Source organism: Pomacea canaliculata, linkage group LG3 (genome assembly GCF_003073045.1).
Source record: "Pomacea canaliculata isolate SZHN2017 linkage group LG3, ASM307304v1, whole genome shotgun sequence".
Classification (NCBI taxonomy): domain Eukaryota; kingdom Metazoa; phylum Mollusca; class Gastropoda; order Architaenioglossa; family Ampullariidae; genus Pomacea; species Pomacea canaliculata.
The window spans coordinates 40,080,885-40,214,656 of NC_037592.1; the positions used below are offsets into that span (position 1 = coordinate 40,080,885).

The 133,772-nt window shown below is 41.9% G+C and overlaps 3 protein-coding genes across 14 annotated transcripts; 2 read left to right on the forward strand and 1 right to left on the reverse strand.

The window, feature by feature from the left end:
* Positions 1-306: 306 nt before the first annotated feature.
* LOC112559030 (glyoxylate/succinic semialdehyde reductase 1-like) lies at positions 307-36,610 on the forward strand. Of its 2 annotated transcripts, XM_025229866.1 has the most exons (15): positions 307-395; positions 492-528; positions 1,399-1,481; positions 2,262-2,391; positions 4,868-4,987; positions 6,745-6,903; positions 8,195-8,239; positions 8,698-8,994; positions 12,509-12,664; positions 30,541-30,651; positions 31,588-31,689; positions 32,204-32,369; positions 32,971-33,150; positions 33,531-33,655; positions 33,904-36,610. In XM_025229866.1, exons 1-15 carry the CDS (start codon positions 361-363, stop codon positions 33,976-33,978), a joined length of 1,821 nt encoding a protein of 606 aa, XP_025085651.1. In that variant the 5' UTR covers positions 307-360; the 3' UTR covers positions 33,979-36,610. The 2 variants fall into 2 exon arrangements, with proteins under 2 accessions (XP_025085651.1, XP_025085652.1); XM_025229867.1 differs by lacking the exon at positions 4,868-4,987.
* On the reverse strand, positions 14,472-26,512 carry LOC112559029 (leucine-rich repeat neuronal protein 1-like). 7 transcript variants are annotated; one of them, XM_025229858.1, is made up of 2 exons: positions 25,544-26,512; positions 14,472-18,379 (listed from the first exon to the last, which is right to left on the reverse strand). In XM_025229858.1, exon 2 carries the CDS (start codon positions 18,260-18,262, stop codon positions 15,581-15,583), a length of 2,682 nt encoding a protein of 893 aa, XP_025085643.1. In that variant the 5' UTR covers positions 18,263-18,379; positions 25,544-26,512; the 3' UTR covers positions 14,472-15,580. The 7 variants fall into 7 exon arrangements, with proteins under 7 accessions (XP_025085643.1, XP_025085649.1, XP_025085647.1 ...); XM_025229864.1 differs by lacking the exon at positions 25,544-26,512 and adding an exon at positions 21,871-22,158; XM_025229862.1 differs by lacking the exon at positions 25,544-26,512 and adding an exon at positions 21,596-21,850.
* Positions 36,611-41,218: 4,608 nt separating the features above from the next.
* On the forward strand, positions 41,219-83,690 carry LOC112560270 (serine/threonine-protein phosphatase with EF-hands 2-like). Of its 5 annotated transcripts, none has more exons than XM_025232002.1 (16): positions 41,220-41,422; positions 50,510-51,141; positions 57,088-57,172; positions 62,438-62,565; positions 68,723-68,831; positions 74,866-75,029; positions 75,162-75,323; positions 75,621-75,787; positions 75,931-75,967; positions 77,105-77,254; positions 77,582-77,674; positions 78,186-78,371; positions 79,541-79,689; positions 79,963-80,069; positions 80,428-80,591; positions 81,138-83,690. In XM_025232002.1, exons 3-16 carry the CDS (start codon positions 57,124-57,126, stop codon positions 81,516-81,518), a joined length of 2,046 nt encoding a protein of 681 aa, XP_025087787.1. In that variant the 5' UTR covers positions 41,220-41,422; positions 50,510-51,141; positions 57,088-57,123; the 3' UTR covers positions 81,519-83,690. The 5 variants fall into 5 exon arrangements, with proteins under 5 accessions (XP_025087791.1, XP_025087787.1, XP_025087790.1 ...); XM_025232005.1 differs by having other exon boundaries at positions 50,724-51,141; XM_025232003.1 differs by lacking the exon at positions 41,220-41,422 and adding an exon at positions 47,857-48,363.
* Positions 83,691-133,772: the final 50,082 nt, after the last annotated feature.

Here is a 133,772-nt window from a genome sequence, read left to right on the forward strand (position 1 = left end):
CGGCGGATCAGAGAGAGCACAGACATGTGACAGTAGGGGACAGCCTGAACTTTTAGCGGGGATCAATATAAGTTGTATTGTATTATTTGATGTCTTTTCCCCACGGTTCGAAGTATCTTCTATTTATTCTAGCAGACAACAATTATTTTATGACGAACTTATAGCAGACGAAGAGTCAAACTATTGATACTGATGGTCTCGGTGCTTACTGTACTGTAGTCCTTTATCTCTAAAAGGTACGAATGAACTTCAAGGGAGGTAACTGCACAGGTCTTGCTGTGGGGAAGTGGGTTATGACGTCCCCTGAGAGACGCTATCTCTTTCCCAGAATGCAACGCTTTCCATGTGTGGCTTTGCAAGATGGCGGCGAAGTTTAAAGTTGGAGATTTGGTTTGGTAAGAAAGTCACTTCTGTTTCTCCTTAAAAGAGACATCGTCTGATCGGATAAAATGCAGTCACATTAGTATTTATCACCTCTTTATTTTTTGCAGGGCAAAGATGAAAGGCTTCCAGGCGTGGCCTGGGAAGGTACTGTAACCGTTGGAGGGATGTTGAGTTTCTATGCTCTGCACGGAAGCTACACTCTCCTTTTTAATATTAAATGCATCAGCAAACTGCTTTTTTACCATACTTACATTATTCCAGTTTACGATCTAGGATTCGCACTGTTTTGTACGTTGTTTGTTGAGCATGTTACCTCTCGATCGCCAGATTCCTACTTTTTGACAACAAATGAACCCGGTGACGTGATTGTCTCCTCTTGATTGCCCCAACGTTTAGCCCTTGTTACACTTTAATTTTTAAATTTAAACATCTGGAACGCATTTAGTTTTATACGTTAATCTGTACATCATCAGCATTCACCTTTATGAGACAGAGAGACATAAAGCAAACTGGTAACTGGAGTCCTTTTTTTGTTTTTAAGATTGTATTGTTCTTGTTTTCAAAGTGGTCCTTTCAGAGACATTACATATAAGAAACACTCTTTGCAGATCTCTTTCTTTTTTTTCGTTTTAATGTTTGATAAGTGTAAATTTGCATTTATGCAGCAAAACAAAATCAGTTTAAATATCTTTTCCTTAAATGTAGACAGTGTCTTTGATTATTGTCATTTATGGCATAAAAATTGTAGAGCTTTTGTTCATAATTTTGTACTTTAATATATATGTAAATGAATCAGCTGCTTAAATAATTGTAGAATATTTGTAGTTTTAGTGTCCTTGTAAGAAATTTTTAGTTACATTGTAATTAGTCATAACATTTCATGTTTAAGTTCAATTGATTTCTCCGATGAACCACAATATTTATATTAAGATTTTGTAAAAACTTTTTTTAAATTAAAAAAAAAAATTAAGAAAAAATATTGTTAACCCAGTGCATTTGCCTTCATCTGTCCAGATCATAGAACCCAAGCCAGAAGTAAAAAAACCTTCCAACAAGAAGACACATCATTTTGTGTTCTTTTTTGGATCTGAAAACTAGTAAGTTAAATGTTATTTGTTTATGTGGTTCTTTTAATTTTTGTGTCTTTATTACAATTTGCTATGTGCCATTAGCTTAGTGCCCCTATCAGTTTCCTGAATGCTTTCTTTTTTGCTCTGGAAAACTGGCTGCTTTTGGTCATTGGAAGGGATCGTTAACATAAATAAGGAAATGCCAGCAAGGTAACCATAGAGACTGCCAAGTGGTTTAACTGCATGCATATTTTTGATTTATTTGGTGTATTCAAAGAATATCACATACAGTAGTAAAGATTTTACAGGCAGGTATGTTATTAGTATAAATAAGGGATTAACATCTTTGCTCCAGAGCAATTTCGTAGTCAAGGTCCAAAAATGTGATTAGGGTCAGCTTTGTGCTATCGGACTTGCCCACTATAAACCTTTATAACTTACTCAATTTTAGGACTAAAGGATTTAACTTTAGTATCAAAAGAAAGGAAGTCATTCTTTAAAAATGATACCAGAATATTTTGTGTGTATGAATAGATTGCTGCTACTGTCACAAATATTGTTTGCAGGTTTGTTTGTTTTTTATAACAGCTTTGATTTTCTTCAAATTTTGGTTTCTTAATCATCAAATTATATGTTAACATTTTTTTAAGGCAAATATTCTTATATTTGACTTTATTATTCATCGTAACGAAAATAACATTTTGTTAGAACTTGTGGGATTAATGATTATAATTTATATGGTTGACCTATAACCAGAGTGACCACTATGCATTTAATAGACATGTTTTTTTCTTCTTATCTTTAAAGTGCTTGGATACCAGAAGATTCTGTGTATCCTTACTTACAGTTCCGTGACAAGTATACTGAAGCTACTCGCATCCCACGGGGATTCAAAGAGGCTCTGGAAGCCATTGAAGATGCTTGGCAAGCACTTCCAGTAAGTGTTTTGAATTTTGTTTTTAATGAGAGGCATGACCAATGCTTAGATTGTTTATTCAATCTTCTACTGTGTATGATATCTGTGAACAAAATAAGCATGGATATCTCAATAAGCAAACAGACTACCTGTTTCAGTCGTGAAACTTTACTCTTTAAAAGCAAAAAGTAGTAAAATGCTGGATTTTTCTTATATTTTGTACACAGGCATTGATTAGAAGAAACAGTTGCAAAAAATTAAAAGCTTGCTTGAAAGGAAGAGTGTTCATTGCTTATCTTTAGACTATGTTGGCAGTCTTTTCTACTATTTTGCTCTGTATGATGGCACATGCACATGAATGCATGTGTACATATAGGCATGTGTTGGCTGGAGTTTGGTTTGAATTGCATTATTGCCATCAAGATAAATACTGTTATAGACTTGTGTACAGCAATACTTAATTTTCAATATCCAAAAGCACCTTTTCTCTTAGTAAATTTGATATTTGTTGCTCATATCTTGGAAGAAATACTTTATTTTATTATATCAAACATAAAAGAAGAAGCATGTCAAAGAAAATCCCCAAGGAAATCACACAGTCAGAATTTTAGCTTTGCTGGCTCGTCCCTTGTACTAGAGGTGGTTGGACATAAAAATGTGACAGTATAATATGTTGAATCTTGCACATTTCTTGGGTAAGGGATGGCTTGTTTGAATTTCAGTGTAGTACTTTGTTTTGTAAATGTAGAAGTTATGCAAAAATCTGCAGTCTAAAAAATGAATTTTATTCCTTATAACAAATTCAAAGAGTTGTTTATCTGCATCACATTTACAACCTTTCCTCTATACCAGTGGTACCAGTCACTTGTGTTGGATATTTTTTTAAGTTTAACTAATCATACATAAAAATATGTACAAAAACATGCTTTTCATCACAGAAAACAATGTTGCTTGACTATGTGGTATGTAGGTTACTTATCCACTCTCTCGTCTTACTCTCTTCTCAAGCTGTAATGCTTACATTTCCTACTCTTTTTTTTTTTTTTTTTTTTGTAGGGTACTTGCTGGTTGCTTTTTTTCTGTAAAATATTTGTATGAACATGAATCTAATTGTTAAAGTAGATCTTTAACTGTAAAAAGTCAGGCGCTCTATGGATTATCCAAATAGAAGCTCAGATGTTTTGATGGTCTTCCCTGGTATTTTGTTCTATGCCTACTTGCTCTGCATACAGAAGGCTGAGTGTGAAATGATATATCATTTGCTTTATGATTTTCAACAATTTTCAAGAGTGTCTTGCAAAAAACAAAATCATGAACAGAAATCTGGTGATGCTGGCAGATTTAAACAACTGCTGCAAAATACTTTGCATAAGCCTGTCTGTGTAGGAAATGCAAGAATGCATGCAACTACTGATTGCTCAGACAGAAAATGTAGTAATTCAGCACTGTGTGGAAAGCTATTGTCCTGTAAAGTTTTGTGTGTTTTGTGAGTCTTTATGTCTTGAATGACCCAAAGTAGAGTTGATGGGGGTTCATGTAGGCATCTTAATTTAAGGAATCAGCTGGTCTTGAAAATATTGTTGATTTCCCCTCACTGTAAGCTTTCAACCATTAATAAGATATAGTTTAATATACAGGAAAAATCCTCCCACCACCCCCCCAAAAAAAATCCCTCCACTTGAATTCCTAATTAAATATTTTAAGTGTACTTAAGTTATTTCAGTGATTATCAAAAACTGTATTTTCTACCCCATTCAGTTTTAGTTTAGTTTATTCCTTGTTGCTCCTTTGAGGAGCATAGGGCCGCAACCCCAATCAGACCATTCCTTATCTAAGTTTTAGTAACAGTTTTTTGACTGATTATGAGGCTGCATATACAAGCACAAAAGTATTCTTACAAGTTTTCTGATGCTAGGAATGCTGCATCTTGATGCTGCAGTCAAATGACTTTGCATTACAAGTGTTTAAAATGATAACAGGTGAAGATAACTAGACATAAACATATTTGCTACATATTTTCTTACTGAGAAAAGTTGGTGACCTGTAAGAAAAGATAGTCTCATTAGCTTTGTACCAATGCTTTAGCTGCTTGAGTTCGTGTCTTTGAAAACAAAAGACAGTACAGTGATAAAACGTTAAACATGATCTTGGGTCTCCCGATTTGACTTAAACATGCAGTTTCTGTTAAATGTAGACTTTCCCATGTACAATGTTGCTTTAATCTCAGTTTAACAGGTAAAAGATCATAAAGAGGAATTTCAAGTTTTTATTTTAAATCATGATTTTAAAATTATGTGGTATATCAACCAAACTAATGCCAGCTGTGGAGAGAATAACTTTTTTTTTAATTTGAAGCTTCAAAATTTTATTACTCATGTAGGCAGGTGACATATGAGATTTTGATAAAGCCGCCCACTATCAAGCAGAACAAACTACTAAGAAACTGGTTGGATATTAGGGTTAATTAGGCTAATTAAGACTTAATCTTGATTATTAGGCCTCAGTCAGGACAGCAGATCTGCCCTCCATTGACGAAGAGATCGCTCAGATTTTTCCGAACAGGCCCTCCTCCCCACAGAAAGACTATTCGCGTGAGCCCCTCTTCGGCAGCAAAAAGGTTTGTTCTTTTTGTTTTGCTCATTGGAATCGTTTGCTTGTCCGTGTTCTGGACTCGGTGCATGAAGTACCTGATAATATGAATCGTCTGACCTGCAGCTGGCTAAACCAAACCACCCTATTCAATTTAGGGTCATAATGACCATTTAAACTACCTGACGAAGGTCTGAGTCATGCATGGAGATTTGTTGTCATGGAATGGGCTTTTAAACTAATGAGATTTTTCCAAACAGTGCTGGATAGAATTTCCTTTTGTTTCAATTGAGCGAGTTAAAGTCAAAGTACAACCAAGCATGTGTCCTATGTTTTTTGTTGTCTGTATCTTTTTTATGTCCATTCTTCAGCTTTTATATGTTTTTGTTATGCTGTTTTTAATTGGGGCATATTTCTGCTATGGTTAATTCATCAACCTTTGGGTGTACAGTCTGTCTGGAGGAGGGTTGAAACAGGTTGTGTGTTCTGTCGTTTTTCAAATTACTAGCCCCTATGTTAAGGTTTTGCCCAAGAAAACATTTACTAGAAACTGAAAGATCTGTTTCAGACAAATGTATTCTTTTGGTGAAAAAATGAACCATCTTTAGTAAGTTTCCTGCTCGCTAATGCAGCCTTTTGAGTATATATAAATAGAATGGGGTTTTGTTCTGTTCTGTTTTGTTTGAAAGGACAAAAGTTACAAGCTAAAACAATAACAGTAGGTTTATATATGATTCCATCATAAGAAGGTACTAGCTTGATGTAACTATTTACCTGCGTGTCACCGCTTATCTGTATAAGCTCTTAATGTATTCCACAGTGCATAGTATCAGACATTTAGCAACCGTAGCAACTATATTCTGATAGTTCATACAAGGAAAAGACATTGGGGAAAGAGGTGAAAATGCTATTAGATACTTGAGTAATTCTACTAGAATACTCTGTTATCAGTAATTTACATAATAAAGGCTAGCTTTATTTTGGGCTTTATATGGGTTGCTGATTACGGCTTTATACAATAAGCGCAGTAAAAGACAACACAAGTTAGTACAATTGAATGGTGATTATTGTATCTTAAATAAAATTTAATTACAGTATCCTTTTCAGTTGTTATAGTGTAAAAAGGCTGTTTGCATCATCACCTTGTTTTTCCTTTTTGCCTAGCTCTACTCATGCTTTTTAAATCTGACTAGATATGTAGATATAAGTTTCTGAATAGTGTGTAAAAAAAAAAAGTGGCAACCACACAGACATGGGATACGTTCACATAAAGATATCTGGGGAATTAAAGAAAGTGCTGCAGAGAATGAGATTGAATCTCCACAATTGTTAAACAGTTGTCACATATGAGGCTTAGAAAACATGCCTTTTTTTTTTTCAAGTTTACTTACATTCTTCTAATGCTTGTGTGACAGCTACATTTTCCCATTATAAATGGAGTCTTTGTCCAAAGTAAAACAGCTGCTTATTTGTTGGACTTTTGATAAAAAAAATAATTCATGTTGATTGAACAATGCATTGTTAATTATGAACATTGACTTTAGTAAAGTTAAAGTTTACTTCTAACAGCTGAGTTAATAATAGGCAGGATTAAATATTGAACTTGAAGATGAGTTGTTCATTATTACTGACATAAGAGTGGCATGCATGCAGTCTGCTGCTGTCAAGTCTTGCTGAACACCACCTTGACCTTTGACCATTGCTTTGCTTGAATGGGAACCTCAGGCACCCAATCCCCGTATCTGTGCTTTGATGTACTTGTGCTTCGTTTGTTACTTACTGTAGGAAAGAAAGTCCTTAGAGCCCAAGCGCAAGCCTAAGCTACAGGGCACCCTCTCAGGTAGCGCAAAGACCAGCCGATCCAAGTCAGAGGGAGCAGTGTCCAATCACAAGGATATTGACGATATATACCGCCTGCCAGATGACAGTGAATTAGCTGAGGAGGTAAGCAGACCTAAGCGCCTCTTTCTCATGGATAAATGCAGGGAAAGGAATTTTTTTTTTTTTTTTTTTTTTTTTTTTACTTAAACAAAGTAGTGATAGGTGAACATATCTTCTCTTCTTCTTCTTCGTTCCTATTCGCCCCCAGTGGAGCATAGGGCCGCAACCACACGCCGCCATCGGACCTGGGCATCCCTTTCTAGTTGGCACCATGTCATGCCAGCTATCTCTGCCTCTCTGCGGACTGATCGTCTCCACGTCTGTCGGGTCTCCCAACCTTGCGCCTCCCCTGTGGGTTCCAGCCCAGAGCTTGTCGCATTATATTGTCGGTTGGCTTCCGTAGAGCGTGGCCAATCCAGCCCCACTTTCGCTTCTTGATGTCTAGGCTGGCAGGGTTTTGGTTGGTTCTCTCCCACAGGGCGGTATTGGAGATCTTCTCAGGCCATCGAATGTTAAAATGTCAGAGGTGAACATATGCGGCATTTTAAATGAAAATTGAGTGTAGTGTAACTCTAGTCATTAAGATTTAGTGCAGGAAGCATTTCAAATCATTTGTACAGCAGTGTCCTGTGTTTTGCAATCAAAGGCCTTTTTCTTATTTTCAGTTTATTTTGAATTGTCATTTGGATCAATGCTCAGGGTGGGAATTTTGTGTTCTTGAGATGTAATTTTGATGCTATGTTTCTTTTTTTAAGAAAATTTGAATGATAAAGCAGGTATGATATGTTTTATGATGAGCAGATTTTTTATTTATTTTTTTTTTAAGTGTTCTTGCCTCTTCTGTTTTAGTTTTGGTGTTGTCTGCTGTCTTTAAATGTTAACCTCTTGTTAATGCCTCCAAGCATAACCTGAAAATGTATTTTTCTTTGTTAATATTTGTGAAAGAAAAATAATGTGTGCAAAGTTAAACAATACTTTTCTAAACTAAGCCATGGCATCATGAGCTTCAGATAGATTCAAAATCCTGCTGAATATTAATCACAGATATTTTTCTGTGGTGGTTAATTCATTGACAGATCTGTTCTTAGAAAGGTAATTTATGTTTGCCAAATCAGAGAGATAACAGTTTCTTAACAATTTAACAAATAAAAGACTGACTTTTACAGATGAACCCCTCTTTTCTATTTCTGGTGGTCTCAGGATTCCATAATGCTAATGTTAGAACAGATAATTTTAAATTTCATGTTAAAATAAAAACATCAAAATCTCATCATTGTCAATAATATCAGTACAAAATCATTATCATGTTTTTAGCAAATCTTGAGTGTATAATCTATGCTTATTTTCTATTTAGCCATTTGAAAGTGTACAGAAGAAACAGAGAGAGATCATGAAAAAGGTTAGTTAAATCCTGATTAATATGTTCCTTTCTTGATGTATCCCACATGGAAACAGGTGGTGTTTTTTTTTTTTAAGGACTTCATGAGAGAATTGCACAAAGGTCTTTTGGTTGATTGTGAATAAATATCTTTTAAACTTGCAAACTGCTAAAAAAATTTCATAAATATTGATAATAAGTTTGAGAGGGCTGTGTGGCCTACTGTGGTCAGCTATAGAGCAGAAAACTGCTGGTTCAAGGTTTGCTTAGGCCAGTTTCTAGGAAGCACTTCCCACCCAGTAGCTTCTTAGCGGAAATGGGTACCTGATTTATCAGGGAAGATAAGTTTGCCTTGCCCTAAACATGGTGAACCACTCATGTTCACTACACCTCCAGCCAGTAGACTGTTATAATAAACCAAGTGTTGGATTTTGCCATTGCTGATTTACCAAGAAGTAATGCTTGAAGTACATTTTCAGAACAAACTGACTCCCTCATCCAGAAAGAGTTTGCCTGTAAAGAGAGCTGCTCCCTTGGCTTCATCAAGTGATCATACCAGCCCAGGTGCAGCACACAAAAAATTCTTTGTTTCCAAGGTACCCTCTGCAGCACCTACCACATCACCAGATGGTGAAGACTCATCTGCTAGTGCCCCTTTCATGGACACTTCAGCTCCGTTGTACAAGGATGAGGCTTCTGAAGCTAGGCTTTCACCTGATGATTCTAGAATCCAAGCTGAGGAAGAGGATGATCCCTACCTGATGCACGAAGACAAGGTACATGTTTATGCAATGCAATAGTTAGGTATGTGAAGTGACATAATACAGAAGGCAGACCTTGATTTTAGTTCAGGAGGCTTACAATAATAATAATGGGTATTTGTAATGCGCAGCACCATGACCAAGATAGATTGCACTCACTATGCAGACCAGTAATGATAAACAGATTGTGAATGGTGAGATATATACAGATACAGGCACAGAACATAAAGCAATGTATGAAGGATACTGTAAACAGTTGGAGTCATACTTCATGTTAACATGACAGACAGTATTACAAGGGAGTTAGGGATAATATTTCAGGAATAGCACTTTGTGAACAGATATGTTTTTAGAGAGCATTTGAATGTAGCCGTGGAGTCCGATTGGCGAATGTGATGTGGAAGAGAGTTCCACTGCTTAGCAGCACAGAGGGAGAATGTCCATTGTCGTTTTGTGACTGTCTTTGTGTAAGGTGACCAGATGTTGCAGGGGCGAAAGCGGAACACGTGCCGATGATGGTGTCGTCACCGTCAAAGAACGCCGAAAAAAGGTGGGGGGGGCGCTGTGACTTTGCCGGATGCAAATCAGCGTACTTTATTCAGATTTTTAAAGACAACCGGGACATTTGATGGACTTGCCAGAGAGCCAGAAAGCGGGACATTGGGCAGGCGGGACACGAGGTCAAAAGCGGGACGTCTGGTCACCTTACTTTGTGGGAGGGAGGATAGATCACATGAGTCTGATGAGGAGTGAAGGTTTGGAGCAGGAGTGGACAGACAAGATTTCAGTATAGTGGGGGGAAGAGTCTATAAAGAATCCATAGCATGGAGTTTAGAGGTTGTAGTCTATTCTAGCTTTAGCTGGTAGCTAATACAGAGGGAAGAAGTGTATTCAAGTTGTGTTCCATATGATTTTGTTGTTGTTTAAGGTAGCAGGATTATTGGCTCTACCAAACATAGTCACATGTGAGATTTGGTACCATAGTGTTTTTATAGATACAACAAAACCTCCCTATTGAGACTTGCTAAAATCCACCAAAATCAGGTTGTAACTGAGAGGGAGTGTAGTAGGGAGATCAATCAGTCGGCTTTCATTCCAGGAACCATGACTTCGAGCACCCACAAATTCAAGTTCTTAAAAGCCATTTCATAATACTTTTCTTTATAGTCTTCACATTTGCTTGGTCATGCTTATTCTTCCATTTTTGCAATTGACTAAAGATTCATAAGGGAACTAACTCTCCAGGTAAGAGCAATCAATCAGTACATGTGATAAACAGAATTTTAAGCACTCTTTATATATGTGATTTCTGTAAAAAGGTCACAATAAAGCATAAATAGCCACATGAATTTTTTTAAAACAAGTGATTATTTTTGGGGGGGAGGGAGTTGTTACTGAATCACAATCAGCTGATGTACGTCCATAAAGGGAAAACAGTGAACCGGAGGCCATTCATTTCGACCAAAAACCATATCAAATTGACCTGCCACCTGAATCAAATCAATTTTGCCATGACCATACTGTCATATATAAGACCATATTAACCTAACACTGAAAGTTGGATTGGCAGGCCAAAGTAGTAGCGCCCATTGCATATTAACTGAACGACTGCATGTACATTTAATAAGAAAATTCAGACTAAAGAATAGTGACAACAAAGGCTTTTCAAAAGTTGATTTAAAGGCGGATCTTCTTGTGGTCATTTTTTAAAATGGTTTCGCCTGTTCGAGGGATGGTAGGAGCATACAGTGCTGACTTTTACAAGAGGTCAGTTTTCCCTAATTTCTTCCCCAGACCCTGAGAAAGGGTGGAGATCACAGGTGGTGTCGACTACACGAGCAATAAAAAGTCTTTCTCAGCCCAGTACTTACTGTTGGCATTTAGAAATCTGAGGTGAACTGATCATACTGTCAGGGTTAGGACCAACAATTGAATGAATTCTCCATAAAATAGAAAAGTGAAGAAGAAAAAGATGAACAGCAGAAATGACACAAACATAAAGATAGCGGAATTTTAAAACTTTATTTTTATTGGGTTCACTTATCTTTCCTTATATCTCTTATCTTTCTTTACTCATTAGGGATGACAATATTCAACATTTTCTGTTTGTTCACCTGGTGACTGACATAAAATACATCTGCATTTGGGTGCAATGTTTGTACCTTTACAAATGGGCAACAATTCACACCTGTTACACAGAGCCCATTCACCATCTACAGTTTGTTGGTGAGCACGACAGGTGTTATAATTCAGGAACATGTTCACATCTGTAACGTGGCAATTAATAAGCTAGTGAAAACTAAAGATGTTAGAAACATTGGGGATTGTTGGCATGTTGCTAAAAGTATAAAAGTTAGGATGAAAAAGAAAAACCCTGTCGCAAGGTAGTAAAGTGAACCTCAGCAAGACGTGCCCTCAGCTCAGTGACAAGACAGCAGCAGTCAGGGATCATGTTAATTGGTGTATTGAATATTGCGATCATGACCCTGTGAGACTAAGGCACTAGTTTGATGGATTACACACTTCCAAAACATCAATGACAAGTGTAACCAAACCTCACCTTGCAGGCAATCGCTATGTATACCATCTCTAATAGTGCTAACTTATCCTGCTGCTGTCAAGCTTCTGAGTGACTTTCTGCACGGCCATGTCCTCTATAAACATCCAGAGGACTACCTGCTGTCCAGGGAGACATTTCAAGTTGAAAGTTTTAACAATGTGTGTCTGATCTATCTGCCTAAGCATGTTCACATGACAAACACGAGGCACTATGACATGCGCATGTGTCTTACTGTTTTAGACTGGAATGAACATGTTGATAGAGATTCTACTTCAAATTACAACAAAACAAGTGTTCAGCACAATGACTTGAACAACGCAGTTTAAAAAAGAAAACAAACTAGTAGAGAATATCTGGAGATGTGTTGTTGAACAATACAAATTTGATTCCTGGCATGAAGAAAGTACGTTAACTGAAACAGGCAGTAGTTCTGATTTGGAAATGAATAATGTAATTTAAATAACAAAATCCAACCATCATTGATAAATAAGGAAATAATTTACCATCAATCTTTGCACTTCCAAAACCAAAATTGTTCTAAGCACAGTACAACTCCACACGGACAAATGCATTGTCTCTATAGACATGTTTATTCCAGTCTAAAACTGCAAGGCCCACTCCTATGTTATAACGTATTCTTGTTCATTATACATGGCTGTTATCCTGTGATATAAATTGTAGGATCAGTAGCAGTGTTAATTTTTGTGTTTCCATTGTTAAACTGGTGATTTGGCTTTGTTATATATCAATCTGTACAACAGTGCCTCCAGCCATTGATTTTGTTTGTATACCTGTACTTCATCTGCCAATAAGAAACGTTTATTCCTTGTAATGCTACGTAAATCATGAGATGAAGGGGGAAGGTGTTTGAAACTATAAAAATAAATTAAAGACTGTCATTTCCCTGATTCAGGATGTTTGTTTTAATAGACAAGTAATAGCCTGCATTGCGTTAATTTTTATGAATAGGAAGAGTCAATGATGAACAAGCTGACCAACAAGGCAGTCATCCCTACACCACTCCGCATTGGCTTTCTGGGCCTGGGTATCATGGGACAGGGCATGGTAATGAACCTGCTGCGATCGGGACATGAAGTCACCATATGGAACAGAACTGCTGCCAAGGTCAGGGTTACTTTTTTGTTTGTTCTAATCTTGCATTTTCTCCTTTCCCCCACCCTTCTGCACTTTTGTTACTGCTCATAGTTTGCCTCACAGCATCAACATATCATGACGCCTTTTATTTTGGTTGGTGTGTAAAGAGCTAGATTGTTATGATGAAAGTTCAGATTTCTGCAGTATTTCTATTCTTATTTTGTCATTGTAATATTCTGTAAGATACTCACCCAGGCCACAGGTACCTGATTTATAAGGGAAGCAGTGAAAAGTGGATGTGGCTCTACTTTCCATATGCCGTGCTCTAGGCACAACAAACCATTTGTGTCCCCTGCCCCTGGTAATGATCGCTTTGTTCTTTGCTGCAGGTTCATTGTCCCTATGACCAGTTAATTGGCTTTGGTACTCTTTATCTTCTTTACCTTTTTTTTCTCTGAATATAAATCCATTTTTGAGATCTATTCAGATGAGGTGTGGTGAATTAGATATTACAAATTTTGCAGTAGATCACAGGTTTTTAAGATCTAGGCAAGTGGTGTGGATTTTATTTCCATGATTGAACATCATAAAAAATCTGCATTGAAACTTTATTTTGTCCATCATAAACATTTTCATAGACATGCATTGTTGCCATTTGTACAACAGTCTGCTTGCTTATTTCTACCACACTTTTTCCATGTGTGTAGATCTCACAAGTGTTAGTTAATTTTAAAATGAGTTTGATATTATGCGATGGCCATTTGTATTTTTCTGGGTCCTTTTTCTAATTTCCTTAAATGCCAGTATATCATGACTTTTCGGATTATTAGTTTTGGGGCTTTGGTTGTTATGGCTTGAGCTGTTTTCCTAGGAATCTAGCATGGAGTTTGGTTTCTGTCCTGTCTTATATCCATCAGAGGTCATCTGTATAATCCCAAAATCTTGTAATCAACACATTTCTTTTTCCATGTAAATTGTTTCATTTGTGAAATGGATGTCATTTTGAACTGCAGTACAGTGATGGTGGGGTTGAATGAAATCTTTACAAAATGCAGCATTGTCAGCAAAATGTGAAGCATCTTTTTAAGTACTGGAATTCTTTCCCTTGTTACCATCTGCAGCATGATGTGCTTCTATAAGCTTCTTTGTTCCAGTCTTGAGATAAGGCCTACAGGCACCACTACACACACAAAGAGGTCAAACCTGTGACATACAATAATCCATGATACTCTTAATTACCATGTGGCCCCATAGCAAGACATGTCACCAGCTCTCTCATTGATGGTAGCCTTGAAAATCTGTGCATGTTGTTCATTCCTGACGTCAAAGCAAGGTTTAAAACAAACCTGTACATTTAGTTTGTAGGCCTGTGTTGTGAGAAAGGTGAGGGTGGGTAGCGTTTACTCAGATTTTGACAGATACTGTCTAGTAGAGTCTTTTGAAAACAGTTTTGACAAATACTGTCTTGTATAGTCATTAGAAAGTTTTGCACTGTAACAGACCTTTTCACAAGGAAATTAAATCTGACAGCTGCTGAATTTCTGAGAGGGTGAGAGATTCCAATCCATGATAGTTTCTTTATTTATCTTCATTTGCATACAAAACTAAATATTATTCTTACTAGCATTTCTAGAGCGCATGCCAATTCCAATTAGCATTAAGTGTGAATCACTAGTACAATGAGAAACTATTTAGTTGTTTATTATGAGATAAAATCTGAATTTGCTGCTGATGTCAACTTCTGGTTCACCACGAACCAGGCAATACTGTAATTTGAGTACATAGAAAAAATACAAGACAATAAAAACATACAGGAAAGTCATTCAAAAACACAAGCTGTAGTTCTTGATTATTTTATTTCATCCAGCATTTCATCTATGGATGTTTATAAATAAATAATTTGTATAGCATTTTTCATTTGAATAACAGTGATGTGCTCACTAATTAATATCTGCAAGTATCACACGCCACAAACTTGTGAACATCATAGGCTATATGGGCTTGGATTCTGAGTATACTATCAGGAATGACTAGACTGACTATAAAATCTCTCATTTAATACTCACATGCATGTCAAAAATGTGCATCCACGTGAAAAAATAAAATTTTGGAGGGATGGGTGCTTATTCCAGTTATATAATTCTTGTTAAATTTGACAAAGACGAAAAAATATCAATTGACACTTGTGTGGGACACATGAGTTTCTGTGAATATATTGCAGTGATTTGTCACACTGTGCATTAGGGGTTTGTGTACATTCACAATATTCATTAAAATGAAACACTCCACTTCCTAAATGAAGATGGCAAAATAACTGTTAACTAAGGTGCATGATTTGGTTTAAAGATGGTTAGGGGAACAGATTGGTCATGAGAAAAATGTAGAATTTAAAAATATGTTTTAAAAAATGAAGCTGATGCTATTTAGCAAATCTAGAGCTATTTATCTGTTGTTAATTAAACAAGTACAGTTAATCCAATATAAAGATTCGTTAGGTTGAAAAGGATAAAAAAAAAATGGGTACTTGATGACTTAAACATCAAACATATTGTGCAAAGGGCAAATGTTTTAACAAGTGCTGTTTAAATGTATTTAAAGCACTAAATTGTTAGAGATTTTTAAATAGTTCTAGTTGCCTGTAATATCACCTAGGTGTATAGGATATAGTTAGCGATAGCAGACATTAATTTCTGGGGTTAGCAATGGTAGCATTCATTAGTGGTGGACAGGGTTAGGGACTGTTTTAAAGAAGCGTGGTTGAATGTGGGTCCTACCAGCATGGAGAAGCTAAGTGAAGCTAAGACTGGTCCATTTTAGAGCCTGTGGAATAGCTGACAGTGTAAGAATAAGCTGGAAACTGTTGTAAGAGCCTCAATGGCAGACTTGTCACACACATACAGCATACATTTTATAATTATCATTTATCATCAAACTAACATGTAGTGCTTATAGAACAGTCTCCCTAACATCATCGATATCATCATCATTTGTGCCTGTATCGGTACTGTCTTCTTCTACCTCACTATCCCCATCATAGTGCTGGTCTTCACAGGGCAGCACATGCAGGCAAGCGACGTTGCTATCATATGTGCTTGGACATGCAACAAGTACTTCGGTTATCACCTTTTCAGCTGTCACTGTTGCAAGGCTCTCCTGACTGGACACACTAGAACTGATGGCAGTGACGTAGTCTGAGGCTGATGGAGAACTGCGGGAGGAGGGGACTTCCTCGTTGGATCCATCTTCCTCTAAATCAGTAGCAAAGTTAATATCATACATCATAGAATCTGTACGCACACATTCGGTGTCCACAATGTTGCGACAGTTATCCATGTTCAGGGCTTCCAGCATCTTGATGACATGCTTTTGCTGCCACTTGTACTTTTCTCGTAATCGCTCCACCTGCAGCATCCCGTAGTCTCGGATGCGGACCATCTGGTGATTAGTTGCCTCCCGGATCTGGTGAATCTGGTGGGAGCTGTAATCTTTCAGATGACCCATGTGGGCATGATAGTTGTCTCGTATGCGTTCAACCTGGTTGGAGCATCCTCGCCTGACACGCTTCATCTGGGTGCTATAGTGTTCGCGCAAGCGCACAGATTGACAATGGTACTGGTCTCTAATTTTGCCCACCTGGTGGCTGTAATTGGTACGGATTCGACTGATCTGGGATGTGCGATACTCCTCCAGACTTTCCAGTAGACTGCTGATAGCTTCTCTCCGACGTTTGTTGACAAGACGACGTGCAGTCCACATGATGACCACATACACAGTGTTCAAAGTCAGGAATGATGCAGCACACCCCATTCCAACCAGGATGCTCATGATCTTTACTTCAAACAGCACCGTATAGTCAAGTCGAACAGTGATTATAGCTGAAGCTCGGTGGTGTGCGTTGTGCACTGTACACTCATAAGGACCCGCATCATTGCGCAAGATGTAATCCACCAGTAGAGACCCATCACTCTGCAATACCACATGATCTGACATGGAATCCAAGTCAGACCAATATCCAGTGGATGTGTGCCATGCGTGGTCTTGATGAAAGGAATGGGAGACATTTGCTGTTTCCTGGGACAGAATCAAGTGAGCTGTGGCCTCTGGGTGGAATGGGTGGTAATGGAAAACAAGTCCTCGTGGCGTCGTCCATGTGAGCACACCTGTCTTGTCAGTCTTGTAGTCACACCTGAGCACCAGCTGAGAGCCAATCTTTGCCACCATCGTGTCCGTCACATTAACAAGCGTGATGTTGCTGCACTGCACCATATCCTCGGACAGGAGAGCAATAGGAACTTCTGCTTCATGGAAAGCATTAGTGCATTTTACATTGTGTCGATCCAGCAATGCAGAGCCGTTGCGGCCAGCAAGCTTCCATAGCCAAGCAAGCCCACAGCCACAGTCAAATGGATTGTGGGATAAGTAGAGGTGAAGCAGCTCAGGGTTGTTGTGGAATGTAATTTGTGACAAGATGGAGATATTATCATTGCGGAGATCCAGTGTTGATAGCTTAGGCAGCAAGGAAAACAATTCTGGGTGCAGGAAAGACAAATGCGGGTTGTGGCTGAGGTTGAGAAAGACTAGACCATAAGCTCCATCAAAGGCATCAAAGCTGAGGAATGCCAGGTGGGACATCTGGCTGATGTCAAGGAGCTGAAGTTCTTTGTTGTCTTGGAACACTGGTCCATCAAGGTGAGAGATTGGGTTTCCACGCACACTGAGAGATTGAAGGGATGTCACATTCTTTAGGAACTGGCTAGTTTCTGAAATATTGTTGAAAGACAGATCCAAGGTTCTCAGAGATGGAACATCAGCAAAAACTACACTTTCTCCCAGTTCAAGCATGTTATATGAAAGATCAAGTGTTTGCAAATTGTGAAGACCCACAATTACTTCATCTATAAACAACAAATGATTGTAGCTAAGGTTGACATGCTTCACATTAATAAGGTCTTGAAAAATACCTCCCTGGAGTGCCTGCAACTTGTTGTAGCTTATATCTAGAGTCTGTAGATAGGTGAAATTGAGGAACGTTGCATTAGATAAATCTCTGATCTTGTTTCCGCTAACATTCAGCACTGCAACAGACTCAAGCCCAAAGAGCTGCTGATTGTCTAGAGCAGTGAGTTGATTGTGAGACAAATCAAGCGTCTTGATAAATGGCAGGCTTGCAAAAGCATGTGGCTCGATGGTACTGATGTCATTGTGACTGAGATCAAGAACTTGCAGCTGGAACAGGCCATCAAACATCCCTAGCGTTAGGACTGTGATGGAGTTGTTATGAAGTGACAGCCGTTGAAGAGAGTGGAGAGAGGTGAGGGCTTCGTGGAGGTGGTCAATATCGTTGTTGGCTAGATCAAGGGTCACAAGAGATGATGGAAGTGGAGCAGGAACAGACCGTAAGTTCTTGTTGTCGCAGAAGGCAGTAGGCGGGAGCGTCTCGTCCACAGTGCAAGAGCACTCTGTGGGGCAAGGCAGTGGAGCCACAGTAGAGAACCTGGTATCATCGCCTGCCGGAAGTGACAGTACTGGTGCTGATACCAGTAGATTGACAGCTACGATAGGAAACAATGAAAGGTGGAGGACAAAGCTGGCCTGGCTGATCTTCAACCACGGCTGTCCCTGACCCATGGCCCGTCGTGTCAGCTCCACTGCCTGCTGTGACTTCTTAGTTCTGCTGGACAGGGGCTGTGCTGGGGTTTACAATAGCTGCCAAGTCATCGACCAGTTGTCAGCACCCAGGGTTTTCTGCAATCAACACAATTGTGCATGGTTTAAACTGCAAGAATGATAACGTTCCGTTTCTTTGTTGTTGTTTTTTTTTTTTTTTTGGTAATAGTGAGAGTTAATGCATCTTTAATAATATAAGAGCAGCATCACAGGTCATAAACATCGGGCTTAGCACAAATGTCGCCTTCACCTCAGCACGGACACCCTTTACATCCTGTAAACAGTTACCACGCACGGTGTAAGATGGCCTGGTGGGCAGAAGTCATTCACATCCTGTCTCACTCTCGTGGTCGGTGTGCAGCCTGCCAGTGGTAGAGTTTACACGAAGAATATAAAACTAGGAAGTAACTGCCCCCCACCCGTGAAACGTTTGTTATGGAGAAGCAGGAGTCAGCAGATTTTGTTCGGTAGACCTTGAATGAGAATCGCTTAGCTCGAGAGTAGTGCTCATTACCCTTGTTTTTGTGTTGCAGCGCCACTGCGACTCGTACCTGTAGTAACTTACCTGAGCAGTAGCTGGAGCAAGGGGCGGTGCTGCGACTGGGGTGTAATTGCTGAGGACTAACGAGAAGTAGAGGGTGGGGGAGATGGGAATACGGCTCGCTTGCTTTTCGGTAAACAGACCTTTTCGTTGCTTGCATATTCATAAAGGTTAAATAGGACAGGTCGTTGACAGGTCTACTGTACTGTCACTAGAAGGATGCAGAACGAGTGTTCGCTGTAAATTTGAGAAGGGAAGGAACTAATGGGTGCTTCACCGCGTTTTGTTTTTCCTGTTGCCATTTATTGTTACTTTCAGTAGTCTTCCTTCTCAAACTACTTCCCCGCCAGCACAGATATGTCCTTATTACACTTGTACTACATCTGTTCAGAGAGCTAAACTACAGTCAATTTAACGATTTGGATGACTTTCACATTTCCCTGTGGTTAATTTCGTGCTTACCGTACCAAAACGGAGTGAAGAGACACTGCTGGAAAAGATGCAGCTTACTACTTGAGTGAATTCGGTATTTCCTTCAGCCTGCCATCCACAGTTCTGTTTATCTGATCTGTTTTTTTCTGTTGGTTGGCCAGATCGAGGCGCGATACAGCCTTATCCTGTACTGTGATGTTTAGCTTGACACCTAAAACAAGTAGGCTGAGATGTCACGGCAGTGACCTTTTGCAACCCCTTCCCACAACCTCTCACTACAACAACAAATGTGACGTAGAGAGGACATGATCGCGAAACGTGAACGGCCTAACTGTAGACGGACGATATCTTTAATGCGGCTAATATAACTGTTAACCAGTATCTGTGCACAATCAACTCCCAGTCATCTCACCGTGTCTCTACACTAGGCGGCGTTACACGACCGAAGTGCATGGGGTAGCTTTGTGACTTCTTCACGTCACACGGCCACGTAACGTAGTCGCCCTCGCTAAAGGCCCTTCGAGGAAATGTCCAACGTTGGACCAAGTTTGGAAAAGGTGTTAAGATCACAGGAAACCATTGGTTTGGAGATGAACGCTCATGACATTAAAAGTTTAATCAGTATGATGAGCCAAGCCCCGTTTTTGCTAATAAACTGCAAATTCAATGAGATTTTGGGTTTTGACGCGCCTTCTGCCCGATTAAGCTGTAGTGTCGCGGTCTGTACGACGTCGTTTGTATATGTAGTCGGTGGTGTGTTTTTGTTTTGTTTTTACAGTGGTATGCAGAGAGGAGCTAAGACATCGTTAAATGTGTCGAGGCTGGTACAAGTTTCATTGCCACTTGCTAAAGTTCAACCTGCGGCTGATATCGGGAGACAAACCTTGGCGTTACAAGTGGTGACGGATTGTTCTCTTTCCGTTCGGACACTTGATAGTGATACTTGTGCTGTCGTGAACATGCTACGGACGAAGATTATATATGATACAGTCTCCTGTATCATTGTTTCCTTTTCATGTCTTTGATCGGTTTTCCTTTGTTGTTAATGTCTCTCGCGCACACACACACCCCCCTGTCTCACAGACACCACCACTTTATACTAGTAGTGTGAGAGAATAATTTTCACCATATTTTCATTTCCCGTGGAGAGCTATTGTCAAGGTCTCAAGGGACAGCGCTTTTCGCAGTGTCACCTCGAGTCGTTAGCTGCTGCAGAGGATGCGGTGTTCGGGGAGGGGTGGAGGGCGGCGGAAGGTAAATATGTACATCAGTCACGTGGTTATCGACTGTGTACTATCGACTTGACGATCTAATCACAGCACACACTCAAGTGTCGGCAGCGCGAGGTACTGGATGCCATAATAAGGACATTGCCCCTCCCCCACTACCCACCACCCTCAACCTAGTTCCTCTTGAAAAGGGTTTCGGATGTCGGAAGCCGTGTGTTTCTGCACGCCTATGGAGGTGTATGATGGTACAAATGGCGAGATGTCGAGAGCTCACTTTAGCTGCACAAAACTGCACTTGCTGTGTCAGCGAGAACAGCCCGAGAGGTGACCTGCAACTCGGGCTAGCAAGTACACGAACGCGTGAGATGAGATGGGGGACTGCAACATTTATCAGCGGCTTGGCGAGGATGCAGTGTGTGGAAAAAGGCGCGTGACGTGCGTGGGTAAGCTCAGATGATGGAGAAGAACATTGAGCTCAGCCAGGCCATTTGAGCGGAAAGTATTTAGCGCAGGCAAGGCACCGAGGCATTACAGCGCGCCGAGCACAGGCAGACGCTGCAAATTTAATGTAACCTTGGCAACCGAATGAGGCTTTCGGATGACAGTATAGATCGGGCGAGAGACATTTGAGAGATCGGATAGTTAAGGGAAGACAGAGTTTGACGGGAAAAACAACCAAAATGTCGGGAGTGCCTGCTGTGCGGGCTAGTCAAGAGAATAATAATGTGTACAGGCTGACAGATGTTATCCTGTTGTGTACACATGAAAACACGGTATGGGCATTCAAGAGGGGATAGCACACATCATGAGCAATCAAACATTACCAGCGAGAGAGAAAGGAGGAATGCGGATGCGGGATAGCACGAAAAATCAGTCGTAAAAATGGCGATGCAGTATGATATGTAGGGCCTAATATTCAACATTCTGTCAGGGAGGGAGGGGAGGTTGGATGAAATTAAAAAGACTCGCAGACTTCTTCGCGCAGTAACCTTACTCGTTTTTCTAGCACCATGCCGCACCATTACACATATTTCTCTACATGTAATGAAGCACAACATAACACCCACACACCTCGCTTTCCAGACCGCTTACCCCCGGAGACGAGCGTCCGGCCAAAGAGAGGGATCGAACTCCCTAGCTGCTGGAACCTCCTGTGGCTGTAGTTATGAAGTAGAGGTAAGGTTACCCTAGGGTTAGCTACTGACCGGAATGCTATACAGACGTAGACCTAGCCTTATTGGTTGATAATGGAGAGAGGCCCTCGGTCCAGAGGACTTGTCGAAAGGCCGTAGGTATTGAGCGGAGCTAAATGCAGACGCGTAAGTACAGATGAACCCTGATTAATAACTGTGGTCCGAGGTCTTCACCTTAGCGAGCGGTCCGAGGCGTCCACACTTCGCGGACGGAGGGTCACGACACCCTGGGAGACTGTCAGCAGAAGGCACCTTGCCGGAGATTGGTAGCCACACAGTCATTGACCGTAGGGTTGATGAGGCCCGGTGACTTGAGACTGAGACCACCTCTACCAGCAGCACGCGCCTGGCGCTGGTCGTAACCGGACTCGCATCTGGACTGTCGCCATTAAAAAAGAAAAACCGCTTCAACGGATAGCGGTGCTGAGAGATGAGTTCACATATAGGTTGCTGTAAGCTCGTGCGGGTGACGACAGGCACACGCATGAGATAAAGCGATGGGAGGTGTGTGAGAGACAGGCAGGGTGGCTGTCAGGCCTGACCCCGAGCTCACGTGATTTCTTGAGGGGTTTGGGGGAGGAGCAGCGTGCACACCCCATTCCCCGTGTAACACTGTGTGATGAAAGAGACAGTGATTAGTGGGGTACATAGCTACACACTCGTGTGGCTGTCGTGTGCTTCCCTTACAGGAAAGGGATAATTGTACAGTGGGCTCGAGAGCGAGGTTTGGAGGAGGAAGAAAAGATTAGTCATGACTCCCAGAAATTGATAATATGCTTTGAGCTTCGTGACTAGTTTCTGGGGAATATGGTTTTGCTTTTATTCTTAACACGCGTCTAAGAGGCGAGTTGTGGCCGCAAGATGCTCTCTCTCTCTTGCACACATACACCCGCACGAGTGGCTGGGTGGGGAGACTACGTCATTGGTCATGCTAATGGCGGAGCGTGCGCTGCACCGTGACGTCATGCACGAGGCGGCAGGTGCCGATCGATTTCTGCAAGACAGCGCGTTTCCAGAGCTGAGCAGTGTGGGTAGTTTCTCCATTCTACCCTGTCACACATGCCAACAGCAATGGTGGTAGGGGGGAGCAAGATGGGGGCAGCGGTCTGTGTGGGGGCGTAGTGGTGGTCAGAGCCGGCAGAAGGGTCAGCTGGCCAACCGACACATAATGCCTTGCAGATACGGATCACATTCCTTTAATGAACAGATCACTGCATCTGGCAGACTTTTACCCGATAGGTCAGTAGCAAGCGAAGACTACCTTCAGCTTGTACTCTCCTGGTCTGAAAGAATTATTTCCATGAACAAGTTATGTTTGCTCTTGTATTATCATTCTGCTCTTGTACACGTTTGGATGATTTAAATATTGTCTTCAATTCTTATGAATTTTTGTATCTGGTGCCACACTGTGTCATATTTGCTGTTTTGAAGTTGATGAAGTTGTGGTAATGACTCCAATGGTATTGAAGATTTTTTTTTTTTATTAGGATTGCCTGTTTTGCTAGCAGCTTCTCTGCAGTGGTGTTGAGGCTATTGTGAATTATCTTAAGCATGACTTTTCTTGGGTGGAGAATTAGGTTTATAGTTCTTCAGTTTTGCCAGTTTGGTTGTTTCCTTTTTTGGGCCACTAATTGTTTTACCAGATTTTTCGGCGGAAAACAGTAAGGACCTTCACTGTTTCTTCTCTACCTTCTTTGTGCAGCTCAGCTGCAGTGCTGTCAGCCCCAGGTGACTTCCTTCCCTTCAGATAGCTTACAGCTGTCTCTGCCTCTTCCTGTAAGGCTTGTAGGTCTGCAAGTTTGCTGGTTGTTGTCTGGTGGCATTTGAGAATGTTGGGGTCTGTCTTTGAATGGTAGTAGTATAAATCATTGCAATGTTCAGTTGATTGTGCTAGTCCAGCGGTGCTTTCTGTGAGGTGACCATTGCCATCGTTGATAATAGACATTTTGTGCTGACCTGTTTTGGTGTTCTAGTAGTTGATAATGCTTTTTTGTTGTTGTCCTGTGTTGGTTACTTGTCTGTTACAGCATTGCTTCTCAGTTTCATGAACTGCCTTCATCTTTTTACTTGTTGCTTTTCACATTTTTTGTATTGGTAGCTGTTTCAGGGCTGCTTTTCCTCTCATCGTTCAGGGCCACTTTTTTGGTCATAAAGATCTAGAATTGTCATTCATGACCCAGGGTTGTTTCTTCTTTTGCCTCTCTACACCTTGTATATGTATATATTTCCAGCAAGGGTGTTAACATCACAGTCAACTATGTTGAGGGTGGCAAATTTGCCTCCAACTTGGGCTTTCAAAGGTTTCCACCACATTTGGATCTCACAGCTTCTCAAAAGTGAAAGAGAATCTGAGGGTTGGTTGAGTGGTGTTTCACATTCAGCTTCAGGCTTGTTAAGACAAAGTTATAGTTCCTACCTATGTCCGTACTTGGGTGTGACGTTATTTTAGCACTGTCCCCTCACTGGATCTTGCTGAAGGGGCATGCAGTCATTGGAAATCTGGGTTTAACTGGTCCAGCATGCTATTCTTTCTCCATTGTCTATCAGGCAATGGGTTGACATGTTTGTGAACACAATACTGGGCCTTGACTGGTACTTGTAATTGTGGAAAGCATTCACCCAGAGATGGTGTGTTATCATCTCATTTGGATGTAGGGATTGCTCCTTTGGTCTTCATCTATCTTAAGATTTCCCAAAAGGCAGTCGGACCATTTACTCTGGGTTAGGAAGAGGTTATAGAAAAACATTAGCTCACTCAGGGAGGCCTTGCTTCCATTGCCCCATGTGGAGAACACAGAGAATTTGTGTGTTTAGCTTCCTTTAACTGCACACCATACGAGCAACCATTTCCCACCCACTATGGTGGACAGGAATGAGAAACATCAGTGTCCAGCAAGTTGAGTTCATCAAACTAGAATGGTACTGGTTGACAGGCTTTGCCGCCTCTTTCTCCAAGCCTGTTTCCCTGTGTGTTGTTATGTGACTCAGTGATGACACTATTCACATGTTAAGGATAATATCATCAAAGTTATTTTCAGAAAGTGTAGTATCTTTGTCTACAATCTGTACACATGTAAACTTGCACTTGTGTTCATGCGCACACACACACTCTGTCACTCAGTCTTCTCTTAACTTGTTGATATCTGTGTATTGTGTCGAGTCCAGATACTGTTGACAAAATTTGCCTTCTTTCTTAAAATCTGTTTCATCATGAGTTTGTTCAGTGTCTGACTGAGGTGATTATACGCACATATTAAGGTCAATATTACGTTTAATTTTCACTAAGTTCAGTGTTTCTGTTCCAAAATTCGCACATGACCTACATGTAAATGTATGCATGCACACACGCTTCCTATATACACACACCTTAAATACAAACACCTTAACATCTTGTTCAAAATATGTACTATCTGCACAACATGTTTAATCTAAAATCTAGTTATTTTGCATTTCATGAAGTGCATTCAGCATGTTCCTTTTGTTTAGTATAAAGAATGTCCTTTAGCTGCTGCACCAGTTCCTGATTACTGTAAATGCACGCATTCATTGCTTTGTATTCATTGTCAGGGACAAGTGGCAGGTGTTGTCACAGATATTCATTGATGTTACCGTGGCCTGAGACCACCTCCCCACAGTGCATTTTGTGGCAGTGTAAGGTGGTAGCAGTTAGTAATGGGTTGATAGTGTGATGATGGCACAGTTTCAAAAACTTTGTGTTCTATAATAAGTTTCATTTTTGTGTACAGATTACCTGTCACCAGGTTTGTTTTTTTAAAACAGAGAATCAGAGCTACTTGAGGGAGTGCTAAGGTCTGAGGTGAAGGAGACTAGTTTTGTTGTTGCTTACCTGTCCTCTGTACCGTGGTGTCCATCGTGTGAAGCTTCGGGGGTGGGGATAGGGGGGTCCTTTGTTGGCACCGACGTTGCGCGGCAAGGCATGACATCAATTCCTGACCCCGTTATGGAGAGAGACTGCTGCTCACCCCCCCAGGAAGGTCCCGGAGGAGACGCGATACCACCAGGGAAGAGGAGAGAGAAGACCTTCGAGCGGAACACTGGGTGGAATTGCTGATGCCTCCACTTGGAAGGGTCCGTCTACAGTTATTCCTTCAGCCTCCTTGCGAGGTGTGTTGAAGGTGGGGTGGGTGTGGGTGCTAGTTTCCCAGATTGCTGTTGGCACATCAGTGCCAGAATATGTTGCCCTTGTTTTGAGCCTGCTGCTAGCAGCGAGGTGTGGGGGAGGGATGCCTCGCTCGCTCGCACCTCTTCTCCACTCGCGCCTGCCGCGCCAACTGTCTGCACTGTTGCCTGCAAGCTCCACGGTCGTGGTAGCAAAATGTCTTGTGTACTGCCTCACCCACCTCTGCCGGCGGCTTGGCATCACCCGCTGCTGACATCGATCCGTTTGTCAGCGTGCGGGTCGCGTGTCGTCAGCGGGCTGTTCCATTGCAGCAGCAGGAGGTCAGGGTGTGGGTCGCACGGCGCCAGGCCAGCAGTGTTTTTTGACTCATTGTTGCGTCCGGCGCATGCGTGCAGTGTTGATGGCCCTAACCCCCGAAGCAGACGGCTGACTGTGGGTGAACCGTGTTTTCTTCCCGCCGGGGAGAGTTTGTGCAATCTGGCGTGCAGGTGCGTGAGGTTTGGAGGCAGAGGGGGGGGAGACAAGCACGCGCTCACGTTTGTCTTCCGGTACAGAGGAGTCGCGGTCCTCGGTCTGTGAACCTGTGGATCGTCTGCAGTCGCCATCAGCAGACTTGCCGGTCCGTTGTGTTGCTGTGTGAGAGAGACACACATTTGCTTGGAAAGTGCTGACTTGTAATCCCAACAACAACTGACCCATTCTCATTATGGGAACTGCTGCCCAGTGAATAAAATGCACTTCCTAAGATAATCTTTTCTGTCTCAGACACATGCGGCGCCTTGAAACTTAAGAGAATCTCTCTCACACACACACACATAGAATAAGGAGATTAAAAGGTAGAAACGGAGGCGTTGGGATTGTTGTCTTCATGGGAAAAAAGACTATACCTGAGTTTTCTGTATAATTTACTTGGCATCAAGGGCATGAGTAGTATGTTCTCTAACATTCTATGGTTCTCTCTGCATTGAATGTTTGTTGCAGTCCGATCTTTAGGCCTTTATTTCTTAATTATTTTGCGTTGTTTACATTATTTCAGCATGTGGGTTGAGCCCTTCTCATTTCTGCCCCTTACATCCCCCAAGTTGTGGAGCAGTGGCAGGTAGGAAGATACTAGAGCGTGCGACGACTAGATGAGAGATTTGTATGTGTGGACGCGCGCTTGTCTGGACACACACAAACACAAGGTCTGGCACCATCCGCCCAATCGTTATTGTCTGACATCATCGGGAGGCGGCTTGTGGTTTGTCCCGCACTCTCAGCCCCCTGCCGGCCTCGCTCATTAGCTGACGTCAGCGCAGGACGAGCGGCGCTGGCATCAGTCGAACGCACGTGCAGCGTCGTGACGAGTACAAAGGCAGCGACGACCACACCCCGCAGGCTGCAGCCCACGCGCACGTGACGTCAGGTTATGAGCTGCTGCTGAGGTCGCCAACGTCTTCTCCTCCTGCAGGAAGTGACAGTCGTGCTTAACAGCTTCCTCGCCAGCTGAGCAGCTGGACAAACCAGCCGTTCACTCTTCACACCTCACACCTCACTTACCCCTCCGACACCAACATGTTGTCCGCGGCTTTCCACTACTTCCACAGTTTCTGGAGTAAATAGATTGTCTTGGATATCACGCGCCCCAACGCTGATGCCTCTGTGCAAGTTTGATTTTTTTTTTTTTTTAATAGGAGTGTGGGAGACAAAACCAGGCATTCGCTTGGCAAAACAAGATCTCTACAAATGTCTTTGTTTATCAGATGAATAATGCCCAGATATTTGCTGAGACCCTCTCACCACCTTTATTTTGCACACACAAGCACACAGGCTTGTTCATGTGCTCACACACACACACACACAGTGGCATTTACCTGAGTGTACATTCTCATTTTCTCTTTTCTTGTACTGCATATTAAATGTACTCATGGAAAAGTTCTTGTCTACAAACACTTAGCTTTACTTAGCATATGTTGACTTTCAAGGAGCCTACAACTCTGTAGATTTGAAACTTGTGGAGTGCACTTTCGAGAAAGGGTTATTGGGTGGGGGGGGGTAATAAAGCAAGAATGCTAAAACATGTTGAAAGCAATGTATTTCTTTATGTCCTCAAGCTTTAAGGCAACCTTACCACTTGGTTGGGGAGGAAGGAAATCAGCCTTCTGGTGCCAGTGCTTCAGTTCTGACTGTACATGTGTAAGCAGACGAGCTTGCATCATAGACAAGTGCATGCACATAGTCTCTCCTTAATCCATTGAACGTTTTATTATCTTCTCAAGGCTGCTTAACAATTCCGGTTCTTAATCTTTATCATTTAGCTAGCAATTTGTAATGGCAAGTATGGGGCAACTCTGTTAGCTAGATAGCAAAGTTAAATCATTTATCCAACATTTTGCTGATGATTTCCCTCGAGAAGGGAAGCTTAGTTTGTTGTACCAGCCCGTACCTAGACCAAACCTCTATTAAAATCACCAGTTATGATGGGTTGTTTTTTTTTAATGAGAACTTTCTTTGGTTAAAGAGAAGTGGTATTATGAAAAGACTTGGGTGTCTTTATCATTGTTGGACATTTGTAATCCTTAACTGTTCACTAAGGTACACAGCAATATGAACAATCTTTTCTTTAAAAAATTATTGTATGAGCTGACGTAGAAAAATGCTACCCTTATTAACAGCTGACATCAAAGTGAACGTGGTCTACCTTCAGGTTGGTGAAGGTCACGTGCATGCATAATTCTTCGAAATCGTCCATATAGCCAAGGGCAACCAAGGAGAAGCATATGTGTCTGTTCTGTCATATGCTGAACTCATATGTGTCCTGTCTATCCCATATAGAAGTTTCTTGCTTGTCCCATAAAATTGTATGTTATTGCTATGATTCACTTAATGTAAATTTGTATTGCTATTTTAAAAAAGCTTATAGATTTACTAAATCTGCTGTTGGCTAGTGGGCTGGATCAAACGACATCGCGTGCTGTTCACAGCCCCAGGGTGGGAAATTGCTTTAATAATGTTATTTATTTTTAACTAGGTAATTTCATGTCATATCGTAACAAAAATAGCATTAAATGCTGGTTCACACCTTTAAACAATCTGCTGTACTTTTAAACATTCAGCTGTACTTTTAAAAAAAAACATTTGATGCTATATAACCCTCTCAGAAATGACTAATTGACACGTTCACATATTAAGCCTCTGTTTTGTTTTAATCGTTTTGGTCTTGTCTGGTTGTTTCATAGCACTGATGAAGCATAGTACCTGTGGGAATTCATACATAAGTTGTTATTTCAAGACTGATCAAATTATGTGGAGGATAGTGTAAGGTCCACAGTTTACTGCTTTTTTTTTTTTTTTTTTTTTTAAGTGAAAATTTTGAAAAGTATGTGAATCATCTCCTGAATTTATTACAAAACTTCTTCCCCCCAAAATACACATGGTTCCTGCAACCAGTAATCTGTTAATCTATGGTTGTGCCTCATGTGTATTCTGGACTAGGTTGCATACGCGTTCTTGAAAAGGCCTTAAATCACTGATCTCAGGCTAGATTGACTGTGCTAATTTGGTCTGAATAGTTGAATTGCATCTCTTATGCACATCAGCCAGTTGTGATTTTTAGACCTCACCTACAACCCAGCCCACACGTTTAAAGTTTAGCTTACACAGAGCTCCCCACTAGTAACAGTGGCCACATATCAATAAAGAATCAAAATCTCTCTCTTACTCACATTTGGGGGAATAAGATTGACTCAGTAATAATGTCAATCAAAGCAATATTCAGGATATTAAGCAACTTTTTCCTGAAGAGAAATAACTGGCAAATGTGTGGCCATACACCAGATGGCATGCAGATTCTGTGTTTAGACCACCAGTCTGTTGAGAAACCCTTAACTGAACCCTTGAGATCATAAGCACTGTCCATTGATCAAGCTTGTGCACACTTAAGCCTTTAGCTTGCATACGTGAACATAATCAATAGACGGTGCTCATGGCCTCAAGGGTTCAAAGCAAAAATCAAGCCGTTGCAAAGGTATCCTAAAGATAAGTTGCAGTCCATAAATTATCTCTTAGAGTGGTCAGCATCTGGTCCATTAATTCTCAGCAGTTCATTGAAATACATTTTAGTCATAAAACCCACCTTTACTCAGTCGTTGAGCAAGTGATTGATCCGTAAAGAGTTTTAAGATGGTTTGGTGACTTTCAAAGACCTTAGGCAGTGAAACTTTATTGGGAATATTATGCTGGTGGTATGTATTTTGTACTATCCTTTCTTTGAAGGGGTAAGCATATTTTGTGAAGAAAGACATGGCAGTAATGTGAAAGCATGACGAGTCATTGTGTTATTTACAAGTATTTTTCATCAGTCTGGTACCTCAAAAACCAGCATTACTTTATCATTTACACAGAAAGGAGCCATCTTTTGCCTGCATAGTAAAATCTTTTGCCTAGTTTTTCAGGCCTCATTCATTTTTTTTTCTTTTCCAGGCTGCTATATGTTAAAATGATATTATAAAACTGTAAGAGGTTAGGGATGAGAAGATATATTCTTTGAGCATTTTTAATATTAAAAATAACACTGATAAGTTAAAGCAAACAGCAGTTGAACTGGCTTTTGGTAATCACCAGGACAGTGTAATCATGACTTTCAATGACTTATCTCATAAATATTTATTTCCTACTTTTATATGTTAACTTTAACAATAATTGAAAGCTTTTTGACATTTCAGACAAGAGAATTTTCCAAAGCTGGAGCATTTCGTGGAAACAGCCCTGCTGATGTGGTGCAGTCATGTGACATCACCTTTACATGTGTCTCAGACTCTGTGGCTGTCAGAGATGTAAGTAATTTTCTCTTAAGCTCTTATAATCGCTAAACCTCCACATGCCAGAGTAGCCATCATGGTGTTCATGGGGATGCTGTGGATCATTTTTATTCATGTAGCAGTCCCCATTTCTTCTGCCATAACCTTTCTCACTCCTGAATGCACATGCACACAATTACTGTATTTTAGTATCAAGACTAAGTCGATGAGCAGAATTTGTGGTATGGTTTAGTATGGGGTGTAGTATAAATTAGGCCTATTTTTAATAATAGCACTCAAGCAAGTAAAAACTACATTAATCAGGCATCTACCAATCCAGTTAATCGAGGGCCTACCGAATTTCAGCAGCGATTGGTATACAGTTCAGCTAAGGGGAGATAACTGTGTATTTCTCTGACAGTTCTCTCATCTCAGCATATCTGTTCAAAATTCACATGCCTTTCAGATAATTAGCATTGTCTATGCATGCTTATTCTTTATTCCTTTATTTATTTAGTAAACTACAAAGGCTTTTTTTATAGGAGAATTTTGCCAAAGTGAAAATTATCTTTCAATCCTAAGAATCTCTTTCACTTGTACAGATGTATGTGTATGTTCTGATAGCTAGCTTCTAACAGCAAATAGCATCCCTACAAACAGTCATGTGTATTATGTTTGTATAACAAAAGGCATGTGCAGTCATGTTTATAGTTTTGGGGACACCAGCACTCTGTAGAACAAAAGAGTAGACACCTGACATGAGTCACAAGGTTTCACTAGGACCTGAGACTGCAGTTGGAGTAGTCACTGGTGTGTATAGACATGGATGATGCCATTCCCATCTCATCTACCTCTACCAATCCACCCCCTCCCAACCCAAGAAGAAAGTGTTAAAACCAGTCTCAGTGCAGTCACTAACTCTAGCAATCTCTGCAGGATATGGGAATACAATGTCTATGGTTTTGCTTTCAGGTTGTCTTTGGTAACCAGGGGGTGCTACAAGGGATCACCAAAGGCAAGTGTTATGTGGAGATGTCAACTGTGGATGAGGAAACAGTACAAGATGTCGCAGATGTAAGTCATTTAGCAGAAAACCTGTACTCTACCCAGCCACACTACTCACAGTGTGGGGTTTTTTAAGGGGGTGGGTGGGATTTAAATCTTATTTGCATAAGTGTGACATGCTTTGTCTAGTAATGTCTGGTAAATGGTGTAGAGAGGTAATTTTGACAGTTTTCTTGATAAATTTGTTACTGGATACTTTCAAAATGGAGTTAACATTGGTATATCTAAAAAAACAAAAAGACAAAACAAGACAAGAAGCCAGGCATAATGTGGATGTAGAAAACACAAATATGTTGTAAGTTAATAAGTGTTCGTATGAGATGTTCTTCTCATATTGTGAAGGTTCAATAAGAAAGTGAATTCAAAATCATTCAGGTTTTAGATGAAAACAGTGGAAATCTTAACCAAGATTAGATTTATTTAACAAACACAAAAGATGATACTGTATCCCTTATAACAATTTAACAGCAAAATCCAAACAGTACGTTAGTTTTAAAGATTTACATTCTGCTGGGGTTTGCAGGCAGTCATGGCTCGAGGTGGCACGTTTCTTGAAGCACCTGTGTGTGGCAGTCGTGTGCCAGCCCTGGAAGGGCAGCTGATTATCCTAACTTCTGGAGATCGTAAACTGTATGATGATTGTTACTCCTGCTTTGAGGCTATGGGTCGAAAATCCTTCTACCTTGGCAGTGAGTGGTTCTCATATTTTCTTTTTTCACTTTTGACATATTCAATGAATGATGCTAGTGATCATGGTATATCTTGAAATTATAGGTGCAGGCATTAAAAAAATCAATTTTTTTCCTTGCTAAAAATCGGTGCAGGTTAAGTACAAATGGTGCCACTTTTTAGAGAAATGCAGTCTGTCACTGAATGCATAAGAAAGAAGGAAGGAAATAGCGAGGATTAATATGACAGAAGAATGATGAGCTTGGCAGACTTCCCCTGTAACCTTCACTTGTGGAGACAGTGACATACGAGTCAGTGCTGAGAGTTATCTTTGAAAATGATTAATTTACCTCAGCCAGGTGTCTACTGTTAAGACTTGTTCTTCTTAGTTCAGACTTTTTGTCGGCTGTTGATCACTTCCATATGTTGAAGTCATTAAATAACTTCTGCCTGTCTGTTGTGACAGGTCAGTAACAATTCTTGGCGCTTGTGTAAGTAAATTACGTGCTTTAAGCATTTTTAAACAGCTTTATGAAAATAATGAAATTGGGCGTGTGTGTGTGCGTGTGGCTGTGTGTGTGTATGGACACATGTTTTTGTGTCCATGGTGTGTTACAACAGACGAGGTGGGGACTGCCACACGAATGAAACTGATCCACAACATGCTGCTGGGCACAATGATGGCCAGTCTGGCCGAGGGCATGGCCCTGGCAGAGAAGGTGGGCCTCGACCAGGAGGATTTTGCAGAAGTGCTGTCCCTTGGCTCACTCAGCTGTCCCACTATCAACCATAAAGCTCAGGGTAAGGTAGAGAGAGAGCAATGCACAGGTTTGATGCTCATGGAAATCGGTTTTGAGGCTGCTAAACATAAGCAAACAATGTCTTTGAGAAACTTCTTGAACTTTTTTTTATCTATATAACACATGACACCTTAGAAAGTGATGCAGAATAAAAATAAGTTTACTACCAGGAATTTGCATTTAAAGAAACTTTTATCCTTTATGAATTCATTCCAGCATACACATGCATGTGCACACATACACTTCCTCTTTTTTCCTTTCCTCGTGTAAATCCATCCCCACTCGCTCAATTCCCATACTACAGTGAAACTATTCCATCAGGATGATCTGTAGTCTAAGGAATATAAATAAATTATGATGGCTGTCCTTGGTTTCACTCAGCCATCCTGAACCAGCGGCATGACCCACACTTCCCCCTGCAGCATCAGCAGAAGGATCTGCGTCTGGTCCTCAGCATGGGCGACAGCGTAGAACAGCCACTGTTTCTGGCAGCAGCTGCTAATGAGGTGAACTCTTTATCTTTCTTTGCTTTCATTTTTTTGAAATTTTTTCTTGATCAATGATGCTGTTTTAAATGAATTTATAATAAGCTTAATTCAGGATATTTTGTTTTTGGTTTGAAGCAGATAAGGAATTGATGTTATAAAAACTTGTACTTTATTTTTAAACTTTTTATTTTGTATTTTTTGGCTTTGATTCATTTCATGAAGGTGCAGAAATAATTTAATTTATGCCTTTGTAATTGTCTTTCCAGCTGTACAAAAAAGCCCGGCGCTTAGGTTATGGTGAGGGGGACATCTCTGCAGTATACCGTGCAGCATGTTCGTAGTGAGGCAGCTGTTAAAAACATCGGCAAGAGAGAAGTAGAAGAACAGGTGAAAAGACACTAGACATCTTGACAGTCACACCATGTTTACAGACATCACATCCTTTAAAGCTTCTATGGAAAGGAAGAAGTTTGGATAATATGAATTCATCCACAGTTGTACACAGGTGTCTAAATTTTTTAGCCATTGATTAAATACCTAACATTAAGAGGGACTAGCTGCAGTAATGATGTCAGACCAGGAAGGTTTGCCGCCCGGATACACACCATGCCTTTGAAAGGGGTTGTGCACGGTGCTTGGTGCAAAAAAAATGTTTGCAGCAAGACCATAGTTTCTTTACTGCAGTGTACCTTTTTGTATTTAATCAGCTAATTTTGTCACGCAGATACCTGCCTTGTACATAGACATCTTATAACAATCCAATAAAGTGGCATGGTGTAATAGGAGTTTTTATGAGTACGTTAATATTTGTCTCACCAATGTATGCATCATTTCTTGTCATAGATCATTTGTGTGTGGGTGTGAACAGGTACGGGTGTGCGTATGTATGGGTGTGCACATGCCTGCTTGAGCATATGTAACCTTGCCATATTTTTGGCTGGTCTACTGTTATATGATTCATTGAATGCTCTGGCTTTCTCATGAAGTTGGATAAGACTAGTTGTAGTGGTTTTCAAGATGTGCAGGAAATATATTATAAATGGGCCAGTGCAGACTTTGTCATTAAATCTGTGACAAATCCTGTGCTGATGCCAGTATACATTGTACATACAAAGACTACGCTTTATACTTTATTCTGTAGGAGTGGAGTTGTTTCAGTGGTCTGTTGCCAGAGGTGCAATGATAGAAATAATGGCTGATATGATTTCATTTTTAATAATCATGGAGTGAAAGCTTTTGGAGGAAAAACTTTATTTGTAGTGACGTAATTTTCACGCCTTTATCTGTCTCTCTAATAGTTAACTAGTGGTCGTTAACTAAAACTCTTTTTAGCACCAGTTGTCAAGCTTGTGGTCGTCACAGTAAGACCAACAAAACATTTTACTTCAATGGCAGCAGGTGAGAAGGGAAGATTTCTAATACATGGTATCAATTTCCAATGGGATTTTTGTGTGGCCCACAGGCCTTTAAAACAGAGTTTGTTAAACTGTCACCAGTTTGATTGTCTTGTGCATGGGGATTTCTTTTTTAAGACAGGTGGAAGACTTAGCCTTTTGATGTGTCTAGACATGTAAGGAAGGAATTAACACTTTTTGATAAAGCAAGATATTGAGCCATCATGCCACAATGTGGAAACCCCCTTAAATACCAGTTTCGGTAGTACTGTCTGCTTGAAACTGCATGTGGTGTTTGTGTAGAATCATGAAATGGACATCAGCCATGATTGTATTATCTTTATTGTGTTAAAGTGAAGCAAGGACCATGTTGTATACTTTATATTTGTGTTTGAAATGGATCTTTCCGTTACACGGTGTGTTGAAACTGTAGGCAAGAGCAGCTTACAGCAACAGCACACACTGAAGATGGTCATGTTCAAGATTCAAGGCACAATTGCTGTAACATGAACGATTGAATATAGCATGAGGCATACAGAGTAGAGTTTTTTTAATTTGCATTTGCAGAAAGATACAGGCAAGGTATTGTTTGCTGATGCAGGTATTTCCATTCGTGAAATAAATCAGAAGCATAATGTTTTCAGTAAAGCAAAGGAAAAGAAATAAATAGCCAAGTCATGAATATTGACTCCGTGCAGAAATCAAGCCAAAGCTGATGGGCAAAGGATGCATGATGGGTGATCTACCATTCCCTTTACCACTAGACGCTTTAAACAAAATGTGCGACTTAAGCATTCAGTGAGAGGTAGTCAATCAAATTTTAAGATGTCCCTAAAGCAATTTGACATCTTTGCAAAGCTAAAGAAGACAGGAAAAAAATAGCAATATTCATCATTTAAAGGTGTGGAAAGTTGGGGAAATTTGTTAAATGCATCATGTCATCCATCAGGATTCATATCAGAGTAATGACTAAGATATATGCATGTTTAATGGTGCATAAAGGTTTACATTTAATGGCAGTGTAATTTGGCCCTTTAAAATGTAACTGACAACAGGTGGTGGGGGAAAACATTGGTAGTCCACTGCAGCAGGCCTTGGAACAGACCATAGAACAGCAAACTTAATCTAGATTTGCATTATTTTAACTGCTTTTTTAAGTTTTCTTGAATGGTAACATTTTACTTAGCTGTAAATATATTCAAAAGAAAAGACATTTTTTAGACCAAGAAGTTTATATTCGAGAGATAATAGACTATGTCTAAGCAGCAGCAATGCTCTTGCATGTGTGTGTGAGCTGTGAATGTTTTTATCTGATTGTTGCTTTCCGTTCTTTGCATGTTTTATATAGCCCTCTTGACTTTCTTCTTTAGTAGTAAGTCAGCCCATGCATTTTCTATAATCATTTATGCCACTTGTTTCAGAAATCACACTTTAATATTTGTCCCTTCAAAGATGGAGTTGTCCATTGTAGTTCTGGCTGGTACAATTTGTGTTTTGAGGACTTCATAGAGTAATGTATTTGTGTAACATCAGCTCATCATGTTTCATTTGAAGTAAACCCTTTTATCATATATCTACACCATTTTGGGTTGCGTTTTTTTCTGACCTTTTAAAAGTGAGTGCTGAAGATGTGGATATGTGATTTAAATATGTATGCATGCCTAATAATATAAACAGAGTTTAGAGATATTACATTTTTCTTTTAGTCGATGACCAGAGAAAGAAATGGCTTACGAATGTGATGAGTGGACAGGTGGTCTTATACAGGACCTGCTCTTTGTCGTCCAGGTGTGAGTGACTGACATCCATGTGCTCCCTCAACGACTGGTACCAAGAAACGAATGAAATTTCCTGACGGCATCGAGATTGGATAGTTTATTTGAATCGCATCTCACATTTTGAATGTGTGAGCGGAATGTGTTGCTAAAAGTCTTTGATTACCAAAAATAAATATTTTTTTAAATCAGTAATTAATGCTGGTGGTGAGTAGTGGAGGCGGAACAATCTTGACCCATTCCCTTTCTTCGCATGCTTCTGGCCCCTTGAGGAGTTTTGCCAGGTATGTGCGTTTGAATTTCACTTACAATGTGTGTGTGTGTGAGAGATTGATTCAAAAGCAATATATAGTTCCAGTAAGGGTACGTGAGCATCTGTCAAAGTAAATACACAACATGAGCTCTAAACATAATTTCATCTATAAACAAGACCAGTTATAATCGACATTATTAAACACTGTACCAAAAAATTAACTCATGAACATACAAAACTTGAGTGAGTAGTACCTAACCCCATCTTGCAATACCACTTCCCCCAGTAACACCACAAAATCGAAATTCGTGCGGGTGGGAGTAAGTGGAAGGCGGAAAGGTGTTGGCGGGGGGAGGGTAGATTAATTAAACTGAAGGGTAGAATTGTTTACATCGGTCTTTTAGTGCTTGGAAAAGTGCTGACATTGACCTGCTGACCTCGAGTTTGGTATCAGCGACTTTATTTACTTGGCCGTCGACAGTTCATAAACGTGTATCTCCACACAAGTGGTGTGAACATCATACAGTGTCGTCCACTCGTCCTACCCAAAGCTGCGAACCGGACTCGTCAAGACGCTCATCTGGAATAATTGCTGCTAATAATCGCATTATGCTTCTAAAAATAGCCGGCCCGTGCTGCAGAATGATCGCATTATGTCTCTAAAAATAGTTCCATGTATTTGCTTATGTAACAAATCATCTAAAAAATTGTCGTGGTTGTAAAAGGCAGATTGCCAGAGATGGCAACAACTGTCAGTTCGTGATACGAGATAGTGTTGAAAGTATTGCTGATGTCTGTCACTGGCTCTTATCTCCGAGATGTTTTGCTGACCCTTCTGCCCCGACTTTTGTAAGCTTGGTCTTTGGTGTTGAGACTGGCTGTGTCTGATTATTATCTGATTATTATCTGATTATCCTCTCTTGGTAGTAAACTTAGAGCAGTTTCGTAATCTCCCAACAATACAGTTTGTCATCCACATTTTTTTTAATGTTATTATGGCTTAGCATCCATCAGGTTGTCAAACTGCATCACGAGCTGTAACTGTTGCATGAAACCCTTGAGACAAGCAAACTGAGATGTCATCATCAACAATACTGAATCTTGCTACTTTTCTTTAAAATTCTGTCTTTAATTAGCTTTACACTCATCTCATATTTAGAAGATATTACAAACAAAAACAGAATGAGCACTGAACAGCACTAATCCCAAGTCAAACATTTTGTTGGTACAATCGCATCCATGTAACCTTGTACCTCACCATGCAGAGATAACGAACACTTGCCGTCATGGCGATATTTGTCATTCACCACTATAAAACAAAACTTCTCGTGTCGACTACTATTTTTTTTTTGTCAACATTTTTTTTCGTTACATACTGTAGTTAAATTATTGGACTTGCTTTGGTGCAAACCTAGGTGTTGTTGTTGTTGCCCAGACGCTCCATGCCAAGCTGCCCACGTGGTCGATTACAAAGTTTTTTTTCCTCCTGAGACATTTCTTCCAGTCACAATACGGTCTTGGAAATGGTATGAACTTGACTTGTCTGTCTTCAAGTCTTTCAGGGTACCGAGAATCAATGTTGCACAAACCCAAGCTCATCTTTTCATCATGATTGCAGTGGTGTAGGAAGATGCTCGGCTTTGGGGGTGAGGAGAGTGGGGAGGCAAATCCATGCTGACACTAAACGATTTCACCCGGTCAGTGAGGCTGACATTTACAGACAGCCAGGCAACAGGAAGACAGAAAAGTGGAGTAGGTCAAAGTGCAGTGTCGCTGAATGGAACTCGGGAAAGTTTTGTTTTTGATTACATTATGTACATTTCAAAAATCATGGAAACGTGACATGGGAGAAAATGGGTGGCGACAGAACTTACACCAGTAGGTGGTCAGCATCTCATCAGGTATCCTGTGGCCAGATGCTAAGGGAGGGACCATACAGTGTAGCTGCTTTGTCGTCGATGTGAGTCCAAACTGGCAACTAGCGCAGGTCACCGAGGTCAGTAGAATATACTCGGCAGTGTGCTTATGGAACACAATAACACCTTTCCTCTTTTTCTTTCTAGACGACAACTTATAAACCACCCTTACAATCATAAATGTTCAGAAATGAGTCAAAGTTATTTTTTCTTACGTTCGCTTGTGTTGGATTAGATAAATGCAGTTCAAATAAATATAGTCAACGCCTCAGAGAAGACTAATCTTTGCAAGCAGATGGCTGGTGTTGATAAAAATGATGAAAGCAATGAATACCCCTCTTCACTCCCCTAAAAAAAAAGAAGTGGGAGGCCTAGATGTATGTCCCAGCGACAAATGTCCGTGAAAATCCAGCATCATCTTATATCAAGCCAAGAAACATTTACGCTCGTAAACTTCATCGTCTTGGAGTCGGATTCTGGCAGAAGCATCTCCTGCTCCATGATCTGATCGTCTTATGGCGCCTTCGACACGACCACGGGGGTCATCGGAGGAAAAAATGATTGTCGTTACACCGGCTGAGGTGATTGTCTTCTTTTATCTTGTAGTTCAGCTGAGCGCTTCTGCCCAACACCTGGAAACAATCAGAGTCGCGGTGGGAGCTTGTGGCAAGGGAGATAAGCAGCTCCTCGTCTGATGCTGCGCGCGCAGCCGGCTGTCCGGGTCCTGGTGGATTTGACAGCCTGATGACTTCCGGCCAATATCTGGCTGGCCGCCATCTCCATCCTCATCCGTTCCATTACGACAGCTTTGCGGAAATTCAATCAAAGAGAGCAGAATCCCTACGGGAGGTGTGTCTGCGCATGCGTGCTGGAGGTGGTGATGGAGTAACAGAAGGTTGTCTGTAGATAATATTAATTAATGGGCGCGTGCTTTCGGTTTGTCCATCGTGTACTCATGTGCGAACACTTCAGTTTCAACGAATTATCGGTTGTAGATTCTTCATATTAAAATTCTACAAGAGTGCAAAGTTTGCGAGATGACGATGCATATAAAAAATTAAATTAATAACTATTATCAATTAATTATCCTCATAATTAAATTTCGCAATTAGTGGCCAGGATGAACTGTTGGTATCACCTGGCAGGCTCTTCATACAAATGTGTACCATCCCCACCCTCTACCTCTCCCGTGTGGAGGTGGAAGGGGCGGCGGCTGCAAGGGAGGGAGGCTAGAACTACGGCCACACATGTTATCTTTGCTAAGTTAATGTCAACAAGATGCGAGAAAGAAATAAGATGATTAAAATAGTTTTCCATTCTTTAATATTTGATTATATCAAGTTTTACATTTTCACAGCAGCCTCTACTTTTGACCTATTTTTTTAACATTAGTTATCTCCCAGAGTCTCATTTGGCTGGTCTTCTACCAACTGACCCAGTGTTTTTAACTGATGATAAACGGGGACACATTTTGCTTCCTTCCCATGATACCTCCCCATCCCCCCAAAAAATACAAAAAACAACTCCACCTCAGTATGGCAATGGCGCCCTCTCCGTCCCCCGTTCTCTCCCCCCACCTGCTGTCCTGAGCCTCTCGCTTTTTCCCTTGTTTTAATTTGATTTGAGAGAAGTTGGAGGAAAGAGCTCTCTAGTCAGACAGCAGCGAAATGAAAGAAAAGATGAAGATTAATGTTTGTATCAGGAAGAGAAGCAGAAAACTAAGTGAAATACTTTAATCTGGAAGACCTCTGCGACTCCCAGCAGAAGCACTGCAGTGGTGAACCTTCCCAGAGCACTATGGGGGGTGCAGCTTTGTAAGGACACCGTCCACTCCACCCCATCTCCCCACCCCGGTGAGAATTTCATTTCTTCATCCATCAGTCGACGGTAGGTAGAGGTTAGCTTGATGCTACATGGCCAGGCTTGTGACGAGCGTGGTTAAGTTAATTTTGTGATGAGCCTGCTCCCAACTATCGGCTCATTCTTGTTGTCCGTGTTTTACGCCGCATCAGCAACTGGCATTACAGTATATACAGCTCGTCCGTCTGTAAACAGGCATCACATTCAGAAAAGAAATTGCATGTGTGCTGGAGCGAGATGTGAACCGGGGACTAACGAACTTGGTGACAAACGCTTTAGCGGTGCGTCCCGAGAGTCGCCGTGATGAACTCAGTGTGAATTAACCCCAGACACGAGAAAAGCTTATCAACCGGGAAGGTAATGAACTACAAGCAGACCAGAAGGGTTCTAAGCTGACAGACATAGTTACCTGCGAGAGAAGTAAATTAGGGCAGGAGAACAGAATTAGGGCAGGAGCCCAGCCAATGAAGCTCGTCACAGCTGCAGTGAGGCTGGCTTTGTGCAGCTGTCATCGATGTGCAGCTGCTATTGTGTCACTTTGAGTGAAAGTATTGGCCTCAGTGCAGGATGGTAGAGAAGCAGCCCACGTGAGTCACTCCCATCACTTACTAACCTCATTTTCCTCTATTCCTCTCATTTCTGTCTCCAGTGTGAGGTCAATGTAAAGGGAAAATAATATTGAAAGAAGAAGTCTTATTCACCCTGACCTTGCTGGATAGGGTATACCTGGTAGACGAAGGACACTCTCTCACCACAAAAAGTTTCTACAGATTTTTTTTTTTAAGTTTGATATGACTTCGTTGCTGTTACGATGGCGGAGGTGGTCTCTGTGTAATTTTTGTAATTCGGTGTTTGAAGCGATTGTGTCCTACTTTGCAAAAGAAAAAAAAACCCCAAAAAACAAACAAACCCAGGGCTGACTTTGCTGGTGTGAAGCTGTTTTTTTAACTCAAGGGGAAGGTGTGAGTCTGTGTGATGTATGGGATGTGCTGAGGTAGCCAATCCTACAGAAAATAACTCAACCTAATGTTCCTCTCTGTGGATAAATTTGATTGTCCATTCCTTTTACATTGTCCTTCACACCCTCGCATTTTGCCTCTAGCTTGGACGCGCACCACACACACAAACACACAGACAGACACACACACGCACACACATATATATATATACACAAACACACAGACAGACAGACGCATGCACACACACATACAGCTCGTATGTCACTGATCCTCAGACATGCCTAATTAAGAAATGAGCAGGTGTCGGGTAATCGAACTTGGTGACCTCTGGCTTTGTCACCCGAATCAGATATTTAAGATGGTTGGATCGGCTTCCTGTCTTCGTTTTTTGTTTGTTTGTTTCTTTTAGCCTGGTCGTGGACATCTTTAGACTGTGGTCGGAGTGTACGGTCGACATTCGTGAGAATATTACTCTGTCTTGCCTTCCATTTAGAGGGAAGAAATTAGGGAGGTATTTAAAGCTCGTTAGGGCTGAGCTGACAGTGAGCCGTCCTTCATTCCCTTGACAGACGAGAATGCCAATGACTGTTGACGAGGCCTGAACAGCACGCGCTGTCTTTCTTTCTCTCTCTCTCTTCCCCTACCTTACAATGCACAGGTCAGAACAGGAGGACTTGAAAGAAGGGGAAAAGTGAGGGAGGAATTGGGAGAAATACAGAGAAATGGAGACAGAAAGAAGGTGAAAAGAGAGAAAAGTAGAAATGAACAGAGAATGAGAAAAAGGAAGAAATGGAAAGAAAGAAGAAGGAATGGACAGAGGAGGACCGGAGGAGGAATAGAGAAACAGAGAGGAGAGACAAGAGAAGAGGGAAGAAAGTGAAAAGAGACAGAGAAAGAACCACGATAGTTCACTCCTGACATTAGTAGTAAGTCCACGGAGCGGAACTTTGAGTGTCTGGCCATAGTCAAGAACTGGAGACTTTTTAATTGCGTAGAAAGAAAATCCGGTTTTTGTCAGGTAATTGTTAGGGTATTTAAACCTCCCTCTCACTCTCTTTCTCTTCCACACACTCGATCTCTCACTCATTCTCCGGTCTATTTTTACAAGGAAAGTAACCCTCGTTGAAAAAAGAAAACATTAAAGGTGAAGGGAAACCAAAGTATTCGCGCCGATGACATCTGCAATAATAAAACAGTGAACACTGTTCACAGAGCTCAGAAGGTGCGGACGATGTAATTGCTACGAAAATATAAACATTTTGAGAAAAACATAGGATCACTAGATTACACTTATTTCTGAAGTCATCAAGTACAACTGCCGACCTCAGAGATGCTCGCAGAAAGGATCTGCAGTTCGAACAACAACAACAACAGCCACCACCACCACCACAACAACAACAACCACCACCACCACCAAATGACAGATGAAAGCGATGGATGGCAATGGCAGGGTGGATGTGGAGCACACCCAAGCCAATATTCACTTGTTGGTCCAATCGACCTGTTTGACTGCCGTAAGCGGTTGGCTTAACGACGATGTCCCTGGTGGCGGTCCTTTTGATGTCTAGATTATCAAACAGACAGCCTGGCGCCTCCAATCAGCACACGGGGAACTGGGGTACGAACCTGCGCACAAATTCTCCACAGACGGGGGCGTCGAGAAAGTAGTTCCACAGAATCTGAGCGCGTTTTCCTGTCGTGTTCATACGCGCTGTGAGGAGACGATACTACGAAGTGCAAAGACCGAGACTTCTCGAACCTTTCCTCTGTTTGTGTTTCGGCAAACACTCTGACCGTGGTTGTAAGACATGTAAACATGCAGCACGTGGGTCAAATCACTGGCACAGGTCCCTGGAGCCTTAAAGAGGAGAAACAGAATTAAATGGCCGAGCTCCAGCAAACCAAAGGAATGCCGTTCTCAGAGTGTTTGAACCCTGTCCTAAACTGTCCTTGGTACAGAAATTTGCATTTAGAACGAAAGATTTATCATGTCTTCTTGAAAAGCAGCGGACTGAGCAAGAAAAGACTGAACATAAAATGACCCTTTGAGGGGTGTAAGGCATGTATGAGGGTCATTTGAGTTTTTTTGATACATTGAGTGTTAAAGTGACAAACACATTCCAAACCTCTTTACTTGATAACCAATTATCGACAGAAAGTGGAGGACAAACGCATCCATATGGCACAAATCAGTTTTTTGAACCAGCAAAGAAATCTGCTCGCAAAAAATAGTTGTACATGACATCAGTGACAACTGTAGGGCAAGGACAGAGACAACATGTCCTGCTGACATGTCCTTTGTGTTATATCCACCACCATGTACGAGCCCCAAGTCACGGAAAGAAGGGGTATCTGAAATCTTAAATAAATACAGACTGGAGGTTAAACTGCGTGAAAATATTGTCTTATAAATTTGATATATAAAAGTTAACATTTCTTAATTTCTTCAGATCAGTGTACAGTTTGTATGTATAAAATATAACTAAAAATTAAAATAGTTTCTTGATATAAGGACTGAGGATCATTAAATTATATTAAAATGTTCGCTGATCTGAACTTTTTCTGAGAGGGATCAGTAAACCCACCCTTCCCTCATATGTTTAGAGTGGTCTTTAAAAACATGATATTTTCACCCGACAAATATAACTACGCGTCTGAAAACTCACATTTTATAGATGGTAAACACTGCAGTAAGGGTGCAGGGCGATCAGACAAATAATATTGTTGTCATAAATATGTGAAGCCAATACATTAAGGTTGGTGGAAGCTGGGACCACTGAAGTCGAGATTGTTTACTTTTTGGTCGCAAAACATCGGGCCGACAATAATGTCGATACAGTAATTAACTGGGCGATGGGACCGCCATCTTTATTCCACATTTGTCGCGCGGTGTGAAGCCGGAGTTAGTTCCAGACAATAAGACTGGTTATGTTGGCATCGGCCACTCACAGTCTCCGATGTTTACAGACTCACCATCTCCAAGGGCAGAGAAAACACCAGTCTCTCCATTCTTCATGTCTTCCCTTCTGTCAACAGTCGCACATGCGCACGCACATACACTCGCGCCCCTACAAGGGCAACAACCACTTATCACCGATCATTCAGTTACTGGATAGTCTGCAAGTCCCGAGTGTTTTCCCTCCTTTGTGATGGAAACCTTGTCGACAGGAAGTCAGTCCCTGTGTGGCCAGCAGCGTGGACCGTCTGGCCGCCTGGCGCCAGGGGGCGTCTGTCCTGGGACTGAGCGGATGGCATCATGGACTCTCGTCCCACAGGTCTTTGATGGCGACCTCAGCATCCAGCACACACTGCTGACTTAATGGCCTCGCAACCTTTCTCTTCACATTTCAGCTATAATCAGCCGGGTTCATTTGTTTATCGCGCATAAACACATATTTCCTGTTCACATCCGCACACAGTGGCAGGTCGTTTCGCAGATAATGACAAGTCAGACTGGAGTTGAAACTCTCGGATGCTTATCTGCATCCACGGTTTGCGACAGACATAGCCTATCCTCGTGACCAATGTTTGTAGATTGAAATCTTTATTGTTGTTTGTTGTTTACCAAGTCTTTTAAAAGAGTCTGATTTTTGCTTGATATCTAATGAAAGTGTGTGTGTGGTAAACCTCACAAAGGCAATGAAAGGAAGTTCGAACTGTTGGAATAATCGCTAGCAACTCTATGTCTTGTGTAAAGGGATTATCAAGACCACAATCTTCACGAAAGTTATGAAGGACGATTCCCACAAGAAGGTGCATCATCCCACACTGACAGGGATTAGTTCAGGGTGGCCAGGAGAAGTGAAGACCGACACAAGAAGCAAGCCAGAAGACTAAGTCCTGGATGAGACTGTCATTCAGTTGATCCCCTGAGACTGGGAGGGAACCCTGGAAGATGGCGAAAGCTGGTGATAAGATCGTCTGGGTGACCCTCCCCTCCCGGCCACTGATCTGAAACTAATGGCTAGACCCTGGCCAGCTCTGCTTGAAGCCAACTAGCCGCCATTGTGTGGCTCGTAAAACTGTCATGATTCCAGATACCCTGCCACTGGGGATTTTCTTTCGTATTTTTCATAAAATATCAACTTGCATCCTTTTTAACTTTTTTTGTTTTGTCTTTTTTTTTTGGATAAAGGACTGATGAACCGCTAAGATAATATATATATCGTTGCACTGAATACTTGCACGCGCTATGCCTGCAGTTCCTCCTGTTTCAAGGATTGATGCCCTCGACATTCCACCTACATCCGTGTTAAATATTCAGTTTAGGAATAATCGAAAGTAATGCTTATCTCTTATCATGAATTTCATAGCTGAAAGACAGGCAATGAGATTGAAAATAATTTGTTCAGTTGAATGAAATAAAATTATGAGTGGCTCCAACAGGAGAATGATTTCTCTCGTGGGACAAACGCACTTTGGCAGCTATAGTAAACACATTAAGTGGAGATGACAATGAAGATTGACTGCCAGTTTCAAGACAGAAACAGGAACGGAGCGGGAAAGGGTGACAAAATGGACATAAAATGGCACAGGATAGAAAATGAAAAAAAAAGTTAAGAAATGAGAGAAAGAAGAAAGATTAGCAAACGCCAGAAAGAAACAAAACAAAAAGATGAAATGAAAGGACAATTTGTAAGAAACCCAAGAGAAACGAGAGCCTGGTGAAAACTAAAAAGTCACCAGCCTCTTTTTTTTGTGCTAGAAGCAGGGACATTTGGAGAACGTGAGCAGTGCGTGAAAGGGGTTCATCTGCCTTTCCTGTATCGACCTGAGCTTTCAAGGAAGACGTGCGAGTGGCATCAGGTTCAGCGCGAGACGTCCAGCAACTGGACCACCTCCACGGGCGTCAGCACGAGGCTTGCTTGCGCTCGGTTTGTCGTTCTGTTGCGAGTGTAACTCGTAATGTAGCACTTCTATGGTGTGGTGGTGGTGGTGCTAATGTAGTTTCACGAGTTTTGGGGAGACTTCACTTTGTCCCAGCTAGTTTGATTACCTGTACTGACCGTTTGGCGAGAAGTGGGTAAAGTTGGTCATGGATCATGTCAAAGTGTTTCTACCACTAAAGCTAGGAAGAAGATAAAGAATGAAGATTGATTGATTATTGGTTGATTGGTTTAAAACATTTTTCACTTAACAAAGTCAAGAAAAAGCAAGAATCAACACGAGAAGAGACAGCGAGCAGAACAATGGAGAAACGGACAGGACTCCATCTTGAGGCTCTGATGGTGAAGACTCAGGTGGCTCGCAGAACTTTTGTCAGTTCCTCTGACAATTTCGCTTTGAGAAGCATGCTGAAAATGTTTTTTTCGACAATTACATTATCTGTAAACCAGGTCGAGGACTGTGAAGAAAAAACTCAATAAATAAGATGTCTGTATGAAGACACCACATACAAGTAGAAACCTGCACAAAAGTTCAAAATGCTCGCGTAGGTGTTGGCGAGAGTTTGAAAGTAATATCGTTTGTGGCAGATTATTTTTTCTGATTTAAATGCTGGTCGTTTTCTCAGAGAGTTAGAAGGCATCCGACAGGGAAGAATTAAGATAAAGAACTGACTGCCTTCCATTGAATATGAAAGTTTATTTCCCTCTCTCCGGCTCATGAATATTATAGGGCTCCATAGACTGCTAACCGACCTTTTTGACCGAGAAGTTTTTTTTAACGGAAGATAGCGAAAAAAGCAGAAAAGCGAAAAAACAAACAATAGAGATGATTAGGAGGAAGTCAGTGGATTACATGGAGGCAAGGGATGAAGAGTTTGTTTGAAGCTGCATGACACTAAAAGTCCCTTTGATGTTGTCTTTGTGTTCGCCGACGGTCTTGACAGTCCTCCCTCCACATCCTCCAATGCTAGAACTGTCTTTTCTTCACCAGGAGGAGCAAACTGTGAGCCTGGAGAATGGCAGTGATGATAATGAATAACGAAGCATACAAAGCGACATGGATTAGCTCGGGAAAAAAGTCGCCAACAGGTGGAGCCAGTGGTGGTGTGGCAGACTTCATTTAACAAACATCAGCTCCATATATATATATTTTTTTTTGGTGGGAGGGTATTTCTAGTATTATTAATAATGATACGAGTTTCATTGTTGGACAAGAGTTGTTTTTTAAGTTTCTTTCCAACTGATAACCGTCTTTAGTCCTGACTGATGCTTCAGTACTGAAGTCAGGAATTGTATGGCTGCTCAGAACGAAGTGTCCATCCCTTAGTCAGACAGGTGTATGGCGGTGGTGATGATTATGATGATGTTGTACACATTGGTATTCAGCGCACACACTCACACACTCATGCATATTATCGCATAGCATAAATTCAGCAGCAGACGATCAGGCAGGTGACTGCTTGCTGATGATGGCGCATCACTTTGTCTGCCTCCCACGTGAGACACGGCCGCTGGCATACTGATGAATGTCACTGGGTGCTCACTGACGATGAGTTTGTGATGAGAGTCATTAGGTGCGACTGACGACAGCATGCTAATAAGTGTCATTACCAGGCTCGTCTCATGCCCCTTCGAGAAGAGCCATTCGTGAGGGCAGCACGTCCTCTGGCGGCCCGTTGTTAGGTCTGTGAATATGCCTGCTTGCTTCTTTGTGTGTTAGTCTGCTTGCCTGCTTGCTTCTTTGTCTGTAAGTGTGCTTGCCTGCCTGCTTCTCTGTCTGTTTGTAAGTCTGCTTGCCTGCGGATCTCTCCATCGTCTCTCTTCCTTCATATTTGCAAAAACAAATACAATAAAATCTGGATTTTTTTAGCACATTTCGTCGCTCAATGAACTCAACAAAAACAAAGCAAGCACAAATAAACAAAGACACTCAGTTCCCACAGCGTGCACACCGACACGAGACAAAAGCATATCAAACAAATGTAAAAAGACACCAACAGACATCAATGCATGGAAGGAAACATGCACACCAAGCAGTTTGCCAAATATTTGTCCATCTTCCTCTCGCCTGCCCCTGTATGTATGTCTCCCATCATGTCTGGGGTTATCCGACTCTCTTATATGTACACATGCATCCTGGAGCATGTTCCTTCCTCTCGCTCTTTCTCCCAAACTCATTTTCTGGCCTTTGTTGCTGACACGGTGTTAAACAAGAAGAGCAGCCATCCCAAACGAATGCGTGCTTTTGCATAATTTCTTGTTACAGAGAGAGGAGGAGGCGGAGGAAGCTGCTGATGTGCAGGATGATGGTGTACCTGGAGTGTTTGTCATCGGTATGAGGCGTGATGTATGAATCATCCTTATGCTTCCCAGAGCGCAGACTCCGCCATGTACCCGGGATGGCCCCAGGGAGCAGACTTGACAGGGGAGCTAATGAAAGTGCTGCACGTGCCAGGCAGCGATTAGCTTCCCCTGACTTCGTTTTCACACATTACCGACACTTGCTGTCTGTGTGTGTGTGTCCGCGTACGCAATGAGTGGAACCTGTCAGTCCGTTCGTGTGTGTGTGGAATATTCCATGTGGCGAGAAATAGCCTTATTCATGCCTTGTTCCTCGTCGGCGCCTCTATTAACCGCTGACCTGCAGGCGGTGTGACCCCGGTGCTCACTTCATCAGTCGCGCCACCCTCGTGGCAATAAACTTTTCAATTTCTTACTTTTCGGCCCTTGCTTCATCTTACACCCATGGGACACCTGCCACTCAGTCGGCAACAAGCATGAAAACGGCATTGGAATGCCAGCTGACCTCAAGACAAAGGTCAGGGAGGGGCTGAGGGAGGACTTGAGGAATAACCGTGGGACTGAGGGAATAAGTTGGATTGTCTGTCCACGCCAGATGTTTCATTCACACACACACCCTACAGACATACAGACCTACACACAGACCTACACACAGACCTACACACAGACCTACACACGTGTGTCATACAATAGTCTGGAAGACATTTTATTTCCACTATGTACTGAGGTCCGCTCGTTGTAGCCTCCCCGCCATCTCACTGTTGTTTGCTAAAATGCGAAGCACGGATTTCAAGAAGTTGTCCCTGTCGCATCCAGTGAATGTCTCAGCCTCCTCGCCTGAGGCAGTCCACCAGAGACTGCTCCAGCGATGCCAGTAGAGGGCGCTGACGGAGGCGAGCCTCGGTGACCCAGGCGGTTAAAGATGGCTTCCGTCAGGAGCGCTGGTTGAAGTGACCCTGACTGTGCTTTCCTCTGATTACAGACAAACAGCTGTAGCTTTGTCAGATAGTGTTGGTGATGTTGCTGCTGATGATGGCGTTGTCTCTTTTCATTATTTATCATGCGATGAAGGTCTCTCATAATCTTCGTTTTCATTATTCTCATAACTTAAATTATCTTGATACCTTTTCCGCTTCATCTCATAGTCCTCGTCTTCTCTTTTAACCTCTATAATTTTTGTCTTATTGACTTTATCCTTCTTCCTCCTCTCATAATCCTCATCCATCTTCCTCATTTCCCTCCCTCTCAATATTTTTATTCGTTCCTTCCTCTTCTTCCTCTCATAATCTTCATCCATCTTCCTCTCACAATCCCCATCGTCCTCTTATAATCTTGATCCATTGTCCTCCTCTTCCTCCTCTCGTAATCCTCATCCTTCTCCCACGATTTTTATTTTATTCCTCCTTTCTTCTAGCTCTTTTTCCCCAACACTTTTCTTCTTCCTCTTGTCCCTGTCAAAACTACTCCTCACTCCTCGTCTCGTTCCCTTTCCTCCTCCCTTTCGTGGAGTGTTTTGGTTCCCAAGCAGGAGTGGTGTCTGCAGACAGAGATGCCCAGATGACTGGAGGTGGACAAGAGAATCTACAGAAACCATCGCGGGAGGGACGGCACGAGCGGGGAAGGAATCCTTTGTACATCACTACGCACTCCACCTGCGATCACAATCAGCAAACCGCCAACTGTTGCCGCAGGACCGCACTTAGCGGAGGAAAAGATATTTCCATGTTTTCCCACTTTTTCAGAATCGCTCAGCCGCTTTTGTGATTCCGCAGCTGTCGGAGACAGCAGGTGACAGTTCCGCGGCCTGGGCCAGCGGCTGGAGCAGCAGACAGCCCAGGGAGAGAGAGAAAGAGGAAGAGATGCTGGCTGCTGCTTGGAGGAAGCTGGTGGTTGAGGACGGGGGATCGATACCCAGACGTACGAGCTTTCAAACGAATGAAACCACCGGCACCGCGCCTCGCTCCAGCAGCCACCCGAGCCTCGCCGCACGGAGCGTGTGACGTGTACAACAAGCGGATGACAGCTCGCGGCGGAGGATGTCGTCTGCGTTCTCCTCTCCTCGTGCGATGTGTCTTCCGTGTGTCGCATGCCGAGACTCGTGCCGCACGCGACTTCACACGACTTGAGCGGCGCGCGCTACTTGTGGGATCCACCCGGCAGGTAAAACTTTCTTCCTTTGTTGTTGTCATAGTCTTCGTGTCCAGGTGTTTCGCTTTGATGCACGTGATGAAGGTAGATGTCAGGAGGAGGCATGACATGATAGGTAACATGTCTGGCTGGTAGTGGGACACGAAGCTAGTGACCGCAGCTCACTGGGAACACAAGAAAGTCATCACCGGAACTGTTATCAATTATCGCCAGTGCGGGTGTCTTTCTAGTTTTCAAGTTTGTTTCACTGCCCTCACCTGGACTTGTGCAGTTGATGGTGGATCATACATTCAGGAAAGGAGTAAGTTGATGTTTACTTTACCTAATTTGCCGATGAGCGACAGGAGATGAGTGTAAACAATTAGACTAATTAACTTGTAGACAGGAAATATTTTGACTCGATTCAGGATGTTTCAAAGTTTTCCTCGGTGACAATGACACACACACGAGTTCAGTTCATGCAGACCTTTGACCTGTGTGTGTGTGTGTTACCCGTATGTTTGATGAGCTGTGGATACCCGATGAGATGAAGGTGAAAACCTTGTTTCTCGGGTAACACGTGTTGGACATGAACAGGTGAGGAGAAAAGGTAGTTTAACCTCTACACGGAGATCAACACTTTGCAACGGAATGTCAACAAAGAGGATCCTCCCCCCAAAAAAAACACAACAACAACAAAAAAAACAGCTCTGAATGTCTGTTTATGGCCAATCATGAGTACCGCTATCTCCACACATCAAAGTGCGCGCCACACCCCAGTTATGTGCAGTTTTATGGGTGGAAATAAGAACACCCATGGGCCCGACTTATTAGGGGGAAAGTGTTTTGTGTTTCTCATGGGAGGCAGTAAACCGGCTTTAACACAATATAGTCCGCCTGCTGACTGCTTCCACTCATTCAGCTGTAAAGGTTTTGATACATGTTTACAGGTTTATTAGAATAAGTCCAGGAAAGTGTCAGCTAACGGCAAATATAAAACCGTGTCAACACCGGGCACCGTGACGAATGTTACCGTTAGCACTTTATGTCACAATATCTCACTATATATCAATAATTATCCCTATCACTTCATATTATATTCAAATATATCACTTTTGCATTTGCCGAACGTTATATCACTTATTGGCAGACCACGTGGTTAGTACGTGGCTCCTACGTGATTCTCTCGTCAAGCTGACGGCTATGTTGCACGCTCTGGTGTAGCAATATGAATTGTTGAAGCGAGGCATGTGAAGAGAATGTACTGAACCTAACAAGAAATAAAATACACTTAAATTTAACAGTTATAGACAAATGAAACTTTTAGGTTCAAATTATTATGCTTGCAAGTTAGTAATCGTTACTTTTGTATTCGCGAACGTTACAGGTCAAAACTCACGTGAAAAAGCTAAACACATACCTCCCCGACGGCAGACCACGTGGTTAGTACGTGGCTCCTACGTGATTCTCTCGTCAAGCTGACTGTTATGTTGCACGCTCTGGCACATCACAGCTTCGTTCTGTTGCCGAGGCTTAGTGGGGCTCTGTAGCACCCAACATTTTTAATAACCCTCCCTCCCTCCCTCATCCCCATCAACCCTTCCTTTCCGACTCATCGAACCGTGCGACTGATTTTACGTGTGAACGGCGCGCGGTGTGCTGCTGACTCGGCATGTTATCGATATGTGAACATCGCTGCTCCTCTGTCTCTGTCTCTGTCTCTGTCCCTCGTATGTCGATCAGCCAAAGATTTTCTTGCATGCGTCACGAGTTGTCTCTACTCTAGTGATTTTTGCAATCTTTGAAATGAGTTTGTTCCCACCCACTCCTCCCATGGGAGGAACATGACACACGTTCACAGCTGAGCTGTGCATTGGCTTTAGTGGAAAATAGCGAGAGATAGGAAACGAAGGAGGAAGTGTTGGAAATGATATTTACGATGTACTATCCAATCATCAATCATCATCAATCATCAAAATCTTCGTTCTCATTTGGTCTTTAAACTCACACAACGGTGAATAAACACAGTCCGCAACGCCATTACTGAAACATTTTCTTTTCTTTTTTTAATCCTTCCTATGACTTGTTTTGAGATGTAGTGAGAGAAAGTTAAAGTTTAACACTTCAGACTTCCGTGACAGGAGAAAATAAAGAAATCTTATGAACAGGTGAGAAATTGAAAATCAGATTATTTGTGGATTGAGGTCTTGTAATGATTGTAATTCTCATCTCAGATATAATTTCCGTACTCAGTAACATCACCAATAAGTGAAAGTATGAAATGTATTTGAATTGTAACCTCGCTGGAAGTCGAAGAACTTTGAAAGTCGTTGGGAAGACATAAGTCGATCGTTGACCTTTGACTGGACTAGTCTTCCATAAGATGTGATCAGCCAAAGTAGGCTCCACTCAAAAGCCTGCGTAAACAAGTGGAAGAGAAAATGGAATTTTCCCGGCCAATCAATATAGATTAGTACTTTCTTCTTTCTCCCAACGGATCTTATCCTTTCTGTCTGATAAGAGTTGGAGAACTGGGGGTCCCCCTGAAAAGAACATTCTTACCAGCAATGACTTTATCGTGGCTTTTATTTCTCTCAGAATGAAAATGAATATTTTAATCTTGAAATAAATCACACATTATCGGATGCGCCAGACCAGCTTTAAAGAAAAATAGTGGCCAAGAAACAAAGATTCTGGAACTTTACCTACATCCCCTCTACACAAGAGACTCAGGGTCCTACAACCTCTCAGAGCATCGCGGAGAACTTTAGAAATAAAACAGGAGGACACACGATCTGTCCTACAGTTGGGTCCAACGTGTCTGGACACTAACTGAATTTTGCTGAATAGGAAATGTGCTTGTACAGGCTCTGAATTTATTTTTTTTTAAGTTTCCTGAAAACGTCTCCTCAGCAATTTGTTCCAACATCTCCAGCCTCTCTCCAGCTGTAGAGTTGGCTTTCTTTTTTTCTGCACAGCTTGTCGCAATGAACTGTTACTGTTCCACAGACATTTGTCTAGATGTTTGTTTCCATGCTAAATGCTTTTTTGTGTGATCTCCTTCGTGATGGAGTTCAGGCTGTGAAGCCAGTGTCTGTATACATGCCGATCGCTCAGTCATCGGTCATTCTAACCGCCCTGGTTGTCCATCGATTCCAGCAGCTGCGTGTTGGCGAGGTCCGTGAGTCGTGCGTTTCCCCGACCCGTTAATTGCCGGCAATAATTTGTACCCGCCATTTCCTCCACTCACCAGCAGCAGCAGCAAGAACAAACGGAGGTGCTGCTCCACGCATGGCTGACCCCTCCGTCAAATAATTGCCCTCACTTCAGGTACGACAGCCAATCAGCTCCCTCAGGACAATCGCGTCAGTCAGACCCGGATGTCACGTGAGCATTCTGACCTCTCGCCAATCCGGGTGAACTCAGGGTCAGCAGCTGTTTGCACGCGATGAACATTTGTGATGTCGGTGTCAGTGTCATGCACTGAAAATACAAAGGGTTGAAGGGTACAAACTGAGGAGGATATAGGGAGGGAGAGGTGGTTGTCTGCCAGTTTCGCCAAAGTCCAGAAGACAGGTGGACCAGATTAGTTGCAGTGCGCATGCGCTCGACTGGGGTATCCTCACCTTTTCCGGTTTTTCTTTTGAGTCTTCATCGTCACCACTGATGTGACCCTTGTTGCAGCGATCTGTCAATCTTACTATGAGCTCTTTATGATGCCATCTGCCATCTCTCTCCACAAACTGCTAGCACTCTTGTGTGTGTGCATGCTTGCTATCAAGGTTTTATTACTGTAATTGTTTTTTAACTGCCTGGATACCTCCTTCACAAACTTCAGAAAGTAGAGAACTCTGCTGCTTTAAAGGCCTGGAGGCCGACTAGAGGGTCTACCGACGGAGCTGAGGGACATCCCACAAGAATATAGGGGATAGGGGAGACAACTGCTGGTCTCCCCCAGCCCCACTCCACCCCTCACACTGAGCACTGAGTGAATGACGACACTGGGGTGTGGGAGGGAGGACGTGGCATGTCTTGTGTAAATGGGTTTGACAGGAACTGCCCACAGGCACCACTGTCCCTTCTCAGTATTCATGAAACCCTAACTGCTTCCTGTCTTCCTGTCTTCCTGTCTTCCACTTTAACAAGAAATCTCGAAGGATGTGAAAGGCAGGGCAATGACCATCTAAACGTCAGCTACAATTAGGAGGAGGATTTTGACAAGACTGTTGTGCCATTTTTTTCAAATTATTTGCTTTTTACAGTTGTATGAAAGGAGAATTTAAAGTCAATTCTGTCGAACGTAAAGAAAATAGAAAATATAGGGGGAGGGGGTCAAGTCCCCATTACGCCTGATTTTCTTAAATTCTGCTTTTTCTGTCCTTCCTTCCCTCTGGCCGACGTCCTGCGTAACAAAAACATCCACAAGTGCTACCTGACCTCTGGATGTTGACCTCTTTCTGTCATGATTGCTTGTAGGTGTGTATCTCGCGAACGAAATGGAGGTATTCCCCAAATTAGGGAGATAGGTATCTTGGACAGAGTTTACTTAGTCATTAGAACAAAATGCCTCCCGACCATCAACTTAAACTGCACACAGCCCTCCAGGAAAGACAAGGGATCTGGGTGTCAGTGGGTGGGTGACCTCAGGACCTCATCAAGTCCCGGGGACAAAGTATTTGAAACCACAGAGTCGCTAGCGCAATATGCAAATGTGACTGTAGTAACTTCCACCACTGACACCTTCGTTGACCTGACACTGGGTTAAGGACGACTGCCAAGACAATTCCCTTGACCTGACATTGCAGGAAGCAGAAGGACCAAGACATTGTTGACTGACTGTCCATTATCGTGTTATGACCTACTCAAGGCCCCGACCAGACTCAACAAACTTGAACCGTTGACTCTGCTGCTGATTGCTTATTGCCACAGGAAGTCCCTTGAACCTCAGATCGTTCTCGAGCGCCACAGGAAGTGGTTGTAACAGACCGAAGTCGATAGGAAAAAAGCTTCTTGTCAGACAAGGTCAACTGGACTTCTGATGCAGAAAGCAAGAATGTAAGAAGACTTTATCTGTTCTGGAGTATCGAACAACTTTCTTCTGTTAACATTGGAGGAACTAATCCTCCGTCAATTATGCCCTATAGACCAAAAAACCCTGAACTGGTCCGTTAGGAGAGACGAAAAAGAACCGGTCAGACAAATGAAGAGAATTGCCAACCGACAAGAGAAAAGTTACACGAAGAACTTAACATCACGAGAGAGAGAGAGAAGGTGAGAGATAGAAGGAGAGAGAGCGGATTGTTAAATAGAAAAATCTCGGATAATAAAAGGGTGATAACCGCTCAGTCACTCCTCCCTCGCACAACTTGAGTGGACACAGAGGTCGGAACCCGACTGATGACAGTCCTTAACAGCTCAGTCTGTCTGCACACACCTGCTACGTGTGTCGGTACCCGAGATGATTTTTACAGTTTGTAATAATTTGTACCTTGCGTGTGTGCACAGCTTAATTGGCTGTGAAAATAATGTTCCACGACAGAGACATTTCAGTGTTTTGACAAAAAATAGTCCCAGTCTTTCCACTTGGAACAAGAGACACGGACATTGTGATTGTGTAGATGCCGTGGTGTGTACATTAAAGTTGCTCTGGGTGCATGCACATACAAACGATACTTCCAGGATGTTTAGTTTCCAGAAGAAAACAATTGCCTGAGACCTAACGATGTGTGTTCCTGCCCTGGAACACATCTTTACATTTTCCTAGTTAGCAGACAGACGAGGAGAACAAACATCTTACCTGTCTACACCTGACAATGTCTTTGTTCGTTAACATCCGGCTCTCGTCTTTCTGGTGTAGACTGTCTAAAGACAATGTGTGTAAAATGATTCTTTGATTCATTCACTCACTCACTCCTGTAGGATGAAAAAAGCAAAGAATTATAAACTGTGATGGATGAGTGGAATTCTCTCTGATTTCAGATGTCGATGTGAGGATCTGAGCACTTCTCTCACACGATGGGCTGCACTTCCTCCAAAAAGCAACGAATGTCGAAGTCTGAAAAAGGTAGGACACTGAAATAAATCTTCTCCTGACTGAAAGTTTTCTTGCCTCACAGTTTGCTTGCTGTTGCGGGAATATTGTGAACAAGCCCGTGCTAATGCACACACACACACACACACACACAAGCACACAAACGAGTGCTCAAGCGACCCAGAGGTCACGTACACATACACATTTGCACATATTATGACACACTCCTATTTATATTCACCAGGAAACATGGAAATATGCTGCTAACATTATTTGCCAACATCTGCTTCACCCACACACACACCGCACGCTCCACTTCTGTTTGTGTCTGACTCCAAGCTGAATACTAATCGTCACTTAGCGGCCACGAAACCTGTTTGTGGCAAGTGTGTGAACAGATGTCCTTCCCCCCCACATGTCTAGTTCCCCCCCCCCCTCATGTCTAGTTTCCCCCAATGAGCTTAGTTTATAGTCAGGGGTGTCAATCCTACGGGAAACCCGTGCCATGGGTGAGGTCTGATAAAGGTCTGGGTGAGGTCTCAGTACCAGGACCATGGGTTAGGTCTGGTTCATGTCTGGTTCATTTCCTAACCGAGCTTATAATGTCGAGAGTTAATTCGTGGAAGTGAAAAAAAAAAAAAAAAAACCAAAGGTTCGACTTTCTATAGTCTGCTCGTGGCGAACTGTCAGCATTTCTGAGGACAGTCCCGGCGCTGGCATTCCTCATGTAACACTGAACTTTTGAAAAATGAATAAAGAAAAAATGTACGTTGGCCATAAATCAATTCATAACACTGTAGTTTTCTTTGTCCTTGGCTGTATGATTAGGTTTTATTTATTTCTCATGAAAAATGTAGTGATGTCGTGGTTCTGATGTGTGAAACATTTGGGTCGACTTTGAGAGGGACAAAAATCCGTTGGTGGTCGTTAGACTTTCTCACATTTGTAAGCTGCTATCGTCCTGAAACTTTTAATAGCTTTGTATATTAATGCGCTTTTAGGAACTAGGAGCAAATGTCAGAGGTGTCATTCTTGGCAAAACTTATGATTTGTGTAAAGTCTGATAAATGGTTACAGAAGCTGTACAGGGGAAAACACTCTGTCAGGGGCCGCAACCCTCGACATGCGGGGGGCTTAGAAGCTGGACGTCTGCTGCTTTCTTTCTCCACATTTTTTTGTTGGCGAAATTGTCCTCCTGTCAGTGATGAACTAGATTTAAACTTTTTCTCCTCCCTATAGAGTTTCTCATTTCTTATTTTTTCCCCTGTATGATTCGTTTGTTAGCGTGCGATGACTGGCGATCCCTCAGGAGCTGATGTGAAGGACAAATGCCGGCAAGCTTTGAGTTGAGGGTTTAGTTTGTCTAATGTTTGTTTACCGAGGCTAATTAGTACACTGCAGCTTGCGACAGCGGAAAACACCATCTTGACAGTTAACGTTGGTTCTAACGACTAACTGCCGTCCTGAAACCGTTAAACGACTGAAGAAAGCAGGATTTGACACAATAAAAGAACAATGAACATTGAAGAGATATTTATGACATTGCTTGCTGCTGCCGCTGATGATGATGATGATGATGATGATGATGATGATGATTGATGAGGTTGTTGATTGTGGTTGAGGGATGATGATTGATGGATGAGGAGGATGATTACGCCTTTTTTGTGCAGTTCAAAGACTGAAATAGAAGACCGGAAGTCATTTTGTCCGTTATTCCTCCGCGGAACCGATAGAGTTGGCGAGAATGTCAGGAATGGTCCGAATAGGAATAGCAGGATTCCCTCTCTGGTATGCGTGAGAGAACAATGGCCTGTGAGCCACGATACTCCGCAGTTTCTGGCTGGCTGTACACGAGATGAAAGCTCTCGGCATGGAGTGAGCAGCGTGTGAGATGGCGGTTACAGGTGGTGTGAGCCTGGTGACAGATGTCTGTGAAGCTGGCCTCGTCAAGTGCAAGTCTGATGTGTGGTGCAGGTGTTGGTGCTTGCTGTTCTCACTGTTCCTGGTGTCTTGTGGCCAGGACAGAAGCCAGGATGGCAGCAGCTTGTGCTATTTTCGCCCAGCATCACCGCCAAACAAACAGCTTAGTCTTTGTGGGCGTCAGCAGCCTCTGCGGCAAGCTATCGACTTCTGTCGTCTGTCTTCTGTCTTCTGTTTATACATACACACTTTGGGTATTTGTTGTCCTAGACTCTGTGCACTCGTATCCGAGTGTGTGACCTTTCTGTCTCTTCTTGTCTTGCTGCACATGCTGTGAATAATCGTTTCTCGGTGTGTGATCTTGTTTGTCTGCCACTGTGTCCACAGCTGTGTCTCTTTGTGTGCCACTGTGTCCACAGCTGTGTCTGTTTGTGTGCTGTGTCGAGGTAGTCTACGTGTCCACTGCGCATCCTTGTCCTGTCCCCTGTCTACACAGGGAACCTGGTAGTTTCTGTTGGTATTGATGTATATTACTTGAATTCTTTGTATCTGTATAGTTTTGTCTGTATACTTTTGTATTCTTATCTCTGTACAGCTTTGGTGACTATGACAGTGAGGGTTGGCTGGCCTGGGTTCAAATCTCGTCTCGGGCACGCTGTTATTTCTCTGTATGTGACATCTGTGTACAGGGCTGGCTGTCTTGTCATGATATAACCTTAGTTGATGACGGCGTAAAACACCCATGCCCTCACCACCACACACACATACTCTGGATAGCCTCGTATATGTCTGTAAACTGTTTTCTTTGCATCTGTATAGCTTCTTACTTTAATAAATGTATATAACTTGTTTGTTTGTGTCATTATATGTTTTATCAACGTGAATTATAGCTCCGTATATTTGTATCTGCCTGTGTTTAATATGTGTATTAACACATGTGTAGCTGTTTGTCATGTGTTGCAGTAGATGTGGGGAGGTTATATTAATGCCGTTACAAACATACAGTCCTGTCTGTCAGCTTGTATTCTTGTATCAGTAATTCCATTTGCTCCTGATTGTATTCTGGCATCTGACCTTCAGGTTTATGCATCTTAACATTAGTCGGAAGCAGGAGCTGCTGATAGAGTGGAACACAGGTCTGACAACATTCCTCAGCAACTGAATCCATTGAGTTATTACGACTTGCGCAATGCTCGCTGGGAGGATGCACGTGCACCTTGCACTCACTGCGCGCGCGTGTGTAATTAAAATATTACCGTGCAGACAGGAGTGAGCGAGGGAAGAAGTGTAAAGGCTTGTGTTTGGGTGTTGCATTGTCTGTAGATACTGGGCGATGGGAGGCGATGACAGTTTTTACCTCCGGTGTTGTGAGAACTTTGGTGGTGATGTAATGTTAGTGAAAAATCATTTTTAACCTTAAAGAACTTCTTGTATTACTTTATAAACAGAGTATATCTTGTATGTGTTTGTTTAATGCGTAATATTTTATAAATTTATGTATTTTTATATTCCTGTGTCTAAATTAAATATTACAGTACGTCCTTACAGTACAATGTCCGACTTTTCATAAAATACACCCACCTGCCTCCTTAAGGAAACAAGAGATAAATTACTCAAGACTTTCACTTAGAGGTTTTCATGTGTCCCAGCATTGAACTGTTTAAAGATGTTTCCACGGATCTTGCACCTCCTGATAGTTCCTCCCCTCCCCTGCCTCCCCTGCCTCCCCTTCCTCCCTTCCTCCGACCTGAGATCGAAGTGTTCACGTCTCGGCTCTGACATGCCGCCTCGGTCATCGATCTCCCCCCGACACCCACACACCACCTGATCAAGACATTCGCACCGCCCTTACCCTCCCCCCATCTACCCACATCCCCACCCACCCTGTGCTGCAGCAGCACATTTATCAATGGGGAACATGGAGGGGAATATCGCCGGCAGACGATGCAAGCAGATGCAGGAAGGGCAAGCCTCGCAGTCTCATCATCTTTGTGGAGCTTCTGTCTTGCACAGACTGACACTCGGTCATCCACTGTCCTCCTGCAGCAGATGAGAAAACTCTGGGGCTCGACAGAAGATTCTAGAAACGTGAGATCCACGTAATTCCCTCCCCTCCACACGTGCTCGTCCCAGTTGTCGCCCTCAGGCGAGAACTTAACTGTCAATGGGCTCTCTATAAAATGTTTGCCTTAACTGATTCATTTTTGACCGAAAATGTTTTGACCGATCAACGTGTTAATTCTTCTTTTTAGTTCAATACTTTTGGGGGGATTTCATCATTTTAGTAGTCGCTGGAGTAAGCATATTCCAGTCATATAACCGAATGTCATGTCAATGAATAACAAAAGCAATGTAAACCAGTAATACAGGGTTGTCGTGCTGGGAATAGAACAAATGTAATGTCTGTAATGCATATGAACATGTCAGTAATACAGTGGAATGTCATACCAGGGATACAAACATAATGAACATCATGTCAGTAATATACAGTCCTGTCCTGTCAGTAATATAAATTCGTGTCCCGCCAGTAATGGAGCCAGTGTCCCGCCAGTAATGCAGTCTCACACCCCAGTGACAGCTGTACACAGGACCGTAAAACAATCCACTGATACCTTCGGCCTCCAAGAAATCCATTTCCGGTGTTTAATGGGAACTGAAAGTGGAAGACGCTGGAGCCGAGAGACGAGACGAGACTACAAGGACCCACAGCGGTGCTCCATCAGCCACAAGCAGACAGACAGACACACCGACAGACAGACAGACAGACAGACACACAGACACACAGACAGACAGAGACCAGTCCTCAATCCTACGATAGCAAAAAAACAAATAGCTTGACCTGTACCTTCTGCTCAGCCATCATTCCACTACATTTTGTGGTTTTCTTGGACTATTCCAGACATCTCTCTACAGACAATACACTTTGATTTATTGCACATTAGTTTTTATTTCTTCTAGCCAAGCACTTCTTTGTGTATGGAATAACCTGATGTCTGTCCTGCTCTTTGTCCTGTGAGTACTCGGGTTTGTTCCGTTGGCCGCGTCTTTGGTCTGGACGCTCACACTTCTTGGTCCAACTGTCTGTGACTTTTTACAAATACTATTTGATTCTTATCCTACTTTAACAACAACAATAACAACAACACAGAAAGTACATAATCAAATAGGTTTCATTTGACAGAAAAAAAGAAAAAATATTAGATGGGTTTTTATATCGATGTTCAAAACACAAAAACGAAAATGTTTAGCTTGTTGGAAAGAGATGAAATGTTCACAACACCACGTGACAATGACAGCAGCTCAGTCTGTTATAACTATGCTATATATTTATACTATATATTATCTAGTACCTACTCTGTGCTCGTTGTCTGCTTGCAGCCATGAAGGCGGCGCTGCTGATCCAGCGCTGGTACCGCCGCTACATGGCGAGGCTGGAGATACGGCGCCGCACCACGTGGAACATCTTCCAGTCCATCGAGTACGCCGGGGAGCAGGACCAGATCAAGGTGAGCTTCACCGCTAACTGCCATTGAATACCCCAGTGACACATTAACCCACGCACACATAGACAGAAAAAGAAAAAATAGAAACTAAGGGAAAGACTTGGACATGGGGTGTTGACAGAAAAACAACAAAGAAGGATAAAATCACTGATAATCAACAGTCGCAGACGAAGGATGTGATCCTAGAAAAACATTTCACACCGTAGTAAGCTGAGTAGAGGTTAAATAATTCATGTTCCTCTTTCCAGTGTGTTGCTGGATGTTATTCTTGAGAATTTCCTCGGCAGACAGTGGTGCTGTCCTAAGAAATTTGGTTTTTACGTCTTCTGTGGAAAAACAATCTTTGACCAAAAAGAAAGGCAATAAGTCGAAAAACGGATTTTAAAAAAATTGCAGGAATGTCGACCTGCGTTCTTAAAATGGAGGCAAAATGTTAGTGTTTCAAGAGAAGACAATCCCAAACATGCCTTGGCGCTTGTTTCTTTTTAAACCAAAGCTCATCTGTGCATCTGTCAAGTCTGATCTTTTAGATGAGAAAACAAAAGCTCTTGTCAGCCATTGCCGACAATTATGAACATTATGAGCTCCATCATTCTCAGCAGATGTCAACTCAGTAATGTTGTCCGCCGTTAACTTTTATTGACTGTTTTCTCCCCTAGTTACAGTGCGTTACCATGACAACCTCATCAAATGTGGCGGTACGCAGAAAACGGACGTAGGAATTCGAATTTCTGTTGAAGTATTCTAGATATTAAATTTTCATGATAAGATTATGTAAGCCCGCATCTTTCCAGCGAGTCTTGCTTGAAACGTGAGCAGAATATTATCAAACAGCAGCATCGTTACAGAAGTGTCGGGGCTTATGTTGTCACTGCTAACCACTTACACTGCATCAGTCAGATCCTTTACGGTAGAGTAAGGGGCAACATTTTATTTTTTAAATTATAAAAATTAAAAAAACTTTGACAAAATGGAAATTGCTGGTCTTGGATATGCAGCGTTGCTATACGAGGCAAGAATTTCAATGAAATGTCAAGAAAGTACAGAGATATTTCCATTTCTGTGCTTCACCTTATAAAGTCACGTGACGTGAATGAATCCTTCATCCTCTGAAACTCTAGCCAGGGATTAATTCAGCTGTGCAATAAACTCTAGTGAATGGCGAATGTTGCTGAATATTTATGTCTATTACTGTGAAGTGCCAGGGAGCGGGAATCACAAAAGATTTGCATCCTGTGTCCATTGTCCATGCAAGTCTGGCACTGGCTGCAGTCTGCTGCGATGTTGTCAACTCGTGGAAAGGTTTCAGTAACAACAGTCTCAGTAACAAAAGTCTCAGTAACAACAGTCTCAGTAACAACAGTCTCAGTAACAAAAGTCTCAGAAACAAAGGTCTCAGTAACAAAAGTAGGAATTTTAGAAAGTCTCATAAACAGATTCAACGGCTGAAAGCTTAATAACAAAGGAATTCTTAGTAAGTAAAGAAGAGATGTTGACATAAAGATTCTTGTTAACATAGGAAGACTCAGCAGGAAGACATTGAGAAAGAACATTTGCCAACTGATAAACAAAATTAACAGATATTTTTTTAAAGAACAAAGACATCAAGAGAAGAAGACTTATAACAGAAAAAACTTCTTATTAGCTAAGTAGGAGGATGGTGTTTTAGCAAAAGATTTGGTAGCAGCTTAGTAAGTAGTCTAGTTAGCAGACTTGGCATCCGAAGACTTTTTACCGAAAGCAGACGAAAGAAAGAAGAAAACTTTTTACCGAAAGGAACTAAAGCCTTCCATTGCCCGCCTCTCTTAACGCACTCACTACCAATGACTTCTCGTTGACTTCTCGTTGACTTCTCGCTGACTTCTCGTTGATTTCTCGTTCACTTGTCGTGTGACAATGTGAGTAACAATATTCACAGGGTATGATTTCTCACAAACTTGCAGGTTTTAGACAATCTGTGGTGCGTCTGTAGCAAAAGCTTTGTGTGTAAACAAAACCTACCAACCGTGTCTGTAGCAAAGAAGATAAACACCCTTGTCGTTGTTTATTTTCTCTACTCCATGAGATTGTCTTCTACTCCCCCCATTCAGTCTCTATGCTGTAGATGATTTTACCTCATATTCGCTGTACAATTCCAGTGGACCAGCATACTCTACATAAAATTGTGACACGCGAATTTCAAACAACTAACTGTTCGCCGTCAGAAGTTTGTTGACATATTTTTATCAGTCAATTAAAGCAAATTACATTCATTCAGCCACCGGACAAAAACATTTTGAACTGATCGCTTAGATGTGACTGCAGCATTATGACTGCCTGGCGTGTATGAGATGGCCTCCCTCTCATTACAGTCTGCTGATGGCAAGGAGGAGAAGCACCCTATTAAAACCTACCCCATTAAAAGCAGATTCAAAGGCGGGGAAGGAGCGCCCTCTGACGGCACTATACCCTATTTACCCTAATCATTTTGTGCGGAATGGTGAATTTACGACTCCGTGTTGGAGCGGCAATGACCTGTGAGGCAAGGATAATTATCTTGGGTAACAAAGCTACTTTGGGAGGCCTGCTGGCCGGACGCTACCCACTGAGTGTCCAAGACATGAAAGCCTATTCCATCTTCATGTCGGGGACCCTCGCCAGCTTCTCACGTCCTCAAACGAAGACAGTCTTTAGAGGAAACATTGAACTCAATCGGCCCTGGGGCGAGGTGAGGGGGGAGACATAAATATGAGGAGATCGATGTGAGGATGTTTCTGCCAGCTGTGTGGCTTTTCCTGTTTCTTCTTTTCTTTCTTGTCTTCTGTTATTTTCCTTAGATTCTTTCTTGGCATTTGTCTTTCTTTCATTCTTATTCTTTTTTTTCATATTTTTCTCTACACGGTAGGTACCTTGTGAAGAGTAGAGTGCCAACAAATTAGTGTCTAAGTACCGCAGCAAACAACCCAGAACCTTTAGCAGGGGCAAAGAACTAATTTTTCAATATTTGTGTAGAAGGGCTTGTAGCCACATTGAATGTGTGAGGGTTGGGTTCGTCCACGCGATGAGCGGCCAGGCGGACTGGAGACCATAATTCACTGCTCTTTGGGCAACGACGAGCCAACCGCGACCAGGAGAGGATATAGTAAACTATCAGCTTCATTTAAATACCCCCACCCTGGTCATTGCCCCCACCCACCAATGTTGATTGCGGCCTGGACGACAATAGTCATCTCGAGGTAGAAGCACTCTCCCGTCAAAGCAAGAAAGCAGCCTGCCATGTTTTTGTTGACCTCTTCACCCTCAACCCTCCATCAACCCTTCACGCTCTCCTCACCTTCTCCTTTCCCCACTCTAGGGCATCGTTTTAATCATGCCAAACATTGATCCGAAGACCTCGTTAAGGAAGGTTCACCAAACTGTCTTCAATAGTTGGAGATTGAAACAGGAGAGTTAACGCCCCTGGCAGCTTCTTTTGTGCTGGAGGCGGAGATGGTAAGGAGGGAAGAATTATGGCGGATTGACTCTTGCTGTGGGATCCTCACAGAACGACATTAAACCAACAACTGCTTTTATTTATTTAAAATTAATGAAAACTATATTTCTGTCTAGATACGATGATATTGTAAATATTATTGCGTGATTTCTTTCTTGTTCACTTCAAAACCTCTCCTTCAGTCAGACTCAGTTGTTACAACATGTAACAAACAAAGCTGCTTTATTCATATCGACTATTACTGACTACATTGACAACTAGAATGAAGTATTTTAATTCTTGCCTCTGCAATGCTCGGTAGTGACTACACACTACAATGTGCGAGAACTGATGTCTAAATCCCTCCTACAGACCATCACGAGGACTAAATAAATAAATGATGTGCAGGATGTTTCGCTCTTTGCTAAAAGCTGCTTTTATCGAGCTTTGGTCTGGAGAACAGGATGATGCTCGCTTCTTGCTAATGTGTGCTTTTCACAGAACATCACGTAGCTTTTATATATATTTTTAATTTGGTTTTGAAAATGTGCCGCCATTGAGATTGTGTGTGGCAGTGGTGTGCACACCCAGACAGACAGACCATCGGTGTCCTGCTCGGTCGCTTTATTCTCTCGAATGCTATCGCTTCAAACAAATGAGTCTTTTGAAATAATTGCACCATCCAGCTAACTGTCTTGAAATATTCAGAGCTATCGTGTCAACCTGTTAGTTTTCTAACCGATCTGGTTCTACCTCCCGTGCAACTAGTCTCCCGTTCTTGAAGTAATTTGCCTGCTGGCCTTAATGCACACTTACCGGATGTCGCACTTACCTAGATACTTACAAAAATAGACATTGTCCTGAAAAAAAAATCCAGCAAAAGGATGAATCTTCTAAAAGCCCAAAATAATCAGGAAAAAATTCCTTCCGAGGTTTTCACTTTCACAAAAGCTGCTGAAAATCTGTAAAAAGCTCTTCCTCCTTGTACTCGTCGCCTCTTATCCTTGTGTTTGACAGTTGTGCGCCATTTTATTTGAAGATAATTGAGATGTTTTGAAAGCCTGCATCTTACGATCTGGTATGTCAGCTTCAGCAACAACCAGACCACCGTATGCAAATTATCAGAACATGGAAAGCAAGAGGCATCTGTTCAATATGGATTTTGTTATGGACCAGAAGAACCCCTCACCCCAGTCCCATGAGAAAGTAGCGGCTGCTATATAAATGTATAAATCTACATTCACATCACCTCTCCATGGTACAAGATGGCTTTGGCGCGAGACTGAATTTCCTGCGACTTCAAGTATTTCCTCTGCCGGGTCGGGTTGTCTCCCCGGTCGTGTTTCCCATTGATCGCACGTTGTCTCCCTTTGTTCTGGATGTTTTACTGCAAGAGATGTCTAAACAAGACCCTGAGAACTTTAAAGAATCCGCTTATGCCATGAAAATTGAGTTTATGAAGCTACATCAAACATTCCCCAGCCAGAGAAGAACTTTTGAAAATCGGGTTAAAATTCTTCATCTTCATCTTATGTCTCAGCGTGGTAGCGTTGCAACTATTGTGTTCTGGATTCAAAATAATAAAATATTTGTTATTGATGAATATATATTGCCTTTTCGTTTTCTTCTCTCGCTTTCGTGCGTGGTTGTGAGTTATGTCTGCTGCAAACTAGAGGTACTCTAACTTGTGTAAGCGAAGTTCGCGTGTTCGTGCTGGAAACATTTTTTTTTTCCCTCCTGAGGAAAAGTTTATTTGTTCGTGTTGACGAAGATGCAATTTTATTCATTTTGATGGAAACGTGTTATTTTCTAACACTGGTGGAAACTTCCGTTTGTGTTGATGGAGATTTGCATTATTTGTGATGGTGCCCGTGGGAGTGTACAGGGGATGTTCAGTGTTCATGGTGCTGGTGTTTGTCGGTCCTGTCTCCCCAGCTCACATCAAGAAAACAATTTTACATTATTAAATGACCTAACTGGATCTTTTGAAGTGAGTCGAAAATTGCGTTAAAATGTATCAGACAAACAGTTTACAGTGGCATTTAAACAGTGAGTGGTGGTGTTAGCAGGGATACAGTAGTGACGAGGACATCATCAAGGTCTGGGGACCCAAAGTGATGTCAGTGAAGGAAGCAACTGAAGGTCAGGTCATGAAGACCTGGTGACGAGACCCCAGTGAACACAGCAATGGTCCACCTCCATAGCCAGTGTGTTTGTGGAAAATGTTTTACGGAAAATAGCCCTCAGGAGAACATGCAGGATGAGATATGTGTTTTTTTTTAATTGTCATAAATCAGAATGTAGTGCTAATGTTGTCCTTTTGTCTTTGCGATGTTCCTTCACCCGTGCATTATGTGTGTGAAACCGCGCTCAGCACTGATACTCTTTTTTAGTCTCATGTAGTCTGTGTATATGTTTATTGTTTACTTTCCATTTGAAATATCTGCGAGGTCTGTTATCGAAACCATCATCACCCTCCTCGACATTGCTATTGCAATATCTTCATTATTCTTGTAATGATAATTCAAAGGATTAAGATGTAACAGTGGCAGCAGAGCACCACCGCCTCCTCCTCATCATCATCATCATCCTCTTTCTCCTCTTGATATATAGTATGTTTATTGTGTCATGCCTCGTGTCTTGTTTGTGTCCCATCTCTTGTGTCATGACAGTGAAGTTCAAAAGGTTCTGTTGTCTTTCGGTTTACAGCTGTACAACTTCTTTAACAGCATGATGACACACTTTTCTGTCGACAACGCCAACCAGGTCCGCATCATCAAGGCCTTCAGTGAGGAGCAGAGGCGATCGCTGTCTGCTGGTGAGTGTCATCATTGCGAGTGTCATTATGTCAGTTGGTGTGTGTCATTACTGTCTGCTCGTGAGTGTCATTACACTCTGCTGATGTATGTCGTCATTGCCAGTGTCATTGTGTCTGCTATGTGCCATTACTGTATGCTGCTGTGTCATCACTGTTTGTTGTGTCATTACTGATTGTTGATGATATCATTTCTGTCCAGTGGTGAGCGTGATTTATTGTCTGCTGGTCAGGATGAGTAGCATGGTGAGTGTAGTGAGTGAGATGAGTATTTACTGGTGAATGTGATGACGGCCCGTTGGTGAGCTTGTCTGCGGGATGTACGCATTCTTGTCCTGCATTTACTGTTGATGGTGAGTGTGATAAGTGTCCATTGATGACCACGATGTGAAGCTCAATACTATGTACTGCTGTGCGTGGTTACCCAGTGGACACTCTTATTGTTGGTGATGCGATTGCAAGCGGCTGTCAGTGCTTACAATCCCCTCGTCAGTGTGCTCTATGTCTGATGTGGCACTGATTGTGCAAAGTTATGTATTTTATTATTGTTGTTGATAAAGCCACTTCGCTGGCAACTAGTAGTCCACCCTCCACTCGTTCGATTCTCGTGTCCCGCTGTCTGGTGAAGCCAGTGGCTTTGACGGATCCCTGGAGATTCCTTAAGAAGTGGTCACGTGATAATTGAATTCTCGGTAAGCCTTCCCTAAGTGTTTCCTGATGAAGTGGCACTAGAGTGTAACTATGGCAACATCGGACACACAGCGTCTGTATATGTGTAAAAGACAGGCGGTCCGGTGGCGCCACGGTTAGCGCCTGTCACCAATACAGTGAGGGTTGGCTGTCCTGGGTTCAGATCTCGTCTTGGGCACGCTGTTCTTTCTCTGCATGTGGCATCTGTTTACAGGCCTTGTGATGATATAGTCTTAGTTGCTGACTTTGGCGTAAAACACAAATCTCACCCTCACCCCAGTGACTCTCCACTCACTTGTTTCCACACGTTAGCTACAACATGATGCATTGTACGATGATGGAGGAGGATGGCTTTGCCTTGCGAGAGTCACGACGCCTGGTATCTTGTTATTTATATTCAGTTTTGTTGCCGTTGTCGTAAAGGTCAGGAAAAGAGCAGTAACTCTGGGGGCAAGTAACTCTTGATGGTTGTTGGCGCCAAGACCTGCCGCCGAGATTTACATCAACAATAAAAAAAGTAGAAGTCAAGACAGGACGATGCTGCAGGTCGGAAATGGAAGCCATAAATCAGAGAGGCTGACACAGCACAACCCGACCCAGCAACTGATGTGAATCCTCGTCCTCATGGAAAAGCAGACGACAACTGCGAGGTGCGACTGTTTGGGTCTGTGTAGCCTGGCATCGCCATGTTTGACTTCCGGTTAGTAGAGTGTGGCCAACGGTCAGTTTTCTGAGACATCCATAGACATCTGAGACAGCCGGTCTACACTGTCTTTTCGAAGAACTACTACAAGTTTACAACACAACAACAAGATATTGACAGGTAGGCAGACATACCGAAAAAAGAACACACAAATGAATGAAAGGCAGAAGACTAAAGGAAAGACAGAAATAAATAGAGAAGGAAAGAAACATAACAAAAGAAGAAAAACAAGGGAAAGGGATATGGGATGGACAGGATATCAAAGACATACATGCTATATATCTATATCTCAAGCAAACACAATATATCTATATAGTGTATATTCTCTCAACGCAGTCCTGTTTCCATGTTCTCTGTGCCCACCGAGGGGAGTATCTATATATATATTATACTATTCCCACCTCTGTGATCAAAACCTGTTCTCCCTCCCATTACTTTAACGGATGGACGGCTGCACAGCCAACCGAGAAATGTTACCGGAAGCAGATTTAAGTGCAAACAGAAATCGAAATCTTACAAAAAAAATGGTTGCTGATTTTTCTGGCGTATGAAAGTGTCTCCGAGTACAACGCGTCCACGAATGTCTTAGTTGTTTTTATCTTTAAAAAAATTTTACTGTTCATTGCTGTGTGCGTGCTTGTGTGTGCGTGCGTGCGTGCGTGTATGTGTGTGTACGTGTGTGTGTGTGTGTGTCTATGTGTGTGTCAGTATGAGGTGAGCGGGAAGCTGAGGCATGGCGGCTGTTTACAGTGAAAAGGTTTTAAAGAAGTGCTTCTTGAGGACAATTTAATGATTGGTTGATTCATTGATTAGTTTTTTTGTCATTTACTCATTCGTGTATTCGTTGTTTGTGGGGATATTTTGTGCGTAGAGCTATCTTCACTATCGTTGTCACCCTTAGTAGTAGCATCGTCGTCAATTATTTATCCTTCTTTAATATCAATAAAGTGAATTATCCATTATCAATCTACCAATCAATCAATGCATGGCAAACGTGGGACAAGCAACCAATGTTGCTCCCAATAACTTGTTGTTGACAAGAGATGACTGTACGAAATCAAGTTGCAGCAGACAGACTGTTGGCCAAGAGAACAAACATGAATTATAGACAAGTCCAGGCGTGATGCTCTACAGTGCAGGATGCAGGCGGCAGCATTTGTAATCTTTACTAAATTAATTAACTCGGCCAAACAGAAATGAAAGCTAAAGTTTTTTTTTTTTTTGTTGGTTTTTTTTTTGCATCCAGCCAGAAAACAACAATATTCACTTCGTCTGTTTGGACAGTGAGGGGTGAGGGGGTGAGGGAGAGGGAGGCAGAAACCCGACCGCAAAGGTCACGTGACCTCTGGGATGATGCTGTGTAATGTGATGTTCACGAACATTCGTTGTATTTAAGCGATTCACGATTTTCACATATTGAAGTAAGGTTAAGTTGAAGTAAAGCCTATTATTATTATTAGTACTATTATTAGTATTATTATTTTAGTATTATTATTCAAACCGTCCTTTGCAGGAATGTAATGCCTGATCTTTGGCTGTTCTGTCATTTTTCCCGTTGCCAAGCGATTTCCGGCGATACATCAGCTCAAGGAGGAAGCTGTCAGATGAATGCTGTAGAGAGATGTGGGTGTCATCTTGTAATACTTGCCAGTCTGGTTTTTTTTTTTCTCTCACTGACCACGAGTTGAATGCTTGAGTGCTCAGTCTGCCCTGATACCTGTCAAACTTGTACCAGACGTCCAAGTAAAGATGCAAGCGGCTCATGGGACTCGAAGTGGGTTCTTGGAAATAAAAGAGTGCTTGGTGGATGTGACAGCAGTGAAGTGACAGCCAGCCTGTCAAACGGATTATTCTCACAAAATAGACCATTTTCACCTCACGCAAACTTCCAAATTATGAGTGGTCCTCCTGGAATGAAACCCTCCGTCGTCAACCGCTAGTCACGTGACACGCGCCATGGGCTCACAGCCACAAAAAGTCGTTATGGCGCTCACCACTTCCGCTGGACTAAAGGCAGAATAACTAGCATGACGAGAAGTACCGGATGCTTTGAATGAACACAGATGGACCAGCGAGGCTGTGCAAACAAAGATGCTGGTCCCAGTCTACTACCGCCGACATCGGCTCATCTGATGTTTGTCTGCCATCAGGAGCTGCACCACAGCTGGTCAACTACAGCTGCATGACTCGGAGTTGATTACAGATGGTCTGAAGGGAAGTTGAGTTTCTGTGCTTTCTGTTTTCTTTTGTATTCTATTTTATTTGTCTATTGACACAGAGTTCAACATGACCTGAAAGGCTATTTGTCAAGTTTATTGATGGCGACCACCAAGTGCTAGGGCAATGCGCTGACAATCAATTTACACAATGTCAGCTGTAAATCTTTGACCGTGACTAAATTTGCATAGTCTTGATATCATATGTGCTCATGGTACACAGAAGAGCGAGAAGCCTGCATACCTGGTGTTGTGGGAAAGGCTCACCTGTGAGGCAGACTGAAGAAAGTTCTTTCAAGACTTCAGACAGGACGAGACGAGAGTCTTCAGACATGGGGCGAGAAATAAGACCGAGGAGGAGGACGATGGAGGGGGCAGTTATTAAATTTTGTACTTTGCCATTTTTCTGTGCATCGGAATATGTGTAGGTGTGTATCTCGAGATCAGAAGAAATATTGTCAGCTTCGGGGAGGTAGTGTCTGGCACTGAGCTTTTCGCTGCTTACTTGGGGAACATGTGGCAGACTGGACTTTTAAAGACGATTTGTGGATTATACTGGTTTCTGGCGTTCGAGTGATAATCTGACGAAGCTGAGCTCCATTAATCATTAATCGCTCATTTTACATCTCTCCCACGCTGTGTTATCGCATGTCTTCATCCATTCGCCATTTTGCCATCCACCCACCGACAGACCGCTGTACTCGAGGGAGATAAATGGTGGTCTTGGGAGAAAGGTGGGTTTTTTTAGGTTTCGTTTTTCTGGTGGCATTTTCATCAATCACCGCAGATTTCTCTGGCATTTGAACCGCTCGTTACGGGCTCCAATCGCATGTGAAAGGACACGTGCACCCGTAACTCGTAACCATAACAACACTTTGCCGCTTTGATCTGTCAGATTATCAGCGTTGCGGCACGAAAAGGGCAGACAAACACAGCCATCGTCAAATACGTAGTTACTTTTCTTTTGTCAATAACGATATTCTGATCTCTGCTTCTGGTCCTGTTCACGGTTGTAACAAGATATTAGCTATTTCCACCCTCCTTCCTTTTTCACACTCCCATGCTCGCTGACGACATAATGGAGAATGATTGTGTGGTCCAACCCGATGGTAGTAATGCGGTGTCTGTGGTCGATGCAACCATTTCCCACTTGAACCTTCTCGACATTTTGTGGGATGTCCTCAGCAGTTGCTTGGTCCTGATGTATAGCTTCGTCTTCCTAACTCCCAGGCTGCTGGTGGCATCCCGGTCTTGCCAGGCTCCAGCCAGTGCCTCGCCACGCAATGTTCCTCTTGCACACGAGAGCGCTGTCTTCCACTTCCGGTCTCCAAGACCTGGACAAGGCCGCCCACACACGTGACCTTCATTTGCGTGTTTTCCTGTGAATTGGAAGAGAAAGTGATTTCTTGCGAGCACGCATGCGTGCCAAGGAAATTGTGTGCATTCCTTCTTTTGTTCCTTCATTTCAGGGGTGTGCGTGAATGTTCGTGCAGGTGTCGCAGGAATGTCAAGGAAATTGTGTGGGTTAGCTGTTTGTTATTTGTAATTACAGGAGTGTGCGTACATGTGAGCGTGTTTGTAGAAGCGTGTGTTCTCGTGCACCCTTATGGCTGCCAAATGACAGAGTAAACAATCTCCTGGAATATTTATACAATTTATTCCCTCGCAGTTTTTTTGTCTCGTTTCCTGGATAGGCGCATGCTGCGTGTGCGTATGTGCGCTTGTGTACATCGGTGTGTGTGTGAGTGTGCGCCTACTCTCTCTTTCCCTCTCTCTCTCACTCACGTGTTTCTGTACTTTTTAGTCTATAAATTTGTACTTTTAGCCTGTATGTCTGTGTCTATGTATATCTGTTGACTTGTATGTCTAGCCTCTCTATTTCCGTCCGTTCCACCTGCATGTCTCCTCTCTTTTCAGTTGTTGGCACCTGTCTTCATTTATACCTTTGTTATATTTTTTTACAGATTTATTGTTTTGTCTGTAGGTCAAGACGACCGGGATTAGAGTATAGTGGCAGAAAAATATCAATCCTCTCTCTGGAAATCTTGTCTCTGTCCAATGTATTTGTTTTTAATATTATTTTTTGTAATTAAGTAATCGCTTTAAAGAGTTTTTAGTCTTCAACGAAGAATTTCTACTTCTACACCACAACCAATCCCACATACAAGTGAAACATTTTTCTTGATAACATGGCTTTGTGGCACTGTGCCTATAGTGTGTCGATGGGTGTTAGGTTCGTGGTGTAACGTGCTCCTGATATGTGATCACAATGTCTGTTATACAGTGTGTTCATAATGTGTATATAATATAATTTTCTGCAGACACCCTCCTTCATTTCTGAGGGGAAAACCCAGGTAAAACCGACAGAATCAGTTTTTCTGTCACATCTTCAATTGGATCCTTTTAAATGAAACTTTTGCACGTGCAGGAACGATCATGTCAGACGAGATGGAGGCCGAGGACAAGGAGCTGATGAACAGCATCGACCCAGACAGCATCAGCGTGTCCAGCTCCTACAAGGGCCCTCACGTGACCTTCCCCATCACCCAGAATTCCGTCTTTGCCCTCTTGCAGGCTTTCAAAACCAAGCAGGTATCTCCTATATTCCCCCAGGAGGGGTGGACATGGTTTGATCGTTACAGCATCTGTTGATGTGCACGAAGATAATCTGACAGATAATTTACAAGTCGCAGTTGACCAGAGACTAGGGGGCGCTTGTTGCAGGTGCTGCACGTGAAATACCTGCTGCAGCTGCTGCACGAGTGTCGACGGGTGTTGCGGCAGCGCGGCAACATCAACCGCGCCACCACCGCCATCGCGCACCAGCTCACGGTGTGTGGTGACCTGCACGGCAAACTAGACGACCTCTACATGATCTTCCACAAGGTGACGTCACATCCGCCGACCCGCTGCCGTTTGTGCGCTCGACCACTCACCGTCCTCAAAGCACAAACAAACAAACAAAGCACCTTCACACACTCACACACGCATTTACGCCGACTAAGATAAGATGTGCAGGCACAAGCTCTTGCTTTTTAAATTAGTCCTCATTCCACTCGCAAATGTTGAGGGAAACTGAATTTTGGACGTTTAAGTAGAGATTACAACTTTAAATAGAAAATTACGCAATTTCTAATCATTTCACATTTGCGAATATGTAAAAATGATTTTTTTTCGTTCCAGAATGGACTTCCTTCCGTGGACAACCCTTATGTTTTCAACGGTGATTTTGTGGACAGAGGAAATCACTCAATAGAAGTGGCGATCATTCTGTTCGCCTGTTTCCTGTGCTCTCCGAATGAAGTCTACCTCAACCGCGGCAACCACGAAGATCACATGATGAATCTCCGGTATTTGATTGATTAACCTGTCACGTGTCACATAATCAACAATTTCAATTTTTGCTTACTGTTCTTGAGAGATAATATCTATTAGAAAAGTTGATGTCTACGGTTTCATCTGAATTGGGATTGATTTTTTTTTCTTTGAACAGATACGGCTTCATCAAAGAAATAATGCGAAAGTACAAGGTGGGTACTTTGAACAGGAATCAAGCAGAAACCTTTAAACATTTTGTGATGATTATTAAAGTTTTGCTATAAGACGAAACCTTTAAGAATACAATTCGCTTGAAGTCTGATTAATTTCGAACTTTTATCATCTAAAGCCAGTTGGGTTTTGTTAAGAAATAATTTTCGTTTTATCAACTTCTCTCTCACGACCTCTCGTGTCACAAAGAACAATAAAGAATCACCGAGACAGTTGTCTTCCATTAGAGTGGATGGGATCCGCACCTCCAGCTAGAACATGTCGTTCTAGTGCATTCCTGGGCTTCAGTGGAAAATGTAAACGGTTTTTTACGAGCGAAAAGAGTTTGAAACACACGCGAGCTGATGTCATGGAATCTGCCTTCACCGAGATTGGAAAACGTAGAAGTGCATCGACCCTTGACCGACCTGCTTCAGCAAGTGCGCGGAGCTTTGTGGGGCTTTGCTGAGAAATGATTGGGGAGCGAACTTTCCAGGACATTTCTCAGAAATTCAATTAAACGTCGCGACCTTGTCCCTCAAGCTGCAGCGCTCTCCCACCTCAGCTCTCAGCTTTCTATATTTAGAAAGTGATGTAGTTTTGACGAGATCACGTGACGAACTGATGCAAGTAATGATGCAAATCAAGTTCCTCCCTCGCCAGTGACACAAAAAAATGTTTTTGCTGAAGGATTAGAGAAAATGCATGCGCACGCGCAGTGATTAAGGGATCGAGGCAATTAATCAGTCAGGGTGACAGAATAAAGTTATCTCGGTGGGTTTTGTTTTGGTCTGATCTTCCCATCAGTCACTTATGCAATTGGCATGTCAGCTACTCATCAAAGCTGTCTAGTTAATTAATATTTTAAATTAAAACCTCATGCTAGATAATATATAGCGTTTTGCTCAGTAGACAAATAGTTCACTCAATGACCTGCTCAAGGAAGCTGATGCAGTGAGTACATCACATGTAAGATATGTATACTTATGACAAAATACAAGTAATTCTTGGCGTTTGTAACTGTATTTGTGTAAGTGCACGTGTTTTTAATACGCTCAAAATATCCACCAGAAACAGCTTTTGACTTGAGATCAACCAAAGCCCGTTTAACTTACACAGATTATTTTAACCTTGCAAAGGAACACGCCACAAAGGTTATCATGATGTTTGAAGATGTCTTCAGCTGGTTACCATTGGCAACAGTCATTGACGATAAGATTCTTGTGGTTCATGGCGGCATCTCCGACGACACAGACCTGGAGTTCCTTCAAACCGTCGACAGACATAAGGTAACGTGTTTGTGGGGACTAATGGTTGGTTTAGGAAAATCTCCGTCGGACACATGGAAGTCTTTCGGTTAAAAAAATAGTAATTATGAGATCGGCGAAATAGGAATTACTGCATTGTACAGCATCTTACCTGTCTGTAGGGTGAAGTTAGGGTTGTGATTCGCATTAGGTTATCTCAATATAGAAACTACGGACTAATGGGATGACAGCATTGAAAAATATCAAAAACATTGCCATACGCTGGTTTGCGTGTGCGTGTGCGTGTGTGTGTGTACACGCGCGCCCGTACCCTTGTGTGTGTATATATATATTGTAGGTGTGTTGCAGTTTGTGTCGGTGCTACGACCACCTGGTTCCATGAAAATGACAACGGTTGACATTCAGCAGCTGGAGATGAATGAGATTCAAGAATGGAAACAGGTCTCTACTCACTTGTTTGCTTGTCTGTCTGTTTTTGTCTTTCCATGTGTGTGTGTGGGCCCCCATGTGTGTGTGTGTGTGTGTGTGGGCGCACCCCATGTCTGCGTGTGTGTAGGTGTGTTCTTTTATTTTTTCTATCTGTTATGTTCTTTTGTTCAGCTTTCTCCATTATTACTAACCTTTATTTTAAACAAATTAAGGCCGTGAGTATATAAATTATGCATTGTTTACAACAAACTCTCACCTGTAATACACTTCGTACCTCATCAGAGACAGCGTTTAGAGTCATCAGCCTAACGTTTGCCGCAACTGGTGTTTAACAGTCCATGATTGTCTGATTGTCCCTTAATATCGTGTTAATTATCATTGTTAATTATCACACCCAGTGTTTGGGGTTTGTCCCCAGGACTCAATGTTCAGCTTCCTGTGCATGCAGCTTATTTTGTCCCTCATTCCTGTCCCTGCATGTGATGCTGCTTGCTGTCTAGATGTGATGTCTTGTGATGTCTAGATGCTGGACATCTTGTGGAGTGACCCCAAGAATATCAAGGGGGCGGCACCCAACAGTTTCCGGGGCGGAGGCTGTTACTTCGGGCCCGACGTTACCAAGGATGTTCTGGATGCTCACAACCTCACTCTGCTCATCCGCTCCCATGAGTGCAAGCCCGACGGCTTTGAGTATACTCACGATAATAGGGTGAGTCGAGTAATGCTCTGATTATACTCGTAACCATGAGGTGAGTCGATGTTGAAGTACACTCACGGGAATAGGGTGAGTCCAGTAATGCTTTGGAGGTTTGACAATATGAATGTAGGTAGCCAGTGCTTTGAGTCCACCAATAGTATGATTATTATATCTTGACAACAAAACTAGTCTAATCTTGATAGTTTGGTGAGTCAGAGTGTGTTAGCAGTTTACTCACTTACATTTGTGGTGCATTTAATGTATTCACGGCAGTATTGTAAGTCCAGTACTGTACTGAGTGTGGTGACCAGTGTGGTGACTGGTGAGTCCAGTGCTGCCTTGAAGGACCTCGGTGGTTGCGACTCCAGTGATGTTTCACTTTTGGCTGTTAATTTAGCGACAGTATGATCAATCCCAGAAAGCTTTTGTGAAAGAGAAAGAAAGTACACACATCTAGGCCATTATTTATAATATATGTAATGACTTGATAATCAAACCTTATGGCTGTTCCTACTCGATACAAGCATGTCTGTGTCCTCATGAACATTTCTTGACACTTTTATTTCTGAGAGAAATATGAACAAAACTATTGATTATTCATGAAACTTAATCCACTCCGCCCGTTAACGATGGATTCACATGTTTTCAAAGTTTCCGGATGTTTCTTCTTTGCTTAATTCGTGCATTCAACGAGTCTGCATCATTTTTGGTTTTTTTAACCCTTTTTTTCTTCTTTCTTTTTACGTTAAGCTTGTAGACCTGCGTGCTCTGGAGAGCTTCAAGACTAGTTAAGAGGGACAGAAGATGCACTCATGGGTCCAATAATTTGTGTTGCGGTCCATGAATTATTGAGGAGAGCACAGCGTGTCTATATTGCTGTGTGCTTGCTAGTGTGTATGTGTGCGCGCGCTTGTTAGTGCGGACGATTCAGGAACGAGGAGAAAAATATTTCCCACGGAATTAGTTATTCGCTATCTGGCATAAATCTAACAATTTTATTTTTAAAGGAAACGGACAGCCCTCGCAGCTGCTTTCATCCTTGATCGACTTCACAAATACTCGTCTACTGATTTGTCTTGAGGAAAGTGTGGCTTTGAGGCGAAAAAGCTGGCCTCAAATTAATCATTACTCATCCAAGAACCTGTTGTATTGATAATCTATTTTTTTCCTCCCCAAACCAGGTGCTGACAATATTCTCTGCCTCCAACTACTACGAAGAAGGCAGCAACAAGGGAGCCTACGTTAAGATCCTTGACAACGATTTGAACCCTCACATCGTCCAGTATGTCGCTGGCTCCACCTCTCGCCGCAAGATCACCTTCACTCAAAGGTACATCTTCTCTTCCTCCCTCACTCCTTCATGTTCTAAGGTACATGCATGTCCCTGTATTTGCCCATCCACCCCTATTTGATTTGCCGTTACAGCTTCATGTGCTTGCTCCGTAAGATTAACTCCCTTTAGGTTAAATTCAGCAAATGATCTCCCAAAGAAAGAGTGGTCGAGCCATACTTACTTTGACAACATAAATGTACACTTTTTTTAGCCATCTTTTATTTATCATCTGCTCACATTCACAATGCTCTGGTCTTTCCACATGTGAAGAATCGGCAAACTGGAGTCTTCGGCCCTTCACAGCCTCCGCGAAAGGTTTCTGGCCTGCAAACCGCTGCTGACGAAAGAATTCCAAAAATTTGACCAAGAGAACAAAGGTAGGCTGGAGGCAGCCTGAATGGCAGCAAGGATGTCGGTATGATGGTTCCTGACTGCACGAGTTTGATGTACGTGCGGCATTCTAAAGCCGTTTTTAAATGAACGCAGAGACAGACACGTTCACTGTTAATATGCGCACCTGCAGACAGCCACATAATGGAGGCTGTGCTCGTCACGTGTCTTGCAACTGTTTCCAAGCCCCATGTTGTCTTTAGACGTTAGACGTTTAGGCTCCATTTGCTCAGGAGCGTTTTGGAGAAGCAATCAGGTCATCTTGTAACAAAAGTTTTTTTTCTATCAATGACCTCAACCTATCAATGACCTCAACCTGTCAATGACCTCACATCCTGTGACCAGGTCTCATCTCGCCGGTGGACTGGTGCTCGGCTATGGAGGCGGTCATCGGCATGGACGTGCCCTGGCGACTGATGCGTTCGCGTCTGGTGCAAACCGCGCCTGAAGGACTAGTCATCTACCAGTCTACCTTCCATGACCTGACCTTCGACAGACACCAAGATGAGGTCAGGCCGTCCTCAGGACTTTAATAAGCTGCTTTTCTGCAAGAAGTTGCGCTTTGATCGCATATTATTATTTTGGTTTCTTTTATGAATTCGATTTCTCTTCAGGATATCAGTGTTTTGCTTTAGATCGCTTTTATCGCGACAATAGTTGCAAAGAAGTCGGGATTGACATTGTCACTTGTCACACTATAAGCGGATTATTCTCTTCTGTCTTTTCTGTTAAGAGAAAGATAATTATTTCAAAATCGGATTTGTTTTAGAGAACATTTGTTTTAATAGAATGGCAGATATCTGTCTAGTCTGTTCGATCGGTGCGTAGAGTTGCAGGGTGCACCGCTGAGCAGTGTGAAAGCATCTCCAGTTTTACACCGCCATGTCTCCTGCCATCCTGTTTCTTGCTTCAGATCATCCTGTCTTCTGTTCATGACCGTCACGCCTCATGATTCAAACTATGATATTTTCTTTTTGAAAACAATGGTCTATTTCCTCGTATCTCTTATGTCAGAGCGTCATATCTCTTGCATATCCTCGTGTACCCTGTTTCAGACCATCATGTCGGTGACTGAGACCCTCTACCGGCACAAGGATATCCTGGAGACCATTTTCCGCATCTTTGACAAGGACAACTCTGGCTTCATCTCCATGGCGGAGTTCGAAGAAGCCTGCAGCATCCTCATGCGCCACGCCACCATCCCGCTTCTAGAGTCGCAGATCTCAGACGTCGCTCGCAGCCTTGACCTCAACAACGACGGTCACATCGACTTCAACGAGTTTCTCGAGGCTTTTCGCATCGTGGACCAAGACTCGCTTCTCAAAAGCCCTGACTCAGAGAACATTATTGATGATGGCATCGAAGCACAAGTGGCAGAGGACACGCCTGTCAAGGTCGTGAGTACGAAAGGTCAAGAAGAGAGTGTGACCTCATGACCTTGGGCAGGTAAGACTAACCCTAGAGGCAGCGCAGCAAACTGATGACACTATGGAATTCCCATGACAACCACTTTATTTCGGTCAACAAGCCACTGAGGCTGTTGTCAAGTCCTCGACACGAGGTGACACGAGATGAGGTTCAGTGTGTTTCACGCGCTTCACAAACTCCTTCACCGAATCAAAGCAATAGAGTAAAATACCAGTGGTTAGTAACTAAATGGATTTTTAGAGGGTGCATTTTTTTCCAAAAAACAAATACGAAATTTCTTTACCAGGGTATAAGCATACGTGATAAGAGTTATATTATAAAACTATTTCACAGAGTTAAATTCCACTGTTTTACCACACACGCAGGAACTGTTTACATTCTCACCAAAAAGCACCAACAACAAGTGTTTCAGAAACACATCTCACTTTTTAGTTTGTTGACGTAGCTTGGCGCCTTTCTCAGATCATTTTTGAAATGGCAAGCTTTCGTTTAAATGAATTTCACTTTTCCCAGAATGACTTTCATTTAGAATGGTAATCACTGGTCAACGATATCTCCTTCCATGATGATAAGCATGGCGGCACAGTAAGACGTTTGGATTTTTTTCCATTTCATAGTTTTACTTCTGATTGAGAGCACACCGCTGAGAAGGATGTCTTTTAGAAATCAGAATTCCAAAAGCACTTGAAATCTTTATTTGGCTGAGAAGAGAGTGTTTATCCTAGTTTATTGACACGCCAGTCTTTTAGTTGACATTTCACTACCACCTTAACCTATGGACCATGTCCAGTAATCTGTCTTTTCTGATTTAACGATACGCCTTGATAGATCAATCACTTGCTTATTGCTTGTACATTTACTCATAAAATATATTTTTTATATTTACAATGTGGCTGATAAAATGTTGGCACCGGACTTGAAGCTGCCTGTATTCGAGATTATTTGTGGTGAATTTAAACGCAATCTGTCGTGACATCCATCTTGCAACACACAATGGTGTAGTCACACCCATATGGACGTTTACAAAGAAGAAATGTATTCCAAGACTAATTGGAAGATATTCGTGTACACATGCACAAAAACGCATAAGGACTTTAAAAACATGTTACCTTTCAATATGTATGCGTGTCCCCATTGTCACGTGATCTAACCTCACTTTATCATCGCACATTTTCCCGTTATTTCATTGACACATTCACCTAGTTCACATTTTCCTTCTTCAAGATCACAAGGATGCTCTCGCTCATCTGTAATGGTGTTTACATCTGTGGTAAATGTAGAAGGCATTTTAAAGCCTGACTTTCTTCCAACTGTTGTGTTGAATACCGCTACAGATGAGTGTCTAAGTATTTGCAACACGATATGTACAGTGCCAAAACATTATACACGCTGGAATATTCAACGGACCTTTCTCACACTTTTTCAATGGCCAGGCTGTTAGAGGATACGAACAAGATCCATTGTTCACCCTTCCTTTAGTTACCTGTTGCGTTCAGCCAACCCGGGTTACCTGACACTATACACTGTCCACCTTCTTCTCAAGACTGCACCAACTTTTTAATCTCAGGTTATTTCTATTCCTCACCACGCACTTGTTTTGTCTGAGCTGTTGGTATCTTCAGTAAGGATTGGAAATGTTTCCTGGTGTTGTAGGGCTCACTTAAAATATATGAATAAGATTTGGATGTCAATAGGATTTCTTTCTATGACCACGTTTCTTTCGGCTGTGATTATTTTAATTATGAATTGAGTATTTATTCCATTAGTCTTTCTGCTTTTATTATGAGGGATACACAACCTTCATCATACAAACATTTCCTCTTCTTTTAGATGTCTGAACACAATAAAGAAATATTAAAATAATCGGAGTTCTACAGCAAAATCCTTCACCCGCTGTCACTGCCGTTAAAAATACAGGAGCTTTATAACAAAAAGTAAATTTTTAATGTTTACCTACCTTTATTATTTTTTTAAACCAAGAGTTCATGGAATGTCATGTTTGCTGTTTTCTTATGTGTAATTATTTGCAGTTTGGACATTCCTCAACAGATGTTTGTGAAAGACAAAATATTGCAGAAACATGTCATTGCTTTTAAAATAATGCTTTCACACCAATCATTTTTTAACTTTTATAAGCCCACACTGAAGATTTGTTAAATAAACGAGTTTTTTCACTGCCAGACTGCTTTTAATGTTGATGTAGACAAAAACATCCATGTCTTGCCGGATCACATGACTGATGCAAGTAGAGGTCCCTGCTGTCCTACGACCGTCATTTCTTACATGCTTTATGTTCTCTATATCAGAGATATAAGATAATTTCAAACACAAATGAACTCGACACACCAGACTTGTTTTCAGCTTTTATTTTCTCTCGCATGGTTGCACATAAAGTACATTGGGCAAAATGAATAGAAACAAATAACAAGTAGAAGACTTGTACTCATCAGCAAGCTTTGAATATTTAACAAAAGATTTGTCTTACTCAAACGCAGGCCTTGTTCTTTGACATCGCGTTTACAGTAGGTGTTCACAATGTTTGCAATATATATATACTACGTTTTTTACTCAGTCACGCACAAAATTATGAGAGTTGAATACAGGGCTTCTGCTTACGCAAAAAATTGCGTACAGTACGCATTAAAAGTTCGGGGGACCCCTTCAATTTTCGTCAATGGGGTCCCCTCCAAAGCTGGGCGAAGAACAGGGACCCCTTAAAAATCTGAAGACGGGGTCCCCGGGACCCCAAAGAATTTAGCCTTAGCAGAAGCCCTGGAATACACAGATATAACCAGCTAGCGTGCATGATGCATATCATGAAGTAAACAGAATTATAAACATTTTTCCATGCAATCATCGATGGCTTTAAAACAGTTAAACAGCTAGTGTGCAAGAGGCATGTTGCAGTATCAACATCAAGAAGAAAAAATCTTTCCATGCCACCTTTCATGACTTTACCGTTAAACAGCTAGTGTGCCAGGTGTATGTCGTAATGTCAACAGCAAGATGAACAAAATTCCAGGATTCAACTTCTTCCATGACAGTTAATCATCAAGTGTTAGCAAGATCTACGTTAGAAAATCAACATCAAGATCAAAACAATTCCGACAACATGAAAAAGTCCTTTGTGGAAGTCGGCCCCTGAACAGCACCACGTGGCATAAAAACGTCCTCTACAAAGCTTACATATAACGTACATACCCGGTTATAAGGCCCCACGTCAAAGGGACGTTCATATGATTTGTTTTGTTTTTGTTGGAGTTCGTGTATATGTGTTGGTAAAATTTACTTCAAGGTTCGATCCGATCTCTGCCTTTGCTAACCTTATGACTGTCACAGAGGGTGACATGAGGTTAACTAGTTAGCACAGCCAAACAGATATCAGTCGCCACGTACATTTACCTATGTACAACTAGTGTGTACAGGCTGCAAGGAAACGTAGGGCAACTGTACAGAAAATAGTCCGTGTAATCTCTCTACCGGCAGTTGGGACAAAGGATGTGCTGCAGGATACAAGCTGCCCTAGAGTAAGTATGGTCTCAACTGTAGCAGCACGTGCGGCAACCGCTCTGAGGAACAACATACGGCATCATGACAGGAGAATGTCCTATGGACTGCATGCCTGGATACCAGGGAAACTATTGTAATGACTCCTGCACCGCTGGTACACGTGGCATGAGTTGCAAAGACACAGGCGGCACCTTTGTAGAACACAGTCTGTGTAACATCGATGATGGCAGGTGTGAGACAGGGTGTGATGCAGGATGACAGTTACTTTTCTCTAAAGAAGCTTAGGCATGTGGTTTTTTGTTTGTTTGTTTCTGTCTTTGAACTGAGTCTTCTGTGAGCGACAGAAGGACCCCCGTCATGAGCCGCTGGGTGATTAGAGGGACGTACAATTCCTGTCGCCGGTTTTAGAGTTTTGAGATTAGAGTAAAATTACTGAATACAAATTCATTAGAAAAATAAACATCAAGTATCCCACGTTGTCTTAAGCCATTAGGCATCTACGGAGTGTGAGTGTGCGCTACACCAATTGTGAGTTTATTTTCTATAGATATAAGTGTGTCAGTGTCCGTCATTCTTCAATTACAATGACGTCAGTTTCCGTTAACAAAGCAGACCACAACAGTCAAAGACACAGAATGGTCGTCCCCGAAGACCTTCAACAGGGACTTCCAGAGCCACAAGCACTTCAAGAGCAACAGCCACTTAAGGCGTTGAGGGATATAGGCGATCGAGGAGGCACAGTGGTATCGGCGAGTTTGAGATTCAGTGCTGGTGGAAACAGCAACGTGTAGCGTCACGGGCACTTGCGCCCTACGTCATCACTTCAGCAAAAGCCAGCCTTACAGCTACACGGGTAGAATGGAGTCTAACCATTGTGATCAGAACGTGTAAGTTGTTCGCTTTATTTCAGTTAATTTCAAGGACAGTCAATAAATATTTCAACTGCAAATTAATCTTTAGATCTTCTGCAATCATAACATCTGTTGCAGGCAAGAGCTGTTTGTTATAAAGTTAAAGCCGTTAAAAAAGGACCAAGTCTGCAATCGAGTAGACCGGTTGATTTTTGTCAATTCAATAATTTGTACAAAACTTGCTAAGACACCTTTCATACAAATTTCTATAATAATACAATACAACTGTTAAAGATATTAATTGTATTTATTAGAATTTTCTTCATCATTAGTTATTCCGCCCACCAATAATCGTAAAATATTATCTTTTACTCTTGTTGAGCAGTAAGAACGACTACCTAACTCGTAAGTAATTATTTCATACTATAGGCAAAAAATTTATTTATTAATGTTATTTTTATTAATCATACCGATTTGATAGTTCTGTTTTATACTATGTAATATATTATCATAATCGAACAAATAAACAGTTATAAAAATCAAATAACCATAAAAAATTTCATTTCATTATTTTAATTTCACTGGTTATAATTGTATAATAGTTTATTATTCCTACTAATTATAGTGGTTCAGGAATGAATTGCTGATCATTTTTGTGTTATTTTCTTTGATTTGGGTTTCTCCCAAGTTAATGTCACTTCTAGCATTTCTTCATCCGAAGAATTATCGGAATAATATAATAGAATTGGATTAATCTGAGACATTGCTATGCTGCCGTAGTGGTCACAGGAATTCTTGCCGCATAAAACAAAGGGAGGCAAGAGAGTGTGACTTGGCAATGCAGTTACTCCCCTGCCTTCTGTAGCGAGCTCGGGTAATGGAAAACGTGAGATCGAAACGAACGGTTCTGCTCAATAAAGCGCTGGCCTCGGGAGGTCGTGAGCGGCCCTCACTGGGTCTTCACGACAAAATACAAATTCCATACGTGTGTTATATCCACATTGACACAAGACCCTGCCACACTCACAAGCAGGAACAACAGCGCAAGCAAAAACAACATCACAAGCAGGAGCAACAACATAAGAAGGCAGCGACGCCGTCAACAAAAAAACCGACGTCAACAAAAGAAACAATGCCAACAGCAAAGACGAGGCCAACAGCAAGAACGACGCAATCAGCAGCAACGTCGCGATCAACAACCCCACCCAACCCTACTCTCCAGACCCACAGAAGGCTGCCACAGGTACTGTCACTTCTGGCACCACAGGTACTGTTAGCTTTGCTAGAACTGATAGCTGGCTATTAGAAGTGGGTGGGCAACACTGAGAAGATAGCAGAGGAGGCACAAGAGATTGCCAAGCAGCTTGATCAGTGCAGGATCAAACTGCGTGCTATGCAAGCTCATCAAGATCGAGTTGAACGCCTAAAAATTCATGGGGAACAAATCATGAGACAATTCCGATCTACTGAGTCTATTAAAGAAGATTTACACCAGCTGACACAGCGGTGGCAAAAGGCGTTTGAGAAAATAGGCTATAGAAAATGACATGGGTGAACAAGTAAGGAGGTTTGATGCCCTCAATGAATGTGGCCAGCAGATTGTACGCTACGTGGAAAGCCCAGTTGCTGTGGCCAGTATAGCAACACTCCTTGAAAATCTTTAAGAACGGTGTCAAGGTGTATGCCGGTGTGATATTTTTCAAATTGATTAAAACGCACAGAAAACATTCCTACACAATAATTGCCATACTCCACCTTTGGAGCTGTTTTCGTGTTCATTTTAACTTGCAAAGGAAAACTAAATAGGACTCAAATCTTCTGGAAGACTAAGATAACAAGATATTTTTTAAAAATTAATAAAATAAAGGCACACATCATCTGATGCTTAATGCTTTTGTTATGTAAAGGCGATAGCACTTTTTCCCCCAAGTGAATCACTGTAAAGGGAGGTAAATACCTCTACACCCTAATCAAGAATAATCAGTGTTCGATTGTGGTCATATGTGCAAATAAAAAATTCCAGCAAGTCTCCAGTCTTTCCTTAGCTGACGATACTGCATTCTATTCAGGTCCTTTATTTTCTCTGTGAATGACTCAAAAAGCATAAGATAATATAATTACAATAAGCAACAGTATAAATAACAGCAATAAACAAATGGCAACAGCAAAAACAAATTGCCATGACTTTGTGTTACTAAATTGAAGATGGGAAATAACAGGTATGTTTGGTTCACTGCTTCCTGTTCTTTAATGCAAGCTTGAAAGGTGTTAGAAACCAGTCCAGCATGGAGGAGTTGCGCTTTCTGTCATGTGCTGAGGTGGCAGTGTAGGCAGTGTTTTTTTGTTTGTTGTTGTTGTTGTTGTTTTTTTGGAGGGGGCGTTACTCTGTGGCTTGACCCCGGCTCACTTTTGTCCTGTATGTTTTGACTTAGTTTGGATTTTTACGTGAATTCTGCGTCCTTCGGCTCGTGCGTGAATGGACATAAGTGGTATTGCATTACGTCTGACTGTGTGAGGTGTCGTATTCCTGTATGTGAGTGTCCTGTACGGAAGAAGTTTACCGCGACCAGTAACCATGGCGATGAAAAACGTAGTTCGTTCTACACTGGTATGATCCAGATATTCTAGACTCAAGAGATTATTTCAGAAACTGACTACATTTGAGGCATACCAAGACTCTGGCTGACAAATCACATTTCTTCAATGACTGAGTGTCGCCCCAACCAAGCGGATCTATACAGTCCCACCATGGCTGAATGAGAGAGAGAGAGATCTGCCCATGAACGGGATATTCGTGGATCTGCCAGAGACTGTGATACCTGTGTCGTCTTGATTTGATTTCTGCTGACATCGGCTTGTGTACAGACGGACACAAATGATACTGCGTTGTGTCTGACTGTGCGGAGCATTGTGTTTTCGTGGGCACATTTGGTAGTTTCTGCGGCAGACCACCATGCCATTTATTCACAAAACAACAAAAAAACAAAAAACGGTTAACTCTTCCACGATCATCAGTACTCTTCAAACGATATTCTTTTTTCCTGTATGTGCATTACTGGCTTCCTGTCGTATGGATGTCATGTGGTACATCATTCTACGCTACAAATTTTTTTCCTTTATCTATATAAATGTCTGTATGAGCATGGATCGTCATATGATATGTGTTCGTGAGCTAAAGAAAATTTTCTGTCGTGGGTTTCCACGATAGACATTACAGTTTGATTTGATTTGATTTGATTTTGATTTGATTTGAAAATAGTCCACTATCCACATCACTTGCAAGCTATAATAGCTTTAGCGACGTGTTAAACTAGCAACACAGGCGAGGTGGAACGCCGTCGCACAAACCAAAAATGTGGCCAGTAGCCGGGTAGCAGAGGACAATGACCTGCCAATCGCCGAAAGTTCAAGCAAACCCATTGAAAAACATAAAGTATCAAAAGGAAAGGGAAAGGGACCAATGAAAAAACCCGTTCCTTCATGGAGATGAATTGACATTATAACCAATCTGCTTAGATATGCTGTTTGTGCCAATTGTGAAAGTGGTAACTTGTCAGTGAGATATAAATGGGGAAGTCTCAATGAAATGACATTAGTGTGTGACTCTTGCCCGTTCAAACAAGTCATCATCAGTCCCAACATGCAATAAGATAACCATTAAACTGTTGTTGATTCACAAAAGTATCCTGCTGGAGTCAGTAATGGTGACTTAGACCCCATAGTCATACTTCTTTACAATATTCTTTATATATTACAAAAATTTTATTAATTCTGTAGTGGCATTATTTTAGGTTTTTCATAACTGAATAATCTATCTGCATTGACTTTTCTACACTAAATAATAAAGTTAAAATTTGAATTGATATTATTCCGTTTTAATTGATTTTTATCTGAACCAACCAGTGCTGTTTTTTTTTTTTTTACATCCTTGTAAAACATTTAACAGAGAATTCACATCACCACATATGGGAGTAGGTCAAGGTGGTATTGTGTGTAATAATGTTGATTGTGATGTGAATGTTGTAGTTGATTGTGTTGCAGAGATGAAGCCAAGAAAGCAGCGTGTGACATGTCGTTCCTAGAACGCGAAGAGAACACAAAAGAAGGCTTCCTGTAATAACGAAAATGGAGACTTTGCTTCAGAGACTAGGCAAAAGAAACAGAAGACAGAAAAGCCCATGGACGGAAGCAATGTTATATTTGCAGCAATGTTTGGACCCAAGAGAAGGAAGAATGAACCACTACCAGTGATTCCTGCTGAGAGGCAAGACCGTCACAGTTTCAATGAAATGAAACTGGTCCTAGATCAGAAAAAGGAACTTTCTGATCTACATATTGATCATTTCTCTGCCATCTTGAACGACCAGTTCCCGCTAATTGCTGGCCTGCAAAAAATTGGTATTTTTGAGTCCGAGGCCGAGGCCGAGTCAACGGCTGAAGACACAGACCAGCGGGGAAGTTTGTGCAAATGTTGCATGTTGGTAACCATTGGGTTACAGTAAGTAATATCCATTGCTCTCTACCAGGGGAGCTGATGGTGTATGATTCTTTTTTTTTTTTTTGAAACAATAAGAATAGATCATAAGGCTAAATTTTTAAAGCAGCGAGGCTGGCTATTGTTTACTGATGCGTCACATATGTTAATAAAATTTGTTAATGTTCAGAAGCAGCAAGGATCCGTCACACGTGGGCTGTTTGCACACGCGTTGTGTTTAGGTCTACGACCAGAACAGCTGAGTTTCTACGAAGAATACATGTGGATCCATTTATCCAGCTGTTTATCGGCAGGAATGCTGGCGCCATTTCTACTACTGCCTTGTCAAAGAGACACCAATGGTAAAGACTTGCATGGGCAGATGCAGGAAGAAGTGTTTTGTATCTGTCGACAGCCCAACTACCCGCAGCTACCAATGATCTCCTGTGACATCTGTGAGAAAATTTAGCTCCTGGACCATTTGGAGCCTCTGCAGGCGTAGCGACCATCAATATATATATATCTTGGACCCTTGTAACCCCCTGTAACCTTCACTCTACAGCGCCTTTCAGACGAGGAACATAAATAAATCAAAACACCGACAACAATTTAAAATTTAAAAATATAATATAATTTAAAAATCAAAATGGTAAAGAATTGCATGGGCACTTGCAGGAAGAAGTGTTTTGTATCTGTCGACAGCCCAACTACCCGCAGCTGCCAATGATCTCCTGTGACATCTGTGAGAAATGGTATCATTGCCGGTGCATGAAGCTACCTGATAAAGCCAAGTTACCCAAGAGGTTTGAGTGTACCATCTGTCGACAGACGTAGTTAATATTCCATACGCATCTGTATGTATTTATCTTTCTTTATGTTAAATCTAAGTTTACTCTGTACGTGGCAATGTTTCAACACCTCTTTCAGCTCTCTCTTGACTCAGGGCACATTCCTACACTCTGGAAACTCTCTCATATCATCCCACTTCCCAAAAAAGCTAGTCCTAGTCAACCTAATGATTTTCGGCCAATAGCACTAACCTACCTCATAATGAAAACCCTTGAGAAGATTGTCAAAAATCTTATCTTAACATCTGTAGAGAGTAAATTGGACCCATTGCAATTTGCTTATAGGAAGGGTAGATGATGCCAAGTTGTTTAATTTGAACACGCTTTATAAACATCTGGAAAAGCCCAAGACACATGCCAGACAACTTTTCGCAGATTTTAGTTCTGCATTCAACACAGTGCAGCCATATCTTCTAACTCTGCGATTGATATCTGCTTCTGATCTACCACACTAACTGGTCAAGTGGATTGTGGATTTTTTGACATGCAGACAGCAGAGGGTGTATGTTAATAGTAATTATTCTGACTCTAACACCCACATATATGCATTAATGAAGTCTTTTTATTATTATTTTCGGCCGGCCACCAGGTCCTCCATCCAACAGCGTCGAGGTTCACTGGTATTAGCACCCCAGCCTGCACATCCCGTCGTCGCTGGCGATGGTCTCGCCGTTGCAGCTGGACAATTTATTGGTGATGGTGCTTTGCAGCCCGCAAATTTAGCTCCTGGACCATTTGGAGCCCCTGCAGGCGTAGCGACGGCGAATGGAGTGGGAGTAGACCCCACATTAATGACAATAAACTCGTGGCTCGTACATTTAACGCCGAGGAAGCGAATGTCATTACAGAGAGTGTTATTTGAAACAGAGTACGACATCATTTTCCCGCATATGCCATGAATCTTTTATCTGGCACAACAACCATGCTTTGATTTCATCAAAAAATAAATACTGGGCAAGGCAAACTACAGCACCCATTAAGACCTCCACGAACGACCAACAAACTTCTCCTCCACCGGCCCCACCCCAGATAGTTACCACCCAACAGGAACTGGTCCTAGCCTCTCAGTCTCTAGCTGAGGCTGAAACAGAGCCAGTGACTGACCACAATAGCCAGACTACTGATATGACTGTGAACGTTCATCATGACAGTCACCCTCCTCAGGCAGCACACTCGACAGATTATACGGAGACTTATGACAGTCTTTCAGCTGTCGTCATGTCTCTAATGAGAAAAGTGAGTGACTATAGCAGTAAGATTATGGAAAGAACAAACCTAAAAGAAAGACAAATGCCAGTCTTGCTAAAAATGCTATGTACCCTGTCAGGGCTGATGGACTTACTGCTGCATGGTTAGCACGCAGGTGAAATTTATGCAGTGGAACTGCCGGGCACTAAATAGCACTAAATGAGGTAAAAAAATTAACAAAAAGCCCATGGACGGAAGCGATGCTGTGTTTGCAGCAATGTTTGGACCCAAGAGAAGGAAGACTAAACCACTACCAGTGGTTCCTGCTGAGAGGCAAGACCGTCACAGTTTCAATGAAATGAAACTGGTCCTAGATCAGAAAAAGGAACTTTCTGATCTACATATTGATCATTTCTCTGCCATCTTGAACGACCAGTTCCCGCTAATTGATGGCCTGCAGAAAATTGGAATTTTTGAGGCCGAGGCCGAGGCCGAGTCATCTGCTGAAGACACAGACCAGCGGGGAAGTTTGTGCAAATGTTGCATGTTGGTAACCATTGGGTTACAGTTAGTAATATCCATTGCTCTCTACCAGGGGAGCTGATGGTATATGAAAAGAAAAATGGACAAACGAATACAAACAAACATCGCGATCAGCATCCCCAACCAGCCCTTTGGTCTAATCCATTAGAAGGCTTAATCTAATGTCTACATTGTGTGGATCTAGTGCTATCAGTGAACCTAGCACGTCAGCAGACAACATAAATTCGTCAAGTAGATATCTTCCAGTCGATCGGATACAGCTCACTGAAGCTGGGATTTGGGAAATTCTTGTCAACCAAGCAGTATATTAACAGTATTATCATTCCTATTTCTGACTCAATAGAACCTGTGTGTTGTTTTGATTTGATTTCTGCTGACATCAGCTTGTGTACAGACGTACACAAATGATACTGCATTGTGTCTGACTGTGTGCGGAGCATTGTGTTTTTGTGGGCACATTTGGTAGTTTCTGCGGCAGACCACCATGCCATTTATTCACAAAACAACAACAAAAATAAAAAAACGGTTAACTCTTCCACGATCATCAGTACTCTTCAAACGATATTCTTTTTTCCTGTGTGTGCATTACTGGCTTCCTGTCGTATGGATGTCATGTGTACATCATTCTACGCTACAAATTTTTTTCCTTTATCTATATAAATGTCTGTATGAGTATGGATCGTCATATGATATGTGTTCGTGAGCTAAAGAAAATTTTCTGTCGTGGGTTTCCACGATAGACATTACAGTTTGATTTGATTTGATTTGATTTGATTTTGATTTGATTTGAAAATAGTCCACTATCCACATCACTTGAAAGCTATAATAGCTTTAGCGACGTGCTAAACTAGCAGCACAGTCGAGGTGGAACGCCGTCGCACAAACCAAAAATGTGGCCAGTAGCCGGGAAACAGAGGACAATGACCTGCCAATCGCCGAAAGTTCAAGCAAACCAATTGCCGAACATAAAGTATCAAAAGGAAAGGGAAAGGGACCAATGAAAAAACCCGTTCCTTCACGAAGATGAATGACATTATAACCAATCTGCTTAGATATGCTGTTTGTGAAAATTGTGAAAGTGGTAACTTGTCAGTGAGATATAAATGGGGAAGTCTCAATGAAATGACATTAGTGTGTGACTCTTGCCAGTTCAAAAAAGTCATCAGTCACAACATGCAATAAGATAACCATTAAACTGTTGTTGATTCACAAAAGTATCCTGCTGGAGTCAGTAATGGTGACTTAGACCCCATAGTCATACTTCTTTACAATATTCTTTATATATACAAAAATTTTAATAATTCTGCAGTGGCATTATTTTAGGTTTTTCATAACTGAATAATCTATCTGCAATGTCTTTTCTACACTAAATAATAAAGTTAAAATTTGAATTGATATTATTCCGTTTTAATTGATTTTTATCTGAACAAACCAGCAATTATATCTGGAAACGTTGGAAATGTGGCTGCGACTGAAAGGCTGAGTTGCTTTGTTCTCCAGTGATTTTGTTGCTTTCTTGTGCAACGTCTTTGCTCTTCCATATCCTTAGATTTCTTTTAGTTACAAGTTGTATTTGTTTCTCTTAAATTTTACTTTGTTGCTGTTTTAACTGCTTGTGATTGCCTTGCTTTCTGTTTTTGTGGATTTTGCTGTAACGGTTACGCTCTCCGCCATTACCTTAGATCTGATTCCTACTGCTCGTACTGTTTTGCTTTTTCTAAAACTTAGTCTCACTTTAATATTCTCACATGGCGGACCTCCACTTTGTTGTATAGCAGTGAGTACCTTCTCGCACTCTCTCTTCCTTCGGCGACCCTCCATTATGATACTCCCACCTTTCCAACTAATATCCTACCTCAAGACTCGACCGTCCATCGGAAAAAAAAAAAGCGAAAGAGAGGTAAGAGTTCAGCGCCGGCTAAGGAAATACGGTCTAAACGACGATACGTGTGTTATAGTCACATTGACACAAGAATTGAGATGCAAAAGCAAAACATTTCCTCTGAAGGTCATAATGCAGAATGAGCAATTAACAACATGAAATACTCAAATTGAAAATAAGGCGATGCTTCCAAGAACGCGAAGAGAACACAAAAGAAGGCTTCCTGTAATAACGAAAATGGAGACTTTGCTTCAGAGACTAGGCAAAAAAACAGGAGACAGAAAAGCCCATGGACGGAAGCAATGTTATGTTTGCAGCAATATTTGGACCCAAGAGAAGGAAGACTAAACCACTACCAGTGATTCCTGCTGAGAGGCAAGACCGTCACAGTTTCAATGAAATGAAACTGGTCCTTGATCAGAAAAAGGAACTGTCTGATCTTTATATTGATCATTTCTCTGCCATCTTGAACGACCAGTTCCCGCTAATTGCTGGCCTGCAAAAAATTGGTATTTTTGAGTCCGAGGCCGAGGCCGAGTCAACTGCTGAAGACACAGACCAGCGGGGAAGTTTGTGCAAATGTTGCATGTTGGTAACCATTGGGTTACAGTAAGTAATATCCATTGCTCTCTACCAGGGGAGCTGATGGTATATGATTCTTTTTTTGAAACAATAAGAATAGATCCTGCAGGTTTGGTGCCACATGGAGTTACTTTTGAACAGCAGTTCAGAAAAGTGTGTACTGAGCACTTTTGCATTAAGACAAATTCCAGAGATAATTGTGTGTCATTTGGAAATGAAATGACACTTGTTTGCAATATTCTTTCAGTTAATTCTCAGATCTATCTTGTTTATCAGTCTTTTACAACATCCACCACGTGAGCTTAAAGTAAAGCCATTGGCAGATCTTACTTCCAAGAATGTCATTCTTCCATACAGACAAGGCTTAGATGTCATTCCAGTGATTCCGGATGCACTCACACAACAGAGGAGACTGTTCCTTCTCCCCGCTCCCGTCAAGGAAGAAAAACCAGTCACACCTCAAACATCCAAACACTACCGCACTCTTTCTTTGTTCAAACAAACGTGACTTACTCTCCAACCCATACAGTTTGGCTTCTCACCTACTGTTTTACTTCTTGGTAAAGTATTGTGCTGACACCTGTAATAGGTTTTCAGTAGGGTTCCTTTCCCAGTAACTCGGGCAGTTTTTCTTACGCGCCATGTAAATCTTCATTTGGGAACCTTATATATATCTAATGGGCAGATGTATATATTTTTGCAAGATTCAAGATTCAAGATTCAAGATTTGTAAAGCCTACAAGAAAGAGAAAGTGAAAAAGCAAAAGGGCAAGCAAAACAGACGGACACAAATGATACTGCGTTGTGTCTGACTGTGTGCGGAGCATTGTGCTTTTGTGGGCACATTTGGTAGTTTCTGCGGCAGACCACCATGCCATTTATTAACAAAACAACAACAAAAACAAAAAAACGGTTAACTCTTCCACGATCATCAGTACTCTTCAAACGATATTCTTTTTTCCTGTATGTGCATTACTGGCTTCCTGTCGTATGGATGTCATGTGGTACATCATTCTACGCTACAAAATGTTTCCTTTATCTGTATAAATGTCTGTATGAGTATGGATCGTCATATTAGATGTGTTCGTGAGCTAAAGAAAATTTTCATACTGTGTGTGTGATGGACTAACGCATGTACAGAATCAGTGAAAGTGCCACCCACTCACACACACGAGCCACGATGCTTGTGACCGAGTGACTGTTTGGTACAACAGTTCTTGTCAGAAACCAAAGAAGTTAGCGGATCTGATGGCGGACAGACGCTAAGTAAAGTATTTGTTCTGTGGATCAGAAAAATAAACAACAACAAAATCGAAGACTCAACAAAAAAGAGGTCAAAAAAAAAAAAGAAACAACCAGCAAAAGCAGAGACGAGTTGCAGAAAGACTAAGAGGCTGCCTACGGCTTTACAAAACACCACTTGTAGGGTGTAAAAATTTAGTCTTTGCTTTGGGTGAACAGTTTAATATGTACGCAGAGACCACTTCAGCTGTAAAACAGGAAATATTTCATTACCTTCCAGTGCAAGATATGGAACTCACTACTGATAGAATTTTACAAATTTATATTTAAAACATTGAGATCAGAGCAAAACAGAACTGCTGTTGCAAGAACTGCTTCTTGTACTTCTGGGCCAACTCCTCACTATTTCTTAAAGCAAACTGAAACTCATCCTCTTGACCTTTTAGCCTACCATGAAATTTTGTCAAAATGCTATCAATGTAACAGCATGGATCTAGTATGTTACTTTTGTTTACTTTCCGTGAAAACCTATATATCCTTGCATCACATAAGAGAAGGTTACCTCTTCCAAGGCAAGGTTAAAAAAAAAAAGTGCCATTCAACTGTGTTCATATATTAATAAATAATAGAATATGTATGAGAACGCAAAAAAAAAAAAAAAAAAAAAAAAAAAAAAAAAAGTATTTGTTCTGTCATTTTGTGTTGATTTCCATTTTCAAGAAAAAAAACAACAGTCGGCAAAAAGCACGAATCAGCAAATAATAATATCATGTATGACATATATAAGTAAAATGAAAATGTGCTTACAATCTTCTTGCTGACCACACTCACCGACACACACTCATTGAGGATATACTTGTATATGTACACGTGCACACTGCTTTAGTCTTATTCATTTCATTAAATTATGCCAACTATCTGGGCTGCAATATAATACAAACGCGGCAGGTTTTTTGTTCAGCCTTTGTACCGAAGCTGCAACCATTCCATCATTGTTCCGTGAGGAGCGAGAGACAGAAATGTGATGTCCGCCCCTCACGTGACCTGTCTGCCCTGTCCTTATTTCCATCAAATTAAAAAAAAAAAACAAACTTAAACCTGGAAGACATCTTAAAATCTCAATAAATACAAAATACAGCAGGACAGGCTGATAATAAACAGAATACAGCGGGACAGTCTGTTTGTTTGTGTGTAATTTATGTCTTGTATATCTATAAGGCATACGTGTAACCGAATCTTCCAGTCTTCATGATCATTAGTCGCCCCGCAATCTGTTCCCTATTAATAGAGTTCGACAAACACGGTAGCACAAGAACTGTTTTAGACAATGAAGCCGTTGTATGTGAAGAATAATGTAGATAATGTGTCAGCAGGTGTGCCAGTCATGTCAGACCGCCAGCTCATCAAGGGGCAGGACGGGGCACTGCGACAACTCAACGTTTGTGTGGATGATGGCTCCACTTTCTGTGCCATGCAATAAGGCTGGAGGCTGTCTGTATGAGTGTGTGAGTGTGTGTGAGTGTGAAAGTGTGTGTGGGAGTGGGAGTGTGAGTGTGTGAGAGTGAGAATGTGTGTGAGAGTGTGTGAGAGAGAGAGTTAGCCACTTGCTCTGTCAAAGACCATTGAGCTTCTTATTGCAAAGTTCAATAAAATAAATAAAATCACAGAGTGAAGTTCGTGAGAGAAGCCAGTCTAGGCAATCACAGAGTACACTATACCAACCACCTGCAATAAACTGAACTCGCTTTAATACTGTCTTGATAGTGTGAACAAGTGCACTCCGATTGGCTGAATTTCCGCCCCCCTTACTTCAGGTGGGAAAAAGAATTCCGCACCCGGTAGCCTGGTGTTTCATTGGCCAAGGGGAAAATAAGATAGGCGAACTAACATTTTCCAGGACAGTTAGAGACGAGCAACCCGAAGTGACGGACCGTAAATAAACCCAAGAAAATGTTTACTAATCCGTCCGTTTTACTGTGGAACCAAACAAGCAGACTATACCGAGACGTTTAGTACTGCTGGGAAGTTTCAGTCCGCTACACATCTACACAGACACATTGTCCTCTTGCGTGTAACGGGCTGTAGATTCAGCGGTGAGACATTGAAGTGGATACTTCTGAGTCGCGCAGTGGACATCTGTGAATGAGGACGGACTTCCACTGTATTAGCAGCACGAGAATAACGGATGCTATCATCGTACCTACCGAAGGGTAGTGCTGAATCGACACCTTCTCTACCGAAGGTGTTATTGTTTTAACCGTCATTCCCCTTCCATTCACATAAGTGAATAATGTAAAGAAGAAGTAGAAAATGTTATCGCTATGTGCCGTTGATTAGGCACTATCCCCATTTCGCCTCCCATGTCATGGTAGTGCGCAAGAAAGATGGTTTCACCCGCTTCTGTGTTGACCTCAGAAAATTGAATGAAGTCACTAGGTTTGATGCAAAGCCCACACTATGAGAAGGAGTTTCTGACCTCGCAATTCCAACGCAATAGATATTTCACTAAAATATATCTGGCAAAAGGGTAGGGGCAGATACCCATTAAAACAAAAAGACAAAGAGAAAACTGCGTTCCAGAGAACTTGTCAATACTTTTTGCTTCCTGTTTTATTATATTTTGTTCTGAGTTACCTTTCATGCTTACTTTGGGTACATGACTTTTAAAAAAACATTATTCTTTGTCACTTGCAAGTTTTCTTTTTTCCCGTAGAAAAGGGTGTTCTGGAAAAAATCTTTTCTACTTTATTATTTTCATATGTGTTAGGACCACCAACAGTTCACTGGTCAAGGGTGAGCGGTGATCATGGCGGAGGCTGGACGTGTCTGTGCCTTTGTGGCAAGAAAATGTGTCTATTCGTTAAACAAAAACCCAAAAACTTTCCGGCTTGTGGTGTGGATTAAACACTTTCCGGAGACACTGTTTTTATAGAATGCGTCTAAAAATATTCCCTTCGCTGGAAGTTTAACGCAATTATTGTAAAAAAAAAAGTAAAATCTTAAGCAGAACAGTAGAGCGGTTGAGGATTACACTGTGCAATGACTTGTAATTGTGCAGTGACTTGTAATCACTTGTAGAAAGCTGCTGAACTGTGTTGTGTTGAGGAGGTGATAGTCTGCGTTGTCTGCTTACTTCTGGCTTCAAGAAAAGACAAGACGGCCCCTAAAATGCAGTCTTCTTTCAGAAACGGATGCAAGCGCTGAATTTGTCCTGCTAGTCATACTGGGCAGTGTGGATGCTACGTCACCCGCTGTTGTCGTCCGACTGGTGCTGCGCCGCTCGCACGGCCGAGTAGGTTTCGCCCTTTTGTTGAAGTGGCGGGGCTGTTTTCCTGCCGCTGTTCTCAAATTCTCTCTTGCTAGCCTGCATGTGTCTTCGATCCTGTTTTGGATTTTGGCAGATACCCATGAAGTTGGAAGATAAAGAAAAGACGGCATTTACAACACCGCAAGGGCAGTTTCAGTGGACCACAATGCCCTTCGGCCTAAAAAATGCTGGAGCTATTTTTTCTAGAATAATGAGGAAACTCCTCCAACCCCTACCGCATGAATCAGTGAGCAATTTCATGGACGACCTATTGATAGTGACTGAGACATGGGAAGAACACATTCACGTATTAACTCAGTTGTTTCAGCGGTTAGAACAGTGCGACTTAAAAGCAAAACCTAGTAAATCTCAGTTAGGTTGTAAGAGCCTGTCATTCCTCGGGCATGTGGTGAGTCGTGGAATACTGATGCCGGAGGAAGACAAAGTACTTAAATTAAAGAATACGTTACCACCGAAGACAAAGAAAGAGTTGAGAGCGTTCTTGGGACTGGCAAACTATTACCGAAGATTTATCCCCAATTTCGCCAACATTGCCTTACCTTTAACCGATAAAACAAGAAAAGGCAATCCGGAAATGATAGAATGGGACAGTGTCTGTCAAGAGGCATTTGAAAATTTGAAGTAGAGGCGGAGCCAGAAGCCCATAGTTTGCTCCCGGATCCCAAATCACGCTACACAATCAGGACGGACGCCTCCGACCGCGGCGTGGGTGCCGTGCTGCTGCAGGAACACGAAGGCAGCCTGCAACCTGCAGCGTACGCCAGCCCTACAGTTATCAACTGAGAGTCATAAAGGTTAGGATAACGTAGGTGCAGAATATTTGAGCCGGTCATCGTTGATGTGAGCCAAAATTGGTAATTTTGGGCTTGGGGGGGGGGCCTTTGTAACGATTCGCGACTCAAAGCGAATGCCATTTTTTTTTTTTTGTTCTAATTATTTTATTGTCTGTGATACCAGGGGAGAGCCGTCACGCGAATGCTGACGCAATCGCCACGCAGATTATTTCACGTCATTCTATGTGTTTGACAGAGGAAACGTTGTCATACCTTGTCAAATAAAAGATATCGTCTACGGCCGCAGCAACATCAAGCGCCAACCCATTACTCGTACAGCGACTCAATGATTGCATTCTCCACCAGCGGCAGTACCAGCCATAGTTCATCGTCGAGGCTACTGCGGACCAGTGAGCAAGAGGCCTCTGGCATTCGGACGGAAAGCGATGAGCCTGCTGTTGGCGACGAATCCAACGGTGTCTTCCGGTGTCAAGGACGCTCCTCATGCGTGCGACTTGGCGATGCTCGCTAGCATTTTAGTTTTTCAGATCCTTTTTTCACCTCATTATTCAGTTAGTTCAGTGTATCTTACGCGCAAGGGTATCTGGATCTACAATTGTCACGCGGTGTGTTTGATTGAGTTGCTTCTGACTATTTTTTTGTGGCCTTCGTGTGTAACTGGCTGTCAAGATGGCGGGCGGCCATAATGCCGTTGAACCGTGATTATCTTCTTGCGCTCATCCCGTCTTCGGCTAATCTCCAAGTGGACACGTCCAACTTTCATGCGGAAATTTTACCTCGGGACTCGGCCTCCCACCGTAACAGTAAGCGGAAGAGAGGTAGGAGAGGGGGAGTTCGGCGCAGATTGAGGAAATTTGGCCTTAACGACAGGCGTAGATCTCCACCGCTGCCTTCTATTCTTCTCTCAAATGTTCAGTCCATCCGCAACAAAGTTGATGAGCTCGAGGCACTGGTCAGATGTGTGTGGAAGTTTAGGGAGACGTGTCTCCTTGCTTTTACAGAGACTTGGCTGGGTGAGGCTGACCACAACAATGATTTATTCATCAGCGGGTTTGGTTATCCAATCCGTATGGACAGATCTCCCAGTATCACCAAGAAATCCACCGGTGGAGGCGTGTGTTTCTATGTGAACGAGCGGTATTGTAACACCGTTGTGGTCAGGGAGAGACTGTGTACCACTGATCTAGAGCTTTTATCCATCTCCCTCCGTCCTTTCTACCTCCCGAGGGAATTTCCTCAGCTGTTCTTCACACTTAGGCGAACGTTGCTCTAAACAGACAGACAGTGTAGCGAAAAAAATGGGATTTGAGGATGATTTCCTCGTTAGTGAATCGAGCAATGACTCGGTATCACCAGTAACGGATCATAATCCGTTGGAGATTAAATCAGATGAATTAGACTCTGACTCTGATACTGAATTCCAAGCAGTAGTCAGCAGAAACCGAAGAAGGAAGCTTCTTCCTAAGACTTTTAAAGCTGAGAAACAAGGGAACGTACCTGAGCTGCGATTCCCAGTCATAATTACCCCTGTACAGAGGGAAAGCAGGGCAGTTGTAATGGCTGGCCCTGTAAAATTAACTAAAGAAGTTAAAACTAAACTAGGTGAGGTTGTAGAGATACGACCGAATGCCAGGACAAATAAACTCATCATTGGATGCTCTAGTCAGCTCCAACAACAGGGAGCGACAAACCTTAAACATTTTTTTGGTTTCCCAATATTATGTTATCTGCCAGGGCAAAACATACCGTTTAAAACAGACAAAAAGAGAGGTTTGGGAGTGGTTAAAAACATTCCACTTGAGGAAAGCCTAGAGGACTTAAACCAGCTGCTAGGCCCAAAAGTAAGAGCGCTGTAAAGGTTTACTTTCAGCACTAAAGAATGCAAAAATCACCCAAGTAAAGCGATCCTCCTTGAATTTATTGATAGCGAGACGCCTAACACCATCAGAATAGGCTTTCAATCGTACCATGTACCGTGGCGGCGGCAAATGGAGTAGACCCCACATTAATGACAATAAACTCGTGGCTCGTACATTTAACGCAGAGGCAGCGAATGTCATTACAGAGAGTGTTATTTGAAACAGCGTACGACATCATTTTCCCGCATATGCCATGAATCTTTTATCTGGCACAACAACCATGCTTTTAACAAGACTGCTGTCTGACAACAAAATTTATCTTTTTATACAATGATCTGCTCTTGTAACCATATTCTTGGAATGACCACTAGATTAAAGTTTTGTACAATTCTTTCAGCTGGTCTAGACACTCTAATCATACATCATTCATGTCAGCGTAGGGTTGCGCGAGCGAACGTTCTTGATAATATATCTCTATACTTTATATTTTTGAGACTGTGATAACCATAAAGTATAAAATATATTTATATGTTATTTAACAATCTAGAAAATAATTACAAATAAGCGCTTTGTAAAACGTGTCTTGTTAGTCATAAATCAACTGTCGATGTCAGTGCGCATGCGTACATCAGATGCAGGAGTAAAAGGTAAGGACAATTATCTCTTGAAAAAACTACAAACTAGATACACAAAGCAAGATTTACAAATAAGTTATTGCGAACAGTAATTTTATTCTATTTTATTATTTTAAGATGTATTTTAAAACAATTTATAAACCCTATCTATGCATCTGGGTATAGCAGACAGCGATACTAACCGTCTCGGTTCTAACTTCTGATGGATTAATAAACATTTTCTTGAGATTAAAGGGAAACATTCACACACATGTGCGCACACACCCACTCATATAGTAACACAGCAAAAATAGTCAGTTGGCACCCGCACAAGGTCACCTCAGGCAGACACATCATCACAGCTAGTGGAATTGAAGAAGTGAATTGAACGTGGAATGAACGAGTTTTGATAGCGGTTCGTTCTACATACAGGTACAGCGTATCTTTTATTCTGATACAAATTCTGCGACTGATAGGAATGGTGAAAAAAAAAGGGAAGAAACAACAAGAAGCCAGGTTTAAGGTAATTCCTTCATGTTTGTGTTTCAATGCGAATGTTATTTTTGTTCTAGTTGTTTATTATCCGAGATACCAGTTTTGGTATTTGACATATGGGATTGTGTGCATACATTTTGAACAATTTTCTTTGCGACCCTTTTTGCCGTCATCATCATCTGTTGTATCCAGGTTTGAAATTATAAAATACATTGTGAATAATGGCATCCACTGCTTTACCACACACAAATGCAAGTTCAACTCTCGCTTATTTTAAACCATATTCATAAAATATACACAAATATATCACACTCATAAGAAATTTCCCCATTTTTCAACTACACCAAGTTCGTTCAAGACTTGTTTACAATAGAAAAAAAACCGGTCCGCTCCGGATGCACTCACACAACAGAGGAGACCATTCCTTCTCCCCGCTCCCGTCAAGGAAGAAAAACCAGTCACACCTCAAACATCCAAACACTACCGCACTCTTTCTTTGTTCAAACAAACGTGACTTACTCTCTAACCCATACAGTTTGGCTTCTCACCTACTGTTTTACTTCTTGGTAAAGTATTGTGCTGACACCTGTAATAGGTTTTCAGTAGGGTTCCTTTCCCAGTAACTCGGGCAGTTTTTCTTACGCGCCATGTAAATCTTCATTTGGGAACCTTATATATATATAATGGGCAGATGTATATATTTTTGCAGGTTTCTAGACCCTACAAGAATGAACAAGTGAAAAAGCAAAAGGGCAAGCAAAACAGGGATCAGCAAGAGAAGAAAAATAAGCAACAAAATTTTCGACGACAAAAAAAGAAAGACCGTAAAAGGAAGCGGAATGACCAACAGAACGAACGAAGAGATGGGAAGAGACACAGAGACCAACCCCACCTACTCCTACAGAGAAGATCAGCAGAAGGATGCAGGAACTTGACTTTTGCTTCATGTGAACCGTATGACATTTTTACACCAAGCACATCAGCTGAAAACCCGAATATGACAGTTAAATATCTTCCTGTTGAACATATGGAAGTAACTGCAGATCGAATTTTACAAATTTATATCTATTAACAATATTAACATTAACTAGTCTATTAACAATATTATTTTTTAATTTTTTAATATTTTTTTAATATTTTCTTTATTAAGCAATACATATACCAAACATAAACAATGAACATGTGCACATAAATTCAACAAATTCTACGATTTTAAGAATACATCTATCTGCTAGACAAAATCCGTAGCTGAAGAGAAGAGATAGAACGAAACTGGTCCTAGATCAGAAAAAAGGAACTTTCTGATCTACATATTGATCATTTCTCTGACATCTTGAACGACCAGTTCCCGCTAATTGATGGCCTGCAGAAAATTGGAATTTTTGAGTCCGAGGCCGTGTCAACCGCTGAAGACACAGACCAGCGGGGAAGTTTGTGCAAATTTTGCATGTTGGTAACCATTGGGTTACAGTTAGTAATATCCATTGCTCTCTACCAGGGGAGCTGATGGTATATGAAAAGAAAAATGGACAAACGAATACAAACGAACATCGCGATCAGCATCCCCAACCAGCCCTTTGGTCTAATCCATTAGAAGGCTTAATCTAATGTCTACATTGTGTGGATCTAGTGCTATCAGTGAACCTAGCACGTCAGCAGACAACATAAATTCGACAATTAAATATCTTCCAGTCGATCGGATACAGCTCACTGAAGCTGGGATTTGAGAAATTCTTGTCAACCAAGCAGTATATTAACAGTATTATCATTCCTATTTCTGACTCAATAGAACCTGTGTGTTGTTTTGATTTGATTTCTGCTGACATCAGCTTGTGTACAGACGGACACAAATGATACTGCATTGTGTCTGACTGTGTGCGGAGCATTGTGTTTTTGTGGGCACATTTGGTAGTTTCTGCGGCAGACCACCATGCCATTTATTCACAAAACAACAACAAAAACAAAAAACGGTTAACTCTTCCACGATCATCAGTACTCTTCAAACGATATTCTTTTTTCCTGTATGTGCATTACTGGCTTCCTGTCGTATGGATGTCATGTGGTACATCATTCTACGCTACAAAATGTTTCCTTTATCTGTATAAATGTCTGTATGAGTATGGATCGTCATATGATATGTGTTCGTGAGCTAAAGAAAATTTTCTGTCGTGGGTTTCCACGACAGACATTACAGTTTTATTTAATTTGATTTGATTTGATTTTGATTTGACTTGAAAATAGTCCACTATCCACATCACTTGCAAGCTATAATAGCTTTAGCGACGTGCTAAACTAGCAGCACAGGTAAGGTGGAACGCCGTCGCACAAACCAAAAATGTGGCCAGTAGCCGGGAAACAGAGGACAATGACCTGCCAATCGCCGAAAGTTCAAGCAAACCAATTGCCGAACATAAAGTATCAAAAAGGAAAGGGAAAGGGACAATGAAAAAACCCGTTCCTTCATGGAGATGAATGACATTATAACCAATCTGCTTAGATATGCTGTTTGTGAAAATTGTGAAAGTGGTAACTTGTCAGTGAGATATAAATGGGGAAGTCTCAATGAAATGACATTAGTGTGTGACTCTTGCCCGTTCAAACAAGTCATCATCAGTCCCAACATGCAATAAGATAACCATTAAACTGTTGTTGATTCACAAAAGTATCCTGCTGGAGTCAGTAATGGTGACTTAGACCCCATAGTCATACTTCTTTACAATATTCTTTATATATACACAAATTTTAATAATTCTGCAGTGGCATTATTTTAGGTTTTTCATAACTGAATAATCTATCTGCTTTGTCTTTTCTACACTAAATAATAAAGTTAAAATTTGAATTGATATTATTCCGTTTTAATTGATTTTTATCTGAACCAACCAGCAATTATATCTGGAAACGTTGGAAATGTGGCTGCGCCTGAAAGGCTGAGTTGCTTTGCTCTCCAGTGATTTTGTTGCTTTCTTGTGCAACGTCTTTGCTCTTCCATATCCTTAGATTTCTTTTAGTTACAAGTTGTATTTGTTTCTCTTAAATTTTACTTTGTTGCTGTTTTAACCGCTTGTGATTGCCTTGCTTTCTGTTTTTGTGGATTTTGCTGTAACGGTTACGCTCTCCGCCATTACCTTAGATCTGATTCCTACTGCTCGTACTGTTTTGCTTTTTCTAAAACTTAGTCTCACTTTAATATTCTCACATGGCGGACCTCCACTATGTGTATAGCCGTGAGTACCTTCTCGCACTCTCTCTTCCTTCGGCGACCTCCATTATGATACTCCCACCTTTCCAACTAATATCCTACCTCAAGACTCGACCGTCCATCGGAAAAAAAAAAGCGAAAGAGAGGTAAGAGTTCAGCGCCGGCTAAGGAAATACGGTCTAAACGACGATACGTGTGTTATAGTCACATTGACAAGAATTGAGATGCAAAAGCAAAACATTTCCTCTGAAGGTCACTAATGCAGAATGAGCAATTAACAACATGAAATACTCAAATTGAAAATAAGGCGATGCTGTTTTTTGTTACATCCTTTGTAAAACATTTAACAGAGAATTCAGCACTGGTAACATCACCACATATGGGAGTAGGTCAAGGTGGTATTGTGTGTAATAATGTTGATGTTGATGTGAATGTTGTAGTTGATTGTGTTGCAGAGATGAAGCCAAGAAAGCAGCGTGTGACATGTCGTTCCAAGAACGCGAAGAGAACACAAAAGAAGGCTTCCTGTAATAACGAAAATGGAGACTTTGCTTCGAGACTAGGCAAAAGAAACAGAAGACAGAAAGCCCATGGACGGAAGTGATGTTATAGTTTGCAGCAATATTTGGACCCAAGAGAAGGAAGACTAAACACTACCAGTGATCCTGCTGAGAGGCAAGACCGTACAGTTTCAATGAAATGAAACTGGTCCTAGATCAGAAAAAGGAACTTTCTGATCTTTATATTGATCATTCTCTCCATCTTGAACGACAGTTCCGCTAATTGATGGCCTGCAGAAATTGGTATTTTTGAGTCGAGCCGAGTCAACTGCTGAAGACACAGACAGCGGGGATGTTGTGCAAATGTTGCATGTTGGTAACCATTGGTTACAGTAAGTAATATATCCATTGCTCTCTACAGGGGAGCTGATGGTATATATTTTTTTTTGAAACATAAGAATAGATCTGCAGGTTTGGTGCCACATGGATTACTTTTGAACAGCAGTTCAGAAAAGTGTGTACTGAGCACTTTTGCATTAAGACAAATTCCAGAGATAATTGTGTGTCATTTGGAAATGAAATGGCACTTGTTTGCAATATTCTTTCAGTTAATTCTCAAATCTATCTTGTTTATCAGTCTTTTACAACATCCACCACATGAGCTTAAAGTAAAGCCATTGGCAGATCTTACTTCCAAGAATGTCATCCTTCCATACAGACAAGGCTTAGTTGTCATTCCAGTGATTCATTTCAATGATTAAAGTGTAGTGTCTTATAGTTTGTAACCCTGTGCGTGAATGAATAAATACATAAGGGAGGCAACACTGGAACCTGACTTGGTCCTCCATTGATTGTTTGGTTCTTTATGTTTGTATATATTATGTCAAAAAATTTCTTTATTTCTGACTTTTGACCCTTTTGCCCAATATCTGAATTCTCCGCCCTGTATATATAGTTACTATCTTGATGTGAGTTTACACAAGAAATCAGAACATTAATTCTTAAAATTAACACCATGCAAATGTTTTAAAATCCTCTTATATACGGTGTATCATAGATAGCTGTCTTTATTTGCATATAATTTTTTACACAGTTTGATCTCTTGTTATCATTTTAATTTTTTTTTTGATCTCTTCTAGTTTTTGGGGGTTTTGTTTTTGTTTTCTTTTTTTTTTTAATTTTGAAAATGGTGGATTTACATATGTGCTTCATGGTAGTGCGACTGAACGCTGAATCTCTCACATCGCAAGTTGTCGTGGTCCCCTGGGTACTTTGTTCTTGTCAGGCAAAAAAAAAGGTAAAAACAAGGGTGGTTTTTTACGCCCGCCGTGCTGACGGGGGCTCTGCGTGCGGGCGGGTTTAAATCTCCGCCGTGACCACATTGCGTTTTTTTATTATTATTTTCAGCGTCGCCGCCCTGCACACAATGCACCAGCAGACGCTGAAGGGGGTGGCGCACATGACGCCAGGTCCGATTTTCAAGGTCACCTGCCTCAGTTCAATGCAGGTGGAGACAATGGAGGGTAATAAACCCGCCGTCCTAACAATCAACCGATGGTTACGCCATGTCCCACCGAGGAGATGGCGCGACTGGAACATCAGCTACTACAAGCGTCGTGGGATGCTATTTCAGTCTACATCCCACAATAAAGCGTGAGTTTCAATTCACTCAATGAATTTAGGATCATATGCACATACAAATTATCAGTTCGCCGTGTATGACAGCAGTTTAACACGAAAGTCCTGGCAGCCATTCTCCCTTCCAACCCCCATGACCCGTGTTACGCAAGAATGGACTGAGGCAAAGACTGCAGCAGATCAAGGCGAAACATCTTTCTTGCTAAAGCTCTCACACAGCCGCCATGTATCATAATTATTGTTGTTTTTAGCTCGGGTGCTGACAGGGCACTTAATCCCGATCGTAAATACTCTACCTACCTGTTAGTCTTTGCCAGATAATGATTAGGTCCAGCCTCACCGGTCTTTTTACTCGCATGCCTCTACCCAGACTTGTCCTTGTGTGCGCACTCGTCGTGTTATCGACAAAAGTGACCTCACATCCTACACCCGCATCAGAAGGGGTGTGTGTGCTCGTGCTTATTGGTCATGTATTTGGGGGTGAGCTGAGGTGTGTGTCTGTGTGTGTGTTTGTGTGCCTGTGTGTCTCTGTGTGTGTCTGTGTCTGTCTGTCTGTGTGTGATGGACTAACGCAGTACAGATCAGTGAAAGTGCCACCCACTCACACACACGAGCCACGATGCTTGTGACCGAGTGACTGCTTGCTACAACAGTTCTTGTCACGTGACTAGAAACCAAAGAAGTTAGCGGAACATCTGATGGCGGACAGACGCTACGTCAAGTATTTTGTTCTGTCATTTTGTGTTGATTTCCATTTTCAAGAAAAAAAAACAACAGTCGGCAAAAAGCACGAATCAGCAAATAATAATATCATGTATGACATATATAAGTAAAATGAAATGTGCTTACAATCTTCTTTGCTGACCACACTCCGACACACACTCATTGAGGATATACTTGTATATGTACACGTGCACACTGCTTTAGTCTTATTCATATCATTAAATTATGCAACTATCTGGGCTGCAATATAATACAAAACGCGGCAGGTTTTTTGTTCAGCTTTGTACCGAAGCTGCAACCATTCCATCATTTGTTCAGTGAGGAGCGAGAGACAGAAATGTGATGTCCGCCCCTCACGTGACCTGTCTGCCTGATATTCCATCAAATTAAAAAAAACAAACTTAAACTGGAAGACATCTTAAAATCTCAATAAATACAGAATACAGCAGGACAGGCTGATAATAACGAATACAGCGGGACAGTCTGTTTGTTTGTGTGTAATTTATGTTTGTATATCTATAAGGCATACGTGTAACGAATCTTCCAGTCTTCATGATCATTAGTCGCCCGCAATCTGTTCCCTATTAATAGAGTTCGACAAACACGGTAGCACAAGAACTGTTTTAGACAATGAAGCCGTTGTATGTGAAGAATATGTAGATAATCGTGTCAGCAGGTGTGCCAGTCATGTCAGCCGCCAGCTCATCAAGGGCAGGACGGGGCACTGCGACAACTCAACGTTTGTGTGGATGATGGCTCCACTTTCTGTGCCATGCAAAAAGGCTGGAGGCTGTCAGTATGAGTGTGTGAGTGTGTGTGAGTGTGAAGTGTGTGTGGAGTGGGAGTGTGAGTGTGTGAGAGTGAGAATGTGTGTGAGAGTGTGTGAGAGAGAGAGTTAGCCACTTGCTCTGTCAAGACATTGAGCTTCTTATTGCAAAGTTCAATAAAATAAATAAATCACAGAGTGAAGTTCGTGAGAGAAGTCAGTCTAGGCAATCACAGAGTACACTATACCAACACCTGCAATAAACTGAACTCGCTTTAATACTGTCTTGATAGTGTGAACAAGTGCACTCCGATTGCTGAATTTCCGCCCCCTTATTTCAGGTGGGAAAAAGATTCCGCACCGGAGCCTGGTGTTTCATTGGCCAAGGGGAAATAAGATAGGGCGAACTAACATTTTCCAGGACAGTTAGAGACGAGCAACCCGAAGTGACGGACCGTAAATAAACCAAGAAAATGTTTACTAATCCGTCGTTTAATGTGGAACCAACAAGCAGACTATACGGACGTTTAGGTACTGCTGGGAAGTTTCAGTCCGCTACACTCTACACAGACACATTGTCCTCTTGAGAGTAACGGCTGTAGATTCAGCGGTGAACATTGAAGTGGATACTTCTGAGTCGCGCAGTGGACATCTGTGTATGAGGACCGACCTTCCACTGTAATTAGCAGCACGAGAATAACGGATGCTATCATCGTACCTACGAAGGTAGTGCTGAATCGACACCTTCTCTACGAAGGTGTTATTGTTTTGAAACCGTCATTCCCCTTCCATTCACATAAGTGAATAATGTAAAGAAGAAGTAGAAAATGTTATCGCTATGTGCCGTTGATTAGGCACTATCCCCATTTCGCCTCCCATGTCATGGTAGTGCGCAAGAAAGATGGTTTCACCCGCTTCTGTGTTGACCTCACTAGGTTTGATGCAAAGCCCACACCATGAGAAGGAGTTTCTGACCTCGCAATTCCAACGCAATAGATATTTCACTAAAATATATCTGCCAAAAGGGTAGGGGCAGATACCCATTAAAACAAAAAGACAAAGAGAAAACTGCGTTCCAGATAACTTGTCAATACTTTTTGCTTCCTGTTTTATTATATTTTGTTCTGCGTTACCTTTCATGCTTACTTTGGGTACATGACTTTTTAAAAAACATTATTCTTTGTCACTTGCAAGTTTTCTTTTTTCCCGTAGAAAAGGGTGTTCTGGAAAAAATCTTTTCTACTTTATTATTTTCATATATGTTAGGACCACCAACAGTTCACTGGTCAAGGGTGAGCGTTGATCATGGCGGAGGCTGGACGTGTCTGTGCCTTTGTGGCAAGAAAATGTGTCTATTCGTTAAACAAAAACCCAAACACTTTCCGGAGACACTGTTTTTATAGAATGCGTCTAAAAATATTCCCTTCGCTGGAAGTTTAACGCAATTATTGTAAAAAAAAATAAGTAAAATCTTAAGCAGAACAGTAGAGCGGTTGACGATTACACTGTGCAATGACTTGTAATTGTGCAGTGACTTGTAATCACTTGTAGAAAGCTGCTGAACTGTGTTGTGTTGAGGAGGTGATAGTCTGCGTTGTCTGCTTACTTCTGGCTTCAAGAAAAGACAAGACGGCCCCTAAAATGCAGTCTTCTTTCAGAAACGGATGCAAGCGCTGAATTTGTCCTGCTAGTCATACTGGGCAGTGTGGATGCTACGTCACCCGCTGTTGTCGTCCGACTGGTGCTGCGCGCTCGCACGGCCGAGTAGGTTTCGCCTTTTGTTGAAGTGCGGGGCTTGTCCTGCCGTGTTCTCAAAATTCTCTCTTGCTAGCCTGCATGTGTCTTCGATCCTGTTCCGTAGATCAAAAATGTTCTGGAACGTCGTTCGTTTCTCTTCGTTCTCTTCCTCTTTGGTCACAGTTCTTTCAGAATCTGCATCGGACCGCGACAGTTCTGCCGTATAGAAGTTTCAAATGGTGAGAGCTTTAATGATACTTGTGGTCCTTGCGCAGAAGAAAGATGGCACCAACAGGTTCTGCATCGACTACAGAAGCTGAACCAGATAACAAAATTCGATGCCGAACCGCTGCCAGATACGGATCAACTCTTCACCAAATTGAGTGGGAAGTTAAACTTCTCAAAGATCGATTTAGCGAAGGGATTTGCAGATACCATGAAGTTGGAAGATAAAGAAAGACGGCATTTACAACACCGTAAGGCAGTTTCAGTGGACACAAATGCCTTCGGCCTAAAAAAATGCTGGAGCTATTTTTTCTAGAATAATGAGGAAACTCCTCCACCCCTACCGCATGAATCAGTGAGCAATTTTCATGGACGACCTATGATAGTGATGAGACACGTATTAATTCAGTTGTTTCAGCGGTTAGAACAGTGTGACTTAAAAGCAAAACTAATAAATGGCCAGTTAGGTTGTAAGAGCCTGTCATTCCTCGGGCATGTGGTGAGTCGTGGAATACTGATGCCGGAGGAAGACAAAGTACTTAAATTTAAAGAATACGTTACCACCGAAGACAAAGAAAGAGTTGAGAGCGTTCTTGGACTGGCAAACTATTACCGAAGATTTATCCCCAATTTCGCGAACATTGCCTTACCTTTAACCGATAAAACAAGAAATGGCAATCTGGAAATGATAGACTGGGACAGTGTCTGTCAAGAGGCATTTGAAAATTTGAAGGAGAGGCTGAGCCAGAAGCCCATAGTTTGCCTCCCGAATCATAAATCAAGCTACACAATCAGGACGGACGCCTCCGACCGCGGCGTGGGTGCCGTGCTGCTGCAGGAACACGAGGGCAGACTGCAACCTGCAGCGTACGCCAGCCCTACAGTTATCAACTGAGAGTCATAAAGGTTAGGATAACGTAGGTGCAGAGTATTTGAGCCGGTCATCGTTGATGTGAGCCAAAATTGGTAATTTGGGGCTTAAGGGGGGGGGGGCTTTGTAACGATTCGCGACTCAAAGCGAATGCCATTTTTTTTTTTTTTTTGTTCTAATTATTTTATTGTCTGTGGTGCCAGGGGAGAGCCGTCACGCGAATGCTGACGCAATCGCCACGCAGATTATTTCACGTCATTCGACGTGTTTGACAGAGGAAACGTTGTCATAGGCGTAACTATACGATTGAGGTGGGAGCCATGCCGACTACACGGTACAGAGATTATGATTGGTCGGCATGGACCCCACGAAGAATCGCTAAGCAGTCGTCATAGTTACCGCGTTGCTAATGGCCTGATAGGTTATTAGAAAGAGAGTAGATAGTTAAGTTAGGCGAACGTTGCTCTAAACAGACAGACAGTGTAGCGAAAAAAATGGGATTTGATGATGATTTCCTCGTTAGTGAATCGAGCAATGACTCGGTATCACCAGTAACGGATCATAATCCGTTTGAGATTAAATCAGATGAATTAGACTCTGACTCTGATACTGAATTCCAAGCAGTAGTCAGCAGAAACCGAAGAAGGAAGCTTCTTCCTAAGACTTTAAAAGCTGAAGAAACAAGGGAACGTACCTGAGCTGCGATTCCCAGTCATAATTACCTGTACAGAGGGAAAAACAGGGCAGTGTAATGGCTGGCCCTGTAAAATTAACTAAAGAAGTTAAAACTAAACTAGGTGAGGTTGTAGAGATACGACCGAATGCCAGGACAAATAAACTCATCATTGGATGCTCTAGTCAGCTCCAACCAACAGGGAGCGACAAACCTTAAACATTTTTTGGGTTTCCCAAATTATGTTATCTGCCAGGGCAAAACATACCGGTTAAACAGACAAAAAGAGAGGTTTGGGAGTGGTTAAAAACATTCCACTTGAGGAAAGCCTAGAGGACTTTAAACCAGCTGCTAGGCCCAAAAGTAAGAGCGCTGAAAAGTTTACTTTCAGCACTAAAGAATGCAAAAATCACCCAAGTAAAGCGATCCTCCTTGAATTTTATTGATAGCGAGACGCCTAACACCATCAGAATAGGCTTTCAATCGTACCATGTACCGTGGCGCCGGCAAATGGAGTAGACCCACATTAAATGACAATAAACTCGTGGCTCGTACATTTAACGCAAAGAGGCAACGAATGTCATTACAGAGAGTTTATTTGAACAGCGTACGACATCATTTCCCGCATATGCCATGAATCTTTTATCTGGCCACAACAACCATGCTTTTAACAAGACTGCTGTCTGACAACAAATTTATCTTTTTATACAATGATCTGCTCTTTGTAACCATATTCTTGGAATGACACTAGATTAAAGTTTGTACAATTCTTCAGCTGGTCTAGACACTTCTAATCATACATCATTCATGTCAGCGTAGGGGTTTTGCGCGAGCGAACGTCTTGATAATATATCTCTATACTTTATATTTTGAGACTGTGATAACCATAAAGTATAAAATATATTTATATGTTATTTAACAATCTAGAAAATAATTACAAATAAGCGCTTTGTAAAACGTGTCTTGTTAGTCATAAATCAACTGTCGATGTCAGTGCGCATGCGTACAGCACAGCACATGCAGGAGTCAAAGGTAAGGACAATTATCTCTTGAAAAAACTACAAACTAGATACACAAAGCAAGATTTACAAATAAGTTAGTACGAACAGTAATTTTATTCTATTTTATTATTTTAAGATGTATTTTAAAACAATTTATAAACCCTATCTATGCATCTGGGTATAGCAGACAGCGATACTAACCGTCTCGGTTCTAACTTCTGATGGATTAATAAACATTTTCTTGAGATTAAAGGGAAACATTCACACACATGTGCGCACACACCCACTCATATAGAACACAGCAAAAATAGTCAGTTGCACCCCGCACAAGGTCACCTCAGGCAGACACATCATCACAGCTAGTGGAATTGAAGAAGTGAATTGCACGTGAATGAACGAGTTTTGATAGCGGTTCGTTCTACATACAGGTACAGCGTATCTTTTATTCTGATTACAAATTCTGCGACTGATAGGAATGGTGAAAAAAAAAAGGGAAAAACAACAAGAAGCCAGGTTTAAGGTAATTCTTCATGTTTGTGTTTCAATGCGAATGTTATTTTTTGTTCTAGTTGTTTATTATCCGAGATACCAGTTTTGGTATTTGACATATGGATTGTGTGCATACATTTTGAACAATTTTCTTTGCGACCTTTTTGCCGTCATCATCATCTGTTGTATCCAGGTTTGAAATTATAAAATACATTGTGAATAATGGCATCCACTGCTTTACCACACACAAAATGCAAGTTCAACTCTCGCTTATTTTTAAACCATATTCATAAAATATACACAAATATATCACACTCATAAGAAATTTCCCCATTTTTCAACTACACCAAGTTCGTTCAAGACTTGTTTACAATAGAAAAAAAACCGGTCCGCTCCGGATGCACTCACACAACAGAGGAGACCATTCCTTCTCCCCGCTCCCGTCAAGGAAGAAAAACCAGTCACACCTCAAACATCCAAACACTACCGCACTCTTTCTTTGTTCAAACAAACGTGACTTACTCTCTAACCCATACAGTTTGGCTTCTCACCTACTGTTTTACTTCTTGGTAAAGTATTGTGCTGACACCTGTAATAGGTTTTCAGTAGGTTCCTTTCCCAGTAACTCGGGCAGTTTTTCTTACGCGCCATGTAAATCTTTCATTTGGGAACCTTATATATATATAATGGGCAGATGTATATATTTTTGCAGGTTTCTAGACCCTACAAGAATGAACAAGTGAAAAAGCAAAAGGGCAAGCAAAACAGGATCAGCAAGAGAAGAAAAATAAGCAACAAAAATTTCGACGACAAAAAAAGAAAGACCGTAAAAGGAAGCGGAATGACCAACAGAACGAACGAAGAGATGGGAAGAGACACAGAGACCAACCCCACCTACTCCTACAGAGAAGATCAGCAGAAGGATGCAGGAACTTGATCTTTGCATCAGGTGAACAGTTTAACATTTTTACACCAAGCACATCAGCTGAAAACCCGAATATGACAGTTAAATATCTTCCTGTTGAACATATGGAACTAACTGAAGATGGCATCTTAAAAATTTATATCTATTAACAATATTAACATTAACTAGTCTATTAACAATATTATTTTTTAATTTTTGATTTTTAATTTTTTGAGTCCGAGGCCGAGGCCGAGTCAACCGCTGAAGACACAGACCACCGGGGAAGTTTGTGCAAATTTTGCATGTTGGTAACCATTGGGTTACAGTTAGTAAAATCCATTGCTCTCTACCAGGGGAGCTGATGGTGTATGATTCTTTTTTTGAAACAATGAGAATAGATCATAAGCCTAAATTTTTAAAGCAGCGAGGCTATTGTTTACTGATGCGTCACATATGTTAATAAAATTTGTTAATGTTTAGAAGCAGCAAGGATCCGTCACATCTGGGCTGTTTGCACTTGCATATGCTCATGCGTTGTGTTTAGGTATACGACCAGAACAGCTGAGTTTCTACGAAGAATACATGTGGATCCATTTATCCAGCTGTTTATCGGCCGGAATGCTGGCGCCATTTCTAGTACTGCCTTGTCAAAGAGACACCAATGGTAAAGAATTGCATGGGCAGATGCAGGAAGAAGTGTTTTGTATCTGTCGACAGCCCAAACTACCACAGCTGCCAATGATCTCCTGTGACATCTGTGAGAAATGGTATCATTGCCGTGCATGAAGCTACCTGATAAAGCCAAGTTACCAAGAGGTTTGAGTGTACCATCTGTCGACAGACGTAGTTAATATTCCATACGCATCTGTATGTCTTTATCTTTTCTTTATGTTAATCTAAGTTTACTCTGTACGTGCAATGTTTCAACACCTCTTTCAACTCTCTCTTGACTCAGGGAACATTTCCTACGCTCTGGAAACTCTCTATATCATCCCACTTCCCAAAAAGCTAGTCCTAGTCAACCTAATGATTTTCGGCCAATAGCACTAACCTACCTCATAATGAAAACCCTTTGACAAGATTGTCAAAAATCTTAATCTTAACATGAAGAGAGTAATTGGACCCATTGCAAATTTGCTTATAGGAAGGGTAGGGGTGTTGATGATGCCAAGTGTTTAGTTTGAACACGCTTTATAAACATCTGGAAAAGCCAAGACACATACAGACAACATTTCGCAGATTTTAGTTCTGCATTCAACGCAGTGCAGCCATATCTTCTAACTCTGCGATTGATATCTGGCTTCTGATCTACCACACCAACTGGTCAGGTGGATTGTGGATTTTTGACATGCAGACAGCAGAGGGTGTATTTAATAGTAATTATTCTGATCTACACCCACATATATGCATTAATGAAGTTCTTTGTTATTATTTCGGCAGGCCACCAGGTCCTCACCGACAGCGTCGAGGTCCACTGGTATTAGCACCCCAGCCTGCACATCCCGTCGCGCTGGCGATGTTCTCGCGTTGCAGCTGGACACCATTTATTGGTGATGGTGCTTTGCAGCCGCAAATAGCTCCTGGACCATTTGGGAGCCCCTGCACGCCGTGGCGCCGGCAAATGGAGTGGGCAGTAGACCCCACATTAATGACAATAAACTCGTGGCTCGTACATTTAACGCCGAGGAAGCGAATGTCATTACAGAGAGTGTTATTTGAAAACAGCGTACGACATCATTTTCCCGCATATGCCATGAATCTTTTATCTGGCACAACAACCATGCTTTGATTTCATTCAAAAATAAATACTGGGCAAGGCAAACTACAGCACATCATTAAGACAACCACCAACGACCACAAACTTCTCCCTCACCGGCCCCCAGATAGTTACCACCCAACAGAAACTGGTCCTAGCTCTCAGCTCTCTAGCTGAGGCTGAAACAGAGCTAGTGACTGACCACAATAGCCAGACTACTGATATGACTGTGACCGTTCATCATGACAGTCACCCTCCTCAGGCAGCACACTCGACGATTACACGGAGACTTATGACATCTTCAGCTGTCGTCATCTCTCTAATGAGAAAAGTGAGTGACTATAGCAGTAAGATTATGGAAAGTACAAACCTAAAAGAAAGACAAATGCCAGTCTTGCTAAAAATGCTATGTACCCTGTCAGGGCTGATGGACTTATTACTGCATGGTTAGCACGCAGGTGAAATTTATGCAGTGGAACTACCGGGCACTAAATAGCACTAAATGAGGTAAAAAAATTAACAAAAAGCCCATGGACGGAAGCGATGTTGTGTTTGCAGCAATGTTTGGACCCAAGAGAAGGAAGACTAAACCACTACCAGTGGTTCCTGCTGAGAGGCAAGACCGTCACAGTTTCAATGAAATGAAACTGGTCCTAGATCAGAAAAAGGAACTTTCTGATCTACTAGTTCCCGCTAATTGATGGCCTGCAGAAAATTGGTATTTTTGAGTCCTAGGCCGAGGCCGAGTCAACTGCTGAAGACACAGACCAGCGGGGAAGTTTGTGCAAATTTTGCATGTTGGTAACCATTGGGTTACAGTAAGTAATATCCATTGCTCTCTACCAGGGGAGCTGATGGTGTATGATTTTTTTTTGAAACAATGAGAATAGATCATAAGGCTAAATTTTTAAAGCAGCGAGGCTGGCTATTGTTTACGGATGCGTCACATATGTTAATAAAATTTGTTAATGTTCAGAAGCAGCAAGGATCCGTCACGTGTGGGCTGTTTGCACTTGCATATGCTCATGCATTGTGTTTAGGTATACGACCAGAACAGCTGAGTTTCTACGAAGAATACATGTGGATCCTTTTATCCAGCTGTTTATCGGCAGGAATGCTGGCGCCATTTCCAGTACTGCCTTGTCAAAGAGACACCAATGGTAAAGAATTGCATGGGCAGATGCAGGAAGAAGTGTTTTGTATCCGTCGACAGCCCAACTACCCGCAGCTGCCAATGATCTCCTGTGACATCTGTGAGGAAATTTAGCTCCTGGACCATTTGGAGCCTCTGCAGGCGTAGCGACGGCGAATATACATCCTGGACCCTTGGGACCCACTGTCACCTTCCCTCTACAGCGCATTTCGGACGAGGAACATAAATAAATCAAAACACCGACAACAATTTAAAAATATAATATAATTTAAAAATCAAAATGGTAAAGAATTGCATGGGCACTTGCAGGAAGAAGTGTTTTGTATCTGTCGACAGCCCAACTACCCGCAGCTGCCAATGATCTCCTGTGACATCTGTGAGAAACGGTATCATTGCCGGTGCATGAAGCTACCTGATGAAGCCAAGTTACCCAAGAAGTTTGAGTGTACCATCTGTCGACAGACGTAGTTAATATTCCATACGCATCTGTATGTCTTTATCTTTCTTTATGTTACATCTAAGTTTACTCTGTACGTGGCAATGTTTCAACACCTCTTTCAACTCTCTCTTGACTCAGGGAACATTCCTACACTCTGGAAACTCTCTCATATCATCCCACTTCCCAAAAAAGCTAGTCCTAGTCAACCTAATGATTTTCGGCCAATAGCACTAACCTACCTCATAATGAAAACCATTGAGAAGATTGTCAAAAATCTTATCTTCATCTGTAGAGAGTAAATTGGACCATTGCAATTTGCTTATAGGAAGGGTAGGGGTGTTGATGATGCCAAAGTTGTTTAATTTGAACACGCTTTATTAAACATCTGGATAAGCCAAGACACATACCAGACAACTTTTCGCAGATTTTAGTTCTGCATTCAACGCAGTGCAGCCATATCTTCTAACTCTGCGATTGATATCTGCTTCTGATCTACCACACCAACTGGTCAGGGATTGTGATTTTTGACATGCAGACAGCAGAATAAGGGTGTATGTTAATAGTAGTTATTCTGACTCTAACACCCACATATGCATTAATGAAGTTTTTTTATTATATTCTCGGCAGGCCACCAGGTCTCCATCCGACAGCGTCGAGGTCCACTGGGTTAGACACCCAGCTGCACATCCCGTCGTCGCTGGCGATGGTCTCGCGTTGCAACTGGACAATTTATTGGTGATGGTGCTTTTGCAGCCCGCAAATTAGCTCCTGGACCATTTGGAGCCCCCTGCAGGCGGGCGCCGGCAAATGGAGTGGAGTAGACCCCACATTAATGACATAAACTCGTGGCTCGTACATTTAATGCCCGAGGCAGCGAATGTCATTACAGAGTGTTATTTGAAACAGAGTACGACATCATTTCCCCGATATATGCCATGAATCTTTTAGCTGGCACAACAACCATGCTATGATTCATCCAAAAATCAAAAATACTGGCAAGGCAACTACAGCACCCATTAAAGACAACCACGAAACGACCAAACAAACTCTCCTCCCACCGGCCCCCCAGATAGTTAGCCACCCAACAGGAACTGGTCCTAGCCTCTCAGTCTCTAGTGATGCTGAAACAGAGCTAGTGCTGACCACAATAGCAGACTACTGATATGACTGTGACCGTTCATCATGACAGTGCCCCCACTCCCTCCTCAGGCAGCACACTCGACAGATTACACGGAGACTTATGACAGTCTTCAGCTGTCGTCATCTCTCTAATGAGCAAAAGTGAGTGACTATAGCAGTAAGGATTATGGAAAGTACAAACCTAAAAGAAAGACAAATGCCAGTCTTGCTAAAATGCTATGTACCCTGTCAGGGCTGATGGACTTTATTACTGCATGTTAGCACGCAGGTGAAATTTATGCAGTGGAACTGCCGGGCACTAAATAGCACTAAATGAGGTAAAAAAAATATTAAAAAGCCCATGGACGGAAGCGATGTTGTGTTTGCAGCAATGTTTGGACGCAAGAGAAGGAAGACTAAACCACTACCAGTGATTCCTGCTGAGAGGCAAGACCGTCACAGTTTCAATGAAATGAAACTGGTCCTAGATCAGAAAAAGGAACTTTCTGATCTACATATTGATCATTTCTCTGCCATCTTGAACGATCAGTTCCCGCTAATTGATGGCCTGCAAAAAATTGGTATTTTTGAGTCCGAGGCCGTGTCAACCGCTGAAGACACAGACCAGCGGGGAAGTTTGTGCAAATTTTGCATGTTGGTAACCATTGGGTTACAGTTAGTAATATCCATTGCTCTCTACCAGGGGAGCTGATGGTATATGACAAGAAAAATGGACAAACGAATACAAACGAACATCGCGATCAGCATCTCCAAAACATTCCTGAGGTCTAATCCATTAGAAGGCTTAACCTAATGTTTACATTGTGTGGATCTAGTGCTATCAGTGAACCTAGCACGTCAGCAGACAACATAAATTCGACAATTAGAAATCTTCCAGTCGATCGGATACAACTCAGTGAAGCTGGGATTTGAGAAATTCTTGTCAACCCAGCAGTATATTAACAGTATTATCATTCCTATTTCTGACTCAATAGAACCTGTGTGTTGTTTTGATTTGATTTCTGCTGACATCGGCTTGTGTACAGACGGACACAAATGATACTGCGTTGTGTCTGACTGTGTGCGGAGCATTGTGTTTTTGTGGGAACATTTGGTAGTTTCTGCGGCAGACCACCATGCCATTTATTCACAAAACAACAACAAAAATAAAAAAACGGTTAACTCTTCCACGATCATCAGTACTCTTCAAACGATATTCTTTTTTTCCTGTATGTGCATTACTGGCTTCCTGTCGTATGGATGTCATGTGGTACATCATTCTACGCTACAAATTTTTTCCTTTATCTGTATAAATGTCTGTATGAGTATGGATCGTCATATTATATGTGTTCGTGAGCTAAAGAAAATTTTCTGTCGTGGGTTTCCACGACAGACATTACAGTTTTTATTTGATTTGATTTGATTTTGATTTGACTTGAAAATAGTCCACTATCCACATCACTTGCAAGCTATAATAGCTTTAGCGACGTGCTAAACTAGCAACACAGGTAAGGTGGAACGCCGTCGCACAAACCAAAAATGTGGCCAGTAGCCGGGTAGCAGAGGACAATGACCTGCCAATCGCCGAAAGTTCAAGCAAACCCATTGAAAAACACGAAGATGAATGACATTATAACCAATCTGCTTAGATATGCTGTTTGTGAAAATTGTGAGAGTGGTAACTTGTCAGTGAGATATAAATGGGGAAGTCTCAATGAAATGACATTAGTGTGTGATTCTTGCCAGTTCAAACAAGTCATCATCAGTCCCAACACGCAATAAGATAACCATTAAACTGTTGTTGATTCACAAAAGTATCCTGCTGGAGTCAGTAATGGTGACTTAGACCCCATAGTCATACTTCTTTACAATATTCTTTATATATACAAAAATTTTAATAATTCTGCAGTGGCATTATTTTAGGTTTTTCATAACTGAATAATGTATCTGCAATGTCTTTTCTACACTAAATAATAAAGTTAAAATTTGAATTGATATTATTCTGTTTTAATTGATTTTTATCTGAACCAACCAGCAATTATATCTGGAAACGTTGGAAATGTGGCTGCGCCTGAAAGGCTGAGCTGCTTTGCTCTCCAGTGATTTTGTTGCTTTCTTGTGCAACGTCTTTGCTCTTCCATATCCTTAGATTTCTTTTAGTTACAAGTTGTATTTGTTTCTCTTAAATTTTACTTTGTTGCTGTTTTAACAGCTTGTGATTGCCTTGCTTTCTGTTTTTGTGGATTTTGCTGTAACGGTTACGCTCTCCGCCATTACCTTAGATCTGATTCCTACTGCTCGTACTGTTTTGCTTTTTCTAAAACTTAGTCTCACTTTAATATTCTCACATGGCGGACCTCCACTATGTTGTAAAGCCGTGAGTACCTTCTCGCACTCTCTCTTCCTTCGGCGACCCTCCATTATGATACTCCCACCTTTCCAACTAATATCCTACCTCAAGACTCGACCGTCCATCGGAAAAAAAAGCGAAAGAGAGGTAAGAGTTCAGCGCCGGCTAAGGAAATACGGTCTAAACGACGATACGTGTGTTATAGTCACATTGACACAAGAATTGAGATGCAAAAGCAAAACATTTCCTCTGAAGGTCACAATGCAGAATGAGCAATTAACAACATGAAATACTCAAATTGAAAATAAGGCGATGCTGTTTTTTGTTACATCCTTTGTAAAACATTTAACAGAGAATTCAGCACTGGTAACATCACCACATATGGGAGTAGGTCAAGGTGGTATTGTGTGTAATAATGTTGATGTTGATGTGAATGTTGTAGTTGATTGTGTTGCAGAGATGAAGCCAAGAAAGCAGCGTGTGACATGTCGTTCCAAGAACGCGAAGAGAACACAAAAGAAGGCTTCCTGTAATAACGAAAATGGAGACTTTGCTTCAGAGACTAGGCAAAAGAAACAGAAGACAGAAAAGCCCATGGACGGAAGCAATGTTATATTTGCAGCAATATTTGGACCCAAGAGAAGGAAGACTAAACCACTACCAGTGATTCCTGCTGAGAGGCAAGACCGTCACAGTTTCAATGAAATGAAACTGGTCCTAGATCAGAAAAAGGAACTTTCTGATCTACATATTGATCATTTCTCTGCCATCTTGAACGACCAGTTCCCGCTAATTGATGGCCTGCAGAAAATTGGTATTTTTGAGTCCGAGGCCGAGGCCGAGTCAACTGCTGAAGACACAGACCAGCGGGGAAGTTTGTGCAAATGTTGCATGTTGGTAACCATTGGGTCACAGTAAGTAATATCCATTGCTCTCTACCAGGGGAGCTGATGGTATATGATTCTTTTTTTGAAACAATAAGAATAGATCCTGCAGGTTTGGTGCCACATGGAGTTACTTTTGAACAGCAGTTCAGAAAAGTGTGTACTGAGCACTTTTGCATTAAGACAAATTCCAGAGATAATTGTGTGTCATTTGGAAATGAAATGGCACTTGTTTGCAATATTCTTTCAGTTAATTCTCAGATCTATCTTGTTTATCAGTCTTTTACAACATCCACCACATTTTCACATACCCTGTTAAGTCAGATTTTCTGGGAATATATAAAGTTGAAAATGTTGCACGTGAGCTTAAAGTAAAGCCATTGGCAGATCTTACTTCCAAGAATGTCATCCTTCCATACAGACAAGGCTTTGTTGTCATTCCAGTGATTCATTTCAATGATTAAAGTGTAGTGTCTTATAGTTTGTAACCCTGTGCGTGAATGAATAAATACATAAGGGAGGCAACACTGGAACCTGACTTGGTCCTCCATTGATTGTTTGGTACTTTATGTTTGTATATATTATGTAAAAAAAATTTCTTTATTTCTGACTTTTGACCTTTTGCCCAATATCTGAATTCTCCGCCCTGTATATATAGTTACTATCTTTGATGTGAGTTTACAACAAGAAATCAGAACCATTAATTCTTAAAATTAACACCATGCAAATGTTTTTAAAATCCTCTTATATACGGTGTATCATAGATAGCTGTCTTTGTTGCATATAATTTATTTTACACAGTTTGATCTCTTGTTATCATTTTAAATTTTTTTTCGATCTTTTCTAGTCTTTGGGGGGTTTTGTTTTGTTTTTTTCTTTTTTTTTAATTTTTGAAAATGGTGGATTTACATATGTGCTTCATGGTAGTGCGACTGAACGCTGAATCTCTCACATCCGCAAGTTGTCCGTGGTCCCCTGGGTACTTTGTTCTTGTCAGGTATTAAAAAAAAGGTAAAAACAAGGGTGGTTTTTTACGCCCGCCGTGCTGACGGGGGCTCTGCGCGCGGGCGGGTTTAAATCTCCGCCGTGACCACTGCGTTTTTTTTTATTATTATTTTCAGCGTCGCCGCCCTTCACACAACGCACCAGCAGACGCTGAAGGGGGTGGCGCACATGACGCCAGGTCCGATTTTCAAGGTCCACCTGCACCTCAGTTCAATGCAGGTGGAGACAATGGAGGGGTAATAAACCCGGCCCTCCTAACAATCAACCGATGGTTACGCCATGTCCCACCCGAGGAGATGGCGCGACTGGAACATCAGCTACTACAAGCGTCGTGGGATGCTATTTCAGTCTACATCCCACAATAAAGCGTGAGTTTCAATTCACTCAATGAATTTATGATCATATGCACATACAAATTATCAGTTCGCCCGTGTATGACAGCAGTTTAACACGAAAGTCCTGGCAGCCATTCCTCCCCTTCCAACCCCCATGACCCCGTGTCACGCAAGAATGGACTGAGAGCAAAGACTGCAGCAGATCAAGGCGAAACATCTTTCTTGCTAAAGCTCTCACACCAGCCGCCATGTATCATAATTATTGTTGTTTTTAGCTCGGGTGCTGACAGGGCCACTTAATCCTCCCGATCGTAAATACTCTACCTACCTGTTAGTCTTGGCCAGATAATGATTAGGTCCAGCCTCACCGGTCTTTTTACTCGCATGCCTCTACCCAGACTTGTCCTCGTGTGCGCACTCTTCGTGTTATCGACAAAAGTGACCTCACATCCTACACCCGCATCAGAAGGGGTGTGTGTGCTCGTGCTTATGGTCATGTACTTTGGGGGGTGAGTGAGGTGTGTGTCTGTGTGTGTGTTTGTGTGCCTGTGTGTCTCTGTGTGTGTCTGTGTGCCTGTCTGTCTGTGTGTGTGATGGACTAACGCATGTACAGAATCAGTGAAAGTGCCACCCACTCACACACACGAGCCACGATGCTTGTGACCGAGTGACTGTTTGGTACAACAGTTCTTGTCACGTGACTAGAAACCAAAGAAGTTAGCGAAACACCTGATGGCGGACAGACGCTAAGTCAAGTATTTGTTCTGTCATTTTGTGTTGATTTCCATTTTCAAGAAAAAAAACAACAGTCGGCAAAAGCATGAATCAGCAAATAATAATATCATGTATGACATATATAAGTAAAATGAAAATGTGCTTACAATCTTCTTGCTGACCACACTCACCGACACACACTCATTGAGGATATACTTGTATATGTACACGTGCACACTGCTTTAGTCTTATTCATTTCATTAAATTATGCCAACTATCTGGGCTGCAATATAATACAAACGCGGCAGGTTTTTTGTTCAGCCTTTGTACCGAAGCTGCAACCATTCCATCATTGTTCCGTGAGGAGCGAGAGACAGAAATGTGATGTCCGCCCCTCACGTGACCTGTCTGCCCTGTCCTTATTTCCATCAAATTAAAAAAAAAACTTAAACCTGGAAGACATTTTAAAATCTCAATAAATACAGAATACAGCAGGACAGGCTGATAATAAACAGAATACAGCGGGACAGTCTGTTTGTTTGTGTGTAATTTATGTCTTGTATATCTATAAGGCATACGTGTAACCGAATCTTCCAGTCTTCATGATCATTAGTCGCCCCGCAATCTGTTCCCTATTAATAGAGTTCGACAAACACGGTAGCACAAGAACTGTTTTAGACAATGAAGCCGTTGTATGTGAAGAATAATGTAGATAATGTGTCAGCAGGTGTGCCAGTCATGTCAGACCGCCAGCTCATCAAGGGGCAGGACGGGGCACTGCGACAACTCAACGTTTGTGTGGATGATGGCTCCACTTTCTGTGCCATGCAATAAGGCTGGAGGCTGTCAGTATGAGTGTGTGAGTGTGTGTGAGTGTGAAAGTGTGTGTGGGAGTGGGAGTGTGAGTGTGTGAGAGTGAGAATGTGTGTGAGAGAGAGTTAGCCACTTGCTCTGTCAAAGACCATTGAGCTTCTTATTGCAAAGTTCAATAAAATAAATAAAATCACAGAGTGAAGTTCGTGAGAGAAGTCAGTCTAGGCAATCACAGAGTACACTATACCAACACCTGCAATAAACAGAACTCGCTTTAATACTGTCTTGATAGTGTGAACAAGTGCACTCCGATTGGCTGAATTTCCGCCCCCCTTATTTCAGGTGGGAAAAAGAATTCCGCACCCGGTAGCCTGGTGTTTCATTGGCCAAGGGGAAAATAAGATAGGCGAACTAACATTTTCCAGGACAGTTAGAGACGAGCAACCCGAAGTGACGGACCGTAAATAAACCCAAGAAAATGTTTACTAATCCGTCCGTTTTACTGTGGAACCAAACAAGCAGACTATACCGAGACGTTTAGTACTGCTGGGAAGTTTCAGTCCGCTACACCTCTACACAGACACATTGTCCTCTTGCGTGTAACGGGCTGTAGATTCAGCGGTGAGACATTGAAGTGGATACTTCTGAGTCGCGCAGTGGACATCTGTGTATGAGGACGGACTTCCACTGTATTAGCAGCACGAGAATAACGGATGCTATCATCGTACCTACCGAAGGGTAGTGCTGAATCGACACCTTCTCTACCGAAGGTGTTATTGTTTTAACCGTCATTCCCCTTCCATTCACATAAGTGAATAATGTAAAGAAGAAGTAGAAAATGTTATCGCTATGTGCCGTTGATTAGGCACTGTAACGATTCGCGATCGAGACGAATCTAGTTAGATTCATGTTTATTTTTAACTTTCCCTGTGGTCAGGGAAGAGCAGTCGCGCGAGCGCTGACGCGGCCCTGTATGACTCATTTTCAATTCGGTCGGAATATAACATCTTCGCCGATACGGCTTTAATCTCTCCTTAGCTTCACGAACTGCGTGAAGTGATTCATTGGATTAACCTGCTGGTCTAGTCAGTGATCTCGTCAGCGCCAACCGTCTGAGTAACGTTAGGAGGAGGTTGACGCTGGAGGGGGTAGCGTTATTTTATTTTGTTTCATCCTCATCTCATCGTTAGTTAATTTCATAAACATTAAATGTGTTAATCGTTGGCCGGACCTTTTTGTTGAAAAAGGTGAAAGAGTGCGGCGAGCGTGGTTTACATGCAGATGTTTACACGCGCTCGCAGACACATTCTACACACTCTTTCGTAAAAACGTTACAGGCACTATCCCCATTTCGAATTAAAGTTGACAGCAAAGCCTAGGGAAGCAACAATAACACATCAGGCAAGACCGAAGACAAAGTAGGTTTCCACCCATCCGCCATCTTACTACGTCAATTCAATGGCTGACCCTCCCTGCTGTCTGATGTGACACACACTCACTTCCTTGTCACCAGACGCACCAAAATTTATTCTGAGTGACTTTAACAACTGTGATCTAACGAAGACTCTCAAAACCTATAACCAGTATGTGACCTGCCCTACAACCCAGAATAACACCAAACTGGATCTATGTTATGGCACAATCCCTGCAGCATAGAAAGCCAAGCCTCTGCCATCTTTCGGGGCTTCTTACCTCCAAACTGTGTTTCTGGCCCCAGTGTACAAGCCTGTGTGTCAACGTATGAAGCCTGTGGTTAAGTCAGTGAAGCGTTGGACGGATGAGAGTATTGAATGTTTCCGAGGTTGTTTGGATTGTACGCTGTGGGATGTTTTTTATAACTCATGTGATTGTCTAGATGAACTGACAGAGGTCATTTCTTCTTATATCTCCTTTTGTGTTGATTCTGTGATACCCTGTCAAAATATTGTAATATTCCCTAACAACAAACCGTGGGTTACCAGGAGCCTGAAGAGTGTACTAAACAGGAAAAAACGTATCTTTTTCACTGGCGATGCCTTGGCAAAAAGATCTATCCATAAAGAGGTAAGGGAGGCAATAAAAAGAGCAAAAAGAGAGTATAAAGACAAGATAGAGTTGCGTTACTTTGCCGGCGACCTTCGTTATGCCTGGCTTCTGTTAATCAGAAGGTAGACTGTACTAGAAAATCAGTCAAACTTAATGGCGTGAGTGATCGGGACTTGCCAAATGTTTTGAACAACTTTTATGCCCGTTTTGAGAATCATGATTTTTCTGATAAAGTTAGGGAACTCAGACACTCACTTGTTCCTAATGATAACATAGTAATTTCTCAAGTTGATGTGACAAAGCCGCTTAAGCGGGTTAGGGTTAACAAGGCGCAAGGGCCAGATGGAATCTGTGGGTGGGTCCTGCATTCATTCAACTTTCTTTTAAAAACTATATAGCTTTTATTCTTGTCTTGTTCACAGTTTCATGTTTTGATTATTAATGCATCAATGCAAATAATTTAGTCATCCCCATGTCACAAGATCTGCTTCACCCCCATGGGTTGCGCGATCGAGTGACCGTTCTTCATAATATATTTACACGTGTATATACTTTATATTTTTTTAAACTGTGATAACTATTAAGTATAAAATATATTTATATGTTATTTAACAATCTACACAATAATTACAAATAGGCGCTTGTAAAACGTGTCTTGATAGTCATACATCACTACGGGATGGACTACGGGAAGGCGACCAACAGCCCGATCAGAGACGTTAAAGTATAAAGACGTATAAAGTCTCTGGCCCGATATAGAAGTGTGCATGCATCTCGTATCCTAACTATTCCTAGTCATGTGTTGGCGAGTGAGTTCTCACTCCTGCGGTCTGGTCGTAGATACGCTGTACCGGTCAGTCGAACGAACCGTTACCGTAACTCGTTCATTCCGCGAGCCATCCACTTTTTAAATTCCACTAGCTGTGATGATGTGTCCGTCTGAGGTGACCTTGTGCGGGGTGCCCACTGAACCTCCTGTTGCTGTGTTACTGTATGAGTGGGTGTGTGTGCACATGTGTGTGTGTGTATGTCGCCAGAATCTATTCCCTTTCATCTCTCACATAATTCTTCCCTCTAGTGTGCTGGCGTGTCATCATACCTATAATTGCCCTTGTGGATGAATAAAGTTGTATTGAATTGAATTGAATTGAATTGAATCATTCATGTCAGCGTAGGGTTGCGCGAGCTTTATGACCAAACGTCATGCCTTAAGCTTCGAATATCAGTCTGCTACATGGGTTCAACGAGGTCACATTTCCTCTGTGCGCAGGGAAATTCAACAACCGCATATAAACTTATGCAGGAATGGTAAAAAGAAAAACAAAAGCGCGGCTGGAAGCCAGGTTTAAGGCAATTCCTTCATGTTTGTGTTTCAATGCGAATGTTATTTTTGTTCTAGTTGTTTATTATCCGCGATGTTCAACTGGGTGGAGTGTTTCAACACCTCTTTCAACTCTCTCTTGACTCAGGGCACATTCCTACACTCTGGAAACTCTCTCATATCATCCCACTCCCCAAAAAAGCTAGTCCTAGTCAACCTAATGATTTTCGGCCAATAGCACTAACCTACCTCATAATGAAAACCCTTGAGAAGATTGTCAAAAATCTTAACATCTGTAGAGAGTAAATTGGACCCATTGCAATTTGCTTATAGGAAGGGTAGAGGTGTTGATGATGCCAAGTTGTTTATTTTGAACACGCTTTATAAACATTTGGAAAAGTCCAAGACACATGCCAGACTACTTTTCGCAGATTTTAGTTCTGCATTCAACGCAGTGCAGCCATATCTTCTAACTCTGCGATTGATATCTGCTTCTGATCTACCACACCAACTGGTCAGGTGGATTGTGGATTTTTTGACATGCAGACAGCAGAGGGTGTATGTTAATAGTAATTATTCTGACATTGTTGTCACAAACGTCTCATTAAATTCCATTTTCACGCTGCTCTTCCGGAAGTACGATTTTAATCTGGTTCGCCGAGACTGACCGCGGATCACTTCGCAAGAGGCCGACAGTGAGTCTCGGCATACAGACATCAGTCCACCTATCTACCTCCATGCCCTAACGAATTGAGATGAGTATCTGCTCTAATGAACCTCTACATTGGTTACGCTAGACACGTGTTTCCTCATTGGCTTAGCCTAGTCACATGATATTGGTGCAACGTCTTATCTCAAGTACCGAAATAATGGAAAGAAAACGAAAGATCAAACAAAATGCGACTACAGACTTATCAAAAGCGATAAAGGAGAATAGGGGATCAGGAATGAAGAACCCGAAGACACCAAGAATGGTACGAAATGCAGCCGATGCCTCCACATCAACTTCGACCAAAGCTAGAAAAACTGGAGGTGGAAAACGTGCAAGGCAACGACATGGTCGACTAGCAGCAAGGGCGAGATGGGACGCCGTCGAGAAAGCCAAAAGTATGGCCAGTAGCCAGATAGCAGAAGACAACGACGAGCCAATCGCCGACAGTGCGGCCAGTAGCCGGGTAACAGAGAATAATGAGCCAATCGCCGAACATAAAGTATCAAAAGGAAAGGGACTACTGAAAAAAACCCGTTCCTTCACGAAGATGAATAACATTATACGTAATCTTCTTAGATATGTTATCTGTGGCAACTGCATTTGTGGTAACATGTCAGTGATGTATAAATGGGGAAGTCTGAATGAAATTATATTAGTGTGCGACTCTTGCCAGTTTAGACAAGTAATAAGCAGTTCCAACATGGAATAAAATAACTGTTGCTCTCGTCCAAAAAATTATCCTGCTGAAGTCATAATTTATAATAGTCTGTAATAATAATAATATTTATAATACTACTGTAATAATAATTTATAGTACTACTGGTCGTTTTCAGCATTCTTTCATTGAGAGTCTTTTATCCTTCTCATTTCTATGCTGGTTTCATAATTTATCTGTTCATGATAGGAACAGTTTGAATAGTATTGTCAACATCTGTTCTAAAATAATTTGTATTAAACAGAGGGACTTGACTTCCTTCTGTGATCAGCAATTAGTTAGGAAAGCTTCCCGCATTCTGTCCATACCTGAACATGTGCTAGCGGGAGAATTTGTTTTATTAAGCTCCGGTAACCGCTATGCCAGCCAGTATGATAAAGCAATAGGCATCTAAAATCTTTTGTGCCATCCGCAGTTCAGCTACTCAATCACAGATGAACTATCAGCGGTGTGTGTGTGTGTGATGGGTAGGTGTGTGTGTTTTTGTGTGTGTGTGTGTGTTGTTTTTTTCCATATACATATATTTTGGAAACAGGGCACAGCTCCCATGTTTAAATTGCCCGTTGGGATTAATAAAGTCTGTTGTTATTGTTATTGTTAAATATTCTTTGTTTGTGCAAGGCCGCCAGAGAAGGCATGTGACCTTGTTGACGTCAGACGCGCGTTGCGACATATTTGTTTTTGTTGTCATCTGGGGGTTTGATATAGAACAGGGTGAGCGGTTGCTCGATGTGTTGAACAGTTGCGGTATACAGTGATAGTTGAGAGTTGAACAGTTAGCTGTTGAGAATTCAATAGTTTATATTACGGTGTAGAATTGATGTATGTCATGTTGATAAAAGGTTTTTCCCTGTTCACATGAGGAAATTGGAGTTACTCTGTGCCGGAGAGATTTGACAACGCGGATAACGGACGATAACGAGCTAAGTTACTGACGGACAGGATATAGTGAAGTAGGATCGAAAACAAAATCTTTTCTCTCCCTGTCATCCTTTCATCAGTCATATTCATTTTGTCCGTCGTCAGACGTAACAGGTGGCACACCACCCGTGTGCTAAGCTTATCTAAACAGGTTTCTATAGGTTGGACTAAACAGGTTGAAGGTAGCCCTGAGTAAGTCTTTCTAAGTATATTTATATGGAGATAAACTACATTGCGGGTGATTGATCATCGGATCTAGAACTCAACTCAATAAATATTATACTTATTATTTTACATTTATAACAATAAAAAATAGAAAAGAAATAACCATAATTCCTTCATTTAAATAACAACTTAAATAATAGAAATATGGCAACAACAAAAAAAAATCTGGTAACCTGGACTCTACACCACCACTGCGGACCTGGCAGGCCTCCAGGACATCCTGAACGCAACACCAAAAATGGTACAGGGCGCCAATAAACAGTCCTTGCTGCACCCATGACCGACATCCCTTCTCCCTTCCTTTCCCCTTTTACCACTGGTTCCCCCACTCTCCATACTCTTCCCCTCTCCTAACCTCCTAACCTCCCTTACCCCCTCCCCCACAGTGCGAGATCGCCTTTAGGTGGAAGCACTTTCCTTTTAATTACAAGAACAAGAACAAGAACAATGCTCTGGACAGAGAGAGTTGAGCAGCCTGTGGAGTAAGACCTACGAAGAGTATCAAGACTTTGTTGCCAGCGTCCATCCCCATGAAGGTGGAGCCGAGTCATCATCTTGTGTGCTCGAGAGGAGTGTAGTGTTGTACTGGTTCGAGGAAGTATTCAGCGGGAGATCTGTGTTGCGGACAGGTTCACAAAGTTTTAGCATCACGTTACAACGGATGCTAACGCTTATCTACCGAAGGGTAGACCTGGATAACACCTTACCGATTGGGAGTATAAAATCTACACCAGCATCACAAGGGATACGGCGGGTTTCTGTATGAGAGAACAGATTCTGGACGTACTGGCATCTCGTGAGTAACAGTCGCCGATACTTCCCATACCGAAGGGTAGAGT

Bases quoted from the DNA above. Each gene is read 5' to 3' on its own strand.
- LOC112559030 (XM_025229866.1), top strand. From the start codon at position 361: ATGGCGGCGAAGTTTAAAGTTGGAGATTTGGTTTG. The intron at 529-1,398 runs GTACTGTAACCG...TCATCTGTCCAG, and splicing joins TCCAGGCGTGGCCTGGGAAG to ATCATAGAACCCAAGCCAGA. The intron at 8,240-8,697 runs GTTAGTTAAATC...GTACATTTTCAG, and splicing joins AGAGAGAGATCATGAAAAAG to AACAAACTGACTCCCTCATC.
- LOC112559029 (XM_025229858.1), bottom strand. From the start codon at position 18,262: ATGGGTCAGGGACAGCCGTGGTTGAAGATCAGCCAGGCCAGCTTTGTC.
- LOC112560270 (XM_025232006.1), top strand. From the start codon at position 57,124: ATGGGCTGCACTTCCTCCAAAAAGCAACGAATGTCGAAGTCTGAAAAA. The intron at 75,324-75,620 runs GTGACGTCACAT...TTTTCGTTCCAG, and splicing joins TCTACATGATCTTCCACAAG to AATGGACTTCCTTCCGTGGA. The intron at 77,255-77,581 runs GTAACGTGTTTG...GGTGTGTTGCAG, and splicing joins AAACCGTCGACAGACATAAG to TTTGTGTCGGTGCTACGACC.